This window comes from Oryctolagus cuniculus, chromosome 18 (genome assembly GCF_964237555.1).
Source record: "Oryctolagus cuniculus chromosome 18, mOryCun1.1, whole genome shotgun sequence".
Lineage (NCBI taxonomy): Eukaryota > Metazoa > Chordata > Mammalia > Lagomorpha > Leporidae > Oryctolagus > Oryctolagus cuniculus.
The window spans coordinates 41,434,363-41,556,258 of NC_091449.1; the positions used below are offsets into that span (position 1 = coordinate 41,434,363).

The following is a 121,896-nucleotide window of genomic DNA, read 5'->3' on the forward strand; positions in this document are numbered from 1 at the left end:
TGCGAGTCCTCGGCCCCTCTGCAGGCCGCCGTGGGCGAAGGAGCCGGCCGAAGTCAGGGGACGAGCTCTGTGCCTCCCGCTGGGAGGCCCCAGTCAGCCTCCGGTCTGGCGGAAGGTGTAGATGTGCCGGGACCAATTCTCTCCTGGCCCTTTTGGGTACTGGTTGGATGCTGTGTACGTGGTCATTCCCAGAAATCACCAGTAGAGGGCAACCTGAGCATCCCAATTCTTGCTCTGTGGCTCATACCAAAAAAATAAATAAATTTGGAGGGTCACTGGGTGAACCCACCCACACTCTGCCAGAATCCCCATTGTGGTTCCTCCCAGCTTGCCCCAGCCCACTTCAGCGGTTTGCATTTTGATGCCATTGGCCTCACACCAGGGCTTTTAAAACCGTCCTGCACCGGCTCATTCCTGGACAAGGCAGGCTCTGCTGGGTCCCTCACCCCCCTTCCTTGAAGTCCATCACTTGTATTTATTTACTTTTAATCTCACCCCCTCCCGTGCCTGCAGAGGCCACTTCAGGGCCAAGGTACGAGGCGCTAATGTGTGGCTCAGCCAGGTGCCTGGGAAGCAGAGCAGATGTTTCATTTTGGCCTGGCTGTGGCTGGAAGCCAGCCCTCCAACGCTCAGTGACCTCTGGCTTTCCCCTTGGCTCTCCCAAAGCAGCCGCGAGGCGCCGCTGCAGGTCGGTGCTGTCCTGCCCATGGCCTCAGATGTCTGGGGGGCAGGTGGAGGGAGGCCCAGGTGGCGCCCAGGGGCAGGTGGGGGGGAGCCCTCACCAGGACAAAGGACCAGTCATCTGGATTTCTGGTGCCAGATGAAGAAGTAGTTTTATGTTGTACTTTTAGATTATGTTCAGCAAATAAAACCTGGGATTTCTTCCTCTGGACCTTGCTCTGGCCTGCTTCTGCCTCTCCTCGGCCCCGCCTGCGCCAGCTGTGTGTCAGTGCGCGGCCCTCCCGGCAGCCTCGAGGGAAATCAGTGATGCCTCAGTCCTGCTGAGGTCACCCAGGCCACCAGGCCTGCTCCTGGGGCGTCACGGGGAGCCCAGAGCTGGGCGCGTGGCGGGGGTCGGCAGCCCCCTCCTCATCAGAGCAAGCACAGACACCCAGACCCTCTCCCGCCCTAGCATTGAGTCCTTTACAGAACATCTCGTGTCCTCCTCCCAGTGTCCCCTCATCCCGGGTGTTCAGCGTAGACCAGGTCCTACTGAGCCCCGGACTCAGCCCCTGCCCAGGTGCAGCCCACACACAGCCTGCACACCGCCACCTGGCCAGGCTTGGGCTCTGGGCTCTCCAGGACCTGAGGTAGAAGCTGGGGGAGAGGGAGTCTGTCGCTCTGACTCCTGCTGTGACCCCACAACTCTGCCTTTCCTGACCTGGAAAATAGCTCTGGGGCCTTGTTCCCCCACCCCCACCATGCGGGTCGGCTGACTCCTGCTGCCAAGCAGTTGGTTCTTTGGCTTTTGGGGTCACCCAGGAGAGGGAGAGGAAGCCAAACTGTGCTTCCTCCTGGCCTGTAAGCAGCATGCCAGCTGTGGCTGTGCAGCCCACGCTACCGAGGTCCACTGCGGACCTGGCCTTGAACCGGGCACGGGGAGGGGGATCGGCCTGGCTCTGGCTGTCGGGAAGCAGGCAGGGTACACGGAGACCAAGTGCCATCCCAGCTTTGCACACCCTGAAACACGGGCACTCTGTCTGCTGGGGAAGGGCAAATATGATAAGAGACCTCCGGAGCAAGCCCAGGAAGACTGACCCGGCCGGTCTGGGCTGGGGGGAGGATGTGGCTCCAGGCCTCCCTCTGGGTTGCGGATGGAATTAGAGCAGCGGCAACTTGGAGAAATGGGCCAAGATCAATAACGACGGGCTCTTCAATGGAGGTGGAGGAAGCAGGAGCTACTCAGGGGAGGGGCCTGGCGGGCACCCAGCACACTCAGCACGACTCCCGCTGACCGTGCACAAGCGCCAGGATGCTTCCAAAAGAGGAGATGTGCCGCAGAACCCAGGAGACAGCGCAGCCGGCGTGGTGGAGACGCGCCTGGAGGGGTGTTCTCCCACCAGGGAGAGCACAGTCCACACATGTGGCCCCGTGTCCTGCGCTGTTCCCGCAGGGCGGGGGAGTGAGCATCTTGGCCTCTTTCCCCCTGGCACTCCCCACTCTCCCAGCGCCTCTCCAGACCACCCCAGCTTTGTCTCCAGGGAGAGGGAAACCACCTCGGCTTGTTTCTTTATTCCTTCTCTTGGCACCAGGAGTCCCAAGGCCTGCCTCACCTTTGATGGAGGGCCTGGTGCACGCCTGAGGGGCCCTCAGGCTCGGAGTAGGAGCAGCTGGGGGTGGAGGCTCCTGGGCCCAGTTCCAGCCCACAGCAAGGCCACTGAACAAGAGACCCTGGCTACTACCTGGCTTGGCACCCTCCTTTACAAACCCTAAGAGGAGAATAACTCCCTGGAGATTGCCAAAAAAAATCAGGCTGGGACAGGAACCCAGTGACCCGGCTTCAAATGCAGAGCGTTCTGTACAGTCCCTGACACATCAGGGTCTCAGAGTGAAACCGCCCTGTGAAAGGCCATGTCTGGGCTGCCATTAGAAGACTCCCAGGAATGGCTGGTGCCGCGGCTCACTAGGCTAATCCTCTGCCTTGCGGCACCGGCACACAGGGTTCTAGTCCCGGTTGGGGCACCAGATTCTGTCCCGGTTGCCCCTCTTCCAGGCCAGCTCTCTGGCCAGGGAGTGCAGTGGAGGATGGCCCAAGTGCTTGGGCCCTGCACCCCATGGGAGACCAGGATAAGTACCTGGCTCCTGCCATCGGATCAGCACGGTGCACCGGCCGCAGCACGCCGGCCACGGTGGCCATTGGAAGGTGAACCAACGGCAAAGGAAGACCTTTCTCTGTCTGTCTCTCTCTCACTGTCCACTCTGCCTGTCAAAACAAACAAACAAAAAAAGACTCCCAGGAAAGAAAGTGTGTGTTGGGGGGTGTTGGCAAAACGAGGCTCATGTTTAAAGCCAGATGATGGAAAGGCACACCTCAGTCCCACTGGTCCCCTTGGGCCTGGCTGCTGGCCAGCTTGGTAGCAACCTACCTGGTGACACATGAATACACAACCCCTCCTTGCAACCCCTCAGCACCTGTAGGGCAGTCTCAACATCCGATCAGAGAAGATATTTCCTCAAGGCAGGATGGCCCCATTCTAAATTGCTGGCCATGGCAGCCGGGCATTGTGGTGCAGTGGGTTAAGCCACTAGCATCCCATATGAGCAGTTCGAGTCCTGGCTGCTCCACCTCCGATCCAACTCCCTGCTAATGCCTGGGAAAGCAGCAGAGGGTGGCCCCAATGCTTGGGGCTCTGCCATCCACCTGGGAGACCTGGATGAAGTTCCAGGCTCCTGGCTTTGTGCTGTACCCGCTTGGGAAGTGAACCAGTAGATGGAAGATCACTGTCTTTCCCTCTCCATAACTCTGCCTTTCAAATAAATAAATTTTTAAATGTTGCCTATGGGGTTCCAGTGCTCCTGTCTAATTTTATTAGGTAGCCCCATAAACCCAAACTTTTTAAAATTTGTTTTTAATTTTTTTAAAGATTGATTTGGCCAGCGCCGTGGCTCACTAGGCTAATCCTCCACCTGTGGCGCCGGCACCCCTGGTTCTAGTCCCAGTCGGGGTGCTGGATTCTGTCCCGGTTGCTCCTCTTCCAGTCCAGTTCTCTGCTGTGGCCCAGGAGAGCAGTGGAGGATGGCCCAAGTGCTTGGGCCCTGCACCCGCATGGGAGACCAGGAGAAGCACCTGGCTTCTGGCTTCGGATCAGCGTGGTGCGCCGGTCGATGCGCGCTGGCCGCAGCGGCCATTGGGGGGTGAACCAACGGAAAAAGGAAGACCTTTCTCTCTGTCTCTCTCTCACTGTCCACTCTGCCTGTCCAAAAAAAAAAAAAAAAAAGATAGATTGATTTGAAAGGCAGATCGACAGCTCGATCTTCCATGAGCTGGTTCATTCCCCAGGTGGCCACAATGGCCGGAGTTGGGCCAGGCTGAAATCAGGAACTTCATCCGGGTCTCCCACATGGGTGGTAGGAGCCAAACTCCTGACTGATCTTCCACTGCTTTCCCCAGGCCATTAGCAGGGAGCTGGATCAGAAGTGTAGCAGCCAGGACACAAACACATAGGGAATGATGGCATCTTAGGTGGCAGTTTCATCCACTAAGCCACAACAATGGGCCCCAAACTTTTTTAAGTAAACAAAACAGCAGAAAAGAGAGATCTTCCACAGGCTCACTCTCCAAATGCCTGCAAGAACAGCTGGGGTTTGTCCAGGCCCAGGCCAGAGCTGGGAATTCATTTGGGGTCTCCCACTTTGGGTTACAGGGACCGAAACACTTGAAGCATCACCTGCTACCTCCCCAAGGGTACGTTACCAGGAAGCTGGAAGTGGGAGCAGAGCCAGGACCAGGACTTGAACCCAGGCACTCTGGGTGCGTGCATTCCAAGTGGCAGCCTCACAGCTCTGCCAAATGCTCCCCCGACCCCAGTACACGCAGTTACCCAGAGACAGCCCTGTTGTTGTCCATTCCTGAAGACCACTGTCCCAAAAGGAAATTGCAAAGTAGAGAATGAAGAAACCAGTTCCCAAGGCCGGCACTGTGACCTAGCAAGTAAAGCCGCCACCTGCAGTGCCAGCATCCCTTATGGTTCAAGTCCCGGTTCTACTTCCCATCCAGCTCCCTGCTAATGCGCTGGGAAGGCAGCAGAGGATGGCCCAAGTCCTTGGGCCCCTGTACCCGCATGGGAGACCCGGAAGAAGCTCCTGGCTCCTGGCTTCTGATCGGCACAGCTCCAGCTGTTGAGGCTATTTAGGGAGTGAACAAGGCCTCTCTCTCTGCCTCTACCTCTCTGTAACTCTGCCTTTCAAATAAATAAATCTTTTTTAGAAAAAGAAACTTGTTCCCCAGATGAGGGACTCCCCCCCGGGGGTGGGGGTGGGTAATTAGGCAGCCCGAAGGAATGCAATCACCCCAGGCTTTCCTCCCTTACCCTGCCAGGTAAGGCCCACTGCTAGGGCTCTTCTCCACCTGGCCATTTCCAGGGTGGCTGCCAGGTCTCCCCACCTCCGGGGCACCCAGGCCTGCCCCAGAGAGCACAGCCCTTGGGAAGAAAGCGCTCACTTCCTAGGCTGCAGAGAAGCTGTGAGGCTGCGGTCCTCCTGCCCCAGCCCCCCCCCCCCCCCCCCGCCCGGGCTGCCCTTGGTCTGCACGCGCGGCCCAGACCCCCGGCGAGCCTGGTGCATCCACACCGGAGCCGATCGAAGGTTCCCCCAGAACAGACTTCCGTCCAGCCCTCCAGGCTTCGAGGGAGGGTCGGCCCTCACGGTCCACCTCAGGGACAGCCAAGGGCGGCCGAAGGTTGGGCACCTACTGTGTGCCAGACCAGGCACCGGGAGCCTCTCTCCGCCTCCTTCCCGATGAGGAAATGGAGGTCCAGAAAGATTCGTGTGCCCCCGCCCCCGCCGCAGGTAAGAAGCAGAAGCGGGGTTCGAACCGTGTCTATGTAATCCCGCTGGGTCCTGGACGCCGCACCGTGCACTCGAGGCGCCCGTCCCCTCACTTGGTGACTGAGCAGTCACCAAAGGGCCAAATACACCTGGGGCTTTTGGGAAGGGGAAAAAAAATCCGGGACAAACCAATTTGCAGTTTGTTCTGAAACAGGACCTCTGGATCCCTCCCCCGACCCTCTGTCACGCCCCCTCTGGCTTGTATCCCCCCCACCCCTGCCCCCCATCACCCTGCGAGAGGAAGAGTCCTCACTTCTCCCCGCGGGCAGACCATCCGCCTTCCGTGCGCTCTCGCTCCGCGGAGTGTCGCCTCGGAGATCAACCCGCTCCCAGGAAGCCAGGATGCGAGCGGCGCGCGGTGGGCTGTGGAGGTTTCCCGCCCGCGGGGAGGAGTAAAGGAGCCGCCCACCTGCCGGGGCTCCGCGGCTAGCACCTGCTGCTGGGAAACCTTGGGCTTGGGTCCCGCCCCCGACCCCCGCCGGCTCGGTGCGCCCAGCGCGCACTGGCCCTTTAAGAGCGGCGGCGGCCGCGGCGCGCCGGGAGGAGGGCTGGGAGCGCCCGGAGCCGCGCCGAACTCGCCGGGGACGTCGGGCGCCCTCTGGCTCGCTCGCTCCGGCTGGCTCCCTGCGCCTCCTCCCGGGACTGCGTGACGACCCGGGCCCTGCTGGTCGCGGCGCGGAGCCGAGTCCCCGCGCAGGAGGCGCGGGCTCCGGGCAGCGCCCGGCCCCGGGCATGGACAGAGGGAGCTGGGCGCGCAGGGGGCGCCGCGGGACCGGGCGGCCGGAGCGCTGAGCCAGACAAAGGCTCCGGAGTTGCGCTTGCTCTCAGGAGCCGGGCCCCGGGCGCTAGGCGCCGAGCCTGCGGGACTGACTCCGCGGCGGGCAGCTCCGGCCGGACCTCTTTCCCGCAGGCGGGCTCCGCGCGCCCGGACCTGTCCTGCCTAATTCTCCCCAGGCTTGAGAATTTGCCGTGGGGACCTCAGCCGCTCCGGCGGGGACCAGGAGCCAGAGGTCCGCCGCGCGCCCGCCGGGCCGGGAGCCAGGGAGCTTCGCAAGTTTCCGAGTGCCCGCGAAGAGCGAGCCTCCCGTGCCGCCCTCGGTGCGGGGCTGTGCACCGACAGCATGGGCAGCGACCGGGGCGCACCCGGACGGCCCGGCTGCAGGGAGGCGGTGGCGCGCCCGCGGCTGCTGCCACTGCTCCTGGCGCTCCTGGGCTGCCTGGGCCGCGGCGCGGCGGCGGAGGACGCAGAAGTCCATGCTGAGGTAAGGACCCCCGCCCTGCCTCTTTGCCGCGGAGCTGGGGCTTGGGCGAGGGGGGAGCCAGGCCCGCAGACGTAGTCCTGGAGACGGGGGAGTGGAGACGCGCCCTTCTCCCGCCCCAGGTGCTAGGGGGGTGACGAGGAAGGAGGGGGAGGAAGACAAGAGACCCGGCAGGCTGCCCCTTGTCGGCTGTCCCTTGCGCGCACCTCTGCCCCAACCCTGGGGGTCTTAGGGCTCGCACCTCTACCGTCCTACGCTGAGCACCGACGCGCCCCAGCCTGAGTCCCGGGAGCCGCTTCCGCCGCCCCCTGCTCTTGCCTCCCCTCCTTCCTGCCCTCTCGCACAGCTGATTCCTAGAGAGCCCGGCTGGCGCGCGTGGCGCTCTTGGCAGTGGGGAGGGGGCGGCTCTGGGGGAACCACTGGCGGAGCCGGAGCCGGGCTGCGCTCCTGCCTGGGCAGCCTTGGGTCTGGCTGACACCGTGCGGCCGGCGGCGAGGGGGGAGGGGAGCGAGCCGCCGCCGCGACAGACTGGGGCTGCCAGGGCGCTTGGCGACTTTGTCTCCCTCCGGCGCGGAAGCCTTTCCACCCCGAGCTGGGGTCCGAAGGAGAGACCCTGTGTCCCCTGGCGCTTCCTCCGCTAAAGCCTGGATCCAAGGGTGGACTCCGCGCCTCTTTTCTCTGGAAGCGCGTCTCGCGTCCCTAAGGCCCGCCCTCCGCCCCCCCGGATTGGTCCTGGGGGTGACCAGGCTCGGCCTCCCGGCGCAGAGCCGGTGCAGCCTTCGCCGTGGAGTCCCCTAGCGCCAATTCGTTGCCTCCCAGGATCTTCTCGATTACTTCTCTTGCGAAGCCCCTGCCCCCTGCTCCGGAGAGGAGAGAGGATTGAGCTGGGAGTGGGGAGCGAGAACCCCCCTGGAGCCGCCCCTGCCCGGTGGCCGCGGGCCTGAGCACGGTTGCTATTTGCAGCCCTGGAGCTGCCTCCCAAACCCCCCCCCCCCCCGTGGTTTCCCCCACCTCTCCCATCTGCCTGGGAGATTTTTCCGATGGAAGCCTGCCCCTTCCCCGCCCTACTTTAATAAAAGCGTGGAGGAAGGGCAGGGAATTCCTCCCAGGCTCGAGTTACACCCCCAGCCCATTCCCCACCTGCTCTGCCCTCCCTCACTGGCCAGCAGGGCAAGCTGCAGGGAGCCAGGCCCTGGCAGGAGGCTGCCCTCCCACTCCCATCACACAGGCTGGTCAGCTCCTGCTGGTGGTCATGGTCATTGCCTCTCAGCCTGTGACCCGAGTGCTGGGGCTCACGTGCCATTCTGGCACGGGATACCCAAGAATTGCGAGTCACAGACCCACCCCTGTGTGTAATCTGCGTAGGGAAGGTGGCGCCGCACGGGAGCAATCAATGGACCATCCTGGCTGGCTGGAGCTGGGGCTCTGGGAACTGTGGCTTCCTGCTGTCCCCCCTCTGTTTCTGCAGTCCTGTCACACACACCCCACCCACGCGCCACCCTCCAGGGAGAAGAGCGAGCCCGGTGGCACCGAGGCTGCAGACAGGGTGTCCCGGCTCCGGAGTCTGTGATGCACCTGTGCTGCTGCTCCCGGAGGACACTCCGGTGAGGCTGTGGCTGGGAGAGATTCTGGAACGTGTTGGAGGCCGGAGCGGAGACAGGGCTAGAGATAGGTAAACTCTTCTTGCTCCTGGAGCTGGCTTTGGGGTACAGGCTGGAGTCTCAGCAGGTCTGGCCAGCTCTGGACCTAAAGACACTAGCGACCTCAGCCTGCCTGCCAAGGGGCTGTGGGAGAACTGTCCCCAGTCTGGGGTCTGCACGTTCCAGCCTCAGAGACCGCTGGGGCTGGCCTGCACCCTGTGTCAGAGCCTCCCTCCCCTAGATTTGCCCCGGCATCCCTGCAGCTCCAGGGCTCTGGTCAGGTCCTGGCTGGGACTGCACCCAAGAGCTTGGCACTGAGCAGAAGCCAGCCCCTCCCCTCCCTCTCTCCCTCCCATCATGCAAAGCACAGAGGTCTCACCAAGCTAAGGAATTGGGGAGCTTGACACACGCCAGGAGCCTGCAGACCTCTGCAACCCGCCAGGCCTGGGCCCGGAGAGGGCTCTCCTTTGAGGCAGCCACCGCTGAGCTACTATGCCCTGGCCCTGTCTCCAGCCATCCTGGACTGGAGCCACTGCACAGGCCCCGGCCCCTTTCTGGTCTCTGTCCCGCTGTCTCTACCCCCTCCGCACGCAGGCCCTGTGCAGGTGGCTCGGAGTTCACAGGTGTGCTGCCACTGCTCCGTCACCTGTCTTCCCTGAACAGACCCGTGTCTTCCTTGTCCCTTGTTCCCAGCTGAGCAGAGTGAGGGGGTTTTTAACCTGAATTCTTCCTGACCTGCAGGTCTGACTGTTGGACCCCACCCCCCGGTCTCCTGGGCTTCCATCTCTACTCACACTTCCTTGGAGAGGGAGGCGGCCATGGGAGGAAAAGGGGGCCAATGTCAGGGCCTTGTCACCCGGAACCTACAGGAGTGAATCCTCTCTCCTTCCTGTTCCCCTCTTGCTGCTTGCACTCTGCATCTCTGGGCCCTCTATTAAGACCCAGACGGGGCTGGTCCGCTCGGGATCTGCTTGGTCCGTGCCTTTCACACCAGCCCCTGCCAGGTCCCTGTGTGTGGGCTGCCCTGGGGTCCAGCCAGTCAGCCGCCTTTCAGAGAGCAGCCCTGTGCACGCTGCGTGTCTAAGCCAGGTTTCGGCCAGACCCCTGGACGCAAACACCTTCCTTGGCCCCACCCCAAAGAAGGTCGGGGCTTTTTACAAAACAGCCCTGCAAGTGGAGAGGAAAGGACATAGAAACTCTCCAGACCCCCGCCCTCCCCAGGGAAGACCCTCCTCCCCCGCCCAGATCACAGATGGCGACTCAGAATGGTGACAGCACAGGCGTGGAAGAGCCCCTGCCCGCATGGCGAGGGGTTCTGGCTGCTCCTCCATGATCCGATGTTCCCTCTGCCCGGCTGGGAGCTTGGCTGCAGCCAGAGGCCAGCTGTGGCGCTAGCTGTGGGGCCTCAATGCTTTTTCAGCTCAGATCAAAGTTGGCATCAACATTATCCCAAAACTTGTGTGGCGGGGCAAAGCCCCAGCCAGCTCTGCCTTGGAGTGTGGAGATGTGTTCCTCGGGTGGGGATCTGCTTAGCCTTTGTCCGGGACAGAGAGGGCGTTATTCGAAAGAGCTCTTATCACTCCCAGCAGAGGCCTGCAGCAGGCCCAGCCTTAGGCAGAGGGAGGAGCTGGGAACTCAATCCAGGTCTCCCGGCCGACTGACTTGAGCTTTCGCAGGAAGCTGGAGTCGGGAGCAGAGCCCCTGAACCCTAGTTTGGACCTCTCGGAGTGTGGGTGCTGCTGTCCCACGGGATAGAAGAGGGTGACGGGAATTACCCGATTCCCCAGCCTGGGAGTTGCAGAGCTGGAGTTCAAGCTCCCTGCCCCCACCCTGGGTTAAAGGCCTCCTGGCTGGGTTGAGCCAGGTGGCAGGTTAGGGGTGGGGCCAGAATTGCCCCTGAGGGCCTGCCCTGCAGGCTGCCCCAGGTTGGCATCGGCATGCACTTTCCAGGTAAGGCCCCAAGGCCTGGCCCTCGGCCAACCCTGAAACTCAGGACAAACAGAGGCCTCCTTTCACCCCGCCCACTGACCAAGAGACCCTTTGTTTTTTCCTCCAGGTTAAGGAGTGTGGGGGCGGGTAGGACAGCCGCCTCCTTGTAAAGAAGTGGCAGGAACCCAGGACACCCGCCTCCTTCCTGCCTCCGAGTCCCCGCCCCCGCCTGACCCTGTCTTTTTAAGACCCATGGTGGGAGGCAGAGCTAAGCTCCAGATAAGCAGGTGTGTCTTAGGAATGCTGTCTAATGGTGTGGAGGGCCTGCTCCAGCCCTGCTTCCTTGTCCGGCTTGGGGGCGTGGCCTGTCCCGTCATTCCCTTTGCAGAGTAGGGGACAGGAAAGAGCCGAGCTGAGGCCGAGAGGTCGCCTTAGCCATCTGCAGTGGATGGGCCCCAGGCAAGCCCGGGAAGCCCTTGCTGTTGCTGCTGCCCAAGGCGGGATGGGCTGCAGGGGTGCCAGCCCCCTGGGTCCTTCCCAGCTGTGGTGGCTGATGGCACCGAGGGCCACCTGGTGGGTGGGCACCTGGACAGTCCAAGCTCTGCCTCTCGCGGGGTCTTCTGCCACCGTGGACCTCGTCCCGTTGAGCACCTGCTCTGGCCACGGCCCTGCTGCTGGTGATGTGTGAGCCCTCCCTCCCGCAGTCCTGAGAGGCCTGGGGCTGGGTGCCTCCCAGTGGCCCTGACAAGACGTCTTTTGTGCCTTGTCGGGCAAAGCTGCCCAGTGCTGCTCGGATTGCAGAGAACTTGGGTGACAGAGGCAAAACAGCCCAGTGGAGATTGCCCGACCCAGAGTTTGATAAGGGCTTGCGCCCATCCCCCGCACCCTCACGGCCTGCACAGTATTGATCTGGCGGCTGCTCCTCCCCGCTGGCCTGCCTGTCTGGGATTGTCTCTGCAGTCCCCGGGGAGGGCGAGCGGAGGCTCTGCTTGGCGTTCAGACACAGCCGGAGACGTGGGCGCATGACATTCCCCTGGTGCTGCGCTGGGCACCCTTCCTGGAAAGGGCCAGAGCCCAGCGTCCCCAGCCTCAGGCCAGGAGGGGCCTGTGCTAGTTCAGAAACGGGCTGGCCCGGTAGCACTGCCTACAAGCCCTGGTTCTAGTGCAGATCAGCCGTGTGGCCTCGGGCTGGCCGCTCACCCTCTCTGAACCGAGTTGGGGATGGTCATGGCTTTATCAGACATGGTTGTAAGCATTAAATGAGATGGGAATGGACAGCTTGGCCCAGGCCAGACCTAGCTGCCGTGTCTGTCCTGAGGGCCAGAAGGTTTCTGACTCCCTGGGCCCCCGCATCTGCTTGTCTGAAGCCCAGGGAGAAGTGGCTGAGAGAGCCACAGTGGGCAGTCTCCTGCAGCAGCCCCCTAACCCTGGGCTGCAGGTGCCGGGGGCGTCAAACAAGAGGAAGCAGCCTTGGTTCTAATCTGGGCCCTGCGCGGCCACTTAGCAACCTGAGCCTCGGTCCCCAGCCTAAGAAATAAACTTGCCCTGCGTGGCTCACCCTCCTGGGAGACTAGGTGACAGGGAGGGAAAGGACAGCCCTTAGAGTCACCAGTAGGCACTGAGGGGGCTGGGACACAGCCCCTCCCCCACTGGGGGAGCAGCAGGTCGCGACCTTGGTCACTGCCACCTAAGCCCCACCTGTGCCCCCTGTCCTGTGCTCTTTTCCCACCCCCAGCCTGGCGCAGCTCACAGCAGTGAGGTGACAGGGAACTTCTTCCGGGCCCCAGGGGAAAGGACAAAGCCCAAGGCCCTGTGGGTGGTGGCTGCCGCTGCCCCGGCAAATTTAATGGCACTTGGCATTCAGCCACCCTGAGCACGTGTGTGCCAGAGTGAGGCAGGAGGCCTGGTTGGCGGCGCCTTGTCATCCAGAGCTGGGGTCAGAGCCAAGGCCATGGCTTTGCTTACCTCTCCCGCACTGCCCTAGGGCTGCCCCCAGTGTGCAACCCACGGCTCTCCACCCAGCGGTGGCTGTGAGGGTCTTGTCACCAGGAGGCAGAGAGGATGAGGCAGGGAAGGGCGGGTCCACAGGCACCCTTGGGACCCTCACTGCAGGCAGGCGCCCCCTCCCTTCCCGGGCCCCCGCCGCGCCCGCCCTCCCGGCCTCTGCAGACGCTGCTAATCAGCCCTGGAGGCCTCTGATTGCGAACTCTGGCTGAGATATTTTTACCTTATGCAAATAGGCGATGTAGAGGTGCCCTCGCTGTCCCTGCCTGCCCCGCCGCACCCCTACCTCCAAGGGCCCCTCTCCCAGTAGAGCTGTTGGAGCCCAGGGCCTCGCCCTTCCCACCTCACCCAGCATCTGCAGGAAAAGCCACATCCAGTAAAGGTGCTGGGTCCACGCCTCCCATCTCCTACGGCGGCTGCTGGGGAGGTTTCCATGCGGGAGGCCAGGGGGAGAGCAGGGGTGGTGCCCAGGGCATTACCAGGGTCTGCTGGAGCTGAGGGGAGGAGCCCAGGCCCCCCAGCTGCCCTGTGCTGGGTCCCCTTTGGGGTCTGGATGATAGCAGACACCGGAAGCTAGGTCTCTTCGGCTTTGGTCAAGCAAAGGGCCGGCTGCCCTCTCCAGGGACAGCCACCCAGGCCCCTGTGGTCTCTGTCACTGTGTATTCGTTGGGCACTTTCCCACTAAGCCCTGCAGGGCCCCGTGAGGCACGGCAGGTGCTCCTGTGCAGTCTCCGCCCTTTCTGATGCAGCCTGGGGCACAGGCACGCATGCCGGGTCACACCTCACGGGGCAGGCCTGGATCTGCCCCAGCCCCGTCTGCCACCGGAGCTGACATTTGTTTCTGAGCCCTGGACCTCTGCCGTGCTGCTCAGTGGCTGTTTCCCAGGGTCCCCAGACGCCTGGAAGCTGGGGCCCGGTCTCAGTCTGCGACACGGCGGCTTCGGGAAGCTGCCTTCCCAGCTGTGCGCGCCGAGGGCCTGGCCGGGTGCCAGGGAAGTGCACGGGTGTCTGGGGACTTGGATGAGACTTGGCCAGCTGACATGTGGCTGTCAGTCCAGAGCAACCAGGGGGTCCGTCTGCCTCGCTGCCTCGTGGGCCCTCGGGTGCAGCCCTCCCCTTGCAAAGCTGCTCTGAGAGCAGAGACGCAGGGTGGGCTAGGAATGTGGGAAGGGTGCAGTTGTGTATGGCCAAGACTCACAGCAGCGCCGGCCTCTGCTCACTCTGCTCACTGCCTTCTGGAGGGGGGGAAGCCACCTCACCCTGTGGCCCTGCGGACATGGGATGCGCAGGGTGGAGTCTCCCTAACTGCATGACTCAGCCCTGCCTCCCTCTGCCTGGGGCCGCCACGCTGTCCTGCACGTGAAGTCTGTGCTCTGTGCATGCCCCGGGCCTCCCAGCAAGAGCGCAGGAGGGGGAGCCCCTGCAGGTCAGGGCACCCCAGGTGACATCCTGCGGCCCCCACCTGGCTCGCAGAGGGTCCGCAAGCGGACGGACAGACGGGAAGATTGCCTGGCAAGTGCTGGGGGTGGGGAAAACGAAACGCTTGTCCCAAGGTGCACACCCTCACATCTCACCCCCAGCAGCACCCCGCTCTCTGTTCCGAGGCCCAGAGTTGGCGGCAGAGCGCTCAGAGCAGGGAGGGTGCCTGCGTCCACCCACTCCTTCCGGGAGGTTTAGGGTCTTTGCGGGCAGTGCCAAGGGGCTGGTGATGGAACAGGGACATAAGCCTCAGCCATCCTCCCTCATTGCCCAAAGGAGATAAACTGGAACGTATTCCTTGCCCTTGAAACTCAATTGGGTCTCACACTCTATTGCCTTCATACCCCACCCTGCATTATTTTCCAGGTTCCCATGCCCCCTCCCAGTTGCTGGAATTCCCCTCCGCCTGCTGCCCCCGACCCCCACCCCAGCCCTCGCCCTCGCCGTCCTGACCTGGGGGTCGGCACCTTCCGCCACGTGTTCCATCTTGCACACACAGGCATTTGGTCACCCACCTCTGTGGATTGATTTTCTCTGAATAAATTCGGTCTGGCTGTAAATTCGTGCACTGCCTCCTCTCTGTTCTACGACTTTTTCCCTAACATTTTGGTGTCCCGTGCGAGGGGGCATGAATCTGCAGCTCTTGTCCTAACAGCTGGTGTTTCTGTTTGTGAGGCCTTGGAAGAGTTGGGGTTCCACATGGGAGGCAGCAGGGCCTCCCACGATGTTGTCAGAGCACTCGAGGAAGGGGCTGCTGAAGCAGAGACCCCAGGCGGAGCACAGTGTGAGGCAGGACCAGCACGTGCAAAGGCCCTGAGGCAGAAGCATGCCCAGCCACCCTGGGGTCCTGGCAGTCTCTTGGCTGAGAACAGATAATAAGGAAGATGGAAGCAGGGGTGCGGCTGCAGGCCCCACCCCCCATCACCCTGCAGGACGTGGTGGCTGCTGGGCAGGGTGATGGTGGTCCAGGTGGTGAGAAGTGGTCGGGTGCAGGCTGGGCGTGTTTGGACGTCGCAGTGCCTGCACTGCTAACAGGGTCACGCCTCTTTGCAGAACTGGCTGCGGCTCTACGGCTACCTGCCCCAGCCTAGCCGCCACATGTCCACCCTGCGCTCCGCCCAGATCCTGGCCTCGGCCCTCGCGGAGATGCAGCGCTTCTACGGGATCCCCGTCACAGGGGTGCTTGACGAAGAGACTAAGGCGTGAGTCCCCCTCCTAGACGCCAGGGGCGCCTGCCTCCCAGCCTGCTCTCAGGAGGGTATGGGACGTGGCGCTCCCAGGACAGAGTGGCCTAGAGAAGAGCTGGCCGGCGGTTTGGCCCTCCGTGCCAGTTCTGGTTGGTCGGAGTGGCTGCCTGCGCCTTGTGTTAAGAAAGTTGCTGAGGATGAGCCCAGGCTTGACTTAGGGATTGATTGGTGATGTCTGCCACGGGAGGTGCATGCACAAGCCCGGGATGGGATTCCTAGCAAGGAGGCCTTGCCTTGAATGTTACAGAGGCGAGGGGGCCCGACATGGCAAGGGCTGGAGGCCTCCGGGACGCTGGCTGGTGAGCTGAGCCCTCGCCTTTGCCGAGCCACTGCTGGCTCTCATCCCGTGCAGGCTCGCTCTGCCTGTTTTACCAGAAACCAAAGCCGAGAGCCTTCCATAGGAGGGGCAGCTGGGAGGCAGGGGCCAAGAGGGGCTGCCTGGAAGAAGCAGCGGGAAGCCCTGAGCTCGTCCTTTGGTGCCCGCACCCCAGGTGGATGAAGCGGCCCCGCTGTGGGGTGCCGGACCAGTTCGGGGTGCACGTGAAAGCCAACCTGCGGCGGAGGCGGAAACGCTACGCCCTCACCGGCAGGAAGTGGAGCAACAACCACCTGACGTTCAGGTAGGCGGCTGCGGGGGGAGGCGACTCCCCTCTCTCTGCCGGCTCAGCCCCTCAGGCTTCCTGTCCCAGCCCGGACACCCCCATCTGCTCCCTGGCTGATGGGACCGCACACGCTCCAGCCAGTCTCCCTCTAGACAGGGTCGGGCCCCTTCGAGCTGCTTCCACTCTGTTCTTCCTGCCTCCCACCCGCCAGGCACCCAGGGCCGGCCTCACCCAGTCCAGATGGGCTCCTACACCATCAAGGTCAAGGGCAGAGCAGGTCTGGGGTGCAGGAAGGCAGCAAATGGCCTGCAGAAACCGTGGTCTGGGCACCTTCCTCCCCGCTGACGCCTTTAGTGGGACCCCTTGAGCTGAGTCCTGGAGCTGTGTGGCGGTCCCCAAGGGCTCCCCTTCAGAACTACATGGAGAAGCGCCGTCTGCCAAGGAAGTGCAGCTCCCATGATGGCTTAGCCCTGAGTCCCCGGAGTGAACCCCTGGTCCACCCAGCCCCTGGGAGCCAGTCCTGGCTTTGTCCGATCTGTATGGGTGACTGCAGGCCCAGGGCACCAGAGCAGGTGCAGCCTCTGGGCTGTGTGTTCCTCCTGAGTTACTCCATGCGAGCATCGTAGGACCCCGGAAGAAAGTCCCACCCCTCCCCCCCTTTTCCCACTTTGCAGATGGAGAAACAAATCTGGAGAGACTAAGTCATTTGCCCAAGATCAAGCAACTTGACCTCGGGTCTTCCCGACCCCGGCCCCAGGGCTCAGAAGTGTGTGGCCCGTGTTTCCCGGCCCTCAGCTATTTACGTCCCACGTCCTGGGCCGTCCGCCAGCCACGCAGCACCTGCACCGTTACTGACCTGGTGTCTTTCTTAAAACCACAAGGCCAGCCCAGTTCTCGGTACCTTAGCACCTCCCTGGGTTTGCCCAGCCGAAGTCCTCACGGCACCAGAGTGCGCTAACAGTGCATCCTGCCGGGAGCCCACTCACTTGTCTGTCTCCCGTCCCATCCCGCAGCATCCAGAACTACACAGAGAAGCTGGGCTGGTACCACTCGATGGAGGCCGTGCGCAGGGCCTTCCGCGTGTGGGAGCAGGCCACGCCCCTGGTCTTCCAGGAGGTGCCCTACGAGGACATCCGGCTGCGGCGCCAGAGGGAGGCCGACATCATGGTGCTGTTCGCCTCCGGCTTCCATGGTGACAGCTCACCCTTCGATGGCACTGGGGGCTTCCTGGCCCACGCGTACTTCCCCGGCCCCGGCCTGGGCGGGGACACCCACTTCGACGCCGATGAGCCCTGGACCTCCTCCAGCACTGACCTGCATGGTGAGAACGGCCAGCCAGGGTGGAGGTGGGGCAGGCAGACCCGGAGCCGGGTGTACCCCATCCATGCAGCTGAGTTGGCAGGGGACAGCTTCCCTGCGCAGGTCTCCAGAGGATAGCACTTGCCCTCTGTCTGTTGTCTCCCCATCTCTAAGGGCACTTGAAAGGGAAGGGGTCGCCGTACCCATTTCTCAGATGGGAAAATGGAGGCCAGAAGTCAGCGCAGTTCAGCCTCTTCTTCCAAGAATGAAGCAGGAGCAGGCTGTTTGGTGGCTGGATCTCGGGACCAGCCAGTGCTGACCCCGCTGCCCGACCCCCACTGCAGGGAACAGCCTGTTCTTGGTGGCAGTGCACGAGCTGGGCCACGCACTGGGGCTGGAGCACTCGAGCAACCCCAGTGCCATCATGGCGCCGTTCTACCAGTGGATGGACACGGACAACTTCCAGCTGCCCGAGGACGACCTCCGCGGCATCCAGCAGCTGTATGGTGAGTGGGCTGCCCCAGCGCGCCCCGCCTGCCTGCTCTGGACTCAGCAGGACCAGGCAGGGTTCGATGCAGCCCCATTCTCCAGATGCGGAAACTGAGGCCCACGGAGGCCCAGTGACTTGCCCACACCATTGTTGCTAGAAGTCAAACCCAGGGCTGGCTGACGCACCCCGAACTCAGCCCTCATTGGAACAGCCTGGGGCCCTCCTTTCTCTTCAGACCAAGGGGACCCTGGGGGACCCAGGACCCATCTCCTCCAAGCCCCCGCCTGTCACGGGCTCTTCCCTGTCTGGTTTTTCACTTCCCAGTGACTTTCAGGCAGGTCACTCCCCTGGGCCAGGCCCCACCCGAGAAAGCCCCCAGTTGAGGTGTCGAGGGGGCCTGTGCTGTGACCAGGCCCTCCCAGGGGCTAGCAGTGCCCACCCAGCTGGGCCCTTGGCAGACACCCCTCTCTGTGCTAATACCTGGGGCCAAGTTGGAGACGTGAGGTGCCAGAGCCCTGAGCAGGTGGCGTCCCCTTAGGGCGTGTCCCTGAGAGGCAGAGTAACCCAGGCCCAGTGAGGGGAGGCCGTGGACAGGCTGTGTGTGGAGCAGCACTTAGGTCCCCTGAGCATCATGGACAATCAGGCCTGCCACTGGGCACAGGTCTCTCCAGGCTGGGGGTCCCAGGGTTCTGAGTGGGGCACCAGCCATCCTGGCCAGGTCCCTGAGCTGCCCCCTCTCTTCTTGTTCCCCACCTCTCTGCAGGCACCCCAGACGGTCAACCGCAGCCCACCCGGCCTCTCCCCACTGTGACAGCCCGGCGACCAGGCCGTCCAGACCACCGGCCTCCTAGGCCCCCCCAGCCATCACCTCCACGGGGGAAGCCAGAGCGGCCCCCAAAGCCAGGGCCCCCAGCGCAGCCCCGAGCCACAGAGCGGCCCGACCAGTATGGCCCCAACATCTGCGATGGCGACTTTGACACGGTGGCCATGCTTCGCGGGGAGATGTTCGTGTTCAAGGTCTGGCCCTGCCCTGCCCTGGCCTCCCCCAACCCCCAGCGCCTGCTGGGCACCCTGTACCTCCCTCTCAGAGCAGACCCTGGACCCAGAAGAAGCAAGCCAGGGCCCGGCTCAGGGTCCCACAGCAAGCCCAGGAGCCTACCCCCAGCCCAGGGCTATCCCCCTGCTACTGTCCATCTGTCTCAGTGACCCGAGAGGGCAGGCTTCTCCTAGTCCCAGCACTGGGTGCACCCCGCCCGCTCATCCCCATGCCCCTCCCCAGGGCCGCTGGTTCTGGCGAGTCCGGCACAACCGCGTCCTGGACAACTATCCCATGCCCATCGGCCACTTCTGGCGGGGGCTGCCCAGTGACATCAGCGCCGCCTACGAGCGCCAAGATGGCCGTTTTGTCTTTTTCAAAGGTGAGCTGGGGCAGGTGGGGGCGGGTGCCAGGCAGCCTTCCTGCCCTGACCTCAGACCCAGCCGGTCCTGGGGGAAGAGGGGGAGCTGCAGGAGGGCGCTGGGCTCTCTGGGAGAAAGGGGTTCCTGGGACAGGGCTGAGTGTCCCTGGCAGCAAGGCGGGGACAGGGAGGTGGACAGAGGCCGCCCTGATTGGCGTGAGGATCGGCGTGAGGATCTGAGCATCTTCTGCAACTCATGGGCTCGGCCTCACTTGCTCCAGTCCACAGGAGGGTAGAGCCTTCAGAGACAGCACCTGCCTCGTGGGTGGGCTGGGTCTCCAGCCAGGAGCCCTGTAAGGACAGGGCTGAGGGGCCCTTGGCCATGCACTTTGAGGGCAGAGGCCCCGCAGGCCACCTGTCCCTGTCTGTACAGTAACTATATGTCTAGATGTTCACACAGTGCACATGAGCAGGTGACCTGGACACGTGGGGGAGTGCGTGTGTTGCAGGTGCGACTCCTGCCACATAGCCATTGTGTGGTTTTGTGTATTGGGGGCAGCAGTGGGTGTGTGTTGAGGTGGATTTGTTCTGAGAAAGCGTGGTGGGGCAAGAGGTGCGGAGTCACCACACAGACTCCAGGAGTCAGGTGAAAGCAGGCCAGAGGCAAGCAGTCTGCAGACTCGTTTATTTCAGTTGGTACAGCAGCTTATATAGGCAAGGCAGCCAATCCGGTCAAGGGGCAGTGTATGCCCTAACCAATCACAGCCTGTTGCCAGGCAGGCTCTGTTGCCAGGCAGGCTCTTGCCAGCAGCCATCTTGGCATGGCCTTCTCATTCCACCACAGGTGTGAATGAATTTGGTGAGCCAGTATGGCCCCCGCAACCCCTCTGCACACACAGCCCTCAGCCCCAAGCCCATGCTCACCCTGCCTCTGGCCTTCCCATAGGTGATCGCTACTGGATCTTCCGAGAAGCCAACCTGGAGCCCGGCTACCCGCAGCCACTGACCAGCTATGGCCTGGGCATCCCATACGACCGCATCGACACGGCCATCTGGTGGGAGCCCACAGGCCACACCTTCTTCTTCCAAGAGGACAGGTGAGCAGGTCCTAAGCAGGCCCCGCCCACCCAGCCCCAGGCCTCCCCAGAGAGCCCACACTGCCTGTGGGGAGTGGGCCCAGCCCACGCAGGGTCTCTAGGTTCACGGCCTGGTGCTTTTGGTTACAGATACTGGCGCTTCAACGAGGAGACACAGCACGGAGACCCCGGCTACCCCAAGCCCATCAGTGTCTGGCAGGGGATTCCAGCCTCCCCCAAAGGGGCCTTCCTGAGCAATGATGCAGGTACGAGCCAGTCCCTCCCGGGCTGCCCAGCACTTACTGTGCCCCCTGTGTGTTTAGAACTACAGGGCCTGCCCAAGGGCATCCAGCATGGGGACAGCATGTGTGGGAGCCCTGGGCTGGGGGCTTCCTGACATTACCTCCTGGCCCTCCCCACATCAGTGCCAACCCGTCTGATGGACAGGCAGACTAAACCAGAGAGCTTGAGTAGTGCCCATGTCACACAGCTGGTGATCGGCTGTGGATTTTGTTCCAGCTCAGACCTGCTTGTGTCCAGCCAGAGCCCCGAGCCCCACTGGCCCCCAGACAGTCCTTGGGGAGCCTTGAGCCTGAGGGGGGTGGGCTCAGCTCTAAACATTAGGGGTGAGGACCCCCCAGGGGGTGTTGCTTATCCACCCGGATGATAACCCTGGTGTCTTGTCATATACCTGAGCTCCAGGGAGCTGTGGCTGTTACTTTTCTTCTGCAGGCTCTTGTGTGCCTGGTACAGTGGGGAAAACCCAGGATCCCTGGTTCTGGGGTTCAGGGCAGGGCTCTCAGGTCAGGGAGCCCTTGCTGGCCTTGCCCACGGCACTGAGGCTGGCCACACGGCCTCTGGGTGTGAGCACTTCTTTCTGCAGCTGCTCTGTCTCGTGGTCCACAGAGCACAGACTCGCCCCTGCTACAAGCCGGGCCCTGCCTGGTGTTGATGGGAGCGGGCAGCATGCCCAAGGCTAGAGAGCTAGTCCGAGGCAGCAGGGAGTTCCGCTCCAGGTCCACGTGGGGTGGCTGGGTGGCCTCAAGCACACAGTGGCCTCTCTGGCGTGGCATCAGGGCAACGCTGGGAGGGCAGGGCTCCCTGATGGCAGCCCCCAGTCCAGCAGGCTACTGGACCCTTCTACACATCCTGCACTGGTCACTATCAGCTGGGGAGGGTAGCTGTGCCCTTGACCCAGACCCCTCTGAGCCCCAGTCTGGCTCCTGTTGGGGGGTGGGTGCAGGTGCTCTGAGAAGGACAGCTTCCTGCCCTGGGGCCCTGCAGCCTGAAGCCACTCTGGCCTGCTTGCCCCCACAGCCTACACCTACTTCTACAAGGGCAGCAAGTACTGGAAATTCGACAACGAGCGCCTGCGCATGGAGCCTGGCTACCCCAAGTCCATCCTGCGGGACTTCATGGGCTGCCAGGAGCAAGCGGAGCCAGGACCCCGATGGCCGGATGTGGCCCGGCAGCCCTTCAACCCCGACGGGGGTGCGGAGCCCAGGCCGGATGGCGATGACGGCGGCGGGGAGGACAGTGCGGGGGGCGGGGAGGGGGACTTCGGAGGAGGTGCTGACCAGGACGAGGACGGGGGCAGCCGCGTGGTGGTGCAGATGGAGGAGGTGGCGCGGACGGTGCACGTGGTGATGGTGCTGGTGCCGCTGCTGCTGCTGCTGTGCATCCTGGGCCTGGCGTACGCGCTGGTGCAGATGCAGCGCAAAGGCGCGCCGCGCGTGCTGCTCTACTGCAAACGCTCCCTGCAGGAGTGGGTCTGACCCGCCCGCTGCCCGCCTGCGCAGGGCGCCTCTGCTTCTGGAAGGTGCCTCGGCCACAGGTGGAGAAGGGGTTTCCTCCTGCCTGGTCCCCATCCGGCCCCTGTCAGTCCTGCCCTCCTTGTTTATTTATGCCTGGGTATCTTTTTTTTCTTTCTTTCTTTCTTTTTTTTTTTTTTTTTTGCACCTTGTGTTCTGCTCCAGTCAGGCCCCCATTCACCCGCAGCCCTCCCCAGGGCCACAGCCATGGGCTCTGTTTGCCTTGAACTGGCCTAGCTGGGTCTCCACCTCGGGTCTCTCTCTGCCTTAGGAAGAGCCTTCCCCCAGGGGCAGCACTGGCAGGGTGAGGGAGCGAGGGAGGGAGCGGGCCCATGCAATCAAGTCAGTCCACTGAGTCAGGGTGAAACCGGATGTACTCCCAGCTCCCTTCCGAGAGCTCCAGCTTTCCTGGCTCCTTGTGCCTAAGAACCACCCCCCCCCCCAAGGCTGGCAGCTCCCAGCTCCCCTGTCCCCCTCGGGCCCACACCTCCTTCCCTCTCTGGAGGAGCGGCCCTGAGCCTGCCTTACCAAGGACCAAAGGGAGCCTGCTGAAGCCGTCCCCCAAGGGTAGCCCTGGCCCCTGGCGCCAGGCCCAAGAATCTCCTTTCCTGAACTAGGATGCACCTGCTCCTCTTGGGCCTCCTCCCCTCACTACCCCCACTCACACTACTGCCCCCAGGGGTCTTGACCGGCAAAGAGGCTGGTTGGGGCCCAGGCTGGGACACCCACCTGTGAGCCTGCGCCCAGTCTGTGAATCAGACCTGGGGCTCCGGCTTGCTGTGTCCCTGGGGAACACTGGTGGGGACAGGCCAGCCGCTCATCTCCACCCACGTGTGGAGCCCATAGTGGCCGCAGAGGCGCCCCTCCCGCAGGGCTTGGCCTGAAGGTGGAGGGGCCTGCTGCCGCGGCGGGACACGGTACTGTAGTGCTGGCTCTGTCCTCCTGCTCCCCCGAGGACCCCGGGGGTGGAGGGTCCTGCCGGCCTCCTCCTGGGCTCAGCAGCTCCCCCGACCCCACCTCTGCAGAACTGAGAGCTGGCCGAAGGGTGGGAGAGGGGGGTCTGGTGTCCGCCCCAGCCATTGTTTCTGTAAATAATCTGCATTGAATAAATGTACAGCCGGTGAGCGTGTCCCCGTGCGTGAGAGGCCTTGGGCCTGGAGCGGGGCCGGCGGGTAGGTGGAGACTGGAACGAGGGTGCTAGCCCTCCGTGCCGATCCTGGAGCTGCTCCCCCGGGCCCTGGAGGGGCGTGGCTTCCCGCACGCACCAGAGGGGAGGCGGGGCCTGGGTCGGCCTGCCAGGGCGGGCGGGTGTGGAATGTGTTTCCCGGTCATTCACGAGGGGAAAGGCCGGCCCAGCTGTCCGAGCCCTCCACATGAAGCGGGGGAAGAGGCAGGCTAGGCCGCCCAGCCCCCCACTGGCTCAGAACCGGTTCCTGGTGGCGTGAAGCCTGGTCCTGAGTGGAAGCCTGGCGCAAGGCACAGAGATGGAAAACGGGGCCGCGGGTTTCTCCCCCACGCTGCTCAGAGAGGGTGGGGCTCCCACCCAGGCCTGGGCAGGCTGCAAATGGCGCCCAGGAGAGCCAGAGACCCAGGTGTCCCGGGCCCGTTGGTGGCCTGGCGTGGCAGCGGAGTCGGGAGGTCCGCCTTGGACCCCCGCGTTCATCCTCTAGGCCAAGCCTACTGGGCTGGGCCCCCGGGAGCGCACGGCCCAGCTGCGGCGGCCCCCAGCCCAGCCAGGGCGGGCTCAGGCAGGGTCCTGCGACCTGCCCCAGCGCCGGCGCCCCTCCCCCAGCCCCTGGGTCCCACCCCTTCCTCTCTTTGTCTTGCCCTGGCTGAGGAGAGTAGGAAGCTTGCCCTCGGAAGCCCCACAGGCCTCTCCAGCATCTCGAGGAAGCGGCCTGCGCACTCCCGACCCAGCGTCCTTGGGGGCGGGCGCCATTTTGTTGGCCTTCCGGTTGCCGAGGCGCCAGGGCCCCGCCGGATCTCCCTGAGGCCCCAGGGTCTGCAGGCGGGTGGAGGGGTGGAGGGCGGTGGGGGTCCGGGCCCCTTGGGGGGAGGCTCGCTGAGGAGCCTTCAGGGGCAGCTGCTGAGGGCCCAGCCCCGGAAGCGCCCTAGGGCTCCTCACCAGGTGGGTGCGGGTGCCCCAGGAAGATCTGCAAGGGACCCTGCCGCCCCTGCCCCCGGAGCGCAGCAGCCACCCCTGCGACTGTCGCCACCCCTCCTCCCCGGGCCTAAACAGGAGCCTGTGTCTTCAAACATTTTTTTTTCATGTGACTGTAACCCAAACTCGCCGTGGACCATGAAGGCTCGCAGCCCCTCAGCACCTTTTTCCTTCCTGTTTTGCTAGTCTGCAAGTAAGAAAATTGGCATTGACGACACGCGTGCATTGAGTGCAGCATCCCGGCGCTGCACCATGTACCCCACTCCTCTGCTTCCGACCCAGCTTCCTGCGAAGGCCCCTGGCACACAGAGAGGATGGCTCCAGGCCTTGGGCCCCCGCCACCCATGTGGGAGAACTGGATAGAGTTCCAGGCTTCTGGCTTCGGCCTGGCCCAGCCCCAGCTGGTGGGGCCATTTGGGGAGTGACCAGTGGAGCAAAGATCTCTGTGTCTGCCTTTCGGATAAACAAATATAAGTTTTACAAAATTAATATCTTTAAAAAAAAAGATAAAGAGAAGACTAATAGCATCATCATTCCCAGTCTAACTCATTTCCTTCCAGGCTTTTTTCTCAGCGTTTGCACAGCGTGGGCTGTGTCAGGCGGCCTCCCCGGAGTGGACAGCGCTGCCTAACAGGGCTGCTGGGGTGGGCAGTGGATGAGCTGCTCTGGGTGCTAACAGCCGTGTGGTCACACCCCGGCTGCCCACCATGCCCCCCGCGTACACTTTACTAGGGAGAAAACAGGCTCAGAGAGGTAAGGCGACCAGGCCAAGGGCACACAGCCAGAAAATGGGCATGCTGTAGAGTCAGGACCAGGCAGACCCACCCCCACCCCCACCCTACCCTGGAGGATCCAGACGGGGATGAGGATGTCCCTGCCTCCCCCACAGCCTGCCCGCCCCCCATACTCTATGCATGAAGACCCCAGCATCACCAACAGAGGCTTCTTTCAGACCGGGGAGGGGGCCGAGCTGGCTGCTTCCTCCCCCTGGGACTGGGCAGAGCAGCCCTGTGTTGTGGCTCACACAGAGCCCATTCTCCTCTGTGCGCGGGAAAGAGTGGCAGCTTCCTGTCCTCACGCAGCCGCCCGGCCGCGCTGGGACCCTCCTTATAGGGCCAAGATGTGCAGGACTTCCGGCCCCCGCACAGCCTCCAGTCTTGCGGCCGGGCCCCAGGCAGCTGGGATTTACACAAATGGGGGTGGGATGGCCGCCCCCACCCTGGCTGTCCCAGCACATGCTGGGGATTCCAGGCCTCCAGGCACTTTTAGAGCACAGCGGACCAGCCCTCGGCTCACTGTGCAAGTGGCCTCGTGACCCACAAAGCACTGGCAGAAGGCCCCGGCCAGGCTGCCTGCCCTGACCCAGTGCCCCCTGCCTTTGCCTCTCTGCCTTTGCTTATGCTGTTCCCTCTCCTTGGACAGCCCTTCCCTGCACATTCCAACTCTGTGCACACTGCACAGATCCCAGCTTGCCGCCTCCAGATTCCCGGCCTCCCTCCATGGTCACAGCCACTGGACACTGACCATAGCTCCCGCACTTGCAGGCTCTGCCTCCTGGGCCAGGTAGCTTTGCTCTCAGAACCAACATTCCGAATCGGCAGGATGGGTGGGTCTAAGAGCCACACCTGCCTCCTACAGTAGTGAGGCTTGACGCACACCGAGGAGCCCCTGGCTGTGGGAAGCTCTTGATTGCAGGTTTCTGGGGCCGGCGTTGTGGCAAAGTGGGTTAAGCCAGGTATCCCATATCTGAATACTGGGTCAAGTCCCGGCTGCTCCCTTTCTGATCCAGCTCTCTGCTAATGTGCCTGGGAAGGCAGCACAAGACGGCCCTAGTATCTGGGCCCCTGCCACCCACCTGGGGGACCCAGATGGAGTTCCCGGCTCCTAGATGTCACCTGGCTGCTGAGACCACTAGGGAAGGAAGCAGCGCATGGATGACTTCTCTCTCTTCCTCTCTGTCACTGTGCCTTTTAAATAAGCAAATAATTTTCAACAACAGTTACAGTACCTTTTTTTTTTTTTTTTTTTTTTGGACAGGCAGATTTAGACTGAGAAAGAGAGAGAGAAAGGTCTTCCTTCCGTTGGTTCACCCCCCAAATGGCCACTATGGCCGGCGCTGTGCCAATCCAAAGTCAGGAGGCAGGTGCTTCCTCCTGGTCTTCCATGTGGGTGCAGGGCCCAAGGACATGGGCCATCCTCCACTGCCTTCCCAGGCCACAGCAGAGAGCTGGACTGGAAGAGGAGCAATCGGGACAGAACCCAGGGCGCCGGCGCCGCAGACAGAGGATTAGCCCAGTGAGCCACGGCGCTGGCCTACAGTACCCTTTGAAAGGCAGGTGCCCGGTGGGCCCTGGGGGAGTGTCATTTCCTTCACTTTCTCTCCATAAGTGCTGCCAGGATGAAGTCAAAGGTGCACAAGCCTGCAGACAGGTGCTCCCCTCCCAGCTGCTGGGGCCGCGCCCTCCCGGGCCCTGGGGGCGTGGCTGCCCTGCGCCAGCCCCGCCCTCACCCACAGTGCCCGGCGCCTTCCCAGACGCGGAGCTGCAAGCCCCAGGCTCAGGTTTCCTTGGCAAGTGCCGCTGACACCTCCGCCTCCGCGTTTTTCACCCACCTCAGTCTTTGCCAGAAATAGCCTCTGACCTCTCCTTCCCTCCGAGCCAGGCCCGACGGGGAGACACACAGCATCACTCCCCGCCCTGCACCGACCACAGCCACAGCGGGAAACTGCGGCCCACCAGAAACCACTCCCAGTCGGTGAGCAGCAGGAGCAGCTGTGCCCCAATCATCTCCTCCCAGAAGATACCCAGCACCATCCGGGAAACTGAGACCCGGGGGGAGGGGGGCGACAGCTGTGCCACTCACTGCGCCTCCCCCATCTGACTCCAACTGCCCACCTTCCCGGGAAGGAGCTCCGGGCAGAGGCCTGTGACTAGCCCAGCTCTCCCGATACACAACACTTCTGCACCGCGTGGAGCAGCAGTGATGGGAACGCGGCCCCTCCCCCTCTGTGTGCAGATTCTAGCGGGGTCTGGTGAGTCTGGGACCAGCCAATCAGCACCCCCGCGCATGCTGGGGTCTAGCCAGCCAGGGCCTCCCGCGTGGCCTTTCCTGGAACCCCAGGGAGAGTGAACAAGGAGGGGTCATTTTACCCAGGGCGGGGCCAGCAGAGAGGAAAATAGAGCCTTGAAGAGACAGATTCTTGAAGCATGTCTGAACACCTGGATCCGGCCACGCCTGAGGCTGTGCGCTGGGCTTCCCAGCTACGTGTACCAATAAACTCCCCCATTTCTTTTTCTCCCCCCTCCCCCTTGACCCCTGAGCCAGTGTGAGTTCTGGTCGGGTTTGGTCTTTGCTTGCTTTTACTTTCTGTCGTGCCTCATGTCCTGGAGTACCTGAAGTTCCAAACCTCCGGTTGGCTGAATGTGTTTGCCTGGCCCAGCCCCAGCAGCTGCAGTTATCTGGGGAGTGAACCAGCAGATGGAAGATCTCTCTCTCTCTCTCTCTAATTTTTCCTTTCAAATAAATAAATTAAAAAAAAAAAAAACAAAAAAAAAAAAACGTGATCAGCCATCATGGACAATGAGGAAAGCACAGGAAAACCACAGAAGACTATGACGAATGCCAATACTCTCTCCTCTCCCATCCTCACATTTTCAATTAAATTCTCCACACTGGGGCTGGCGCTGTGGCGTAGTGGGCAAAGCCATCACATGCGCTGCTGACATCCGGTATGGGTGCCCGTTGGAGCCCCAGCTGCTCTACTTCCAATCCAACTCCATGCTGATGCACCTGGGAAAGCAGCAGAGGATGGCCCAAGTGCTTGGGATCTTGCTACTCACGTGGGAGACCTGGGTAGGGTTCCTGGTTCCTGGCTTTGGCCTGGCCCAGCCCTGACCATTGTGGCCATTTGGGGAGTGAACCAGCAGATAGAAGAACATCTCTTTCTCTCTACCTCACCCCCTATGTCACTCTTAAAAAAAAAAAAAAAGATTGATTTATTTATTTGAAAGGCAGAGTGACAGACAGCAAGGGCCCCAAGCACTTGGGCCATCCTGGATTGCTTTTTCCAGGCTATTAGCAGGGAGCTGGATCAGAAGTAGAGCAGGCCAGCGCCGCGCCTCACTAGGCTAATCCTCCACCTGCGGTGCCAGCACCCTGGGTTCTAGTCCCGGTCGGGGCGCCGGATTCTGTCCCGGTTGCCCCTCTTCCAGTCCAGCTCTCTGCTGTGGCCCAGGAGGGATCAGTGCAGCGCGCTGGCCGTAGCGGCCATCCATTGGGTGAACCAACGGAAGGAAGACCTTTCTCTCTGTCTCTCTCTCACTGTCTAACTCGGCCTAGCAAAAAAAAAAAAAAAAAAAAAAAAAAAGTGGAGTGGCTGGGACACAAACCAATGCCCATACTGGATGCCAGCATTGCAGACGGTGGCTTAGTCTGCTACCCCACCATTGTTCAGTTTTGTGAGTGAATCATGCAGAGTTTGGGAATCAATGCTAAGTATATCTGAAATGCATGGCAAAAGCTTTGTGCATTCAGTTTTATTTGTGATGGGAGTGACTGGCAGCAACCAAAGGGACATGGGCCATGTCCCGGGGTGGATTCTGCAGCTGGACACTGCCTGTCCTGAAGCACACAGCCTGTCCCATGTGTGCTGCTGGCGGCTCGCTCCTCTTTCCCTTACAGACCATGGTGCACTGACCCTCCCGTGGTGTCCTCCAGAGCGGGCGGACTCCATGCCCCTCCAAGCAGCTCTCTGCTCGGCTCCACTCGCCCTGCAGCCTGGCCCCAGTGGGCTGCATCTCCCAGAGGGCTCTCTTATCTGGCTTCTGGGTGGGAACCCCCCCAGGGACGCACTGGCTGGCAGCTGCAAGGCACGGAGGAGAGAGAGGTGGAGGGGCTTTGCTGCGGCAGTGCGGCGTGTGGTGTGTGGCAGTGGCTGTGCCCTCCGCAGACACGGCTCTGCACAGGTGGGCCGCGGCCTGTGGCTGCTGCAGCTCCCGCCGGGCCCGGGCAGCACTCTGCCCTCCACTGGCCCGCTGTGTCCGTGCTGGTCTGGGACTTTGACAGCCCCTGTGGGTCCAGTGGCTTTGTTAGTGGGCAAAGCCGACTTTCCATTTGGCCTGTTGAGTTCTGTACCCTGCTGGGCTCTCACACGCGGCCGGAGATGTGAACTTCCCAGACCGCGAGAAACTCCCATTGTCTGTTTTAACACCCGCCTCCAAAGAGCCCTTCCAGGTCAGCACCACGCAGCTTGTCCAGCCGGCCTTGCCATGACAGGGGGACCTAGGGCTCCTCCAGGGCCCCTCAGGGGCAAACTCTGAGGGAGTGTCCTGGCCCACCGGTCTGCACGCCGCAGCCCCAGGGTCACCTCTGGCTGGACGCATGCCCAGAAGCACGTGAAAGGGCCCAGCCACCGCCAGCCACTGCCAGCCACACGAGCCACTGCCAACTGAGAGCAGCCCAAGCCACCTTCCCGTCCTGCTCAGAGGCAGGACAGAAACCCGACAAGCGTGTTTTCACCAACCCCGGAGTTTCGGCCCCTCTCTGGGGACTGTTTGTCTTTCAGGTCACGCTGTCACCTGACTCCACCCCCTTCTTTCCTCTGCCAAATTGACATTCCCCAGGCTGCCGGGCCGCCAGGAAGCTGGCAGTTCCTGCCCCAGTGGCCCAGTGGGAATCTCCTCTTCCTATTCCAGGCACTTCCAGGTCCTCTGTTACATTTCACCCTCTCATCACAGTCCAGCAAATGGGAGGCGCTGCCCCTTCCGACAGGGAGCTGAGGCCCAGCCAGGGTCTGCAGCTCGCCCACGGTCACACAGCAAATCGAGAGCTGGCGTAGCCAGCAAAGCTGACTCCCAGCCTGGCATCCAAGCCCACCCTCGCCCGTCCCCCGCACTCAACCACCAGACGGGGACCAGGCCTGGTCAGCGAGTCCTCTCTCCAGGGCATTCATGCCTTCAGCAAAACCCGGCAGGTACTCCAGGCCACCGGCGGCGGGGGGGATCGCAGCCCACAGCCCTCTGACCAAGCCCAGCCCTCCATCTCTTTGTGTAAATAAAGTTTTATTGAGGCACAGCCACTCCCCTCCACAAGGGCAGAAGTTAGGTTGAATAGAGACTAAGCCCCAAACCTAAAAACATGCTCTCCGGCCCATTACCACCTTCTAGGCACCTTTCTCTTCACGAGCCCCTTCCTTGTAAAAAGTTACTTGCCATGTGTAGATATAAAATATGCAAGATTTTTATAATTTATAATTTTTATATCTACACACCAAATGTTATGACTGTGTTGGTATAAAAACAAATCTAACATTGGCTGCACTGTATTTTTTTTCCTAGTGGTTAAAGAATAACCGGAACATGTCCATTGGACCCCTAGGAATATTGCGGGCCCCTGGCAGCAGGCCTGCTGTGCCTCGTAGAGCATCCAGCCCCCAGTTTCCCATGCAGGATCCTTCCAGTGTTGAGAGGAGAACCCCCAAAGCGGACAACCCCTATAATTAGCCCCTCACCTGGGTCCTTGCCCCAACAGTAGAGGCTTTGATGGCTTCAAAGGGAGCCACTGAGGGTTCAGGCAAACTGATGGCAAGGGAGGGCTCCGGCCTAGGGGTGAGGCCCCTGGCGAAGACGCCCACATCCTGTATGGGGGTGCCTGGGTTCCATATCCGCTCTGCTCCTGACTCCAGCTTCCTGCGAATGCAGACCCTGGGAGGCAGCAGTGATGGCCCAATTAGGCTCCTGCCACCCACACGGGAGACTCGGGTGGTGGTCCTGGTCCAGTCCCAGCCTTGTGGGCATCTGGAGAGTGAACCAGCAGGCTGGTGATCTTTCTGTGTGTCTTTCTCTCTGACTCTCAAAAAAAAAAAAAAAAAGTAAATGAGGATTTAAAAATTGATTGCTTACATTTCTATTTTTTAAAAGATTTGTTTATTTATATGAAAGGCAGAGTTACAGAGAGACAGGGAGGGAGGGAGAGACCGATGAACCAGCTGCATCTACCATCTGCTGGTTCATTCCCCAGATGGCTGCAATGGCTGCGGCTGGGCCAGGACGAAGCCAGGAGCCTGGAACTCCATCCGGGTCCCCCACATGGGTGGCAGGGGCCCAAGTACTTGAGCCATCTTTTGCTGCTTTCCCAGGCCCATTAGCAGGGAGCTGGATTGGCAGCGGAGCAGCCAGGACTTCAGCCACTGCTCGTATGGGATGCCGGCACCATAGGCAGCGGCTTAACCTGCTGCGAACATAGTGGCCCCTGAATACATTTCTTTGGATAAATTTTTTTCAATGTCTATTTATTTATTAATTATATATAAATATATTATTTTTAAAGTTAGCTTTCATCCGTTGATTCACTCCCCAAATGCCCACAGCAGCCAGGGCTGGATCAGGCTGAAGCCAGTAATCAGGAACCCCATCTGGGTCTCCCATCATGGGAGGCAGAGATGTATGGACTTGAGCTATCATCTGCCACCTTCCCAAGATGCACATGACCAGGAAGCTGGGCGGGACATGGAGGCAGTAGACTTGAACCCAGGCACTCTGATAGGGGATGCATATTAACTGCTGCACCAAAGCTGACCCCTCGAATCTTTATACCTTTTCAAATTCCTGTATTTCACATTTGCTCAATTTGTAATGAGCTTTATGGAATAAATAATCAGTGCACGTGGGTTAACAGATGTTTGAATGCCCTGTGGGGGTTGCAAAAGAAGGAAATTCTCCCCTCTCCTCTGGCTGCCTGCCTCCAGCTGCCTGCGGTCCCTTCCAGGCGGACAGGTAGCGCCAGGCCGCCGCCCCTGCTCTTCCCTCCTAAGTCTCTTCCCCTGCGTGCATTCACCCTGCTCGTTGCTGAGCGAGCAGACCCCGATGCGGACATCTGGGCATTTCGCACCTCTTCCTGGAGCAGCCGCGGTACAATGGCTGTTTCCGTGTGCACTAGCTATGCCTGAATATTAGGTAAGCGTTTATTTTTTTTCCCTTCCAAAAAAATTCCTTAGAGAAGAAGGGGTCCCTGCACAGGCAGGGACCTGGTAAGAGCTCTCCCACCACCTGATGCTTTCTTATTCCTTTATTTTAAACAAGGAAGTACTATTTGGGGAAGACACAATAGCCTGAAATGACCTCAGTGAATTCTAATTTCGGATGTTTACTGTGGTCACCCAACAGAATTGGCTGGAGTGGAAAAAAAAAAAAAGGAGGCAAAGATATTTCACACGAATTTAGTGATTTTTCCTGGGGATATGACTTCACAGTTGCAAGTGTTAATTAGCACTGTAAACAAACCTTTTCAAGATTCCTTAGAAAGCAAGGCTTGACAATTAAGAACTTCCATTCACCAGACGCCATAAAGAAAATAAAAAAGTCACAAGAGTAGGAGAAAATAGTTATAATACATATGTCCCAAACACCCAAAACCTTATATCCAAATATATAAAGAACTTCTACAAAACAAATAAGAAGAAGAAAGATGATCCCTGGAGAACATGGATGGCGACTCGGCCGGCACGTCAAGCACAACCGATATCCTGATGGCCGATAATGAAGACCTGCCCAGCTGCCTGAGCTCTCAGGGGAAGGAGAGCTAGAGCCACAATGCAAGGCCACAGCCCACCCAACAGAACAGCTAAAATGAAAGAGGAAGATAACAGCAAGTGCTGACAAGGAGGTGGCACAACCTGGACTCCCACACGCTGCTGAGGGGAATGGAAATCAGACAACTTTAGGAAACCACTGGGCACCTGCTGTGAAAGCCGACCTCAGGCCAGCCTGGCCCAGCAGCCTCACCCTTGGCTCTGTCCTCAATAAAGACACGGGGCTGTGCTCGCGAAAAGGCGTGGCTAAGAACATTCGCAGCAGCACCATTTGCAACAGCCGAAGACTGGGAACCAAGTGTCCATCCGCAGCTCGCGTCTCCCGTTCGGCTGCTGCTGTGAACACTGGCGCGCATGCGTCGGAGTCCCTGCTTTCCGTCCTCCGGGGCATCCGCCCAGAAACGAAGCTGCTGGGTCGTGTGTGATTCTATGTTTATTTCCAGAGGAACGGCTGTACTGTTTCCCACAGAGTCCGCACCAGCGGGCGTCCACAGCAACCGTGCCCAAGGACTCTGCCGTCTCCGTGTCCCCGGCCACGTGTGGCGCTGCCTGCCCTGGGCAGCGGCTTACCCGTCCTGACGGGCATGATACTGGTCTTGAGGTCCCCTTTGGGAAAGACAAGATGGTCACATATTCAAGCAATAGGCCACCTCCTAGTCATCATGCGCAAAAAGGATTATCTGTGGGATAAATTCCTGAAGGTCAAATTCTGGATCGAAGTCTGTGTGCATTTGAAATCACCGAACTCCTCCCATTTCACAGGGCCCCAGCAGTGTCGCCTGATTCCCACTGGAGCATACCCCCGGCCTGGGAGCCTGCTCGTGGCCCTGGTCTCCACGTGCAGCGGGAGGCAGCCTCTAGCACGAATCCTCCGCCACCGCCCCTGCCACACACAGAGCCTTGTTTGCGGCCCTTCCTGAGGTCCCCCTGCATGGCATTTCCTCCACGGCACCCGCCACCGCGGCAGCCAGGAAGATGCTTCTCCCATGGTCTCTCCCCAGGCTGGCCAGGTCTTTTTGGCTCCGTAGCATCCGTGCTGTGTGTGTCTCAGCAGGAGCCGGCCCGTGATTTGTCTTTTGAAAGCCCCATTAAAGCACCTGCCAGGTTATGGCTGTGTGGAGGTTTGGGTTCCGCTAAAAAGAGACCCTGAGACAGGATGCACAGTGCAAGTGTTGTATGTCCGGTAGCACTGGTGACCCAGGAACTCCAGCCTCGAAGTGGGAAGGTGACAGCGGGGGGAAGACTGGAAACACTGGTGCAGGGCATCTAGTCAAGCCAGGGACCAGTCCCACGGAGCACCCCGGCAGGGGGCATGTCTGGCTCCTGCTCTGCAGCCACCCTAGCCTGGTGCAAGGAGCAGGGGCGTTACACACCAGCTCCCGCTGGCTGTTCCCAGGGAGTGGGGGTCACTGGCCGGCCCCGCCCCTGCGCTGGTGCAGGCAGCGCCCACTCCTGCGGCTGGAGCAAGTCCTCCAGGACCGGCGGCAGAAGCTGGCAGTCTGCAGGGCAGGGTCTGTTAAGATCAGGGGGCCCCACAGCACCCGCCAACCCTCTAACTCTGTCCCCTCCCTCATGTGACTTGAGTGAATGGGAAGCGAGGCAGGGCTGGCCCGGGAACTGTGTGCTCCCACGTTCGCCACAGGCCCAGGGCCCAGGGCTGTTTCTGGCCCGCGCCTTCCTACAACCGACCCTGCCTTCTGCTCACGACCACTTCTGGATCTTCCCGGGGGGAATCGCAGCCCGAGCTCCCAGTGGGGCTGGCCCTTTCCTTCAGTGCTGGAGCTGGTCACATGTTCCAACCTGCTGGCCGTGGTGACCGGTTCAGAGGGGATCGCAGGATCCCCAGGGAGGCCTTGCTGCCGCTGAGCTAATGGGAAGGTGAAGCTCACTTTCTTTTTAAAATTAACTAATTGATTAATTACTTTGAAAGACAGAGACAGAGAGACGTCCCATTCACTGGTTCACCCACCAAATGCCCACAACATCTGTTTGTGTGATGAAAAAAATAAATCGAGAGGGCAGGTGTTTGGCCCAGCAACGATGCCACTGGCGATGCCCACATTTGCATGATGGCGCCTGAGTTCAACCCAAGTTCATTGCAGACTCTCAGGGGCAGCAGGTGATGGCTCAAGTACTTGGGTCTCTGCCGACTGTGTGGGAAAACCCAGATGGAGTTCCTGGCTCCCGGCTTTGCCTGGCCCCGCCGGAGCGGATTTGTGCATTTGGGGAGCAAACCAGGGGATGAGAAGTCTCTCTGTGTCTGCCTCTCTCTGCCTCTCAAATTGAAAAAAAGAAGAAAAATTGGGGCCAACGATGTGGCGTAGCTGCTAAAGCTGCTGCCTGAGACACCGGCATCCCATATGGGCACCAGTTCTCGCCTCAGCTGCTTCACTTCCGATCCAGCTCCCTGCAAATGGCCAAGGAAAAGCAGTGGAAGATGGCCCAAGTGCTTGGGCCCCTGCTACCCATGTAGGAGACCTGGATGAAACTCCTGGCTCCTGGCTTTGGTCTGGCTCAGCTGTTGCAGCCATCTGGAGAGTGAAAGAGTGGATGGAAGATCTCTCTCTCTCTCTCTCTCTCTCTCCCTCTCTCTCTCTCTCTCTCTGTAACTCTGCCTTTAAAATAAATAAAAGAAATTGGGGAGCTAGCGCCATGGCTCACTTGGCTAATCCTCTGCCTGTGGTGCCGGCATCCCATATGGGCGCCAGGTTCCTCTCCCGGTTGCTCCTCTTCCAGTCCAGCTCTCTGCTGTGGCCCGGGAAGGCAGTGGAGGATGGCCCAAGTGCTTGGGCCCCTGCACCCGCATGGGAGACCAGGAGGAGGCACCTGGCTCCTGGCTTTGGATTGGCACAGCACACCGGCCATAGCGGCCATTTGGGGGTTGAACCAATGAAAGGAAGATCTTTCTCTCTGTGTCTCTCTCTCACTGTCTAACTCTGCCTGTCAAAAAAAAATTTTTTTTTTTTAATTAAGGAAGGGACAGTTAAACAAAAAGGAGCCAGCACTTCTGGATTTGGGATGTTCTTGGCCTGCGCAGATTACGGAGGACACTGAAATGAGGAAACTGACAGCTGAAAAATCATGCCCTGGAGAGGGGTCCAAGGGTGTGACATGGCTGAAGGATTAGAGGTGTGACTCACAGATCCACGCAGCCATCCCAGCAGAGAGGCCCTCAACCAGGAGGCTGTGAAGGAGAGGGGAGGGCTACAAGGTTTTGAGAGCTTTACATCAGCGGAAACTCTGCCAGCGCGGCCTGGAAGGGGTGGGCACCACAGTGCCAGCCTTCCAGGACTCCACACACAGGGCTGGCTGAGCCCCTGAGGGGAGTCCCTGAGCCGAGAGACGGCTCTCCAGTCCTAAAGCTGCACTGACCCTGCTGGACTTGGACTTGCCGAAGACCAGTAGCCCATTTCTTCCTTCTATTGCTTTCCCTTTGGGAATGGAAATGCCTACCATACCTTCCCAGCACAGTATTGGGGAACACATTCTTGTTTGCTAGTTTGACTAGTGGACAGAGACTTTGCCACAGGATGGCTCATATTCAGATTCTCACCCATATCTGATTTAGATCACGAAATTTAGGACCAATCTGAGATGATGATCTTCAGATGTAATTTTGGATATAGAATCAGTGCTGCTGGGGCCAGCACTGTGGTGCAGGTTAATCCTCCACCTGTGGCGCTGACATCCCGTATGGGCGCCGGTTCTAATCCCGGCTGTCCCTCTTCCAGGACAGCTCTCTGCTATAGCCTGGGAAAGCAGTACAAGATGGCCCAAGTGCTTGGGCCTCTGTACCCGCATGAGAGACCTGGAAGAAGCTCCTGGCTTCTGGCTTCAGATCGGCGCAGCTACGGCCACTGAGGCCATTTGGGGAGTGAACCAGCAGAAGGAAGACCTTTCTCTTTGTCACTCCCTCTCACTGTCTGGAACTCTACCTCTCAAATAAAAATAAAAATAAAAATAAAATAAAAAAAAAAAAAGGCTGGCACTGCAGCTCACTAGGCTAATCCTCCACCTAGTGGCGCCGGCACACCGGGTTCTAGTCCTGGTTGGGGCGCCGGATTCTGTCCCGGTTGCCCCTCTTCCAGGCCAGCTCTCTGCTGTGGCCAGGGAGTGCAGTGGAGGATGGCCCAAGTGCTTGGGCCCTGCACCCCATGGGAGACCAGGAGAAGCACCTGGCTCCTGGCTTCAGATCAGTGCAGTGCGCCGGCGGCAGCGCACCAGCTGCGGCGGTCATTGTGGGGTGAACCAACGGCAAAGGAAGACCTTTCTCTCTGTCTCTCTCTCTCTCACTGTCCACTCTGCCTGTCAAAAAAAAAAAAAAATCAATGCTTCAATGGACTGAAACTTTTGAGCGATCTTGGAATGGGTATTTTACAAATGTGCATTTTGGAGAACCAAAGAGCAAACTGTAGTGACTTGGGTGGCGGCCCCCAAAGAGGCATGGTATGTCCACGTCCACACCCACACCCACGCCCACGTCCACGTCCACGTCTTACCTTTCCCCAGGACCTAGAAGTCAATGTACCTGGGAAAGGTCCTTAAGGATCTTGAGATGATTCAGGGGTCCCTAACCCCATGACAAGGGTCCTTAGAAAGAACACACAAGGCCAGCGCCGTGGCTCACTAAGCTAATCCTCCGCCTGTGGCGCCAGCACCCCTGGTTCTAGTCCTGGTCGGGGCGCCAGATTCTGTCCCGGTTGCCCCTCTTCCAGGCCAGCTCTCTGCTGTGGCCCGGGAGTGCAGTGGAGGATGGCCCAAGTGCTTGGGCCCTGCACCCCATGGGAGACCAGGAAAAGTACCTGGCTCCTGGCTTCGGATCAGTGCAGCGCGCTGGCCGCAGAGCGCCGGCCACGGTGGCCATTGGAGGGTGAACCAACGGCGAAAAGGAAGACCTTTCTGTCTCTCTCTCTCTCACTGTCCACTCTGCCTGTCAAAAAAAGAAAGGAAGGAAGGAAGGAAGGAAGGAAGGAAGGAAGGAAGGAAGGAAGGAAGGACACACAATAGGCAGAGAGAGAAAGGCCACGTGAAATCAGAGCCCGCATAAACCAAGGCACCCCCAGAGCCCCCAGAAGCTGGCACGCTCCCTCAGACCCCTTAGAGGAAGTGGGGCCCTGGATTTTGGACATCAGTCCTCCAGAACCATAAGAGAATGGGCTTCTTTTGTTTAAGACACCAAGGCTGCGGCAATTGGTTATGGCAGCCCCATGAGCCGAATGCAGGAAGCAAATTATGTGGAAATCTAGGGAAGAATGTTCTCAGAAGAGCGAGTCTCATAGACAAAGGCCCTGAGGCAGGAATGGAGCCTGGTGGGTTAGAGAAGCGCCAGGAGCCGGAGCAGCTGGAGAAGATTAAACAGGGGAGAGCGGCAGGAGGTGAGGTCAGAGAGGCTGCAGGGCAGCAGCTTATGTGAGATCCCGCACAGCTGAGCTGGCCTTTGTGCTGGGTCGAGGCAGAGCCATGACGGGTTTGAGCACAGCAGTGACATGATCAGGCTATGAGTTTACATAAACACAGGGGCAAATGAATGCTAGCAGCCACCATGTCACATCCCAGTTACGTCTGTGTCCAAGCCATCGGCCCACGTGTGAGTCTGGGGCAAGAGTGTGCCTTAAGTGCTTTCGCATCCCTAGGGTTCGGCATGAACAATCAAAGAGCTCCTACAAACCAATAAGAAAAAGATCAAAATATAGGCAAGAGAAAAAGAAATGCAAGACATGAAAAGAGGCTAGCTCAATTGCATTCCTGGAGAAATTGCATTCCAAGAGATACGAAAACATGTGTTCACAAAAAGACTTCTGTGCGAATTTTCAAAGCAGCTGTATTAACAATAAGTAAAACCGAACCAACTCAAGAATCCATCAACAAGAGAGTGGACAACTTGTGTGTCTACACAACAGACAACTATTCAATAAGAAAAATAATTAACTCTTGCAATAACATGGATAAATCGCACAGACATAACATGGGATGAAAGACGCAGACACAAACATACACAAACTGTATGATCCCATTTATAGAAAGTTCCAGAACAGGCAAAACTAATCTATGATGGAAACACAGTGATTTCTTCTCAGAGTCTGGAAGTATGTAACTCAGCTTTTTATTACTTTAACTAAAATACCGAAAGGAGGGGAAAAAAATACCAGAGAGGAGCTACTTAGGAAAGGTTTGTTTTGGCTTGTAGTTTTGGGGGTTCACAGCCCAAGAACTGCCAGCTCCACGGATTCAGGCCCCTGGTAAGGCCTGAGGATGGTGGAGGAATGATCACCCGGGAGCCAGGAAGCAGAGAGAGCACGAGGAAGCACAATAAGCCAAAGTACCCAGGGCTCCCACGACCCCACCTTGCGAGGGCATGCCCCAAGGAGCCACAGGCCTCCCACTAGGCCCACATCCCAAATCCCCTACACAGAGCAAGTCTCCACCCTTAGGCCGACAACCATCAAGATTTCACCCATAAACTATTAACAGAAGGCCATGGGGTGGGAACCTCCATGTGAGTTCGAGGAGCCAAAGCCTGTTCAAACCACACGAGGGAGGCAGAGGCGGATGGGGTAGAGACAGCAAGGTATTTGGGGGGTTGTGTTCTGTGTCATGATAGAGGAATGGGTTACTTAGAGGTATGTGTTTGCTACAAAATCAAGTAAAAGCGCTGGTGTCATGGTATATCAGGTTAAAACGCCACCTGTGACACTGGTATCCCATGTAAGCGTGGGTTCGAGTCCCAGTTGCTCTGTTTCCAATCCAGTTCCCCGCCAATGCACCTGGAAAAGCAGAAGTTGGCTAAGCGCTTGGACTCCATTTACCCATGGGGGAGAGCCAGCTGGAGTTCCTGGCTTCAGCCCTGGGGTAGCCCTGGCTGGTGTGAACCACTGGATAGGGGGGTATCTCTATGTTTCTGCCTCTCAAATAAAAAATAATTTTTTCAAATGTGAATCAGAGAACCGACATGGTGTGCCCAAGCCCCCCAGGTTCTGTCTACTCCTGCGTGTTGAATGGTTTCTGATAAAGTATTGAGGCTGGTGGAAGGGGCTCAGGGACCAGGGATAATGGCCATCACAATGAGGCTCACTCTGGCACGCACTGGAGAGCCCAGACTGTTCAACACTGGTGCTGCCCATGTACGCAGGGGTGTGGGGCTGGTCCGTGTGGGGTGGCTGGCGTAAGCCCCCATGCGTGGTTCTCGTCCCCTGCCATCTGCGCACCTGTGCCTTTCCATGCAATGCCTGCTGTGTCACCATGTCCTGGACACAGGTTTTGCAGGATTTGAGGATTTAAAAAAATGTGAAGTTCATCGTAGAAAAGTTAGAAAGTCCAGAAAAGCTCGAGAGAGAAAAACGGCCCTGCCCTGCCCTGCCCTGCCCTGCCCTGCCCTGCCACACCACGCCACACCCCCGCCCCCAGCACTTTGTTGGCCCTCCCTCTTGCCTCTCCTAGGCACACGCCTCTGTGTCCACACACACGCACATTCACACGGATTTATGTTTGCATGTTATTTTTTGTGTTAGTCTATTCCTACTCTTATTTGAAATGCACAAAGACAGAGATCTTTCTCTGGTTTACTCCCCAAATGCCCACAACACAAGGGCTGGGCCCGGCTGAAGCCAGGAGACAGGAACTCAGTCTGGGTTTTCCTCATAGATGGTAGGGACTGGGGCCGTCACCTGCTGCCTCCCAGCATAGCGTTAGCAGGAAGCTGCATCAGAAGCAGAGCCGGAACTCAAACTCAGGCCCTCTGCCGCAGGACGCATGTCCCAAGTGTAGCCGCTACACTGAACGGCCACCCCTGTGACCCCTGTGTGTATTTTAACAACACTGAGTTCCTATGGGACTCTGTGTTTCGTTACATGTTTTTCTTATTTAGTAAGGTTCTTCTGAGACATGGTTCTCCAGCAGGAATCCACTGTCTCCACAGGTGGGGTCCACATAGGGTCAGTCCGGGGCTCGTCTGCTCTGCGTGGAGACCCCATGGCAGCGACAGGGCTGCGGACGCAGACATAAGAGGCGCACAGGCTCCTGGGGCACAGGGCCTGGCAGAAGCACTCGGGTGACCCTGGAGCAGGGACACCTAATCCCTTGCCCTGGCCTGGCTGCCCTAGTCCCCGCCACTGCCGCCTGGTGTCAGAGCTCAGCCAGCGGCCAGGCCCGTGAGCCAGGTTCCCCGGCCGTCCCGAGCCGCCCCTCATCAGGTTAGGCCAGCGGTCGGGAGTCTTTCTTGCTGTAGCAAAGCTCTTGGCCCAAGAGGCATCCTCGCTCCAGCCCCGAGCCCAGAGGAAACCCCTGCGCATCAGACCGCATTGTGTTTCAGGATTTCCCGTTTCCCGGCTGCCTAACCTATTTATGGGCCACAATGGCTCCTTCCCCAGGGAAGCCCCTACTGTACTCAGCCCTACCACTGGCGGCCTCTGGACTGGACCCACATGGAAGAGCGGCAGCCTGTGTTGGCGCCGGGCAGGGACAGGCAGGGGCTGTCATCACAGCTGCTCACCTGCTAGACTGACGGCACCTGCGGGTGTGGGAGTGAGGGCCCCGAAGCTCCGCAAGGAAGCGTCCAACAAGCCATCAGCCTTCAGAAAGTTTGTGGCAAATGGAAGTAAGAGTATGAGTCTATTTTGGTGCACAACATTTTGAACGTCCTCCGCAATTTCTTTCATAATATGCATTTCTTCATATTATAAAACTTTAGGGGCCGGCGCCGCGGCTCACTTGGTTGGTCCTCTGCCTGCGGCGCCGGCATCCCATATGGGTGTCGGGTTCTAGTCCCGGTTGCCCCTCTTCCAGGCCAGCTCTCTGCTGTGGCCCGGGAAGGCAGTGGAGGATGGCCCAGGTGCTTGGGCCCTGCGCCTGCATGGGAGACCAGGAGGAAGCACCTGGCTCCTGGCTTTCAGATCAGCGCAGCGTTTGGAGGATGAACCAACGGAGGGAGAACCTTTCTCTCTGTCTCTCTCTCTCACCGTCTATATCTCTACCTGTCAAATTTTAAGAAAAATTTAAAAAAAATAATTAAAAAAAGAAAAAAAAAACTTTAACACCAACATAAAATCACATCACTTGAATTCCATGCTTCCACGCCATCCCTGTGTGGGACAGAGCAGCGGTGAGTGGCCTTGAACACACCGGCCTGGCTCGCAGGGCACTAAGGAGCGCACTCAGCCTGGCCCCGGCTTCCTTTCTAACCTCACTTCCTCCCTCCCTTCCACAGTCCTGCCCTCCAGCTGTAGGGCCACACCCTCTTCGGAACAAACCCTGCCTTTTCCTGCCACAGGGCCTTTGCTTGTAGCGTGCCTTTGCTCACATCCTTCCCTGCCCCCCTAACAATCCAAGCAGGCAAAGGTTAGGCAATGCAATCAGACGTCAGGACCCCGATTCAAATATCACCTCCTCCTGGAAGCCCTCCAGAGCCCCTAGGACCAGGCCACACTCACACTCAACCCTGACTCCGTCCCATGGGAGGGGCCCCCAGGGGAGCGGTGTGGGTGTCGGGCCCAGCTCCCCGGAAGCAGACTGGAGATGGGAATTCCTGCCCAGAGGTTTAGCAGGAATCTCCAGACAGAGCAGAGCAAAGGCGCGGCTCCGGGAGAACCATGCCCCAGCCTGAGCCCCCAGGAACTCCGGGGAGGCAGCGCACCGAAGACAGGGGCGAGGGGGCCAGGCTGCGCTCCGCCACGTCATTCCAGTCGCTGCTCGTAACCTCCCAGGCACGGCCACTAACGTCGCTGGCACCCAGTGGCCAAGACCAGTTGAGCTGAGGGCAGGCCACGGCCACAGCAGCTGGGAGAAGAGCTCGCCAGCCCCCGCCTGGGGCGGCATCCATGTCGCCCCCGTGCGGGCGCTCCCCAGGGTGCAGCTCCCACTGCCAAGCTTGGAGTGGCCCTGGAGGGGCCCTGAGCAGCCGACAGGTCAAGCACAGTCCAGGGAGGGCAGCAGCTTCGGGTCTGGTACCGGCCAAGTCCACGGCCTGAGCCGGGGCTGGCAGAGACCTTGCAGAGGCCTGGGGTCCAGCGCCGGCCTCATCTCTCTCTGGCTGTGTCCCACGTCCCTCCCTGTGGTAGTGTAAGCAGGTGTGGGGAAGGCCACAGGCCTCTGTGCACAGCTTCTGGATCTTTCTCTGGTCCTGTCCACCTTCCACTCCTCTCAACTCTCCTCTCAATGGGCAAGCAGCTCCCCCAAACCCCTTACCCTAAACGCCTGCCCAGACTGGCCCACCCAAGGGGCTCTTGGCTCCATTCCCACCATTGCGAGAGCTTTAGGACAGCTGTCAGAAGTTCACTGAGGCAGGAGCCTAAATACCAGACCCTTCCGAATCCTCTTCCTAGGAGGGTTTGGCTCACCAATTCATACAACCGTGCGCCAGGAGACAGAGCGCTGCGCTGTTGGGGCTGAGAGGGCGGCCCACCCAGTCCTGGTGACTGTGCTGCCCCAGGACGGCCGGTGCTGGGGGTGGCAGTAGTGCCCTCTGCGCGGGCAGCCGCTGTGGGCCTGACCGGGCCACTGTGGAGGAGCTGCGTGCGGCTGGGCGAGTGTGCGTCACGGCCTAAGCACTGCGCACTGCTTGTTAGGCTCACTATGCTCACTTGAAGTCAAGGGCCCTAACACCCAGAAACAGGGTTGATCGTGGAAAAGGTGGCCTTGGAGCCTCCTCCTCCCCCGCCCCATGCCAGCCTTTGTTCCAGGGAAAGCGAAAAAGGCAGCTGGAGGAGAGGGGTGGAGGCAGGAGCCCAGCTGAAGGTTGCCAGGGAAAAACTGATCCTTCCCCGGACGGGCAGCCAGTGCTGCCACCCCCACCTGGCCCCCATGCCCACCGTCCCAGTGGCACCACCACTGCCCCATGTCTCCCTCCCTCCCTCCCTCCCTCTCCTTGGCAGGAGGAGCCCCGCAGCTGGAAAACCAGGCTCTCTCCACTCCCACTCTCAGCAGTGCGGGACCTGGGGTGCCTGTGGGTGGGGTGTGTGTGTGTGTGTGTGTGTATTTGCGAGTGTGAGTGCATGGCCTGTATGCATGTGTTCGTGCACATGTGTGAGTATGTGTGTGTGAGCGAGTATGTGTGTGTGTGCTCACCAGCATGTACATGAGTGTGTGGTTGTGAAGGGTGCGCTTGTAGGCACACATGGCTGCAGCCGCCGGCACCCAGGTGCAGGTGAGTCAGTAAGACACCTGTGGGGGCCGGTGAGCCAGGCCTGAGCTGTGCCTCAGTGTTACCACCTGAACTCCATCAATCTTGCCCTGCTGCCCTAGGACCGAGGTGAGGGCCATAGAGGAGCCCAGGCGGGGAGGGTAGAGGCACGTCCCCGAATCCCTGCTGTCACACCAATCCTGAGACAGGCTCTGTTAATTGTTCCCCCGACACACACACCATGTGAGGAGCCCAAGGCTCAGGGTGTACCAGGCCCGCAGCTGGCGAGTGACTGTGAGACAGGAACCAGGTGTCTGGCTGCCTGCGGAGCCCAGGCCAAGGCCCCTGGGCATCTCTCCCAGCCCTGCACTGCCATCCCCAGGGCTCTCCCTCCAGGACTCCGTCCATGGGGAGCTGCCCCTCCGCTGCCTGTGGGACCTGAGGCCTTTCCCTGACTCAGGTTGGCCCGATCCCTTGTCAATCATTTGGGAAGCTTCCCAGCTTGGGCTACAGAACCCCCATCCCACCCTGCCATTGTCACTAAGCAGCGCCGCTGTCCTCCACATGGGTCCTGTCAGTCAGGGACAGGCAAGGGACGTCCACGCCCTTTGAGGATGGCCTGTCCCTGCCTCGTCCCCTTCCCTCGTGGGCCTGCTCCTTCTTGCAGCAGACACGCTGTGGTCAGCAGGATGGGCCACCGCTTGGGCCAGCTGCACCCCACAGCAGAGGGCCCGGAATCCAGTCCCGTCTCTGCTTCTGATCCAGCTTCCTGCTAATGTACCTGGGAGGCAGCAGGTGATGGCCCAAGTGCTTGGGTTCCTGCTACCCACATGGGAGACCCAGATGGGGCTCTGGGCTCCGACTTCAGCTTGGCCCAGGCCCTGCTGTTGCAGACGCCTGGGGAGGGAGCCAGCAGACGGACAATTGCTCCCCACACACATACACACACGAGTTCCTGCATGCGTCCAACCACCTCTTCCTGCTGTGGTCCCTCTGTGTGCTGGGAACCGAGCAGCACCAGCCTCGCCTCAGCCTCCACGCTGGCCGAGGAGACCTAGGGGTCGGGGTGAGTGCCCTGCACAGAGCCAGGAAGTGGGGGGCCCGGGAAGAATCCCCTGGCTCGCTGCTCTGCTCCCTCCCCTCCCCCCTGGGCTTTTCTTCCTCTGTTGCTTTCTCGATGTCTTTCTAGGGCTCACTCCCCAGGGCTTCCTCCTTTGCCTTCTTGCTCGCCCCCTCCCCCTCCTTCCTTCCCTCTCTCTTTCTTTTTAAGATTTATGTATTTATTTGAAAGGAAGAGTTACAGAGAGAGGGAGAGACAAAGAAACAGAGATATCTTCCACCCACTGGTTCACTCCCCAAAAGGATGCCAGGAGCCAGGAGCTTCTCCCACGTGGGTGCAGGGGCCCAAGCACTTGGGCCATCTTCTGCTGCTTTCCCAGGTGCATTAGCAGGGAGCTGGATCAGAAGTGGAGCAGCCAGGACTCGAGCTGTCATATGGGATGACAGCGTTGCAGGCGGTAGGCTTTACCCACGAAGCCACAGCGCCAGCTCCTCTCCTCTGTTTCTATCTCACTACTTCCTACACCCACCCAGCCTCTCCAGCTCCACAGAGCCTCCCATCCAGCCCTCCTGGGGAAACTCTCCCCAGTTTGTTCCACCAACTCCTCAGACTGCCCTGCACTGCCCACACGCACCCCAGGGCTCCCAGCCCCATGGGTGCCCCCACCCCTTCATGGCAAGGTCAGAGCCAGGGTGCATCCTGAGGCGTTTCCCATCACCAGCCAGGCCCATCCTTCCCCAGAGCCCCACTCCTGGCTCCCATCTTCCCGGACAACTCCTCCTGCAGGTGCCCATCCCACCCCGGGGAGGGCCCACCACTTCCGGATGAATCCCTGGCTCTGGTGCAACACGTACTGGCCCTTCTCCATTTGGCTGAGACCCTCCCTCCCCAACTCCACCTCGGCTGCAAGCTCAACCCCCCCCCCCCCCCCCGGGCCTTTACCTGGGAAGCCAGGTGCTCTCGCTCCCACTCCTTGCACAACTCCACCCCCAGCCAATCAGCTTCCTGGCCTCTAGCTGACCAGGAGGCCTCTGCTCAGCCTCTGCATTGGCCCCTCTGTGCTTCCCACTCATCCGACCTCCCTCGTGCTGGGCAGCACAGCAGGTGGGAGCTGTCGTGAGGGACCAGAAATGGGTTCGAGGTAAGAAGTCCAGGCAAAGCCCAGCCGCTGGCCAAGCAGAGCCCCAGGACTGCGGGGCTGGGGGGGTGGGGGGGCTGTGATCACAAGCCCAGCCCTGCATGCCCCAGCTGGGGACCAGAGCCTGCTGCCTGGGATCCGGGCAGGCACCCCCCTTATCGCCTGGTGCTGGGCTCTTTGCCCAAGGCGCTGAGGCCAGTCAGGGTCATGCGAGGCTGGCCCCTGCAAACCACTGCCATGTCTGGCCTGGCTCCTGGCTGGCCCAGGCTGTGAGAGAAGCAGGGAGAATCTCCTTGCCCAGGCCCCGCCCCCGCCCCTGCCCATATAGCAAGTGCACAGCAGAGAATGGGGGTCTTTATGCCCACGGGCAGGAGGGCACCACGGCCCCTCGAGGTACCCCCACTGTGCCCTCTGGTGAAAGGGCCCTTTGTGGGGCTCTGAGACAGCACAGGGCCCTCCCCCTGTAGGAGGTGGCGGCAGCCAGCTACAGGGCCCTGCCCGGGTAGGGGTCACAGACCACAGCGGGGGAAGCCTTGGGCCCAAGGCCCTGAGGAAGAGGCCGGGTGACGGCAGGAAGTGAGGAAAGGCACAGATGGCAGCAAGAGGGGGTGGAACTGGACTCGCGTCCTGTGTCCCCAAGCCAATCCCGGGCCTCCTCCCTGACCTCATCCTCACCCCCCCCCCAGTCCCCTTGCTGGCCATGATGCTTGGTCGCCTGGTACCGCCCACCCTCAGGCTTTGTCCACTCTGCTCCTGTGCCCTTGACGCCCCTCCCTGAGGTGTGAGTGCTCACCGCCTCCTCCAGGGGGCCCACTGGGGCCACACTCTCCAGACGGCCTCTGCTGGACCTACCCCATCACCCTACTCAGGCTCCATCCCTGTCATTTAGTAGGTCAGGATGGGTTATTTTTTAAGGTTTTTTTTTTTTTTTGAAAGGCAGAATTACCGAGAAAGAGACAGGGAGAAAGACAGAGAAGCTCTTCCATTTCTGGTTCACTCCTCCAAATGGCTCTAACGTTTGGGGCTGAGCCAGGAGGAAGCCTTCAACCCAGATCTCCATCTGGGTCCCCCATGTGCATGGCAGGGGCCCAAGGACTTGGGCCACTTCCTGCTGCTTTCCCAAGCACATTAGCAGGGAACAGGATGCAAAGTGGGGCAGCCAGGACTCAAAACAGAGTCCACATGCAATGCCAGTTTTGCAGGTGGTGGCTGAACCAGCCACGCCACAACGCCATGGGGTTTTTGGTTGGTTTCCCTGGTTGGAATGTAAATTCTATGAGGGGACTTACTTTTATCTCCTGTCTCAATGTCTGACACCTTGGAGGGCGGGAGGGGCTGGGTTAGAACGAACGGACAGATCATTTTACTTCTCCTTCTCCAGCCCCGAGAGAGGCTCGGGGGACTGCAGGTGGTTCCCCACGGCACACAGAGAGAAAGAGGCAGAGCTGGCATTCCACTTGGGGATGTCTGACCCCCGCCGTGGCAATGTGCACCCACCTCCCTGGTGACAGCCACTCCACACGTCACACCTGCTGCCTGCCTGGGCCCGGGCACCATGCTGCTAAGGATGCTCTTCCAAGTCAGCTCTGACACCCGGAGCCCTCCCTGCAGGCTGGACCGATTCCAGTGCCAGGTGCGCATGCAGAGCCCTGGCAGCACCCAGCCTCCTGCCCGTGCACGCCAGGAGCAGCTCCATCACTCCCCTGAGCCGCGCCCTGCCACCCCGTGCCACCAGCCAGGCTCCCGCTCTCTGCAGCCTTAGCCCCCACTGGAACACAGGGCAGTAACCTGCCCAGCAGGTGCATCTGTGAGCCATGCGGGCGAGAATGTGCAAGAAAGGGCTCCTGGGACCTGACCCCACCTCTCCACCAAAGCCTGAAGCTGGCAAGAGGGGAGAAAGGGGAGGATGCTTGATGTCCCCACCCCCCGGCCCCCAGCTGGAAGGAAGGCTGAGCCAGGGGCTGCCAAGGCCGTGAGTCAGCCTTCCCTGAAAAGCCAGGCCGGGGCGGGGGGCGGGGGGGAGGCCTGGGTCTTCCTGCATGGGTGGGGAGGGCTCCCAGGGGAACAGCAAAGCCAGGGGGCTAGGAGCCACAAGGAGGAACCTGGAGCAATGTTCGCAGCCCCTGCTGGACAGCACTGGTCCCTGGAAAAGCGGCGTCTTCCCAAAGCCCAAATGTGGCATCTGCCTGAGGTGATCTGCCCCACCCCTCCGACTGCCACGCCCCCCTCCATGCCTCCTCCCCACCTCCCGCCAGCCTAGGACAGGACCCCAGAGGGCAGCAAGCCAGCCACTTCACTGTGCAGATGGAGAAAGGGACCCAGGAGCAGCAGTGAGCCGCCAGGCCCAGCAGCCTGCAGGCCTGGCTCTGCTGGCCCCGGAGCCTGGCACTTGGCTCTGCCCTTGCCCCATTTCCCACGCCCCTCCGTCCCCACCTCCTGCTTCAGCCGCGTGGAACTTCTGGCAGCTCCCAAACTGGCTGGGCTGCTCCAGCCTCGGGGCCTCTGCCCATGCTGTGCCGGGGGCCTGGGAAGCTGTTTCCCCGCTCCTTTCTCTGGTTGAGCTCCCAAGCGCAGACGGGAGACTTCTGCAGAGCGCTGCTCCCCGTCCCCCAGCCCGCCTGTGCAGGCCACGTTCTGAGGCCCTCTCTGGACTCCCACCTGCTACGGCTCAGCTCAGCTCCCAGCAACACGCCCCCCCCCACACACACACCCAGCAGGTGCTCACTGTTTGCTTGTGAGGGTACCTGAGAACAATGGGGAATGACCCCACACGGGGGAGGGTCTCTAAGGTGGGAGCGCACCCTCCTCCCTCCCCCACGTCCCTCCTATGGCCACCGCAGGCAGCTGGGGAGGAGCTGCGGGTGCCGACTCCACCCTCGGCTCTCATTGCCCCTGACCCAGCCTCGGGTGCGAACACCCCCCTTCTCTAGCTCCCTGTCCCAGCTCCAGACAGCCACATGCTGGGCGCTGACCAGCCCAGACGCCCATCTGCCGCGGGCTGTCTCCAGCCAGGGACACAGGGAAGGCCTGAGAGCCAGGGAGCCAATGGTTCAGTCATTCATCTGTAAGCACCATCCCCACGCCGGGCACTGCCCTAAGTGCTAGGGACACCTAGGAAGAAAACAGGGGTGGGCCCTGTCCTCCGGGGGCAGCCAGTCCTGCGCCCCCCACCCTGCCCTGCACTGTGGGAGCCTGTCTTCGTCTCTGGAGGGGACCTCCACGTGCCTCCTCTCCCTGCCAGGAACCCCCTCCTGGCACCCTCTCTGCAGGCCTGGAAGTGACCCCAAACATGACAGGACCGGGGAGGGGATGACACTGTCACCATGGCAACGCTCACGCGGGCTGTCACAGTCACTCTCTCAGGAGGGTTCCCAGGTCTGTGAGGCGTGGTGAGGTTAACGGCGTGTCCCGAGGGCTCATGGTTGGTAAACAGCAAAGCTAGGATTCAAGTCCAAGTCCACCGCCAGGCCCCTGGCTTCTCCAAGCCCAGGGGCTCAGATGCACTGGCTCACTCTCTGGCAACGGTGCCACCAGCAGGAAGGGCAGTGGCTGTTGGACTCGTCCACCAGGCCAGTTTTCTGTCAGTCATGAAGAAGGGGCTGGGTCTTGCCTGGCTGAAAGGGTGGTGCCCCCCCGCCCCCCCCCCCCAAAGCCCCGTCTCTGTCTAGGGACCGCCATTCCTTCTCCACTGTTCCCAAGGCCTCAGGGGCCCAGCAGGGGAGGCCGTGTCCACCCCTCCCAACCCCGCAGCCAATGCAGACCACGCCAGGGACCCCAACTCTGCCACCCCCGCCTCCTGCCGCTTCCCCGACTGGTGCTCTTCCCCACTGGCCGTGTCACGGTGAGGCTGAGGCTGTGGGGGTGGCCCTGAGGCAGGCCCAGCATGGTCCAGCTCATCCATCCAGGCCCAGCATGGCCACCCGAGGCTCCTGGTCTCAAGCCAGTGAGTGAGCAACTCAAAATAACTGCTTCCCTTCCCTGACACAACTGTCTTCCCTGGGGAGCACGGCAGCTGCAAGGGATTAGGGGTGGGGAATGGAAGAAGTCCCCCCACCCACAGCCTCACCCCACGCGGCTGGATGAGGCAGGTGGCAGTGGGCGGGGCGCAAGGAGCCTGCCCCGCCCCCCATCCATTGCCGCTGCTTCTGGGGACAAGGTCCTGCCCTGGGGCTGGACAGGGGACAGAGGGGATGTGAAGGGGGGCCTCTCTAAGCCCTCACCCCAGCCTGGCCAGCACGTGGCCCCTCACCTGACCACACCCCTCACTCTGGAACTGTCTTTCCAGTGAGGAACAGGCCCTGGATGAGGCTGACACCGCTGTCCCTTTCTTGGGAGAGCCTGGTGGTACTTTTCCTTCCAGCCTTTATTTACCCTCCCACCCCCACCCCGCAGTTTTATCTGCAAGGCAGGCAGACAGACACACACATGAACAGAGAGAGCCATTATCTGGTTCACTTCCCAAATACCCACAATAACTGGGGTTGGGCCAGACCAAAGCCCAGAGTCCAGAACTCCATCCGGGTCTCCCAGGTGGGTGGCAGGGACCCCGCTTCCTGAGCTGCCACCCGCTGCCTCCCAGGGTGCAGGTGAACAGGAAGCTGGATGGGAAGCGGAGCCAGCACTCCCCCCAGGGTCTCCGACTGCAACGCAGGCCTTGTAAACAGCATCTGAACTACACGAATACTAGCCCCCCCCACACACACACCGCTCCCCCAACTTCTAGCTTTCAAGAAACCCTTGCATTGTATGTATTTTTGATAAGCCACCTCATATCCTGTTTGGAACAGAGAGGCAGCATCTGTTAAGAAATAAGTAAACATCACCCACTTTCTCCCGACTGCCTGAAGGTATCCTCTCCTCCCCGCTCCAGATGAGGGACTGCGCATTCGCCTCTGACAGGTGTTAGGTCTGGGTCATCAGTGGCTACCGAAGGCACTCCCTCACCCTCATGGCTTCAACCAATCACCACTCCGTGCGCTCCTGAGGCTTCCTCTGCGGCCCCGCCCTCTGGGCAGTCCCGCGCCTGGCCTTGCTGGCAGCCCAGGCCGGGCCTCGCGCGCCTCTCACCTGCTCCACGTGTCTGCACAAGCGTCGCCAGACAACCTCGGCCGAGCTCATGGCGGCGTGCAAGAACACAGCGGCGGAAGCCAGTGGGGCTCCTTAAGACTCAGCCGGGAAGCCGCGCAGCGCACTTCCGCCCCGTGCTCTGACAGTTCCAGCAGGTGCAGGGCCCACCCAGATCCAAGGAGAAGGAGCTACAGGAGCGCTGCTGGGCCGTCCTGCTCCCCGGGCGGGGCCGTCGAAGTCGCAGGCTGTAATAAGCTACAGGAAAACACTGGGAGCTGTGTATGAGAAAATCTTTCTTTAAAGATTTGCTTGAAAGAGTTACAGAGAAAGTGGGGGAGGGAAGGCGAGAGGAGAGGAAGAGATTTTTTTAAAAAAAGATTTATTTAATTTGAGAGGCAGAGAGAGAGAGAGAGGTCTTCCATCGGCTGGTTCACTCCCCAAATGGCCGCAAGGGCCGGAGCTGGGCAGTCGGAAGCCGGGAGCTTTTTCTGAGTCTCCCACGCCGGTGCAGGGGCCCCCGCTGCTTTCCCAGGCAGAGAGATGGGTCGGAAGTAGAGCAGCCACGACTGAACGGGCGCCCATGTGGGATGCCGGCGCTGCAGGAGGAGGTGTAACCTACTACGCCACAGCCCTGGCCCCTGAAAAAATTCTAACAAGGGGCTGGAGCCGCGGCTCAATAGGCTAATCCTCCGCCTGCAGCGCTGGCACCCCCGGTTCTAGTCCCGATTGGGGCGCCGGATTCTGTCCCGGTTGCCCCTCTTCCAGGCCGGAGTGCAGTGGAGGATGGCCCAAGTGCTTGGGCCCTGCACCCGCATGGGAGACCAGGAGAAGCACCTGGCTCCTGGCTTCGGATCAGCGCTGTGCGCCGGCCGCGGCAGCCATTGGAGGGTGAACCAACGGAAAAGGAAGACCTTTGTCTCTGTCTCTGTCTCTCTCTCTCTCACTGTCCACTCTGCCTGTCAAAAAAAAAAAAAAAAAAATTTCTAACAAGGGTAGTCTTGCATGGTGGGAATATGAGTACTGCGTGCTTTCCTGTTCTTACACTTGAGAAAAGAAATACAGGGGAGGCTGACAGGAGGCGTCTGGGCAGAGCTGAACCAAGGAGCCAGGCTCTCTGGCATCAAGGGCCCCTACCAGGGGAGAGGCACAGCAAAGGAAACCATCCACAGCAGAGTGAAAAGGTAATCCACAGAATAGGGAAACTATTTGGAAAGCATATATTTGATAAAAGGTTAATATCTGAAATACATAAGGAACCCATACAATGCAACAGCAAAACAAACCAATCAACCCAAATCACTAAGAAAGTGGCAGGCGGTGCTGTGGTGTAGCAGGTAAAGCCACCGCCTGCAGTGCCAGCATCCCATATGGGTGCCAGTTTGAGTCCTGGCTGCTCCACTTCCAACCCAGCTCTCTGCTGTAGCCTGGGATAGCAGTAGAAGATGGCCCAAGTTCTTGGGCCCCTGCACCCGCGTGGGAGACCCAGAAGAAGCTCCTGGCTCCTGGCTTCGGCCTGGCTCAGCCCAAGTCATTGTGGCCATTTTGGGAGTGAACCAGAGTATGGAAGACCCCCTCTGTCTGTCTCTGCCTATCTCTGTAATTCTGCCTTTCAAATAAGTAAATAAATCTTTATTAAAAATATATTTTAAAAAAGATAATTTATTTGAAAGAGAGAGAGAATCTTTCATCTGCTGGTTCACTCCCCAGATTGCTGCAACAGCTGGGGCTGGGTCAGGCCGAAACTAGGAGCCTGGAGCTCTACCGGTGGGTGGCAGGGGCCCAAGCACTTGGGCCATCTTCTATTTTTTTTAATTAATTTATTTATTTGAAAGGCAGAGTTACAGAGAGGCAGAGGCAGAGAGAGAGGGAGGCCTTCCATCCACTGGTTCACTCCCCAAATGGCTGCAATGGCTGGAGCTGCACCAATCCAAAGCCAGGAGCCAGGAGCCCCCTCCGGGTCTCCCATGTGGGTGTAGGGGCTCAAGGGCTTGGGCCATCCTCCACTGCTTTCCCAGGCCACAGCAGGGAGCTGGATTGGAAGTGGAGCAGTTGAGACTCCAACTGGCACTCATATGCCAGTATTACAGGTGGCGGCTTAACCCGCTGTGCCGCCATGCCAGACATCTGTTTCTGCCTCTCTGCCTGTGAAATAAATAAATGACAACATTTTTTCAGTGCATCAACAAGCCCCTTCACTAAGCTGGAAGAACAGGTGGCACAGACCTTTTCCACGCTAATACATTTTGTCCAGGGCTCTGAGATGCGTTCCCTGTAGCTCACCTCTGGGGAGCCAGCCACAGAATTACTGTTTTGCACTGTCTCGCAAGGTCAGAAGTTTAGGTCTGTTTCCAACACCAAAAAAAGAGGTCCTCAGCGTGGAAGAAGGCTTTAAGTTCAAGTGAACCCAAGGGCCATCTTGGAGGAGGGAGACTTGGAACCCGAAGGCTAGTGTGTTTATGGACAGATTTTACTGCGGTCACTGATTTCACTGCATTCTTTCTCAAACACCAGGAGGCTTCGCAGTTTAAGACTGTATGGAAGCAAGGCGTGGGGCAAGTCAAGTGATGAGAGAACCCACGACAGCTCTGACGAGCCTTCAGACGAGGAGGCTCCTGGGCTGTCTCAGACCCGTTTACAAGGGGCTCTGCTCGATGCATTTCCAACCCCGCCCCTTGCACACTGTTTTGCTTTGCCCCAGGAACCATGGAGACCAAGAGGCACACTTTTTCCAAGGCTCATGCTCCAGCCAGATGCTCACCGTCTTGCAGAGCTCCAATCGGGGAGCTTCTGTGCAGCCCGGAGGCACTGCTGGCTTGCATCTCAGGACCTGCATTTCCAGGGTTTGGAAAAGGTAGAGAGATGTGAGCTACAAGCTAGAATCGGGGAGAGGGTGGCGTCTGCGGCAGTGCCCAGGGCGGGCCGCTCTTTCCCTCCCCCCACCCGCCAACACACCTGCCTCTCCACCCGCAGACCCATCACTTCCACTCGCTCACTCCGGCAAAAACACCAGGAGTTAACACCCGATTCCCTGGATCGGAAGAGGCGCAGCCAGGACTAGAACCAGCGCCTATATGGGATGCCGGTGCTTCAGGCTAGGGCTTTAACCTGCTGCGCCGGCCCCTGAATTTGATCTTTAAAAATTGTGAAGTTTAAATAACTAAAGAGAAAGTAAAAAAAAAAAAAAAACAAAAAAAAAAAAAAAACAAAAACAAAACACTACTCAGGCTAAGGAACAGAGCACCGCTGACACTGGGAAGCCCCTGAAGAGGCCGTCCCGCGGCTGCGGCCCTGCCCCAACACCACCGTCTTCAGGTAAAGCCTGCTCCTGCCTCCTACAGCTACGCATTGTTTTGTCTGCCTTAACACTTTGTATAAAGGGATCATGTTAACCTAGTACGCCTTGTGCTTTTTCACTTTGCATTTTGCTTTTTTAATTTTTCTTGTCTTTGCAGTTGAAGAGTGAGCTCTGATCTGCTGGCTCACTCCTCAAATGCCCGCAGCGTCATGGCTCCCAGAAGCCAGGTCTCCCGTGTGAGTGGCAGGGACGCAGTCCGTTGAGCCGTCACTGCGGTCTCCCAGGATGTGCGCGAGGAGGCTGGAGTCCGCAGCAGAGCCAGCACCTGATACGGGACACAGGCTGCTCCGCCAGCGCGGGAGCCACTGTTCCCAACGCCCGCCCCTTGCGCTGCGTTTTGCTGGTGAGCTTCCTCCGTGTTGTTGCGCCTCGCTGTCATTTGCTCCTTTCCATTGCTGAACAGTGTTTACAAAGCATGAAGATAGCAGGCGGATGTGAGCTACTGCCTGCAGAAATGTCTGCCAGCCCAGCTCCACGCTCAGCTTCCCATGCGTCCTCAGCCTCATTCTCTAGGGGAGAAAGCAGGCTCCAAGAAGTTGAGTGCTTTTAGTGCCCAGCCCCGGGGTTTGACAGCCGGACTCAAACCTGCTTCGGCCACTAGGAGCGTCACCGGGTGACCTTGGGCAGTCATCCCTGGGCTGTGGTTTCTAGTTAAAATCCAACAAAAGAAGACACGAGTGCTACAACTTCTGCTGGCCACGGCAAGCTTGCATTGAGTGTGAGCTGCCAGTGTCAACAGACACGGCGTGTGAGCTTCAGCTCCTGCACCCCCTTCCCCTCCAGCACATCGCCACTGCCTTTTAGAACCTGGCTCACTCAGCAACCCTCGACTGAAGAAATGGTCAGGGACTCGGGAAAGCAAAACCTGAAAACCTGAACTAAGCTTCAGCAGAATCCCGTCCTGAGGGAGAGGTGGGGCTGTCCTTTGTGGACCCCACCCCCGTGAAGTCTATTCTAGATGCTTCCTGAGCAGGTGTTGTGTGCGCTGCAGGAGGCTGGCCTTATGACGGGCAGCCTTGGGCTTTATTCCCCGGCCTGGCCCGTCTGAGCCCTGCAGCCTGCATGAGTGCTTTGAAGTCTGTGCTTGTCTGTGGATGAGGGTGGCCCCTGCACCTGATCTTCCAGACGGGATGCTAAGGGTGCCATGTGGGAGGGACATGGAAGCATGCTGCCACCTGGGAAGCCATGCATCAGTGTAAGGCGCTGTCCCCACCTGCCCTAGAAACCATTCCCAGGGGGCTGGCGCGACCTAGGCCTCCCATATTGGAGCACGGGTTCGAGTTCCAGCTGCTCTACTTCCAACCCGCTGCCTGCTCACGTGCCTGGGAAGGCAGCGGTTAATGGCCCCTGCTGCCCAAGTGGGAGACCTGGATGGAGCTCCGGGCTCCTGGCTTCAGCCTAAATCAGCTGCAGCAATGACCTTGGGGAGTGAACCAGCAGATGGAAGTTCTCAATTTCTCTCTCTCCTCTATCACTCTGCCTTTCAAATAAATGAATAAACCTTAAAAGAGAGAGAGAGAGAGAAAGGAAGAAAGAAAAAAGCAGGCAATGACCCCTAGTACCAGGCCTTCCCAGGCTCCTGGGAGACAAGAATGACAGCAATGTGGACCCAGAAGGCCAGGTGCAGGGCGAGTGGCTTTGACTGACATCCCAACCTCTGGGGCTTGGGGCTGACTGCACATTCTTCATACCATCTGAATTCACGGTGAACACTTGTTACTCTAATGATCCATCCGTGGAACACAAACCTCTATCCCCTAGCTTTTCACCCTCAGGCCCTGGAGTTCAGTGGGCACACAGCCACGTACTGACCAACCAGGCCAGCCCTCACTGTGGTCACAGCCCCCTCGCGTTCTCCAGGCAGGGGACCTCCAACACAAGGGAGGAGAGGGATGGCATGTAACTCCCACGGGCGACCCAGGGCCTCGGGCCATCTCTGTCACCCTCAGAGGAGCTGACCTATTTCTCTCTGGGCCTTCGTGTCCTTATCAATAAAATGAGAGGCTGGGGTGCAGGCAGGATGTGATTCAAGGCCTTTAGCTAAGGCCACTGAGGTACGTGCAGTTTGGGGGCTGGTCTCCGGGACACCTGCTTCCCTCCAAAATGCCCCCGGATGGGGCCGGTCTTCCAGCCTGGCTGCAGAGGAAGCAGTCACTGGGTGCCAGGGTGGCCGCGTGCTAGATCCACAAGGTCGTGCAGCTGACTCCGCCTCTCGTCTAGAAGCCAATTCCTGTACAACGCGCCACGACTTCCAAGGCACTGGATAATGCAACTCAGCCTGCCCCAGTGGCTGTCAGTGGCCAGCCTCCAGCCCAGGCAGCCTGACCGATCTGTCCATCTTCTCTCAGCCTCTTGCCTCGCAGCTGCCATCTCGCTAGGCTGGGAAGCTGAAGGCAAAGGGACCGTGTAGTCAGGGTGGCCCAGCTCCAGCTCAGACACCACGTCCGTCACCCTGGACGCCCCCCCACTTCCTCCAGGACGGATATGCGAAGCATCTGGGAAGCCAGCAGCTGCCGCCTGCCACCCCACGGAGGGCAGCGGTGAGGTCATCCCCATACATAGGGGCCGGGGGCCGGGGGTGAAAGGGGCTCTGTGTGCAGGAGACAGCCTCCCTGTCTTCCTGTGAACTCCAGGAGCACTGCACGGACATGCTGGCACCACAGATGAACCGGCAACCCCGCTCGGCTCGCCTCGCCACCACAAAAGCATCTTTCATCGTAACAGACTCCAGATCGCAGGAAGAGTTCACTGAACAGTGGCCGGAAACAAGCAGCCGCGCTGAAGGCGCTGGCTGACCCCGGCCATCTCTCAGGATTCCTGCTTTGCCCCGGAAAGTCGGGGAGACAGGTCCATGGAGTCTAACCGTGTGGACCATGGCATGTGGAAAGATGGAGAAGTGGATGGCATCAGACCTGACCAGGCTAGTCCTGAAAGAGCAGGCTCTGCCATGCTGAGCCACCAGGGGCTTCGCAGAGGGGCGGCAGCCACAGGGCAGGTGGCTCTAGCCTGGCTGTCAGCACACAGAGAAAGGGGCAAGTTGTGTTCTTTTCCCAAAGATTTATCTATTTGAAGGCAGAGTTAGACACACACACACAGAGATCTTCCATCTGCTGGCTCAACACGCCAAATGCCCATCATGGCTGGAGCTGGGCCAGGCTGAAGCCAGGAGCTTGGAACTCTGTTTCCCACGTGGATGCCAGGGGCCCAAGCACTCAGGCCATCTTCAGCTGCTTTCCCGGGCACATCAGCAGGGAGCTGGATTAGAAGTGGAGCAGCCGCGACACAAAGTGGTACCCAAATGGGATGCGGTGTTGCAGGTGGCAGCTTCACCTACAGCATCACAACGCCGGCCCCAGGGAAAGTTGTCTTAACTGAGCCCGCGGAGCTATGAGGCCTGTGACCACTGGGGACAGAGGATTGCTCAGCGAGTCACGCAGGGTAGCACAGCAGCACCACTCCCTCCACAGAGACAGACGCAGGACACACCCGTGGGAGAAGAGTGCTTCTTGCCACTTAACCTCTCAGGAGGCGGCAACAGTAGCAGCAGACCTCTAACCCCAGTGATAGCGGCTGGTGCTGCCAACCCCGAGCTCACCCCTGTGGAATGAAACCAAACCCAGAAGGAAGTGGCGAGGGGACAGCACAGATCTGGAATGGCCTTTTGTTTAGTTGACTTTTAACTTTCAATTGCATAAACATAACCTTTCCAAAAAAGGTCTGGGTATAGCACACCAAAGTACACAAGTGCTGGGAAACCCACGCTGCCCGGGTGTCAGCACCGCGCGTCCTTCAAGGCGCCCGAGGACTGTCTGTCCCCACGCTGCTCTCCTCCGCAGAAATGCCGCATCAAATACGCGTGCTCACCTTCTGCGGACTAACAAGAGCAACAGCGCCAGGCTCCCTCCCCTCACAGGCACACGCCCCAGAATAACGAGCGGTGGGGGAAAAGCAGCGCACAGCCTGGGTTCCGGCCAGTGACTCCGCACTCAAGCAGGGACTCCATCTGGAAGTCGGACAGGGAAGCAGTGAGCTGGTCCAGTGCAGACAAGACTAGATTATTCTAGTCCAGAGAGAACACGCGGGGCTGCAGCATGTCACCTACCTAAGGTGATTAAGAGCAATTTGGACCGTATGGCACCTTGCCTTAAGCTCCACTTAAGATCCAACTCCTAGTGAGAGGATTCTACTGGCCATTTACTATTTGTGTGTGTTTTCCATTTAGTTTATCTCAAAAGTTGTTCCCAAATCAGTTGTACACATCTGCCTTAGTCTTTAACTGCTCAGCGCGAGTTCCCAGTGCAACTGCACGCTGTTCTTGTCCTGTATCACAAAGGAAAGGGAAACGCCATTAAGAAAGGTGGGACCAGACTTACAAACCAAGAATATAGCATTTTATTCCTCTCCAGACGATGAGTCTTACACAGCGTGTATAGATGCGGATACTACAAAACCAAGACTGGGCCACAGGAAGAGCAACTGGGCTGAAACTGCCACACGCTGAGTTTTATTCTGTGCTGCGTGCTGAGTTTTCTTCCACATGCCGGGGCGGGCCGCAGTCGCGTGCGCTTCACGGTGCCCAGCACCACTGTACTTACACCGCAGTCACGTGGTCGCTGGGATCCACACAAGGGATACCAGGTAGTAAATAAAGCAATCACAGCACAGGGGATTAATATAAATATGGTTTTGCATTGTCCTCCAGATAGTTTCCTTTATAAACTAAAGATCCCATTCAGGCTCTTTCCCTTGAGTTGTATCTCAGTTATTGCTGGAGGGGGAAAAAAAAAACAGAAAGAAAGCTCAGTTTGTTATTAGAAAATGGGAGTGGGGGTAGTGTGGTGCAGCAGGTTAAGCTGCCACGTGGGATGGGCGCCATCCCATACTAGAGTGACAGTTCAAGTCCCAGTCATTCCACTCTGACCCGGGCTTCCTGTTACATGCCTCGGAAACAGTGGATGATCCCTCAAGTAGTTGGAAGACCCGGATGGCATTCCTGGCTCCTGGCTCTTGTGGGCATTTGGGGAGTAGTTAACCAACAGATGGAAGACCTGTCTGTCACTCTGCCTTTCAAGTAAACAACTCTTCAAAAAATGCATAGTGTCACCAGCCACCCCCTCCGATGACACGGGAGTGGGCACTGGGCTGCGGCACGCACACACTCCTGCAGCACTTAAGCAGCCACCAGTGTGTGAGGAGGGGCCTCTCTGCGGGGCTGCTAAAGAGGCTGAGCTGGAAGATCTTGCTGGAAGGAGGCCCCGGGGAGGGGCGGGTCCCCTTGTGGCCGTGGAACAGCTTAACAGTCCTAGTCCTTCCTAGGGGCAATGCTGACACAGGGCTGACCCTGGAGGAAGATCTAAGATCTTCCAAGGCAACGGGCAGGCCAGAGGCGCTGCAGCCACAGGCCCCAGCTCACTGTCTGGCCCTCCCGAGAAGGGCCGGCTCACCTTCGCCTTGTTCTGCACTGGAAGATACAGTTTGAACTCTGCTGGCAGCTCATCTTCCGAGTACAGCCTGTCGGAGAAGTAGACCCGCCGGATGCGACAGTTGGCGTGGATCTGCGGAGGCAAGGCTGACTTTGAGAGCGCCCCCTCCCGCACCCTGGTTAAGCTTCATCTCACGGGCCCCTCTTCAGCAGGGCCCGAGCACGGATTCTGGCAGGAGTGCCTTCTGTATCTGAGCTTTTTCCAAGTACAAAGCCCCCCAGAGACTTGGAAACTTGAGCCAGAAGCCCACGGTGTTCTGCCACAAGCCAGGGTCAGAGCGCCCCCCGCGCTCCCCGGCCTGGGCTCTGTCTGGAAAGTGAGCGGTACCTGCACCCTCAGCGTCTCGATGTAATTCGTGCCATAGGCTCGCCGGGTGAAGTCGGACAAGTTGAACTGGATCTGGTTCCAGCCGTCGTCCAGCCGCATGGGCATGGTGCAGATGAAGGGCTTCACCCGGGTGGTGCTCTGGTAGTTACTCGCCCGAAACCGCCGGCGCACATTCTTGTCATCTAGCACCTGGGAAACACGGGCAAGAGTCAGGCCACTGCAGCTCGGCACAAGCGAAACCACCTCAGTAAGAACTCCCACAGCCTGGTCTCCCGAGGCGGATACCCAGAGGGAAGCAAAAAGACCAGACGCAGGCCAGGCCACACAGTGGATGCAGATGGCCTGGAAGCTGCAAGTTGATCTTGTTTGTTGCTAAGACAACATCAGCTGCTTATGACATATGACAACCAGCAGGCTGTCAGACCATAGAATAATTTCATAAACATTCTTTAATTTCAAAAGAAAACAGAATAACCCAGTTATAAATAATTACCCCTCACCCCACATGATACTACACTAATCCTTAAACTTGTAGCTATTTTTTTTTTCAAATTATTTAAAGGCAGAATTAGAAAGGACACACACACACATACACATACACACACAGATCTTCCATACATTGATTTACACCCCAAATATTAACAACGGCCAGGGCTGGGCTAGGCTGAAGCCAGGAGTTAGAACTCCATCTAGGGCCAGCGCCGTGGCTCAATAGGCTAATCCTCCGCCTGGGGCGCCAGCACCCCAGGTTCTAGTCCCAGTTGCTCCTCTTCCAGGCCAGCTCTCTGCTATGGCCCGGGAGTGCAGTGGAGGATGGCCCAAGTGCTTGGGCCCTGCACCCCCATGGGAGACCAGGAGAAGCACCTGGCTCCTGGCTTCAGATCAGCACTGTGCGCCGGCCACAAGGGCCATTGGGGGGTGAACCAACGGAAAAGGAAGACCTTTCTCTCTGTCTCTCTCTCACTGTCCACTCTGCCTGTCAAAACAAAACAAAACAAAACAAACTCCATCCTGGTCTTACCCATGGGTGGCAGGGGCCCAAGCACTTGGGCCGTCTTCTGCTGCTTTCCCAGGTGCATTAGTGGGGAGCTGGATCAGAAGTGGAGCAGACAGGACTTGAACCAGTGCACACATGGGATGCCAACGCCCGCATGGATGCTGGCAACACAGGCACCAGCTTAACCCACTGTGCCACAATGCTGGCCCCATCTTGCAGCTATTGATCAGATTTTGGGTGCTTACTATTTAAAACTGAGTCTTACATTTCAATTACTAATACCAAATTTACACCATAACACCAGACACACAGACAAGGACACACACACACACACACACACACACACAGTATACAGATGGTTTCACAGCCCCTCCTCCTCTCAGTTGAATGGCTCTGTGGCAGAGGCAGCAGTGAACATGAACATGCACCCATCTTCTACTTACCTGAACTTCAAAGGTGAAATATTTCTTCAGGTTCTTGATAATCATGACAAGGAAAGGAAGTTTAATTCCCAGCGTCTTCTTAGGGTCTGCAGGGCATGTGATGTAAGTGGTGCTGCAGAGAGAGGAAATACCAATACCCTCACTGTTTGTCTGCTTTCTTCTGTGGTATGCACAGCAGGAACACATGGGGCAGGAGGATCAACTGGAACGCAGATCTCAAAGATTAAGACTCATCACCCTCCACCCCAAGTCAAATAATGCCTTAAAAATACTCGGCTCAGCAACTAAAGTTAAGATGAGACATCAACAAAATAACTGAAAAACAAAGCCAGGGCAGTGGCCCTTCAAAATCCTCTCAATGAGAGAAGATTTTAATGCTGAGCCAAGAGAACCATGAGATTCTAGAAGACCAAAACTATGACCACCATGGCACTGAAAACCACAGGCCACCCGATGATCAGTGTCCCGCCCCTCCCCTCTGGTTAAATAATACAGCTAATACTTACAGTGGGCTTACCATGTGTTACGCATGAGTTTAAGACATACTCGTCAATCTAATCCTCACAATAACCCTACTGTTACAGAGATGTCTCGTTCTCATGTCCATTTTACAGACGAGCAAACTGCGGCCTGGGGGATTCAGTGACTTGCCCAAGGGGAGCTCTGTTAGCACAGCTGGATCCACACGGGGTGGTCTGACTCTGCAGTCTGTGCCCTTAACCGTACGACCACTGCCCCCTCGAATACATCGTGTCGGGAAAACAGAGTTGGCGATCTACCTGACATTTGTCCCTTCAATCTCTAGCACCAGGGACTGGATGTCATTATCAGTGATCCTTTTGATGTGGCCATTTCGCACCTGTCAGGAAGAAAGTTAGATTGGTTAGTCCTGTAATAACTGCTAACAATCTTGTAAAGATTTTGAGGCTGAACTGGGACACATTTAAAGAAAATCACTGTAGTCCAAAGGGCAACAGAGGTTGGAGACACAGTCGGTTGAAGCTGATACATAAAGACACCAGGCTATTACCTCTATCCAGGGTGCCATCGGCCACCACAGGAATCCCACGTGACTTCACAACCCCTACGTCAGGATATACTCCTTCCTGAAGAAATCGACTGGATTCAGCTAACGTGTACTGAGCGCCTACTGTGCACTTAAGGGTGTCACATCCATTCCCTCAATCCTCACAAAAACAAAAATGAAAAGCTGGGTGGTGCTGCTTCTGTGTTACCAACATGGACACTGACCCCCAGGGCCCTCAGATGACAGACTAGAGGTGGGAGAGTCAGGATGCACCAGGCTGTCCACTGCCTGATCCTGCCTCACATACCGTGGCCAGAAAGGGCAAGGGAATGCGCACTCCTGAGAAGGAGGGTGGCGACCGAAAGAGTGAAATCTTTCCTCTGCTTTGCTCACTCCTACTCCTTGCTGCTTTGTCGACTTCTCCAGAATCTCTGCTGCAAGTATGAACTCAAGTCCCATCTGTGCCACACACAGAGGCCTGCGTTAGCACTGTCAGCCCACGCTGACCTCTCTTCTGATCCGCTTCTCTGGCTCACATTGTCTAGACTACACAATTTAGCACTTCATCCTCCATCGTTCTGTATTGTCTGCTGCAGATGTAGGAGGCACATAATGGGAAGGAATCAACATTCAATACCAACTCCTCCTCTCAAAACATTTAGGAAAGAAGTTCTCTTCCAGCATTAAACTCTTTAGCTCCTAACAGGGACAGAGCGATAGGCAAAGGCACTCTGGAGACAGGGCTACGCTGTGCCAGCATTAGAAAAAGATCCACCGCTTTAGAACAGGACACATCAGAAAGACAACGTGATCTTCTTCTAGTTGTGAAAATCGCTGTGCTGGGCTGTCAGATCCTATGACTTGATCCCACTAACTGAAGCTCTCCTTGTTCATTAATTGGCCTCATGGTTACAATTTTGCTTTTCATTACATCTGCATAGAGAGGGCGAGAACAGTGTTGAGTCTGAGAGCTGTATCTTTCAACATGAATGATTAATACGATGGCATTCTGTTTTTAGACACTGGTCTCTGTGAGCTCCGTTCCTGAGAGCCCGAGCCACTTGCAGCGCGCTTTGCTGTGCCCCAGAGAACAGTGACATCACTGCCTGCCTTCTACAACTGCGACTTGAATCGTCTCTCCTCAAAAGTGTAAGCCCAAGTGAGAACAGGGACCATGTAGTAAGCATCATTTCTATCTTCTACAAAGCTTTGCACTGTGCTAGGCGTAAGCTAAGCATTCAAATATGTGCTGACTTCTGGAATCTGTCACCCTAAGAGCTGGCACACATCAATAGGTTCGAGGAGGGTTTTGAAAATATTCCTGGAAACATATCCACCATGGACTATTATAGGAAGCCAGAGATCCTGGGGGATATCACAAGGCCCATGAAGCTGCCAGCATGAAGAACGCTTTCCCATAAAACATCCTTTGGTGTCCATTGTCAGAGACAGAGTGCTGGGCTGGATGGGCCCCCCAAGCTCTACCAATGAAGCATTTCTTGGGTTCTCAAGACACAAGCGTCACATTGAAATGCTTCTCAAACAAAGCTGGCGACACGCAATGCCCTTCTGCTTTGAATTCTGGGCTTCCGTCCAAGGGAGATTAAGAGCACAAAGGCGCGGGTCTGTGCAGAACATGCCAGTGCTGCCCACCTCGTTGTCCACAGACACGATCCCAACTAATGTGGCGATATGCCTCCTGCGTTTTCTGTGGAAAATCAGGCAGACTCACTGGTGAAGGAAGAATTAACCAAGAAATTATCGCCAAATAATGTGATGCGGGCCAACCGATAAGAACTGGCAGTAATTCCAACGAGATGCAAATACTAATGTTATAACATGCCACAATTATTCTCCTTAACATAAACATTCTTTCTTTAAAAGGTGCACACAGCAAAGATCAAATAGATGGCTAAATTAAAGGATTAAGAAGTAATTAGGGCCAGAAGACTACTGTTGCTAAGAGGCAACACGTCACTATTTAGTCGTTGGTGTTTTTAAAGCCAGACCTCCAGCTCATGTCCCCAAAGGTCTCTCAGGCCAGATTTCCACGGGGCCTCTCTCGGCCCCAGAAGATCAGCTGATCTCGATCTCTCGGGGAGGAAACAGCATGGGATTTGCCTCTGCCCACCTCAGAGTTTCTAGCAGATGACTTCATCAGGACACGCCAGCAAATCTGACCCATTCAGGTGTTCACAGAGGAAAACAATGCCTTGCGGCCTCCCATAGAAGCCACAGGAGTCCCAGTGTCCCCACGCTCTGCCCCAGAGGGAAGCCGGCTTTCAGCTGGACTTTCCAACTTCCTAAAGAGACTTCTGTGGTGTTACTGGATAACTACCACTCTCTCAGGTTTAATTCTCGCACAATGCATATCTCCCTCACAATGAGAGGCCGGGAGGGGAAAGGCAGGGTTTTGAAGGTATGCCGGCTAGTCTCTTTTGAGTGTGAACTTGGCTGGGGGACAAACAAAACAGAATTTTGCCCAAAGAAGAAAGTTCAGCCCCCAAAGAGGAAAAACACAAGCATTCCCATATCACGAGCTTTCAGAGCTTCGAAACCAAATTGATTTGCTAGTGAATTATGATTTTTCTTCATTATTAAATTCAAAGGGCTACAAACATAAACTCACTGGAAGAAACGAAGAAAATGAGGTGGGGAAGGCTAGCGCTGGGAGCTGGGAACGCTGAGGGCAGGAAGCCCCAAGGCCAGGTCGCCAGACTCTAGAGCTGGGGCCACAGGAGAAAGGGCAACTGGGAGGTCTGCCTCACTGCCTTCAGTCAGGTCCTGCAGGAAGCAACTCCTCTCCTCAGACGGCTGCTGACACACACAAGAGACATGAACAAGATCTGTTAGCAAGGCATCCACTTCCGCCAGCCTGGCTTTGAGAAGAAGCTAAAACGCAGTGGTCAGCCTTCACTGCCCACGGTGGAAGCAGGGTCTCGCTTTCCTCTCTCAATCAGAAGGAGCGGCTTACTCCCGCTTGTTCATTCGGGATACGTTCCTGTTACCACAGCGTGGCCCAGGAGGTTTATTCCTTGAAAACAAGGCCACGATGAGCTTACAGGATTTTTATTTCCTGCGCTGGAGGTCCTCCAGCAGCTCCAGCGCCCCGCTCACTGGCAGTTACAGATCCGAGTGGTTTTCAGCCTCTGCAGGCACCAAGAGTGCAGCAGACTTCCGAGTCCAGCTCAAGAGCCCTCTCCCAGGCTTTCCACGGTTGCTGGGCAACCAATAAAGAACACTAATTTTTTTTTTCTCCTCTAATGTAAGCCCCAGGGAAGAGGATCAAACCGAAGGAGGAAAAAAAAAAAAAAAAAAAAAAAACACTACAAGGATAGGGAGGAAATTGGCCAAGGCTCTCTATTTCTATGAGTGCTTTAAAAATAACATATGAGCTGTAGCCATTCCCTTCCCCTCCCCCCACTTTAGTTTTCTGGCTCCACCCACTCACCCTGGCAGGCAGCTGCACCCCAGCCATCTGGCATCCTACTCTTAATGACACATGTTCCAATTCACATTAAGCCAAGAGAGCTGTCCATTTCAGCAGGAAGGTTTCTGCCCCGAGTCGGCTGGGCTCCAAGTCAGAAAACAGGCTGAGGGCGCCCTCTGTGGGGCGAACCGGGCATAGCTCTGACTCCACACCTGCGCCTTGCCAGTCTAGGGCCTCTTCCTTTGTAGCCCTTTATAGATCTACCTGGACTGCAAGCAGGTAGCTCTGAGCTTCTCCAGACCCTCATGGGACAGTCAGCATGGGACAATAACGTGTACTGCTAGCCAGACTCTTCCTAACAGCGCCTCAACGGGACGACTGTAAGGAAACCCAAGCCCCGATCCAATGGCCGGAAAAGCTCTCATCAGAATAGCGACGAATAGCATCTGACTGACTCTGGGAAGGTCAGAAAAACAGCGAGTCCAAGGATCTTTCTCTGCCCAGATGCACTCAGTAACGGGCACCAATACGGTTTACTCCTTAAAAACTATGGTGTAGAGTTTTTTCCCAGATACTTTGTTCACTTTAAAAATTAGAACAGAGAAAAGGACTCTAACACTAGCCAGTGAGACAACAAGGAAAGCCTGTGTTTGGGGATTTATTTGGGAGAAGAGGAGAAACAGCAGTAGCTGACAGGAATTCAGGAGGAGTTAGCAGTGTCATCTTGTGGCCTTTGAGCTGAGAATGCCGGCTGTAGCAGTTAACACACTGCTTGTGATTCCTGCATCTCCTAGCAGAATGCCTGGGTCTGAGTGGCCGTTCCACTCCCAATTCCAGCTAATGTGTAGGCTGGGAGGCAGCAGGCGGTGGTTCAAGAAGTTGGGTCCCTGCTGCACACATGGGAGACCTGGTTTAGGTTTCTAGGTTTTAGTTCTGCCCTGGCCAGGCTGTTGTGGGCATTAGGGGAGTGAACCAGCAGGTGAAAGATCTTTATCTCTCTCTGCCTTTCAAATTAATAAAATTTTGCTGGAAAAAAAATGACTGAGACTTATACAATGTTTTACACGTATGTGGGAATAGAACCTCCTGGTACTCTCCTTGCAAACCAGAAGTAACATTTACATTAAGCATGAGTCCTTTAATAAATTTAAGATTTGCCACTAGTCCAAGAAGAGAACATGAAACAAGACAAAGCTAATTTCTTTTTTTTTTTTTTTGACAGGTAGAGTGGACAGTGAGAGAGAGAGAGATAGAGAGAAAGGTCTTCCTTTGCCGTTGGTTCACCCTCCAATGGCCGCCACGGCAGGTGCGGCTGGTGCACCGCGCTGATCGGATGGCAGGAGCCAGGTACCTATCCTGGTCTCCCATGACAAAGCTAATTTCTAAATGAGAGGCTTGAAAACTTTAAAAGGCCTCTATCATCAAGAAACAATGTAGCTAGTAGTACATTTTTAAGATTTATTTGTTTATTTGAGAGACAAAGGGAGACAGAGACAGGGAGGGAGGGAGAGAGAGATTTTCCATCTACTGATTCACTCCCTAAATGGCCTCAATGGCTAGGGCTGGGCCAGGCCAAAGCCAGGAGCCAAGAGCTTCATAAGGCCTGTTAAGCATTTGGGCCATCCTCCACCATCCCCCGAGGAAAAGCAGCAGGGAGCTGGATCAGAAGCGGAGTAGCCGGGACTAGTACTGATGTTCATATGGGATTCCAGTGTCTCGGGTGGCGGCTTAACCCGCTGAGCCACAACACCGTCCCCAGGAGTACAGATCTTCAAAAGCTAATTCCAGTGTGACTACTTAGACAGAAGCTTACTCAGTCTGCAGTCAGGAAGCCCTCTGTGAGGAAGTACCTCTGAACTGTGATCTGGGGACTACTGGGGGTGGGAGCAGCCAGTACAGAAACCTGAAGGGGAGAGAACAGAACTTCTTTCTATTGTGTAGGGGCTACTGCTAAGAGTGCCTTGCCATGGGCCGGGTGGCCTTGGAGCTACAGTATGAGCTTTGGACCAGGAAAGCCATGGTGCAAGGACAAACCCACTCTCATTTCTGAAGTCTGGTTTTTCTGCACTTTCTATTCATAGGCATGGATGCTGGGAACGGTTAGGACCATTATTTTAGTCTTGAATAAGCCTTGGTTCCCCACCACATTTTATACTATATGCCATAACTCTGTTGCTAAGCATTTTAGATACACTTCATTTAATCTCCATAGGCATAAGTAGAAAGCAGACCAGAAAACCATGTGATTAAGTACTTGCCACTGTTCTTTCCTGCACAGGGAGGCAGCCTGTTGGGTTTCCCCCACCCAGCAATAAACCTTTCCCCCCCAAAAAAAGTACCTGCCCCAGGCCACACAACTGGACGAGAACAGAGCCAGGAGGCAGCCCTGAGGTGTCTGAGCACAGCCCAGCACTGGCCTTTCAGGATGACACCATTCTCCTCCTACGGGACGTGCAGGCAGTGGGTGGCACACAGTGGGCAGGACTGCCCAGCGTGAGCTAGAGAGCCACACGAGCACACTGGGGACCTAACTTAGGTTCCCTGTGAAATATGTTCAAGCTGAAACGTGAAGTGTGAGATGGCTGGGAGGGTCGCAGAGGCCTTCCTCGACCTCCCGGGTGTGAGCATCCGCGTGGCAGGTCCATTGCAGGGGCTCAAACACGAGGAGAAGCGTCGCCTGCAAGTTCACTGGTATTGTGGAAACCACATTCACTTCTCAGGTTTGTAAGGAGACACAGCCTACACAGAAGTCGAACCTAATTTTTCAAGATTATTCTTCATAGAAACTGAACAGAAATTCTCCCTGTATAAATTCAGAAAGGAGACTCAAGTTTTGTGAAATCAAAACAGTAACAAAAATAGGCGCCATGGTCAATATGTACCTACGGGCAAGGTCGGGGTCATGTCTACATAAAGGTGGACTGTCCTCTCTTCCTCATCAAACTCTGCCCTTGTTACAACTTTGCTTTATTCCCTGGGAGCAAGGAAAATGCTTTTCCCAGCTCTGTCTCTTCCCAGGTCGACCCAACGCCTGTCACTCCGTGGCTGCCCACTACATCTTTGGTAAGTCTGCGAAAGTGTTTTCTGCCCTGGCCTGGATTCCCAACACTTTCTGAAGACACATTAGGGAGAAGCATTCGCACAACAGAGCCCAGAAACACGGCCTCCAACTTCCCCTTCCTGCCTCTCCTCCCCCTGCCCTGGCGGGGCACCGGGGAGACTCACCCCAGACACTTCCGAGCTGCAGTCGCGTTCTTCGTTCTGCCTCCCTGCCCGAGTGCTGCCCGAATGGCCTCTCAAAATCGCGATCCAGCCGCTGCCAGCGTTGCCGCTGCCCGTAAAGGAGCCGAGGCACCACAGCAAGCGGCTACAGCAGGAGCTAATGATGCTCACGCTGTCTGGCGACAAAGGAATTTCTGTTCTCCCAGAGTCAGACAACCTTGGCAAGTGGACAGGAACCACCCATGGAGCAGCCGGCACAGCAGACCTGAGGGTGCAAGCTCTCGTGGAGTTCCCCAGTGGCTACCCTTAGAAGGCGCCCACGGCGAAGCTCCTCACGCCCTGCTACCACCCCAACGTGGACACGCAGGGGAACTCTGCCTGGACATCCCAAAGGACATGACATGAGGACCACCCTGCTCTCCATCCGGAGCCCGCTGGGCGAGCCCCACATCGACAGCCCTTCGAACACACACACCGCGGAGCTCTGGAGAAACCCCACGGCTTTTAAGAAGCACCTGCAAGGAACCCACCTGGAGCAGGTCTCCAGCCAAGCCCCTGGACCCGGCCGCCCAGCTCCCCCTGCGCTGTCGTCTCTCCTGGTTCCTCCTGAGACGTCTGTCCTGTTCCTGATCTCTGGACTGGACTCTCTCTTGAGCTGTGGTGTTATTTTTTTTTTTTAAATTAAATACATACATTTTGGTTGTTTTTGTAAAAACATTTTTCAATCCAGTCTGAATAAGAAGAGGAGAAACTGGTAACTTCTACTGTGAGGATTCTGCTTACAATTCCTTCATCAGGTTTCTGTTGCTGAAACGCCTGTTTAATTTACTCCCTGTCACCCTGCCCTTGCACATAACAGTGTTTTCACGCCTGTTTATGTCATCAGGGTACCGTCAGACCTCTAGTGGTGTTGTTAAGAGACAAGAAGCACCATGGTTACTTTGCTTCTAGATTCCGAGTGTAAACATGCTGACTAGTCAAAAAGCGCATGTGGAAAATAAGACCCAGCAGGTCAAGCACAGAAGGGCTCAAACTGGCAACCCCGGCACGTTCACCAATCCCAAGGGCTCCTACGTGGCATTCTTTCAGTGCTAGTAAGTCCCTGGCCTGCTCCGGAAACCTCTCCTCCTAGGTCAAGCCCCATTCTCTGTTTCAATTGCCTAATACTGATCTTCATATCAGAATGCAGTTGTGGAATTCAACTGGCACGCACGGCTGCTCTCTGCACGCCTTCCCATAGCCCCTGACTGACTCAGCAGGAGCTGAGAAGCCCTCGTCCCTGTGGAGTTCCCAGGTACACTCGCTCGGGGTTCTCTCAGCTTTATTCCATTGAGAACAAAACCTCAACACTAAAACTCTCGGGAACAGAGTGAAGAGTGAAACAGTGTCTTCCTGTGCTCTAGCTGTGGACAGTACAATCGTGCGAAAGCCGTGGGTCAGATTTTCCACAGCGGCAAAGGCCCGGCCTCCTGCTGTTCGGTCTTCCAACCGTCTTCAGCACACCGCACTAGGAACACAGCACCCTCCGAGCTGCCTCAGAGCAGGGCTGCGCGCGACGACGGGCAGAGGCTGTTCACGTCCCCCCAACCCTGGCCGCGGCCCAGAGCGCTCACCTGTGGCGACAGGACGTGAGATGCATCCCGGAATTCCTGGCTTCCTGACCACTACACTGCTGCTTTAGGCTGCTGCCCTGAATCGCTGCACAAACACCATTCAGCCTACTCCTCTGCCTCTCCCCTGAGGACAGTACCAAGGAACAGTCCTTAAGCCACCTGGCGCCCACACAAGGTGCCTTCCTGAACTTATATTCAATAAACGGTACGGGCTGACGGCCGAGAACTTTCATGACAAACGAAGAACCGAAGCCACGAGGTGCAGAGCAACGCAGAGCCAGCTGGATCTTACTTAGCCGCTCCTGGAGCCCCGGGACTGCCTAGTGGGTGCCTGACTTCAGACAACAGGCTGGCACCTGGATCCGAGCTCACTGATCCGGACAAGCCCTTGTCATCACCATGCAGTTTACCCCAAGCACAAACTGGGCAAGGAAGGCGCGGTACGGACCCCTGGTTACGCAGAGCGTGGAGCAGGTGCACAGGCCACGATTTCTAGCTCGTTTGGGATCAGCGGGAGAGACGGAGCAAATGAATGAAACCCAAGCACCCGGCGCCTCCACAAGGGAGACGCACGCGAACAAGGGCCCTGTGTCCAGCGCCGAGCACCGTGCCTGGCACCAAACAGCGTTATCAGTAAAACCTCGTGGAAGCCGCATCCTTTCCTCTTTCCAGCTCCAAAGCTCCCTCACGGAAGCTCACGCATTTCACGCTATGAGGCGGGCACCAGCGACCCCACCATACTGAGGGGGATCCGTGGCCCCCAAGGATTGGGCGAGTGAAGTTTTCGGCGAGGGCCCGCTGTCCCAGGTACGCTGCAGCCGCAGGACACGGCCTCTCCCGCCACGCCCACCGCACGTGCACCCACTCTGGGTCGGGGCACAGCAGCGGCTGCCCGCCCCGGGCCCTCGGCTGAGCGGGCGCGGCCCGGCTCCCCGCCCAGCTGTCCCCGCCGGCCCCTGACCTTTTTGTCCCAGATCTGCAGGGGTTTGCTGCCGATGCTGTAGAGGATGGAGAGGAAGCCGCTCTGGAACGTGTTTTTGAACATCTCGCCGGCGGCCTTCCCCTCCGCCGCCCGAAGCCAAACTAGGCCTCGGAGGTAGAGACGAGCGCTGAGTAGCCAAGGGAAAGCAGGGAGCCCGCCCTACTCCAAAGAGACGCTGAGCGCCCGCTCTCCCGACCTGCAGCCACCCACGGCTGAACAAGGACACACGATACTCCCACAACACCACCCCCACACGGAAACCACAGCAACCGCCGCCCGCGCCGCTTCCCAGGAATAAATGGAGGCGGAGGGCCGCTCGCCGCGGGAAATGAATCCCTCCGCCCAAGTGAGCCCGCCTCCCGGAAGCGCGAGACCCAATCCAGCCACAGGAATCACAAACTTCCGGTGCCTTCCTCCCTTAAACCCCGCCCTAGCCCCGCCCCTTTGATAAAAGAACTCCGTTGCCAAGGGACTATTTTTTTCCATCTTCGTTCCACAGCTGCTTTTACCGCGGAAAGAGACGGAAGATGAAAAAACTTGTTGTTAGCACCTGCGCGGTGTCAAGGGAACGTGGCTGCGGGCGAGGCGAGGGGCGCGAAGGGGAGAGGACTGAAACGAACTGCTCAGCGGGTGCTCACCTGGGTGACCTGGGAATGCCAAGTCCATGCCTGTTGACTAAGCACAGATTAAAGGCAGCAAGAGTGTGGAGAACTCAGTGCACTAAGCGCTTCTTACCCTTCAGTTCCTAAGAGCCGCAGTGCAGTCAAAACAATACTCTGAGGAAAATGGATGGCCTTAAATGTGATTAGAAAACATAACAGCCTGCACATTAAGATAAAAGCAGAAATTAAACAAAATGAAGTTAGTTGGTTGAATTGAACCAACGGCTAATGTTTTAAAGAAACAGTCAACACTTAGCAACATTTCAGAAAAGACATAAAATAAGCTGTGAGAATTTAAGTGTGGAAGGAATCTCAAAAGTTGGAGCCTTCCCCCGTTACTGAATATCTTTCTAAATATGATCTGGTGTGCCTAAGCCTGGGTTAGGTGGTGTGGCTAATGGAAAAGCGATTTATAGATAACACCATCATCGTTACGGCGGTTTTCTTTTTGTAATCAATTACAAGAGTAAATCCAGTATGAACTATGTGTCAGGCACTAAAATAAATGCCTTTGCCTTTATTATTAACTCTTTTAATCCTGAATAATCAAGCCAGAGTCTCCAGGCACAGGGGGGAAATATGTGAATCTTAAAAAAAAAAAAAAAGATTTATTTATTTATTTGAAAGGCAGAGTTACAGAGACAGAGGCAGAAAGAGAGAGAGAGAGAGAGAGAGAGAGAGAGAGAGAGAGAGAGAGAGGTCTTCCATGCGATAGTTCACTCCCCAGATGACCACAATGGCTGGAACTGCGCCGATCCGAAGCCAGGAGCTAGGAGCTTCCTCCGGGTCTCCCACGCCTGTGCAGGGACCCAAGCACTTGGGCCATCGTCTACTGCTTTGCCAGGCCACAGCAGAGAGCTGGATGGGAAGTGAAACAACAGCTGGACCTTGAACCAGCATCCATATGGGATGCCGGCACTGCAGGCGGTGGCTTTACCTGCCTACACCACAACGCCGGTCCCATGTGTGACTCTTACTAGAGAGACCAAAATGTGTATATAAAACCGAATTTTGGATATGGATTCAGTGAAATAACTCATAATCAGGAAATAATGAACTAATCGCTCCCCGCAGTAACTTCAGCCTCATGTGTGCTGCTCTCTGTAGAACTGTCGCTGGTCTGTGCTCTTCCAACACACGGACTCGGATTCCTTCCGTTTCACATGAATCCCATTAAAAACGGGGGGGGGGGGGGTGGAGAAAAAGGTGTTTCGTGTATATAGCTACTGGCCCTGCACTAATGACTGTTTCTGGTGGGAGAGAAGTTCCGCTCTGACCCAGCTTTGCCAGACCCTCATCCTCTGCCTACCTTTGCAAACTTTACAACACCTTGTGGACTGCCTCAGTGAACTGCTTAGGCATCTCCCGGGGACTTGGAAGGAGCCCGGTGTGTGGGGGTCCCTAACGCTTGAATTCCCTTTGAGCGAATATGCCTGTTTCTCTCATATCCCTTACTCCTTTCAGCCAGACTGGACTTGACATTTGCTATGATCAGGCGCTCCCCCCCCAACACCCCCCGGCCCCTCGCCCCTGCCTAAGCCACGCCCTCCTTCACCTTGTAGCTTATTTCCAGGGGGTTGGGCTTCCGCTTTAATATTCTTAAGTCTTTTTCCCTTTGCACCCCTCAGCCGCTGGGATTCAAGCTGCTGGTCCTTCCCGGGCCTCTGAGACCATTCCAGCTGCTTTGCACCTCCGGTCACTCACTGCAGCCATCTCGGATCCCTCGAGCATCCCTTGACTGACGTCTGGCCAGCATCTCCTCCTCCGCTGACCTCCTGATTGACATCTCTGATGTGTGTGTGCATGTGTGAGCTTTGAGGTAGGATTTGCTTATTGTGCAGTTCACCCCATTTTCACTGTTAAACTTTTTTGATGCATTTACTGAATTATGCAACCATCATCACAAATTTTAGAACATTGCTGTCACTCAGACAGCGCTGTGCTGTCTGAATATGCTACTTTGTGTTCATCCTTTCGTCAGTTGATGGACATCTGCGTTCTTTCCAGTTTGACAATGTGCATGATGCTGCTATGAACTCTCATTTCCACCTCTTTGTGATGACATATACTTTCTTAGAACTGTCACTCAGAGGGGAGTTACTGGGTCATCTGGCAACTTTGTTTAACATTTTGAAAAACTACCAGTTTTTTTTTTTTTTTTTTTTTTTTTTTTTGACAGGTAGAGTTAAGACAGTGAGAGAGAGAGAGACAGAGAGAAAGGTCTTCCTTCCATTGGTTCACCTCCCAATGCCCGCCACGGCCGGTGCACTGTGCTGATCTAAAGCCAGGAGCCAGGTGCTTCTCCTGGTCTCCCATGGGGTGCAGGGCCCAAGCACTTGGGCCATCCTCCACTGCCCTCCTGGGCCACAGCAGAGAGCTGGACTGGAAGAGGAGCAGCCGGGACCAGAACCTGGTGCTCATATGCGGTGCGGGCGCTGCAGGTGGAGGATTAGCCAAATGAGCCACAGCACTACCAGGTTGTTTTCCAGAGTGAATGCAGCACTTTGCCGCCCCATGGTCGGGTTTCTCCATGTCCTCTGCAGCTCCTGTCACCTAGGCCTGCCTTCCGCCCGGCCACACCCTCCTCTACAAACACCTCTCAGGCATTCCGGAAGGCTCCTTTCTGCAGGTGCACAGAGTCCTCACATTCTTCACCACCACTAGGAATTTGAATTTAGGACTCTGACACTTTGTGTTTCCTCACCTCCATCATCTACATCCTCACTTGTCTTTGTCCTTGGCCTTGATTGCACAGTTCATTCTTAACCTTTTGGTTTGAATACATCCTATTTTTTTTTTTTTTAAGATTTATTTTATTTGAAAGGCAGAGCTACAGAGAGAGAGAGGGAGAAACAGAGAGAGACCTTTCATCTCCTGGCTCACCCCCTGCAAATGACAGTAACAGACAGGGCTGGGCCAGGCCAAAGCCAGGATTCAAGAGCTTTATCTGGGTCTTCCACATGAGTGCAGGGGCCCAAGGACTTGGGCCATCTTCTGCTGCTTTCCCAGGTGCATTAGAGGGATCTGGATGGGAAGTGGAGCAGTTGGAACTCCTGCTTGTACCCATATGGGATGCTGGCACTGCAGGCCGTGGCTTTACCTGCTCTGCCACAGCACCGACCCCTTGAATATATCCCTAACAACCTTGTTACCCTCTCCCTCCCAGCAACTCACATGAATTCAAGGGGCTAAACTGCAGCCCTGCTAAGATGTGGTTGCAGCTACTCCTGCTATCCGCAAGCACCTGGATGTGGCTGGAGAAGCATTCCGAGTTGCGTGGACGGGTCTCGCATGTAGCCTCCTAAAGTTCGAAGTTGAGACTTCAGCTCTCCCACCCCAACGCACACACCCCTTGCTCAAATCCGCTCTACCCCTCTTGCCCATTCTAGTGAATGCCGACTTAACGCCTTGTTCAGACCAAAAGCCTTGGAGTTGGCCCGGGGTCCCCCCCCCCCAAACCCCCAGGCCACATGGGTGAATCCCCGTCTAATCGCATCACCAACTTTGTGAGTACTGTCCTGATCCTAACAATCAGCTGCTCCCCCCGTACCCCCGCAGCACCCTCTCTCTCACTTCCACCTGTGGGATCTGACAGCCTGTTCTCCACGGGGCCTACGGGGTGGGGGAGGGGTCCTCTTGGTAGCTCAGCGCTAGTGGCCAGGAACAAAACCCAACTTACTAGAGGATGTGATACTCTGAATGTAATTCAGTGTCTGAGGAATTTCATATTAGATCTGTGACTTTAATTTTAAAAAGGCTAAGCAAATTTAATTAAATGGGTAAGCAAGGAATGTTTAAAACATTTTATTAAATTTGAGTTTAGACTTAGGTTTGCTAGTGTTTGAAAGCTTAGAAGATTGCATGAAGCTTTAGGTCTTTCTTATTAGCTATTCCAAGTATTTGTGCAAACCAAACAGGTTGAGTTTTGAAATGTCTAAGGAAACTGGATTGTGTATGCAATGTTTAGGGCTTAACACATTAAGTTTTGCACTAATTGAACATCCATCAAAAATTAAGCCGAGGTGTTTATATTTGTAGCTGTGAAGGATTTGGAGTTGATCTTAAAGACACAAGATGAGAGGCCAGTGCTGAGGCACAGCGGGTTAAAGCCCTGGCCTGCAGTGCCAGCATCCCATATGGGTGCCGGTTCGAGTCCCGGCTGTTCCACTTCCGATCCAGCTCCCTGCTAATGCACCTGGGAAAGCAGCAGAGGACAGCCCAAGTCCTTGGGCCCCTGTACCCACATGGGAGACCCGGAGGAAGCTCCTGGCTTCTGGCTTCAGATCGGCGCAGCTCCAGCTGTTGTTGCCAGCTGGGGAATGAACCAGCGGATGGAAGATTTTTCTGTCTCTACCTCTCTCTCTGTAACTCTTTCAAATAAAGAAAATAAATCTTTTTTTTTTTTTTTTTTTTTTTTTTGACAGGCAGAGTGGACAGTGAGAGAGAGAGACAGAGAGAGAAAGGTCTTCCTTTTGCCGCTGGTTCACCCTCCAATGGCCGCCGCTGCAGCCGGCGCACCGCGCTGATCCTGGCAGGAGCCAGGAGCCAGGTGCTTTTCCTGGTCTCCCATGGGGTGCAGGGCCCAAGCACCTGGGCCATCCTCCACTGCACTCCCTGGCCATAGCAGAGAGCTGGCCTGGAAGAGGGGCAACCGGGACAGAATCCGGCGCCCCAACCGGGACTAGAACCCGGTGTGCCGGCGCCGCAAGGTGGAGGATTAGCCTATTGAGCCACGGCGCCGGCTCGAAAATAAATCTTTAAAAAAGACATAAGACGAATCTGATTCTTACATGCCCAGCTTTAGTAACTAAGCTATTGCTTGAACACTAGTAACCGCAGGCGTCCTATTTGAGAACCTTTGCTCACTGCTGAAGGTTTCCCCACAGCACTTCAAACACACTAAAGTGCAGCGACTTCTCATGTTTACCCTACATTTTTCCTGTTATTTTCAGAAAGAAACTTTAGAAGCTGCTTTTGAAATTATTTCATTAATTTTCATAAAAGAAATTTCTTTTAAAAAAAGATTTTATTTATTTGAAAGATGGAGTTACAGAGGAGAGACAGAAAGGTCTTCATCCACTAGTTTCTTTTTCTTTCTTTCTTCTTTTTTTTTTTTTTTTTTTGACAGGCAGAGTGGACAGTGAGAGAGAGAGAGAGAGAAAGGTCTTCCTTTGCCGAGGTTCACCCTCCAATGGCCGCCACGGCCAGTGCGCTGCGGCCGGCGCACTGCGCTGATCCGAAGCCAGGAGCCAGGTACTTATCCTGGTCTCCCATGGGGTGCAGGGCCCAAGCACTTGGGCCATCCTCCTCTGCACTCCCTAGCCACAGCAGAGAGCTGGCCTGGAAGAGGGGAAACTGGGACAGAATCCGGCGCCCTGACCGGGACTAGAACCCGGTGTGCCGGCGCCGCAAGGCGGAGGATTAGCCTAGTGAGCTGCGGCGCCAGCCCATCCACTAGTTTCACTCCCCAAATGGCTGCAGTGGCCGCAATGGCTGGAGCTGCACTGATCCAAAGCCAGAAGCCAGACCAGGAGCTTCTTCTGGGTCTCCCATGCAGGTGCAGGGGCCCAAGAGAAAGGTCTTTTTTTTTTTTTTTTTTTTGACAGGCAGAGTGGACAGTGAGAGAGAGAGACAGAGAGAAAGGTCTTCCTTTGCTGTTGGTTCATCCTCCAATGGCCACCGCGGCCAGTGCGCTGCGGCCAGCCCATCGCGCTGATCCGAAGGCAGGAGCCAGGTGCTTCTCCTGGTCTCCCATGGGGTGCAGGGCCCAAGCACTTGGGCCATCCTCCACTGCACTCCCGGGCCACAGCAGAGAGCTGGCCTGGAAGAGGGGCAACCGGGACAGAATCCGGCGCCCTGACCGGGACTAGAACCCGGTGTGGCGGGGCCACAAGGCGGAGGATTAGCCTACTGAGCCGCGGCGCCGGCGAGAAAGGTTTTTAAATCAAATATTGAACTATCAAAGTTCAGAGTTGGACATTTTAAGACGTTTAATTCCAATTATCATTTTCAATTTTCTTAAGTCAGAGCCCATATTTCTGTTTGTTTCAACTTATTTCTGGAGGCCCACAGGCCGCGGGCACCATGCCCCAGTGCCTGACAGGAGTCCTGCAAGTGTCCCAGGACCGAAGTCACTGCACGGCAAGGGACAGCGTGGAAGGCCCCTTCTTCAGAATTGCAGCTGTCCTGCCCAAGTCATGTGGCACAGCAGCTCCTGTCTGAGACTTTATCCCACACACACTGCCTAGTGCAGGGGCCGGCGTCGTGGCGTAGTATGTCCAACCTCTGCCTGTGACGCAGCCAGCACCCTCTGTGGGCGATGGTTTGAGTCCTGGCTGCTCCACTTCCCATCCAGCTCCCTGTTAACGCCTCTGGGAAAGCAGTAGAAGATGGCCCAAGTGCTTGGGCTGCTGCACCCATGTGGGAGACCCAGGAGAAGCTTCAGGCTCCTGGCTTCAGCCTGGCAGCCCCAGCTGTTGGGATCATTTGAAGGGTGAACCAGCAGATGGAAGATCTCTCCCTCTCTGTCTCTCCTCCTAACTCTGTCAAATTTTTTTTAAAAAGTAATGGCCGTGGCTCAACAGGCTAATCCTCCGCCTGCGGCACTGGCACTCCCGATTCTAGTCCCAGTCGGGGCGCCAGATTCTGTCCCGGTTGCTCCTCTTCCAGGCCAGCTCTCTGCTGTGGCCCGGGAGTGCAGTGGAGGATGGCCCAAGTGCTTGGGCCCTGCACCCGCACAGGAGACCAGGAAAAGCACCTGGCTCCTGGCTTCAGATCAGCGCGGTACACCGGCCGCGGCGGCCATTGGAGGGTGAGCCAACGGCAAAAGGAAGACCTTTTTCTCTTTCTCTCACTGTCCATTCTGCCTGTCAAAAAAAAAAAAAAAAAAAATTAAAAAAAAAAAGTAATGGAGGTGGCAAAAAGGTTTCATTCCAAATACTACATCTTACCTGAAAAAAAAAAAAATGTATGTGCAAATGTGTTCCTTGCAGCCATACCAGTAGTAATATTGAAACACAAGAAACAACCCGGGGCCAGTGCTGTGGCACAGCGGGTTAATGCCCTGGCCTGAAGTGCCGGCATCCCATATGGGTGCCGGTTCGAGACCCGGCTGCTTCACTTCCAATCCAGCTCTCTGCTGTGGCCTGGGAAAGCAGTAGAAGATGGCCCAAGTCCTTGGGCCCCTGCACCCGTGTGGGAGACCTGGAAGAAGCTCCTGGCTCCAGATTGGCGCAGCTCCAGCCGTTGCAGAGTTGGGGAGTGAACTATTGTACGGAAGACCTCTCTCTCTCTGCCTCTCCTTTCTCTGTAACTCTGACTTCCAAATAAATAAATAAAAAAAAATAAATCTTTAAAAAAAAAAACCCAGCACCCATTGACAAAGGATTGCTTCAACTCTGGTACACCACACAATGGAGCGCCACACAGCCCCGGAGAGGTGGCAGCTCCAGCCATCTGTGTCAACACGGGACGATTCCTGCAACTGAATGAAGTCACAAGTTGCAGAGAGAGAATGTATACTCTGGTTACATTTCTGTAAAAATGAAAATCATTCTAATTAAGAAATGCTAGTAAATGCATAGGGAGAAAATGAGAAGATACACACAAGTTCAGCAGGGGTTACCCCCAAGGGAGGCAAAGAGCTTGTGTGTGTGCATTGTGTGTGTGTATGAGGTGCTGGGGCAGGAATTTCATTAATTACATTTTTGTTCTACGACAAGCGTATGTTCTTAGTTTAGTAACCAGGGAAATCCAGGATTAAACCACCAAACAAACGAGATGTGAAGATGTGAGCTGACATTCTGAACATCCAAGCGTATTGTGGACAGAGCTGCAGCAGGTCCTTGGGTCAGTGGGCTTCTTGTCCCCATCTCTCAACGTCAAAACCACTAACTCCTCCTTTCCCTTCCTTCTGCAACTACACCTCCACTCCTCCCCACCCCCGTCTTCTACAACATCCAAGATTATTTGATGTGCTTCAGAGGCTTCTGGGAAATAAGACTTCCTCAGGGGGAAGCTAGAGAGAGCTCTGGTTTCAGAAAATGGGGGGACGGGTAGCTGGATGGGCCACTGGATGGACCCAGCATTCCAAATTCTGCAGGCATCTAAAAAATCCCAAACCAATCAACTCTCTGTCTGGCGACCTCAAACAGCAGTGGGTCAACAGAGGAGGTGCAGGCCCGTCACGTGGACAAATGCCAACATCCCAGCAAGGTGTCTTGTTGTCCCAGATATCCAGGGGACCAAGGGGAATGTGCAGAGCCTGGAGCCAAAAAGGGCTGTTTAAGAGCCAGCTTGAGGCAACCAGGCTGGTGATGGAGCCAGGAAGTACCAGGTCTACCTGCTCTGTGTGGCACTGGCCTCACAACTCTGGTGTCCAGCGGGGACTCAGTTCCAAGATGCCACCTCAGGAGCTGAATATCGTGACATCACAGTAGCACCAGAAAGGGCCTCTTTGCTTCTGGCCTTGCCCGGCCTTCAAAAACTACACGTCCTCGCTTTGGCTTGAGTCGTTCAGAGGAAGCAGTGGAAGAGCAAGGGAGGCGGAGTGGCTGCCCCCTGCTGCAGGACGCAACCAGCCTCCAGGCTGTACTTCTGGAACGGGGTGTTGGGGTTGGGGGACAGGACTGGAAGATGGAATGAACCAGGGAGCCACGGCAGGAGGCAGTAAAGGGGGAGACGACCCCGGTTCACTGAGGGCCACTTACTGTTCCTGACTGGGAGGTTTGCCCGCTCCCCGGGACTGGCTCACTCCCCACACCTTCCCACTCAGCAGCTCTGTGCAAAGTGTCCTTCTAACCGGCACTCCTCTGGCTAGAACGCGGCACAAATGCGCTTCTGGGCCACTCGGTCCTCTGGGATGCAGGTCTCAGTGAATGGCTGCTTCCGCACTGAAAACTCTCCATGCGTTTCTTTTAAAACCTTTTATTCAATAATATATACTTTTAAAATAAAATGTTAACTGCCCGCCATGCCATATATTGTCCCCACTCCCCCGCTGCGGCATCTGTGGTGCGCTGGCAGAACAGACGGCCACGGGACGGGACAACAGGAACCGACCATTCTGCACACCCTTCACAATTCCCATGCTTCTGGGTCAGGAGGGAGTCAACAGGAAGCCAAAGGCATGTGAACCTTTTACATTCGGAAGTGAGGTTTGATATACGGTGGTGGGCTGCCCTTCGCTTGGTCTGGTTCGTGCTCGCCAAACCTGCCACCGTTTTGTCTGCTCACGGAACGTGATCTCTCTACACACCTTAAGACGTTGGATTTGGTTCTTGTTCTGCTTATGGAAAAGTGGGAGGAACTGCAACAGACCTGGGGAAAGAGACGGGGGGGAGGGGAAAGACGGCGTTAATCGATCGGACCCTCTGGGAGACGCCCCCACTTGTGTGGGGCTCCCTTCTCTTGAAGAGGCCTGAGGACAGACTGCAAGCTTGCCTTTCCCTGCCACTTGGTGGTTTTCGGTTCCAAGCAGCACCCTCTCCCCAGCACCCGAGCACAGGCCGACCTCACAGCCTTCTGCCAGCTCAGCAAGGCGCTCTGGGCCTCCTGCCTCTTCTCTTGGGTCCAGGTGCTGACGTGGAAGCCTTGGAGCCCCCTGACCACTCTGCGCATGCCAAGCTACAAGTTCAGCAGCCCAAGTCTAGGTCCCCCTCACACCTGATCCCATCTGAGAATGTCTTGGGCAAAGCATCAATGACTTCGTACTGATTCAGAGCAAAAAGGTCCACTAACAGAGCGTGAAAGGAACTACCCTCGGCATCAGGAGGCTGACAGTGCGGCCTGAAAACTCCACTTCTCCTTCCACGTCTGGTCCTGCAAAGAATGTGCTGAGATGCCAGCAGCGGAATTCTAGAAGTGTCTCCCAGATTGGGACAATACTAAAAGGAAGGACCTGAATCATTCCACGACTTGGGCAAAGAAAGGGTTCCACGCCTACATAGTGCACAGCTAAGAAGTTACTGTGTGTGCCTTAAGGCACTTCAATCCATTTCCAAGGGGCCAACTCCTCTGGGGGGATGAGAAGGAAGCACACCAGACACACCACCGTTGGCCAAACAGTGGGCCTGCAAGGGCACACACGTGTTCCAAGGAACAGGAGCAGGGAGACATGTGCATCAATACAGAGCACTGGGCCACAAGTTACAGTCACGCAACAAAGGCAATCCCAAGCAGCGGTTGTCTGAGTGGTGTGGTCCAGCACCACACACCAGAGTAACCCCGCAACTCTGCTCGCCCCACTCCCGCGAGAGCAAAGCCCTCCCGCCACGGTGAGGAGCCTTGACCACCAGGCTGGCCTCTATGCAGCTCAATTATCCCGCCCATCCCCCCTGTCCCCCAAGACACAGGAAATTCAAGTTAAGGTCCTCATAGCAACGGTTTGTCTTTCACTTGGGAAGGCCAGTTATTGTCAACATTTTTATTTATGAAAACAGGATTTAACATGGCATTTTTCTTCCCTCTAAGGGCAGCAGCACAGAAGTCACACATCGGTCGTCCAGGGATACAAAGAGGCGGCCAACGGTGTCTCAAGTAGTCACTTGTAAAGGATCACAACCCACGCAGTGTGGCTCTTCTGCCAACAGAAGGCTCCACGGTTCTTGAAGCTTATCCAAACTTTCCACTGGATGTCAAGATTTCTGTCCCAAACTCTTGTTAGTTATCATTTACAGCAAGAAGAGCCAGCAAGTGAAAAACTGTTAATTTATTGATTCAAAGTTGTATTTTGTTTTTAAAAACAATCCCCAATACATGCAGTTCAGGGTTAAGTATCACATTTGTAGCACACTGTTGAGTCTCAACACAGACGGAGGCATCACCTGCACAACCCCATCTCCTTTCCCGCCAGCCTCTACAACGCCTGGCTGGGAGTGTGGTCGCTAACTTCCACACAGCTCAAAACCGCACCACCAGTTCTCTGGTCCCAATGTTTCCCTGCCACCTGCCCTCCTCCCTACCCCATTCTCGAGCTAACTTTAAAGGCAGGACATTACCCAGTTTCAATTCATTAAGCTCACTTGCTTTAAAAAGTTTAATTCATTCAACTTTGGCTTCTCCGTGTGCTCGTGTGGCCCCCGCCTGCTCTTGCTGTTGGAAGGGTTCCAGTTTAAATGATGGCGACTCTTGTCAGTTATCATCCACTCATTCATTTGTAGGAGGGAAGTTTACCTTTCCCTGTGGGTGTCCATGAAGTAACACAAGTTCCTAAATAAATCATCTAATCTGAACTGGCATTAAAGGAAACTGTTAACTGGGCTCTCTTAAGAGTTACATCAATGCATATATAAAAATTCCTGCAACTGTTGCTTGTGTCCCCACATAGTTTTGCTTCTCTCCTCATCACTGCAGCACCTGGGAGAACCTAAGTCATTTCCCTGAGTAGCACAGACCCACAGCACCCAGGTCCCCCTCTGGGACTCAGCACCTGACTCCTGAGCACCACCTTCCAGTCCCACTGGAACCACTCCAGGGCGCAGGGGGTGTTCCAGGACATGGACTCGGGCCTTCTCATTTTAGCCCCACAGGAAGTGTTTCCTCCTCCAGATCTACCTTCAGGTCTTTTTTCTTATTGGTTCCTTTTAACTACACCTGCTCTTGGTCACTCTCCACACCCAGGGACTAGGTGCTCTCCTCGGCCTCTCATCAAGCAATCCGAGTACCTTCCTGTGTGCTGGAGAACACACTGTGAGTACAGATGCACTGGACAATGTCTGGAGCCTCCCCAGGCCAGCACTGGCACTTCTCTAATGGGTAAAACACCCGGGAATGCTTGGTCTGCCTTACGTACTCAACAGCTTCTCCCTACCCGGAGAGGGGACAGGAGCAAGGCCAGCTGACGGGACCCAGGGGAGCACGAACTGCCGCAGATGCACATGGCACGGACTGCGGCACAGTTCCACTCACACTGTGGGGTTTCGCCGCTGAAGCAAACCTTGCAGTTGTGCTCGCCTGTGGCCAGCCAGCGGCGCTCTACCCATCTGGATTAGGCACGGGAACCTTTGTTCTTACCCTGCCAGCTCTATGTTCTTGAACATAGGCAGTACCTGAGATGACAGTGTAACACTACCCTGTTCCCCATGTTTTTTGCTTTTCTCTAGGAAATAATTAAGTCCTTATCATAGGCACTTTAACCTGTTATAAGGTAACGAAGCAAACAACAATTACTGAGATGAGCTTAAGAAAATATGAACTGAACTGGATAATGAGTGGGTAAATTCACCACAGTTTAGTCTAAAAATAAGACTAGACTTACACTCCCAGTCTCTTTCTCCCTCTCTCTCCCTCTGTCTCTCTCTCTCTCTCTCTCACACACACACACACACACACACCCCACCCACACCCCTCCACACATCCTTTTGGAAGGTCTGAAGGCTACCTCCTAACCCAGTTAAACCCTATAAAATCTCAGGGGAGCTGGGTTCATCTGGAGACAAAATGGTTTTGAAGACAGGTAAAAGGGAAAGCCTGGATTAGACTCCCTTCATTCTGGGGAAGGCCAGCCTAGCTGTGAAGACCAGACCGGGGAGGGAGTGAGCATTTCACACCCAGTTACTCTCTCAGTCTAAGGCATGGCAAGAGGTCGAAAGAACAGGTGCTGGAGAAGTAAACTGTGCTGAACAAGGAGGAACCACTCCTGTGTCACAGCTGCAGTTACAAGGACGAGCGGCTTGGCTGTGTCTGCGCCAATGTCATGGCCAAAGGAGAGGGGAGGAGGAGGTCACTCTGCTTCTCCAGATGCCTTTACTGCTTCTGGGGACCCAAGTGGGCGGGGGGAGCAGGGGACAGAAAGGGTTACTGCTTCCCCAAGACCTCCCGAGTAGGCTCCTGCCTGGTCCAGACAACTTGCAAAATAAAAAATGCAGGGGGGAGGGGAGGAGGTGCTAAAGGAGACAAGAGGCAGGGGAGCAGGAAAGATACCCGGTGCCTGTGCGGGCGCACCTGAAGGCTTCTGATCCCCAACACGCTGAGTCTGGCTGCCTGACACGTATCGGCAGCTTCAGCCAAGAGCGCCCATCTTATTTTTGATTTGCAGGTAGAACAAACATTTACGTTAATATTCAGAATGTGCAAGGCTGTCAGGCAGCACTGATATGAGAACCTTAATAATGTATTTCCTGGCTTCGGGATCTTTTTATATTTTTTAATCCGTAAACTCAACTCTACAGTAAGAGAAGAGTTTCATTTGCATTTTAAGTTTCCATAAACCAAACAACAAAAATAGAATCTACATTTAGAGATAGGACCTGCTACCAATACGATTTTATTTGAATATGGAATGTAAACAGATGTTTCAAACAAACAATCTAACCTTATAAAAACGTATGGCATTATTGAATGGTTAATAGAGAAGTCCTAGAGTGTGACTGGGGGGGGACACCTCCAGCACTAGCTCTAGCCTAGGTGTTAGGTCCCCAGAGCTGCAATACGGCTCTGCAGCTGGGGCAAAGGGACCAATGGCAAGCCGCGCTCACGGAAAGGTAAGCCCCCAAATGCTATCAGCCCTATCACTTTTTTAAAACAAAGTCTACTTCCTTTGCTAACGTGAAGGTTGAGTTAGCACGGTGAATCAAACGAAAGCTTTAACACTTGCCCCAGGGGCACTCCCTCCTTCCCCAAGCCCCTGTACATGCGTCTCCTCTCAGGCGCCTGAGTTACGGGATGGCCTTGCCCACACAACGCCAGTACCTGCATGCCAGAAAGACTGATCATCGCCATCACATTCACGTATCACACATCAGAGCTGACAAATGCACAGTACCCCGATTACAGCCAGAAACCTTCTCGTAGGGGTAAAAGGAAAAGGGGGTAGAAATTGGCAGTACATTTTTTTTCAGTTAAATCTTTCCTGAAAAATTCTAATAGGATATTTTTCTCTTTCCCCGATCAGCCTGAAAACTGACTTTCCAGTTTTAGTTATGGTTCTGAACAAAAAGGTCTTTGTTTCACAGGTGCATTAAAATAGGTGTACACACTGGGACGTGCTGGGAACGGGGAGATTTTCCTTCCTTAGAAGGCTGTGTGGGGGGGAAAAAGCCAAACAACAAAAAAAATAGCAACAAGATTTTATGGTTAGGAAAATCCAAAAGGGTTGCAGTGCGCTCCCAGTGACGCACTCGGCGTGGAACTTTTGAGACCCACGGACCTGCTCACGGCATCAGATTTAAAGGGATGCCTTCTGACACCAGAGGGGACTCTTGTGAAAGCGAGTGATGAACAGCACATGTAGAGGAAAACTGCAGGGATGGGAGACATTTCCTGGAGAGCTCATGGCATTAAAAAAAAAAAAAAAAATACATAAAACATGGATTTGTAAAAGAGTTAAAAAAAATACTGTCACTGTTTTAATATCTCTTTCTCGTACATGAGGCTGGTGTGGCAGTACAGACTGCTGACGTTTGCTAAACTGGAGCCTGACTTCTCGTCAAAGGAAACCCAGACCACAATGGAATAGATAGGAAGTCAGATATTCAGAGCTTGTTGATTGCACGGGTTAACTCCACAGTGCTGTCCTGTGAACTAAGGGAATGTACAACAACTCCGAGTTTCTCATCTCCCATGCATTCCAGCGGCAGAGTGCCCTCAGATCCTGAACTACGTGCAGGGCCAGGCCGCGACGGCAGCTCCCTGCCGACTAGTACTGGGGAGTTGCTTTCTTTTTGACAGGCTTTTAGGTCTTTATTCTTCTTTTTAGAAGGAATGATTGGAATTTCTTTTTATCACACTGTAGTTTTCCTTCAAGATTTGTGTTGGGTTGGTTGATTTTATTGGCAAGCATCAATGCCAAATTACCCGTCGCTCTCCCGTCTTCATCGTGCTGCCGTGAGACCACTGGAGAGCACAGCATTATCTGCACAAGGCTGGGACTGCTCCTTCACCACAGGGTCTGCAAGAAAGCAGGGTCAAGGTCAGCAGGGCCAGGGCTGGGGAGGGCAGCCAAGCCCTTGGCGGAGACACAGCCTCACACACAAGGCGGGTCAGCCGCGTGCCCGAGCGGAGTGCACATCACACACATGGAAACCAGACGTGGAGCAGTGACCGGGGCCCTGTTCTTGTAGCCAGCTCTTACACTTCCTCAAAGCACAGGCTCAACCGCTGGGACACGCGGAACCCCCACTTACCATTGTTCAAGAGGTCTACTAATCTCATGTTACTTGCTTTGAATACTAACCCTAATTTCTTCAAACCCCAGACAATAAGCCGTTCAGAGGAAATGGTGAATAACAAGAGCCATTAGGAGTCTATCAGTCTCGGGCTGGCACTGCGGTGCAGCGGGTTAATGCCCTGGCCTTGAAGTGCCGGCATCCCATATGGGCGCCAGTTCTAGTCCTGGCTGCTCCTCTTCCAATCCAGCTCTCTACTATGGCCTGGGAAAGCAGTACAGGATGGCCCAGGTCCTTGGGCCCCTGCACTCGTGTGGGAGACCCGGAAGAACTGGCTCTTGGCTTTGGATCTGTGCAGCTCTGGCCACTGCGGCCAATTGGGGAGTGAACCATTGGGGAGAGAAGACCTCTCCCTCTCTGCCTCTCTCCTCTCTGTGTAACTCTTTCAAATAAAAATAAATAAATCTTTAAAAAAAAAAAAAGCAGCAGCAGTAGTTTAAAATTTTCTGAATTGAAGTTTGGAATGGATTCAGAAAAGGAGACCGTGAATGGCACGTTACAGACATCGGTCTAGCGAGCTAGCTCAACGGGAGAGGAGCTCCGTGCCAGGCCTGGGGCGCGGGAGGACGGCAAGCTGCACTTGTCTGAGGGCGGGAAGGCAGACGGTTAGACCTTCTAAAATCTGCTTTCTCCTGATGTGTAAGGGCCAGAAGTTCAAGACCAGAGCAACAAATTCTTCAGGCAGGGATTTTATCTCTGGAGGGAAGAACGAAGCTGGAAAGACAGCACATCAGTCAAGCAGCCAGTGAAAATGATGAAAGCTTCCACTTCGACTCAGAGAATGACTGAGCCACTCATGTAAGCTCCCTGTCTCCAGTCTCCTCCCTGACTAGGCTGTTACCCCAAAAGTGAATCTTCTGAGCAAAGTTCATTTGAAACACTCTACCAACAGCAAGAGCCACCTGTATAAAATGAATGCACAGGGCTGGTGCTGTGGCGTAGCGGGTAAAGCCTGTGCCTCTAGTGCCACCATCCCATAAGGGTGCAGGTTCAAGTCCTGGCTGCTCCACTTCTGATCCAGCTCTCTGCTTTGGCCTGGGAAAGCAGTGGAAGATGGCCCAAGTCCCTAGGCCCCTGCACTCGCGTGGAAGACCCGGAAGAAGCTCCTGGCTCCTGGCTTCGGATCCGTGCAGCTCCGGCCATTGCAGCCAATTAGGGAGTGAACCAGCGGATGGAAGACCTCTCTCCCTGCCTTTCTTTCTCTCTCTGTATAACTCTTTCAAATAATAAAAAAAACTGAATGCACACAAACTTCTGAGGTGCCAGTCAGATCAGGTAGATTTCAGTGAGCTGTTGCCATACCTGCTTTCCTTTTCCTCAAATTTCATTTGTCATTTCTTTGCCTTTTTTTTTTTTTTTAAAGATTATTTTATTTTATTTATTTGAAAGATGTAGTACAGAAGAGACAAGAGACATCTTCCATATACTGGTTCACTCCCCAAATGGGCTGCAATGGCCAGGGCGGGGCCAGATGAGCCAGGAGCCAGAAGCCTCATCCAGGTCTCCCACGTGGATGCAGAGGCCCAAGGACTTGGGCCATCCTCTGCTGCTTTCCCAGGTGTATAGCAGGGAGCTGGATCAGAAGCAGAGCAGCCTGGACTTGAATCAGTACTCATATGGGTTACCAGCTCTGTAGGCAGTGGCTTAACCTGTTATGTCAACTCCAGCCCCTATTTATTCTCTTCTTTAAAAATATACTACAGTGGGGCTGGTGCTGTGGTGCATCAGGGTAAGGCCACAGCCTGCTGCACCGGCATCCCATATGAGCACTGGTTTGAGTCCTTGTTGCTCCACTTCCAATCCAGCTCCCTGCTAATGTGCCTGGGAAAGCAGCGAAGGATGGCCCAATTCCTTGGGCCCCTGCACTCACAGGGAGACCAAGAAGTTCCTGGCTTCAGATTGGCTCAACTCTGGCCACTGCAGACATTTGGGGAGTAAACCAGAGGATGGAAGACCTCTTTCTTTATGTCTACTATAACTTTCTCAAATAAATAAAATAAATCTTAAAAAAATATATTATAGTTACTTACTTTTGACTAATCATTAGCTTTAATTTTTTTAAACAAATTTATATATTTTATTTTTTTAAATATGGAGACAGACCGAGATTTTCCATGTACTGGTTCATGCCCCAAATGCCTACAAAAGCTAGGTCTGGGCCAGGCCCAAGCCAAGAGCTCAATTTGGGTGGCAGAGACAGAAGTACTTGAGTCATTGTCTGCGGCCTCTCAGGGTACACATTAGCTGAAACCTGGAATACGAAGGTGAGGCAGGGAACTCAAATCCTGGCACCCTGATACATACAGGATGTGCGTGCCAAACGCTCACCTCTAATTACTTGCTTCTTAATGTATATGTTTGAAAACAAATTTTTACATCTTTGGGGTCTATTAATTGAGGGGCTAGGAAACTGTCAAATAGACTGCACCCAAGGGAGCTCCAGCTTGTGAACAAGCAAATACTTCTGGGGATCAAGAAACCAATTTGCAAAGTTGTCTCAGCTGTCTAGGACTAATGCGGTCAAACTGCAACAATCTAATCCAAAGAGCCAGAATGCCTTTGAGCGGTCTCAAAGATAAAGGGGGAAAGATTTTTCCTCGAGTGAAAGATAAACCCCGGACCCCAGTCCCTGGTGACTCACAGAAGTACGGGTGCTCCATGGCCTCTTTAGCGGTCAGTCTCTGTTGATGGTCGTATCGCAGGAGTTTGTCCAGAAGATCTAGGGCCTCAGGGCTGACAAGGTGTCTGTTTTCACTATGGATAAAGTTCTCCCAGCGTTTCCGGGAATGTCTGACAAGAAAAAGGAAGCATTGGTACTCTTAGACCATGACTCAGAATACCAATGAGAGTACAAGAGCCCTCACCTATTAGGGCCAAAGTCAACAAAATCATGGAACCCTGGGCTCATTACGATCCTGCTACATCTCATTTTCACGGGTGCCCACCCTGCCCCCCACTGTCATATTATAGCATCATGACACAAAACAGTGCCCTGGGATTCAAAAGAACTAGTCAAAATCTCAAAATTTTATTTAGAATTTGTAACCTTTCTCAGTAATCTTTTATGCCCCAGGCGGTTATTCTGAGTTATATTTACTGGTCAGGAGACATATTTAGAGACTAACCTCAGAAACACAAAAATTCCAAAAAATATACTGTTTATTGGAAACTGTCAAACTTTTCAACATGATGGCATTGCACCTGGAAATTCAAATATGCTATAGAGAACACAGAAAATCTAATAATCTCTTATTCAAAGAACAATCACAGCTTTCTAAGATTGCCATTAAAATAAACACATGCTGTACCAGAAAGTTTTCTCTAACACTATGATTTTATTTTCTATCTTCTATCCAAACACAAGTTATATCCTGAAGAAATTAAATGATTAGAAGATACATATCATGCCCAAGTTATCTCAAAATACACATGGGGAAAAAAAAGAGCATTTCACTTTTGGTACAAGTAGGAAGGGGAAAGAAAAGTGATTTTGGCTAACCTTCCCGCTTCCAAAATGGGGTGAGGTCAACCCCCCCCCCCCCCCTTACTTACTGTCCCAGGATATCATTGAAGTGTGGATCTAGGTCTATGTGATACTTCTTCAGATACCCATACAGCTCATCGGTACCCAGAACCTTGGCAATCCGAACAAGCTGAAACATAAAACAAGCTGACCAAATCACTGAGCACAGCACTCGGACTGCAAGTCTGTGAGGACACAGGACCAGCGGAGCCAGAAGACTCCGCACCACCAGGCCTCCAGGGCCCAGATACAGATTTGAGTCTAATGTGGGCTGACAAATCCAAGAACATGACGTCCACATAAATGCCTATCACCCTACTGGAAGCTCATGATCACGGGAGTATCAATCTAGAATCTGCTGTTAGTAGTCAAGGAGGGGCCCCAATTGCTTCATAAAATCACTTGGCAAGTGTAGCACAGAGGACATCATCTGTCTCTGTAACCAGAGAGAAGACTGAGACATTCTTTACCTTGAAGAAACGTTTATATGCAGACATTGCTATTTAGTGAGTGGCTCAAAAATAGCATTCCTCACTAAGGACATTATTTTTTTTTAAATATGTATTTATTTATATATTTATTTGGAAGAGAGACAGAGAAAGAGCAATCGATCGATCTTCCTTCCACTGGTTCACTCCCAAATGGCTGCAAAGGCCAGGCAGGAGCCAGGAGCCTGGAACTCTGGTCTCCCAGGTGGGTACAGGGGCCCGAGTACTTGGGCCACCTTCCAGTGTTTTCCCAGGCACATTAGCAGAGAGCAGGATCAGAAGTAGAGCACTGTGGCCTAGTGGGTTGGGCTGCAAAGGCCAGCATCCCCATATAGGGGTTGGTTTATGTCCTGGCCGCTCCACTTCTGATCCAGCTTCCTGCCGATGTGCCTGGGAAAGCAAGATGGCCTAAGCACTCGGGCCCCTACCATCCACATGGGAGATCCAGATGAAGGTCCTGGTTTTGGCCTGACTCAGCCCTGACTGTTGCAGCAATCTGGGGAGTGAACCCGTGGACATATAGCAGGTATAGCCAGCAGCAGCTTAAACCACTACACTGCAGCAACAGTCCAGACGTCCTTTTCTTGGCATTCAGCCCCAGTAGACAGAAGTGGATGGCGTCCGCTCACCTGGTCATAGTTGTCCTGCCCGTGGAAGAAAGGCTCCTTTCGGAAGATCATGCTTGCCAGCATGCAGCCCAAACTCCACATGTCCAGGCTGTAATCATACATCTGAGGCAATAACGATCAACAGTGTCAGAAACCCGCTTCTCTGCTAAGCATCTCTTATCTGCGTTTACAGGTTATTTAAGAACTGAAAGCTTGCCTCTCCTCATATAAAAAAAGTACCCGAAAAAAATCTGCAAGTTGCTTTTGGGGGGTAGAATAATGGCTGGGTTCTGGAAGGACCTAAACTGACTAAATAAACAGCAAAGAGGGAAAGCCCCAAAGAAGTTTCAAAATAACCCCAAGAGAGCCGGCGCCGTGGCTCAATAGGCTAATCCTCCACCTTGCGGCGCCGGCACACCGGGTTCTAGTCCCGGTTGGGGCGCCGGATTCTGTCCCGGTTGCCCCTCTTCCAGGCCAGCTCTCTGCTATGGCCAGGGAGTGCAGTGGAGGATGGCCCAGGTGCTTGGGCCCTGCACCCCATGGGAGACCAGGAAAAGCACCTGGCTCCTGGCTCCTGCCAGGATCAGCGCGGTGCGCCGGCTGCAGCGGCGGCCATTGGAGGGTGAACCAACGGCAAAGGAAGACCTTTCTCTCTCTGTCTCTCTCTCACTGTCCACTCTGCCTGTCAAAAAAAAAAAAAAAAAAAAAAAAAAAAAAAAAAAAAAAAAAAAAAAAAAAACCCCAAGAAGCTCTACTAACAAGTTTACCTGATAGTCCACAAGGAGCTCTGGTCCCTTGAAATACCTCGAGGCTACACGAACATTATACTCCTGAGCAGGATGATAGAACTCTGCCAGGCCCCAGTCTATCAGTCGTAGCTGCAAACACGACAGGAGTAGAACGCGTGAGAGGAGGGTTTCCAGGCGCCAGTGCCAGAGAACAAGGCTTCATCACACAGGCAATGATTATATGGCCACAAACAAAATGTGAGCAGGTGCACTCGTTAAAAAATTAGTTTCAGCAGCTGTCTAAAAGGTCCCTTCTAGAGCAGAACACCTGGAGTTTTTTTTTTTTTTTTTTTTTTTTTTGCTGTTGTTAATTTAAATTACCCTGGCTCACCACTCTCTCCAGATAACAGAACTCAATGTTCACAGTACTTCCATGTGTAACATATTTCCCCCACATTCATGGCGTTCATTATAAGCTCCAGGCATAACTGCAAGGGGTGGGGACATTGCCCCATCCCAAGACTGAAGCACTGCTCTCACTTGTCATTAATCGACTACTAGCTGATCCATTTACTCACCATCAGCGACAACCAGAGCTGGCTATCAAAAACAGGAGAGACCCAAGGGTATGTTTAAGGCCAGGCAGATTGATCTGAGGGTCACTGAGAAGCAAAGCAGAAACCACCATCTGTAGTTTCTGAGACCCTCGGGAAAACTATGACCAAAATAAACAAGCGATAACAGGGTCCTCCGGCTACTTTCCTTGTGTACTGTTGCTATGCAAAGCAGAAACCAACATTGGAAGGGGAAGAAGTAAGAGTAATTAACACAAGTCCATCAAAGAAAAGAGCACGGTCTCCAGAAACCACCGTGGTCATGGAGAGCCTCCGGGTCTGCCCTACGCCTTCTGATTCGGGCTTGCCACTGCCTGGCGGTAATGGTACCTTTTTCTGTTGGTGATCTATCATGACATTGTGAGGTTTCACATCCCTGTGCATGATTCCCTTGCTGTGGCAGTAATCCAGAGCCTATTAGGTAAGAAAGCACAGAGAAAAGTAAGCAAACCCTCAACCACCCTCCAATGCAAGCATATGCTCATTAGTGACACCTTGACTTGAATACAATATCCCAAGGTGGGCTCAATGCCTGTAATCAACAAGGGAAAACAAGCTTCCAAAGGCACCCCTGGCTCTCTGTGCACACCACGGCTGGCAGCTGGTGGGAAGAGGGCTCTGGAAGGAACATCAAGGGCTATGAGGAAGGTGTCTTTTAAAAGGTAGAAGAAACCAGATCTGGAAACCCCACTGGAGTCGCCTCTCACAGTGGTTCAAAGGATAAGCCAGAATGCACGTGCACATGGACAATGACGTGCAAATATATCTTTCAACATGGCTTGTCTTTTAGACAAGTGTCCGCATGTGTGTTCCAGATCAACAAGCATTAGTATTTTCCTAAAATACAACTGCTGAGTCACTTGGCCTTTGTATTATTACTCAAGGAGAAAAGAGCTTCCTTTACTTGATACAGATAGGGTGTTTACGTATGCAAGTCAGTGTTTCAGAAAATTCAGAGTTGTGCTACCATCACTTTTCCATTAGCCCCAAATTTCTGTTTAGCAGAATCCTTGACCTCTACCCACAAGATGCCAGTAGTACCCCTCCCACGCTAACAACCACAAACAGTTCCAGGTATTGCCAGATGTGCCCTGAGCAGCAAACCTGAGCCGGCTATTTTAGAAGACACTGCATGGACATCTTCACGTTGGAAACCAGGGAATGTTCCCTAGTATCTGCATCCCAGGAATGAGCTCCTCTAGTCTGTATCAAATTCTGCTTCCCCGCCCTCCAAAAAAACATAAAATACACACTGCTTTTTATTGGAAGATCAAGAATTGGCAGTGCTAAACTATGGTGACAGAAGAACACCATCCTCAGGGAAGGGGACATGAAGAGGAAGGCACAACGGAAGCCCTCAGGTTTGTTCATAATATTCTCCACCAGCCCCGTGGCACCGTCTACAAGCATGGAAATACTCCACACCTTCGCTCTGCCGTGCTTCACAGCAGCTAACACCACCCGAGGCCACTGAGCTTCTGAGTGCGGCTACTGTGGGTAAGATCGGAGTTCTAACTTCACTTCGGCAGCTACCTCTGGGAAGCAGCTACGATATCAGACAAGGCAAGTACTATATCAGACAAGTAGATCTGGGTGACGCTTTACACAAGCAAAACTTAAAAAATACATTCCAGATTTATTCACTTCCCCTCCTCCTTCAATTCTGTTTTTTCTTTGTTTTCTAACACTTGTCAAAGATCCCAGCTCAGGAAGGCACACCTGCCTGAATCTGTGTCAAGGATCAGACTCTGCTGCAGGCCCCAGCAAGTCACTGAGCGATCACCACCCAGCAGCCACGACCTCGGTGAAAAGCGACATTTTCAACCAAGTTAAATATTTTCTCTTCCTCACCCTCACTGCTCCCTGCAAACACCACCATGGTTATCAAACACTGACTGGTATTTCACCTAGACTTTGCCCAAAGGAACAAACCAACTAGGACCACAATACCTGGGAGGAAAACTAAAGGCTGAATAAATACAGGAGGGTAACTAATCCTCTTGTCAAGTTCACCAATCAGACTCCCTGTGGAGGTACTGACATGCTTTAACATTCCTTGAGGAATTACTTCGGTTTTAAAACCTGGTACAGTTTGTGACCACTGGCATAAAAGATGCTTCTCGGGTTTCATCTGGGCTCCTGTCCTCACCAGCAGACCGAGTGTGCCCCGCAGCCTCCAAGCAGGGAGATTAGACACGGAGCAGCTGCACGGCCAGCTTGTGAAGAGCTGCGCCACTGTGATGTCTTTGCCTGATCCAAGGGTGAATGTTAAGGTTATAGAACTGCTACCTTTGGCGCTACCTGACTTGAAAACAACAAAGTGTGAGATGCGGGGTGCACTCTCCTGGGGAAAGCTCCTGGGCTTCTCCGGGATGCACCTCCAGGAAGGGAGCTGCCTCACTGTTCAGTGCTGCAAACCTCATCCACCCGAGGCTTCAAATCCAGTTTGGAGAGGACAGGGGAAAAGGCAGGTCCTAAGTCAAGCTCCGCCTATTCTGCTCCTCTGTTCTTACTGACAAAGACCTCAGACTTAGTGTGAACACTTCTCTAATGACGAGTGGTTAGAAGCGCTCCTAAGAACGAGATTCATTTCTTAGAGGTGCTGTTCAAATTCCCATTCCTCAAAGCCCAGCCCTGACAGCCTGATAACTTCAGTATCTTAGTCCGAGATCCACAATTGCAAAACAGTGTGCAATATCATATACTAATACCTACATTTCTGAGCGGAATCCACAGCTCGCGGCAGGCTCTTAGTCATCCATGATCCTAAAAAGCTAGAACTTACTGGTCTGTTCTACTTTATAAACCTTTTTCGAATTCTTCATCTAGGCATTTACCTGGACAGACTAAAAAGATCACTCCTCTATCAATCAGTACTATCTTCAGTGCCATAGCGCCTGAAATTAGGAACTCTCCTAGAAGGTCTACTAGCCAGGGGTGGCAGGAGGGAAGAGTGACCGTCTCACACAGGAGAAAACCAGCGGCACATGCTGCCATCCTACACCTCACTGTTACCTTCACCATCAACAAGTGGAGTTTATTTCTTCACTCTTAAGACGGGGTGGCCACGGGACTTGCTTTGCCAATAAGGTACTGGCAAACAAGACACGAGAGAGGGTTGAGCTCTGTACCTCTCTTGTTGCTAGGAAGCCCAGGAGCATCCTGGGAGGCAGCCTGGAGATTCATCTCCCAGATGATGAAACCTCAGCTATCCCAGCTGCCCCAGACATGTGAACAAGGCCACCCTAGACCACCCTGTCCCAGTCAGGTCAACAGTTTACTTACCCAACTATGAAAAACAATGAATTATTTAAATAATTACGTCTGGGATGATCTGTTATACAGAGAAAACTACTAGTAAGCCTGAGAAAATCCAAAGGCTAGCAGGGCTAAGGGGTCCCAGTCTGTGGTGTACCGTCCCTGTGACCCCCCACTCAGCCACCTTCCCCAGTCCCACTGCAAAGTGTCTACATGAAGAAGACACAACAGAACCCTCAAGAGGCTAAAGACACCTAAGTTCTCTGGGTATCAAGAAACACTCTGCGGCAGTACTATTTGTGCCCTCAAAAACTCCTCCCTGAGTAAACAAGTCTGAAAAATTCAGTTCATAAATACCACTTACTTTAAGTAGTTCATACATATAAAACCGGATATCAAAGTCTGTGAGGATCTGGTAGAGTTGCTGAAACAGATTTCAGAAAACAGAAAGTTAATTTAGTCTTATTGCATTCTATCATCCCAAGTGTTGGTCATTCGCTGTAAAATTACTTAGTGCTTACGTTACTAAGAAATCTCATGACTTTTTACCATCTAACCTGGAATAAATGGGTACAAAGATTACAAATGAGGATGCAGTATTTCAATCTTCAGGAAGAGAGAAAAAAACCAAGCCTACATGGACCTTTTCTATTTAATGCTCTGCATGAACATGTATACAAAATTACTTTATTGTGAGTCTGAGCTATCCAACTGTCCCCATATTTTTTTAAGATTTATTTCACTGGGGCTGGTACTGTGGTGTAGAAAGTTCAGCCTCTGCCTGCAGTGCTGGCATCCATATGGGCACCAGTTCAAGTACCAGCTACTCCACTTCTGATCTGCTCCCTGCTAATGGCCCAGGAAAGCAGTGGAAGATGGCCCAAGTGTACCAAGTGTTTGGGCTCCTGCCACTTACATGGGAGACCTGGAAAAAGCTCTGGGCTCCTGGCTTTGGTCTGGCCTAGCCCTGGCTGTTGTGGCCATCTGGGGAGTGAACCAGCAGATGGAAGATCTCTGCCTTTCAAATAAATAAATAAATAAATAAATAAATACTTTTAAAAATTCATTTATTTATTCATTACAGAGAGATTGACAGACAGACACACTTTTCATCTGCTGCTTTATTCCTCAAATTCCAAGAACTCAATCTGGGTTTCCCATGCGGGTGGCAGGAACTCATGCAGTACTTGGGTTATCATCTACTGCCTCCCAAGCTCATTAGCAGGAATATGGATTGAACAGGACTAGCTTGGACTTGAATTAATGCTCCGATATGGGGTGTAGGCATCCCAAGCGATGGCTTAACCCAATGTATTGCAGTACCCACCGTCCTGACACTCATACCACATGTAAACAAATTAGCTCTACTGTGGCACCAGTGTATTTTGAAGATCTGAGTGTATAGTTAAACTCTGAAGAACTTCCATCTCATGATAAATTCACAGTAAGGCAGGTTGTTGGCGGGGGGGGGGGGGGGGGGGGGGATGAGGTGCCAATGAGGTACATCTGGAAATGGTAAGAGACTTTCCAAAAACCTGTGTGTTCCCCAAATTAAATTCCAGGCTAGAAAAAAGGTAACATTCCGTTAAGACCAACTGTGGCTTGAAAGCTAATCAAAAAGGAGTGATGGGACAAACATTTGGCGTTTAGACAGCTACGACACTGCTTGGGGGGGGGGGGGGGTCAGCATTGCGGCACGGTGCTTAAGCCACTGCCTGAGACAACGGCATCCCATATGGGTGCTGGTTTGGGGATCGGCTGCTCCACTTCCTATTCAGCTCTCTGGTTTTGGCCTGGGAAAGGCAGAAGGTGGCCCAAGTGCTTGGGCTCCTGCACCCACATGGGAGACCCGGAAGAAGCTCTGGGCTCCTGGCTTTGGCCTGGCCTACCCCTGGCTGTTGTGGCCATTTGGGGAATGAACCAGCAGAGTGAGATCTGTCTCTCCTCTTATAACTCTGCCTTTCAAATAAATAAAAAATAAATGACATTAAAAAAATGCATCACTAACCCGTGTCAGAAATTATACTATTATCTTTGATAGTCAGTCAATTGCAAGTAAATCCCTTCACTCATTAAGCAAGCACTGCTTTCCATAAAATCAAACATCTCTTGTTCCTCTCCTCGAGGAAAGACCAAGCAGAGTTGGCAATGTCTCCAAGAAGCACAAAAGGGAGAAAAGAAAACTACACCTTCATAGTCTCAAAACTACAAACACGATAGAGAAGCAACAAATTAAAACGCAGCCTCACAAATACGTGTGGAGGAACAGGCAGCGGGGATGCAAGGAGACAAAGGGCACTTGCCAGCAGGTACTGCTTTATCTTTTGGATCCGTGCAAATACATCACCTGTGCAAAAAGGGCTTTTTTTTTTTTTTTTTTTAAATAAAAGCATCCTATTTTCTGAGAACCATTTAACATTTTCTAAGAACATCAGGACTTAGCTTCTTCTTCAAATTTCTCTCTCTCTTTTTTTTGACAGGTAGAGTTAGACAGTGAGAGAGAGAGAGAGAGAGAGAGAGAGAGTGAAAGGTCTTCCTTCTGTTGGTTCACTCCCCAAATGGCTGCCATGGCCAGTGTGTTGCACCAATCTGAAGCCAGGAGCCAGGTGCTTCTCCTGGTCTCCCATGCAAGTGCAGGGCCCAAGCACTTGGGCCATCCTCCACTGCACTCCCGGGCCACAGCAGAGAGCTGGACTGGAAGAGAAGCAACTGGGACAGAACCAGCGCCCCAACCAGGACTAGAACCCAGGGTGCCAGCGCCACAGGCGGAGGATTAGCCTAGTGAGCCGCGGCGCTGGCCAAAGTTTCTCTTTCTAGGTAAGAATACTCCTCCCTCCCAGCTTACTAAAAACCTGATTTCATCAGCTTCAGACAGCTGCTAGCTCAGGGCATGGCAGGCCGGCACACCAGTGGGGTCTGGAAGCTGCTCCACACTAGGGGCCAATGCTAGCTGGGGCTGAACTGCATTCTGGGAGAACAGCATAGATAAGCCTCCATTGGCAACCACACAATTAAGGAGATCAGGTGCAGAACTGTGTTTCACTGAACTTCAAGTCAACAAACAGCCCACAAAAGATGAAAGATCGAATTTTTGACCCTCAGAGGGCTGGAACAGTTTATCTCCAGAAAACCAATAGGGGCTATTTTATTTGAACTTTTATCTATGGAATGCTTTCCTGTCTTATCATGTGGTATCAACACCAATCATGTGTGCAACAGCATAAGGCATAAAAACAAATGTCCTTGGATTGCCAACGTACTATTTCAAGCTATTCCACCAGTGTCAATTGTACTTAACACAAAAGACACAGCTGTATAACACTGTTTAGGCCTAGTTCCACTGCAAAGTTGTTCACCTTCACATCTCAGGAGCTCTGGGTACGAGACAACCAGACTACACCCTAACATTCAGTCATCTGGGCCTAACATGTAGAACTTTCCTGGGATAACAGTTGGGATCTTTCAACTTTTGTAGCTCTGTTCACCGTGGTCCTCACCACAGTTGTGTCTATCATCTCCAGGCTCTGTCTGACACCTTCATTCTTCCCTCTGCAGTCTCCATGCCCCCATCTGGAATACCCTCCTCCTCTTCCTCAACTCAAAGTCAAACCCAATCCATCCCGCCCGGACCCCTTTCTATAGAGCTGACAGTAGTCTTTCTTTTCTCTGAACCCCCAGGCCATTTGCTCTTCATCTGGGGTGTTCACAGGACACGGAAGACACCAGTGTCCCTAGCGTTAACATTTCTCACTCAGGTATTGGCAATGCTGCGAAGTACTCCGTTGAAAACAAGGGGCTCCTTCAATTGACTTAGGTGCTGAAGTCTTGTGGCCACGTACAACGCCAAGGGTCCCCAGGTCCCCACTTTTTCCACACTGAACTCTCCAACCACATTCTAAGTCCTTGTGCAGAGAACAGCATATGCTTTGCCTACTCCACACCCCTAGGGCACCTCTCTGCCTCACACACTTGCATCATGTTCACCGGTCAATGGAACAAAATAGAAACTGTCTTCCAAGACAACACAACACAAGCCCAGGACAAATCAGAAACAGAGGGGCCGCACTGCGGCACGGTGGGTTAAACTGCCACCTGTGACATCAGCATCCCACAATGGAGCACCGTTCAAGCACTAGCTATTCTGCTTTTGATCCAGCTCCCTGCTACTGTGCCTGGGAAGTAGTTGAAAATGGCTCAACCACTTGGGCCCCTGCTACCCATGTGGGAGAATCAGATGGAATTCTAGACTCCTGGCTTCGCCTGGCCCAGGCCTGATCATCGCAACTATTTGAGGAGTGAACCAGTGGATGGAAGAGCTTGCTCACTCTCTACCATTCTGCCTTTCAAATAAATAAAATAAATAAAAAAAAAAAAATCAGAAAAATGGGGCCAGCACTGTGACACAGCCACTGCCTGCAGAGCTGGCATCCCATATGGGTGCTGGTTCAAGTCCCGGCTGCTCCACTTCAGATCCAGCTCTCTGCCGTGGCTTGGGAAAGCAGTAGAAGACAGCCCAAGTCCTTGGGCCCCTGCACTCGCGTGAGAAGAGCCGGAGGAAGCTCCTGGCTCCTGGCTTCGGATTGGCACAGCTCCAGCCGTTGTGACTAATTGGAGAGTGAACCAGCGGATGGAAGACCTCTCTCTCTGCCTCTTTCTCGCTCTGTGTAACTCTTTCAAATGGATAAATAAATCTTAAAAAAAAAAATCAGAAAAGAGAGACTTCAAAAGAACCAGTTTCCCTCCATTCTGCTTAACAAACCAACTGAAAAATGTTGGTGGGAAGTTAGCTTTGCTTACATGTTCATAAATTACATGACTTACCAGAAACATGAAAAACAAAACAAAGAAACCCAAGTCTATGCTTCCCGGAAGATTGCTCCTCTTCCAATCCAGCTCTCTGCTTATGGCCTGAGAAAGCAGTGAAGAATGCCCAAGTGCTTAGGCCCCTGCACCCACGTGGGAGCTCCTAATTTCAGATAAGCCTGGCTCTGGCCATTGTGGCCAGATTGAATGAGCTGACTTTAAAGAAGTTAGGGAGAAAAACAGTGAAAGTTGAAGGAAGAAAAATAATTAACTTAAGAGCAGAAACACAATGAACTGAAAACTCATAAAAACAGGAGCTGCGCAAACTCAAAAGCTGGTTCTTTGAAGGATTAAAAATGACCGCTAACAAGATGATTTAAACTGGAAAGATAAAGAAAAAAAAGGGAAACAAAGCAAAGGTTCAAGTAATTTAGGAAAGCAAGGGGCTGGTGCAGTGGTACAGTGGGTAAAGCTGTGGCCTGCAGTGCCGGCATCCCACATGGGCATTGGTTCAACTCCCTGCTAATGGCCTGGAAAAGAAGTGGAAGATGGCGCAAGTGCTTGGGCCCCTGCACCCACATGGGAGACAGCACTGAAGCTCCTGGCTTCTGCCTGACCCAATTCCAGCCATCTGGGTAGTGAACCAGTGTATGGAAGATCTTTCTCTACCTCTGCCTCTGTTTCTCGGAAACTCTTGGAAATAAAATAATCTTAAAAAAAAAAAAAAAAAAGATTTAAAAAAGCCTAACCACGTACTAGCATGACTAGCATGTAAATCATGAAGAGAATTCTATTAACAGCTTTGTGCCAATAAAATTCCAAGTGAATTACTCTAGAAATACTTATTATCCAAATAGACTCAAAAGAAGATAAAAACTTGCATAAACCCTTCTTAGTATGCTTTAAATTTATTGATCTATTTATTTGAGATAGAAAATTCTCATCTGTTAGTTCACTCTGCAATAGAGCCAAGAACTCAATCCACTGACTCAACAGACCAAAAAAACCTGAAAATTCCACCAACAGCAAAGTGGTCCTAAAGCAAGAGCTGCAAACTAAAACCAGAGAAAGCCTCAGGAACCGGTAAGCCTCAATGTTGCTGCGAGAGAACAGACCTGAAAACAGAGAAATTAAGTGAAAGTCACATCCACACCCCACAGCTCTCCTTAGCAGTCAGGTTCACTCCGGGGAGCAGCACCCTCAAACAGGAGACGGCATTCAAGAACCTCACCTTTTCAAACAACTGTAGCAGAGACAAACAACAAAAACACACACAAAGAAAGGAATTTGGAAGAAAAGTACAGAAAAGGAATGAAAGAGAAAAATATAATATTCTCAACAAGAAAATACAAGCTATTACATAAACCATGAAAGAACACGACACTATTTTTAAAAGCTCACAGGCCAAAATGGAGTTCTTAGATGTGAAGTCTAACATTCGAATGAGTTCTAGAAATTGAGAAAAAAGAAGAAAGGAGAGAAAATCAAAAAACCTTAAAAGTACTTTTCCAAAATGGAGGGACATGAGTTTTTAGATCAAAAAAGCCCAGCAAGGATCCAGAGCACAAGATGAAAGGGACCCACATGAGGGCGCATCGCTGTGAAATTTCACAAGACTGGAAATGAAGGGAAAACCTTTAAGGCTTTCAGAAAAAGAAAAAAAAAGGGGGGGGGGAATCACATAAAATGAATCTGTAGTGGCTTCAGGGGTAATACTGGAATAACCTCTTCAAAATTAAGGAAATTTTGAATTATAACCTAGAACTTTACACCGAAGCACATATGCAAATTGAGGGGATAAAATAAAGATGTTTTCAGATATGCAACCCTTATAAAACATGAATTTCCAAACCCTTTAAAGGAGCTACTAGAACATGCAAGCCTGCTTCAAAATATTTCCTTGAGGGTTAAGATTCCAAACAAATGATATGTACCCCAGGGAACTGGAAGTCCTGCTAACTGATCTCCAGCACGTAAAACAGGGCAGCTGTCTGTCAGTTAAAGTGACAAAATGCTGAAGTGGAAGTTTTCATGTGTGGCTACATAACTGGTGAATGGGGTACAGGCACGTGAAACCTGGGCACTCACATGATGACACTCCACCACCACCAGCTTTTGAACTTGTGCATTAGGAAAACATCTGGTCTCAATGAGGGCTGTCTAGTTCTCAGACATACACACACATTCCACCACGCACACCTGGATGTTGGCGATTCACACCATCAGCTGCAAAGCACTGTTACGCCACTGAATGAAGACACTTAGATCCCACTTTGTAACATTCACTAGTGATTCCAACTGTAAGAAGTCACATTAACAGGAAAATGGCACATTTAGGAAATGCTATCTGTACACAGACCTTGCTACTTACTGCTTAAGTCAAAGTAACTTTGTGCTCATTTATCACTAATTAACCTCAAGGCTAAGGATGCAGTGTTTATTTTACCCAAAAGCATCCCTCCTGATACAAGCATCTCTGAACCGATCTGGTTTTGTGCCCAGCTCCAATGCTTACAAAATCCTAACTCTTTCACTGATGGAGTTAAAAATCACTCAAGTGTCCTCTGAATGCCCCTAAAAATCACCATCGCTATTTTGTTTTCATATTAGTTTTCAAATTATGGCCTAAAAAGGAGTTTCTATCAGGTCTCTATGCCTACCCCCAACAACTGTCACAAGTTAAGTGTTCAGTATTCAAACAACTACTAAAACAAATTCATAAAACCTAGCTTAGTAATCCTACCTCTAAAGGAACACTTCAAAATTTAATATACATTCTAAGTATAAAATGTAAACCCAGAATAAGGAGCAAATCTTAACTAGTTTATCATTTGCTTTGTTCACGGTGTACATAATCACATATGTTCATTCTCTGACAGCTTCAATTCAAGGTATTGCTTCTTTTCCTAAGAATTCTGTATCAGTTTATCTCTTCCCACGAGCAATGTTATATTTATCACAAAAAGCAAAGTTAACATCTACTTTAAAGATACGGTGTCCAAAACAAGAGTATTACATACAGCATCAATGGCACTTAACAAAACCTCCTCACCTCCCAGTAATCCCACGTCAGAAGGAAAAGGTATACGCACCTTAAAATCTGTATTATTGATATATTCAAATACCAAAGCTGGTGTCTTTGACTGTAAGAAAGAATACCAATGCTTGTAAGTACTCAAATAATGAAAAATACAATTTGATTCTGTCACAATGGTCCACTTCCAAATCCCACTTAGATGAAAAAGGGGATTCACTCAGCAGGGACACATTCCCTGCTAACGTTTTTACTTTTACGTTTTACATTGTATGTGGAGAATTCACCTCAAAATCACTGGGAATGGTGGGAAGCAGGGAAATGGGCAGGGGTACACAGGAAACAAAGCTGGCAGCAGGCTGATCAACCCCTACCACTGGGTGGCGTGTGTGGGAGGTTCAATACATTATTCACTTAGTTTTGCAATGGTTGAAACTTTTCATGATAAAATTTTTTAAAAAGATACACATTCTGAACAGCCTATCACTGGCCTTGACCAACCTGTTAATGGTTATCTGAAGAGTTACACTCTGCAGTGTTCGTCTGACAACTCTAAGAGGAGTGACACATTTCATCTTTGTGTCACAAAACAAGCATCTGACAGAATTATCATAGGTCATAGGTCTTGGGAATCTATTGTAAGTCTTCAGGATCCAGAATGAAAATGTTTATTACATTATCACCAAACTACATTGTGAAATTACTCCACTAAAGAGTGTCTCCCTTACAAGCAGACATGTTCCCCCAAAACCATATATAATCAAGTACTTTTAAAGCACTACGATCTTTAGCAGGAGTTTTAGTTTAGTAGGAGCAGAATGTTGAATCTCTGTATTATCAAGTTCAGGTGGGTACTTGCGATGCCTGCATCCCATGTTTAAGTGTTCCAGCTCTACTCCCAACTCCAACTTCCTGCTAATGTGCACCCTGGGAGGCTTCAAGTGATGGCTCAAGTACTTGGGTCCCTGCCACCCACACACATGGGAACCTGCACTGAGTCTCCTGGGCCTTTAAGGAGTGTACCAGCAGATGTCTGTGTTGTGTCTGCCCCTCTGCCTCTCAAATAAAATATAAAATACAATAATGCTAACTGTCAGTGATAAGCTTTCAAAATCTGAAGAAAAGCAAAAAAAAAAAAAAAAAAAAAAAAACAATTTGGAAATCTTCATTGCTGACAACTTTTGCTAAGGCACTAGAAGTTTCCTACGAAATAGGCCACATGCAGGCTTGCAGATCTTTGTGAGGACAACGAGAGCCCCAGCAGTAGCCATGATCAAATAAATCTGTCTTTTGTGGGCCCTAACTATAAGGGTTTCTTCAAGACCAGTACATCTCTCTAGACTACAGACTACATCTGATACTCTAAAAGCCAAGGGGTGATGGTTCCCTGTTGATTTTATTCATTGCAATTTACTTGTCTTATGTGTCATGGAAAATACATAAAGTAACAAACTACAAAAACAGTACAGCATCACTAAGTTCTGTTAAATTAAAAAAAAAAGCAAAACAAAGATGCTCTTGGTATACTACATATTCATATTTTAACATGGTATTTTTTTTTTTAATGGTACAGCCTCTTTTTCAATTGCGGCCATTTTCAAACATTAGGCAGTCCAAGGCTAGTAATTCCAAAGTCAGTCCAAGCTAATTAGGATGTGACACACTTTTAGTATTTACTGGATACAATCTGCTGCATAAGCATCTCTTCAGGGTCTCCTCCTTCTTCAGTCCAACAATTATGATCTGGAAAATAAGCTGGGTGTCTCTCTAAGGTCCAGGTGTTAATGTCTTGATCCCGAGCTTTATGTTAACAAATTCAGGATAGCTTAACTGAACCATGGTATCTGATCGCAGGGCCTCACAGAATGATTAGACTGGGTTAGGCTGTGAGGGCAGAGGCCCTATGAGGGACCCCTGCAGCTAGAGACCCATGGATGTGAAGAGCATTATCCTGTGTCTGCTTCCTGTCTGGCCGTGTGATTCTTCCTCCACAAGCACTCTGCTATCCATCAACTCACCAGACACCAGACCAATGGGACATAAGCCAAAAACAAAACAAAACAAAACAAAACAAAAAACCCAAACAAAACACTTGCTTCCCTCATCCTGGGCAAACCGCCTAACCCTGCAGCCATCAGCTCTTCCAGCTCTACAGTGCTGGTACCATCCCCTCTGCACTGCTGTCAAGACGAAATGATGTGTAGTTAAACCCTAGGAACAGTGCCTGCAATGGCAGGTGCGCCATAGCCACTTCAGAAAGTTAATGGAAAATGGACATTATCAAAAAATTATGCATAAATTTAAAAACTTTTATACCAAAATAAACTTAGCTTTTTATTTCATTATCCACTAAATCTTTGAATTACCCCCTATGAGGATGTCTTTAGTAGACAGAAGCAAAGATCTAACTATGATGGGAGGAGCACAGGAAAATACATGAGGTAGAGCACAGGCTAGGAAGTGAAGTGGAGGGTCCTGCAACCTTAGCTAGTCAAAAATACTGAAGCTTAAGTTATCCACAGGGAGTAAAAACAAAATTAAATGGCACATTTAAAATGGCTAAAATGTAAGTAAAACAGTATTTTTGTTCTATCTACACCTACAATTGAGAGCGCTAATGGTGGATGCATGAAAAACAGCAAGACTTCTTCCTTGGGGCTGGCGCTGTGGCGTAGTGGGTAAAGCCGCTGCCTGCAGTGCCAGCATCCCATATGGGTTCTGGTTTGAGTCCCAGCTGCTCCACTTCTGATCCAGCTCTCTGCTATGGCCTGGGAAAGCAGTAGAAGATGACCCAAGTGCTTGGGCCCCTGCACCCACATGGGAGATCCAGAAGAAGCTTCTGGCTCCTGGCTTTGGATTGGCGCAACTCTGGCCGTTGCGGGCAACTGGGGAGTGAACCAGTGGATGGAAGACCTCCCTCTCTTCTCTGCCTCTCCTTCTCTGTGTAACTCTTTCAAGTAAAATAAATAAATCTTAAAAAAAAAAAAAAAAGACTTCTTTCTCAGAGGGCAATGGGGCTGTCACTTGCTTAACTCTACATCAGATGCCTACATTCAAGTTTCAAATGTCAGGCTTCCCTGAGTGAGCTAAAACAATACAAATCAGTAATAGCAAGCTTTCAAAACTGAAACACAGGGCTTCAAAGGAGATAAAAATCTGTGGGCTAAAAATAATGAGGTAAAAGGCATGGGACGGGGGCTTTTCAATACACTTTTAGGTTCTATCAGAGTGGTGAGGACCATCTGATCATTGGGTCACCATGATTTTCTTTCTGGTTTTCAAAACCATTCAGTTGTAAAGACAAACGTCATCACCCCACCAAGTGTCCCTATTTGAGAAGTTAAACACACCCCCCTCCCTCTCCATGCCCACACCTGGGTTCCCTAGTGAACCCCCCCACCCCCCCTCAACCACCAAGCACCTACCACAGGGTCCTTTACAGTGTCAATCAACTTAATGATATTTGTTCCACCACGAAGGTTCTCCAGAATCTTAACCTCTCGTTTTATCTTCTTTTTCTTCACTGGCTTAAATACACAAGAGTTATCAGAAGTGAGATTCCCTTTGAAGGAAATACATGCAGTAAAACTTTAAAACAATGTTAGCTAATCAAATACTGTATGGTATCTTGTACACTCTGCTGTATTAGAGGGCATGCCTACATTGGAAGAGAAAAGATGGAGATACAATGGGCTTGTCCTTAAGAACCTTCACCACCAAGTGAAGTCACTGACAGACTCACACAGCTCACATGTCAAGACCTTTCAGTAGTTACATTTAGAGCACTTGAAAAACTGGAACACCCATGCCACACTTTACAAAAATAAAATGCTTCCTTACCAGATAACTGCCAAATGGAAAATGTTACAGATCTGAACAGCTGTCTATCATGCACTCACCAATGGAAAAACTGAAACAAAATGGTAGACACCTGCTCTGCCAATGAGTTACTGTAATTCGGTCTTCTAGGAGTGAAGACCAGGTCACTGACATCAAGTTACAAACTTGTTTCCCAGCTGCTGGCTCCCATTTCCTGTCACCACTCCCATTTCCTTCACATCTACAATCTGGAACCAGCAGGGCCAGCAACATTCCCCAACGATCTCATCCCTAAAGAGACAGATGCTGGTCAGCAAAGGAGAAAGCCGATCTGTCTGGTACAGCAGTGATTGAAAACCGCTATTTGTGAACCCATCAATGTGCTGGGTAGAAAAAGTAAAGAGCTTAGTCAGAAATACAGCACGCCCATTACCTCTTGCTTAAACAGGGTGAAGAATTCAGAGGATAAAAGTAGTTCTGAAAAATAAGCATATCACAAGGGAGTACGCCTTATAAGGCACTTAGTAACAGGGACTGGAAGACATTACGTACTCAGTAAATGTTCGCATTAATATTTTCACATTTCTAGTTAGTACTAAGTCATATTCAATCCTCACAGCATCCTCTGCAGTAGATTCAGCAACGCTGAGCTATTCGCCAAGGCCACACAGCTCACGTAGGGACAGGAGTCAAATCTGGGCCTTCTAACGCTGTATGCCATACACGGTCACCTTCGTGCCTGGTTCCCAAGTATGGCTAAAGGGAGAAACAGAACTAAGAAAAAGGAGTGCCCCACGAGCCCCAGGCCGAGAGGCGCCAATGGGTTCTGTGAAACAATCAAGCATGATTTTAACCAGGGAAACCCTCCTCTTCTGTTGGTCACTAAGATACACACAACAGCGCACAGGAGAAGACCGACACACGGAGCACCTGCATCACCTGCGCAACGGCAAGACCGAGTTCTACAAATCAGCTGCCGCAGTGAGGCCCCTGAGGTCAGTCCGTCAGGGCTCCTGTGCAGACCTGGCTGCTGCACATCTTCCTCACCTCCATGCAGGAAGCTCACCCCTCAGTCTATGTTCAGTAGGAAGCTCAGTACTTGGGGAAAATGAAGTGCTATGCAAGCTGATCAAAAAGACTACAAAGCCTGCGGATTTCAAAACTGTCCGTTTCACGAAACAAACCAAACAACTGTTTCAGATTAAAAAGACATAACAGAGGCTGGCGCTGTGGCAGAGCCACCGCCTGCAGTGCTGGCATCCCATATGGGCACTGGTTCAAATCCCGGCTGCTCCACTTCTGATCCAGCTGCCTGGGAAAGCAGTGGAAGACAGCCCAATTCCTCGGGCCCCTGCACCAGCGTGGGAGACCTGGAATAATCTCCTGGCATCAGATCAGCCCAGCTCTGCCTGTTGTGACCATTTGGGGAGAGAATCAGTGGATGGAAGATTCTCTCTCTCTCTGCCTCTCTGTAATTCTTTCAAATAAATAAATAAATAAATCTTAAAAAAAAAAAAAAAAAAAAAAAAAGAGCCAGCGCCGTTGCTCACTAGGCTAATCCTCCGCCTGCGGCGCCGGCACTCCCAATTGCTCCTCTTCCTGTCCAGCTCTCTGCTGTGGCCCGGGAAGGCAGTGGAGGATGGCCCAAGTGCTTGGGCCCTGGAACCGCATGGGAGACCAGGAGGTAGCACCTGGCTCCTGGCTTCAGATCGGCACAGCGTGCCAGCGGCCATAGCAGCCATTTGGGGAGGTGAACCATCGGAAGACCTTTCTCTGTCCAAAAAAAAAAAGACATGACAACTGAACAATCTGTGGTTTTCTTTTGCTAGAAAGGACATTATGGGATAGGTGCTCAGTACAGCATACAAGAGGCTGCTTTGGGATGCATGCCTACACTCCAAATCAGAGTGCTTGGGTTGAGTCCTGGTTTCACTCCCGATTCCAGCTTCCTGTTAATGTGTACCCTAGGAGGCAGCTGGTGATATGACTCAAGTACCTGGGTCCCTGCCACCAACGAGGGAGACTCAGACTGATTTACCAGCTCTTGGCTTCAGACTGGCCTAGCCTCAGTGGCTCTCAACATTTGGGGAGTGAACTAGGGGATGGAAGATTGGACTGTATGTCCATCTGTCACCCTGCCTTTTAAACAAGTCTTTAAAAAATTTTGGGGGTTAGGAGCCGGCACTGCGGCACAGTGGGTCAAAGCCCTGACCTGAAGCACCAGCATCCCATATGGGAACTGATTCTAGACCTGGCTGCTCCTCTTCCAATCCAGCTCTCTGCTATGGCCTGGGAAAGCAGTAGAAGATGGCCCAAGTCCTTGGGCCCCTGCACCCATGTAGGAGACCCGGAGGAAGCTCCTGGCCCCTGGCTTCGTATCGGCGCAGCTCCAGCCACTGCGACCATCTGGGGAGTGAACCAGCTTATGGAAGACCTCTCTGCCTCTACCTCTCTAACTCTTTCAAATAAATAAAATAAATCTTTAAAAAAAAATTGGGTGGGGGGGGCTGAAATTGTGGCATAATGGGTTAAGCACCTGTCTGCAACGGAGGCATCCCATATGGGTGCAGGTTCAAGTCCCATCTATTCTACTTCCTTTTTAATTTATTTGACAGGTAGAGTTATGGACGGTGAGAGAGACAGAGTGAAAGGTCTTCCTTCCGTTGGTTCACTCCCCAAATGGCCGCTACGGCCGGCACTGCACCGATCCGAAGCCAGGAGGCAGGTGCTTCCTCCTGGTCTCCCATGCGGGTGCAGGGGCCCAAGCACCTGGGGCATCGTCTACTGCCCTCTCGGGCCACAGCAGAGAGCTGGACTGGAAGAGGAGCAACTGGGACTAGAACCGGTGCCCACATGGGATGCCAGGCTGCAGGCAGAGGATTAACCAAATGAGCCATGGCACCAGCCCCATATTCTACTTCCAATCCATCTCCCTGCCAATATACCTGTGAAGGCAAAAGATGTGCCAAATGCTTGGGCCTCCACCCACACACACACACACACAGGAGACCCAGATGAAGCTCCTGGCTTCGTTCAGCCTGGTTCAGCCCTGGCCATCGTGGCCATCTGGGGTGTGAACCAGTGGATGGGAAATCTCTCTCCCTCTCTCTGTAGCTGCCTTTCAAATAAATAAATCTTTGAAAATTTTTTTCTAATTTTTAAAACAAGCATAAAGATAACTGCTAAATACAGATGAAGACTGTAGATTAATTAAAATAATTGTATCAATGTTAATTTTTGCTATTTGATCAAGGCAGTATATGGTCATATAAGAAACTGTCCTTGTTTTTAGGAAATACACACTACTTAGGGATGACTGTAACTTACCTTCAAGTACTTTAGAATATGCACAAACCTATATATGTATACAGATATGTACATACATGTAAATGTATGGGACATACTCACATGGAAAAGAGAAGGCTAAAGTGAATGCTAACATTTGAGGAATCTGGGTACAAGACATATGGGAACTCCTGCAACTTTAAGTCTAAAACTACATCAGGAAGAAAAATACAAGCTGGCTACCTTGTGTATCAATGCTAACAGTATATTATTCAATGCTTTCACAGCAAGCAAAGTCTGTGGAGCTGTCACTCACTACTAGAAAGCAGCTTCAGATCTGTGGGAGTAGTAACAGAGAGGGGAGGAAGAACCCAGCCAGAGCCTGCACACAACCCCAAACCTCTCCTGCACCCAACAGTCACACCAGCTTCTTCCTGGGGGTGGGAGCCGTTTAAGCAGCTGCCCCAGATAAAGCCCTGCATTGCTCTCTTATTCAGCAACAGGTCGAGCAGGCACACTGTTCCCAGGCAACCCAGTTAGGAGGAAGCTATCTTTTGATCTGTCTGAAGGTAACTTGTACAGCAAACGAAGCAGATGTGACTGCCCAACTGGTAGCAATCTAACAACTTCCCAAACCAGAGACTGGCACCAGCAGGACAACTTGAAGTGGCACAATGGAGTCCCGCAGCAGCTGCAGTCCTCACGTGGATGAAAGACCAACAGATCGCAAAAAAGCAAAGACCTGCAGCCCAGGGCATTCTCCTCCAGGCATCAAGAGCCAGGCTGCAGGGGCCAGCGCGGTGGCACAGTGGGTTAAAGCCCTGACCTGCAGTGCTGGAATCCCATATGGGTTCTGGTTTGACTCCCGGCTGCTTCACTTCTGATCCAGCTCCCTGCTAATGGCCTGGGAAACCAGTGGAAGATGGCCCAGGTCCTTGGGCCCCTGCACCCACGTGAGACCTGGAAGAAGCTCCTGGCTCCTACTTCAGATCAACCCAGCCCTGGCCATTACGGCCATTTGGGGAGCGAGCCAGCAGATGGAAGACACCTCTCTCTTTCTCTCTCTCTCTGTAAGTCTTTCAAATAAACAAAATAAATCTTAAAAAAAAAAAAAAAAGGTAAAGCAAAAAAGGAATCTGGCTGCAGGCAGCTCCCTTTAGCCTTAGTTTATTTCTCTGAACCTGACAGGTGTTCCAGAAGTTTAAACACAATTAATTCCAAGGCAAGGCAAGTACCTTCTACTTCTACAAATGGAATAGGAGAGAAATTTAGGATTTATGAGAGAACTGTTGGAATCCTAAGGAAAATAAATGAGGAGTTTTATAGCAGTAAGGATGCTCTGCCTGGAGTCTGTACCCACTCCCCACCAGGTGCACAAACGGCGAAAGCACACGCATCCTCAAGATAATCCTGTGTTTCACCTCGCAGTTCAGAAAGTCTGCCACGCAGTGCTCATTTATTCTGATTCATGGGCTACCTGTCTGATGTTTAAACTGGCTAAACTATTTTCCAAAACAAAAAAGAACTCAAAGTACCTACAGAAAAGTGGCAAAAAGTTAAAGAAAGGACATTTAAAGTGTAGACTTCCTAACCTACAATGAACAATCGCCATAATTGTTGGCAAGAGTGTAGAAGTGTCGAGGAAGAAAGCTCAGCCTGGACAGATCTTTCATCTCGACAGTATCTCTAACACCCACTGCACCTGGGCTTCAACAGTTTATTTCTTCACAACCCCGTTTCTTCTAATCTTTCAAGTCTTGCCATTCCAATTATACTATTAGTTCCTGGAGAGAAGCTATTTATTCTCAGGATTAAAAACTTTTTAATATATAAAAGGGCAAGGTATAAAATAAAACTGACAATGAGATACCACCTCATACACATTAGAATGGCTACTTTACACTTACAAATGGTTAATTTTGGGGGCCAGTGCTGTGGTGTAGGTTAAGCCTCCACCTGTCGTACTAGCATCCCATATGGGTGCCAGTCCGAGTCCTGGCTGCTCCACTTCCTATCCAGCTCCCTGCTGATGGCCTGGGAAAGCAGTAGTACTTGGGCCCCTGTACCTGGAAGAAGCTCCTGGCTTTGGATCAGCCCAGCTCCGGCCATTGCAGCCATTTGGGGAGTGAACCAGCAGATGGAAATTTCTGTCTCTCCCTCTTTCTGTCTATCTCTGGCTTGCAAATACATTTTTTAAAAATGGTAAATTTTATATTGTATGCACCTACAATAAAAAAAAAGGGAAAAAACAGGCATATAGTGAGCTTTGAATCCCACCAAGAGAATGTTACAACTCTTTCTGCTGTTGGTTCTGCCTCTAAATTTGTTTACTTGGTCTAACCATAACATTGTTAGTACAATATATTGCTCCTAGTGCAAGTCACTGTCTGTCTGTCTGTCTATCTATCGATCGATCGACCCAGTTTCCTGCCGGTGGCCTAGGAAAAGCACTGGGAAGATGACCCAAGTGCTTGGGCTCCTGCAGCCATGTGGAAGATCCACATGAACCAGATGACGGAGGATCTCCCTCTCTCCCTTAACTCTTTCAAACAAACAAACAAACAAACAAAAAAAAAAAAAAAAAAAGAGGGGGAGGTCCAAAGCATGTAACTGAAGAGCTCGATGCAGAACCCAAGTGCGCCCTCCACGCACAGCCTAAGGTGCGCCCTCGGCTGTGAGGCGGCAGACACTGCTGATAGTCTACAGATGACCTGCAGCCCTGCCCCACACATGGAAATGAATATTCCATATCAAGAGATTCTTTGCACACATAGCTTACTCTCTAGTAACTCTAACATAAAAAATGTAAAGAATATTAACCCCAAAATCTAGTAAGTGGTCTTGATGAGACTTGGAAAAATCGTATGGATTAAAAAAATAAAAACACTGCCTACTGAGGCTTCAAGCCCAAGAGAGTAAAGTAGCATTTCACGTATGCCGTGGACACAAATCACGGAGAACCCAGGCCCGGGTCCCTGGAGCTCTCTGGTGTTGACTCACCCCACATTCAACTAGCAATGGGGCAACTGTAAAAATCATTTGAAACAAATGAATTTCCTTGCACTTCTCGTGAGTGTTCTTCAGTCTCTGCACAGCCCAGCACATCACGGACCCAGCAACGTGCTATACCTAGCGCTTGCACCCCTCAGTCAAGTGACCCTGAATAAATAACATACATTACATCTTTTCTCTGGGTCCTGGTGTATCTGTAAAAAGGGCTTGGATTTTAAAGGTTTCTAAGCTCCTATGTCCTGTGACACAGGTTAGCCACACTCTCCATCTGTGACCCCGCAAACGTAATACTAGAAACAGCACTGAGAGTTCTCACACAATTCTGAACAATTACTGTTAATGTTAGTAATACTTTAATAATATTGGGGGCCGGTGCTGTGGCCTACTGGGTAAAGCAGCTGCCTGCAGTGCCGGCATCCCACCGTTTCGAGTCCAGGCTGTTCCACTTCCGATCCAGCTCTCTGCTATGGCCTGGGAAAGCAGTAAAAGATGGCCCAAGTACTGCCCCCGCGTGGGAGACCCGGAAGAAGTTCCTGGCTCCTGGCTTTGGAGCAACCCAGCTCTGGCTGTTGGGGCCATTTGGGGAGTGAACCAGTTGATGGAAGACACCTCTCTCTGCCTTTCCAGTAAATAAATAAATCTTAAAAAAAAAAAAACAAACAAACATTGTTTTAACCACTATGAGACATTTGTGAAAGCTAGAATTCACCAAAACTGTAGATCAGTATCACTGATGTGTAGCTTCAGAAGCTGTCTTGGTACACATGCCTGAATGGAGGGTATAAAACCTACCACCACAGAAAGTAGAAATAAAAGAGAAAGCACTCTATCATCATGAAACAAACACCAGTTTGATACAACATAAAGATCACCAGTTCACTATGAAGGTATGAATAAGGATCCATAATCAACATTACTCCTTTAACACTACTTCCTGCCAACACAAAATGCTAAGAACATCTATAGGGGCCAGCACTGTGGCATAGCAGGTAAACCCACTGCTTAGAATGCCAGCATCCCTTATGGGCACTGGTTTGAGACCTGGCTGCTCTACCTCCAATCCAGCTCCCTGCTAATGTGCTTGCCTGGGAAAGCAGCGGAGAATGGCCCAAGTGCTTGGGCCCCTGAACCCATGTAGTAGACCTGCAGGGAGCTCCTGGCTTCACCTGGCCCCACATGGGCTGTTCCAACCATTTGGAGTGAACCAGCAGATGGAAGATATCTCTCTCTCTAATTTTGTCATTCAAATATATAAAACTTAAAAAAAATAAAAAACACCAAAACAAGACTATCAATAGGAAGCCTTGATATTGTAGCAGTGGCTCTAAAAGCTGTAAAAATTTTTTTAAAGATTTATTTATTTATTTGAAAGTCAAAGTTAGAGAGAGGTCTTCCACCCACTGGTTCACTCCCCAGTTGGCCACAACAGCCAGAACTGTGCTGATCTGAAGCCAGGAGCTTCTTCCTGGTCTCCCATGTGCGTGTAGGAGCTGGACTTGGGCCATCCTCTACTGCTTTCCCAGGCCATAGCAGAGCGCGGGATTGGAAGTGCAGCAGCCAGGATACAAACCAGTGCCCATATGGGATACGGGCTCTGCAGGGAGCGGCTTTTACCCACTACGCCACAGCGCTGGCCCCTACATTTATTTTTATTTATTTATTTATTTGACAGAGTTAGTGAGAGAGAGAGACAGAGACAAGGATCTTCCTTCCATTGGTTCACTCCCCAAATGGCCACTATGGCCAGCGCGATACGCCAATCCGAAGCCAGGAGCCAGGTGCTCCCTCCTGGTCTCCCATGCGGGTGCAGGGCCCAAGCACTTGGGCCATCCTCCACTGCCTTCCCGGGCCACAGCAGAGAGCTGGACTGGAAGAGGAGCAACCGGGAATAGAACCCAGCACCCATATGGGATGCCGGCGCCAAGTGAGCCACGGCACTAGGCCCCCTACATTTATTTTTAAAAACAGTGTTGCTCTCAGCTTCTGCATAGGAAATAGCAGTTTAATTTGAAAGACGCCAAGGACTCAAGAAGCTGCAGTCCACACTCCCGTGCAGGGTGCACAAATTCTACAAGTTGTCACAAACGGCCAAAGGCTTTTTATTTCTGTGTGTATCTTTCTCACTTTTTTAAAAAAGGCACTGAATGGGGCTGGCGCTGTGGCATAGCGGGTTAACGCCCTGGCCTGAGGTGCCGGTTGGAGACCCAGCTGCTCCACTTCTGATCCAGCTCTCTGCTATGGTCTGGGAAAGCAGTAGAAGATGGCCCAAGTCCTTGGGTCCCTGCACCCGCATGGGGGACCACAGGGAAGTTCCTGGCTCCTGGCTTCAGATCGGCGCAGCTCCGGCCATTGCAGCCATCTAGGGAGTGAACCATTAGACGGAAGACCTCTCTCTCCCGGTGTAACTCTGACTTTCAAATAAATAAATAAAATCTTTAAAAAATAAAAAAGGAACTGAAGAACAGTTTTTTTCCGAAACCAAAAGATGAAATTTCTGACACTGAAGGAGCTTTCTGTTCTGCTATATAAACCTCTACCATTTCCCCCCTTTTCTCCTCAAAACAATTTCTGTAAAAAAAAAAAGTATAAGCTCCATAGTGACTGAACAACTCTTGAGACTTCAGTCTCAGAACTTTACTTGATAGAGGCATTTTGCACACCAGTTTTTAAATTCCTAAAACGTAATGGCCCCAATACATTCTGATCATTGAAATAATTGGAAATGTACCCATGACAATGTATGTCATTAATGAATGACATAAAACTCCTCCACAGTCACTCCCCTTGCAGCCTCTATCAGCTATAGGGAAGAACTGACGACACTTGTAACTGACAGCAGAGAGAGGGAAGACTCCTCCTCCCCAAGGGGGACCCCCTGCATCTCGGTCACGTGTGCACATTAACACTTAGCTCCTGCCTGCAACTGCAACGTATGCAGTAGCATACACGACAGGGAAGCCTTTTCTCCATTCCTCTAAACACAGCAGCTATTTCCTATGAGCAAACAGCACAGCGGTAGGCATCAGTCCTAACTTCAACTCTGAGTAACGGAGCGCAACTCTGGATAAAGACCTTACTCTTTAAAAAAACAGTACTTTTAATCCACTTTCCCAACAATACAATTAGTGGTTTCTTATCCCATCCTTTAGACAGGAACAACATCTGGACAGAAACGCTGCAGGGCTTTGGAAAGCATACAGAAGGAGTGTAGTGTTCAGCCCTGGAAGCAAGGTGGTTCACGCCGCACCGTGAAAAGAAGCAACAAGAAACGCTTCATCAACTGGACACCAGAGGGGCCTGCGGAGCTCATTCCAGAACACTGGAACTTACTCTGGGCGCAACATGAAGATCCCGCAATCCAGCGCCGAAGAAAGCTGAGAGGGAAAAGCAGGGAGCAGCAGTGCTGGTGGTGAGCTGGCTGAGTTTCTTTGTGCCTGGGCCTCTCCTTTGTAAAAACCACCTGTGGCAGTCTTCATATTGAGTTCCCTAAAACATCCCAGCACGCTTCAGAGAACAGGAAAAACTCTCTAGTCACCAGGAAGTGCTGTGCAAGGATGACCCAGGAGCAACGCGATGCTCTCCTGGACAGACAGGCATTCACACACACACCTGAACGCTGCGCCGTTCAAAGAGGACACAGGAAATGGCACTTACTCTAACAATGCTGCTGTTGCACCAAAGTTTAGACATTTTTCTGGAACTGCCTCAGAGTCAGCACTCATTCTTCCAGACAGACAGCTGGGGAATACGGCTATTTCTAATTCCAACTTCAGCTCTGCTTCAAGTCAAAGCAGCCTGCAGTAAAGCATTTTGCTTATGTACACAGAGGAATTACATGGCCTCCCCAGGTGACTGCCTTGAAGGAACACCATTTCTTCACATATTTATGCTTGTTGGGGTGGGGGGAGGCCCTGGGACTTCACTGGTGGCTCATATTCAGGGGAGGGGGCGCCAGTCTGCAAATCCCTAACACCCGTCCCTCACTTCATGTGCCCAGCGTCTGACGGCACAGCGGCCTCTGCCGCTTTCTCTCTACCAGAATCCTGCTCCTCCATCACCGGCTAGGACAGCACTGAGCGAGGCTGCTGGGCACGGTTCTGAGAGGCGGCTCCCAGAAAGCCTGAGCCCGGCCTGAGAGGACAGGGCCTCCCCGCACAGCCTGACATGCACAGGCAGCTTCTGAGCCCCACAGCCCCCGCCACAGACCCTCTCCAAACACACGTTCAGGGATCTGGCGATAATGAAGACCCATGACAGCTTCTAAGAACAACTTTGCAGGACACCCAGTAAAACATTATTAAAGCCACACAGTTACCTGAAGCCAACTCTTCAGGCTCATTACGTCTTCACTCAAGAGATAACAGAAGGCCTATCATCAAACTTAAGATTGCGAAAGCAGACATCAGACAGTTTTGTTCCAACAGCTTGAGTGATTAAAAGTGCCTTCTAACTCCAGTTTTACTAGCTGATAAGCAGCTCCAGGGCTCCCAGCACTCCCTGCGCCCCTCAGCTGTCCCACCTGAAACTTCACTGTCAGAGGAGAAACAAGTGGTTATCACCCCGAGGAGTTTCCTTCCCCTTGGCTCCAATTTTCTCCAACTTTCTTTGTGGACTAACAAACACAGCGCTCAAAGAGCCCTCGGATCCATGGAATCTCCATGAAAAGGCTTTTCTTCCCTCTGAATATTTATTTATTTTGTAACAAATGGGGCCCTTTTGGGATTTTTGCTTTGGGAACCTCTAATTTACATTTTAGAACAAGGGTGTTCCTGATCCGTTCTGCTTAGATTTAAGGCCGGTCTGCGTGTTTTCTTAAGTCCAAGGAAAACGGGGTGGGATCCGGGCGTCCTGGACAGAAGAGACATAACGCAAGAGCCGGCACAGCTCGTTCTAGAAACGAGGCTCGGGTAACTCACGTCCTTTTGGCCTGTGGGGGAAAAAGTTACAAACCACTTATAGGAGACTCACCTTCAGAATTTTTACAACCACTCTCTCATTGTTGGTGATGTTAATGGCCTCAAATACTTCGCTATACTTTCCCCGACCAAGTTTTCGAACCAGCTGGTAATCATCTTGATTACTGTGAGAGGCAAAAGACACACATAAATGCTGGGCCTTGGGGTCCGCCGAGCCTATGCCCACGATACGCCCCGGCCGGCCACTTCCACGAACCAAGCGCTTGGAAGTGTCTATAATCCATGCTGCAACTCAGTCCCTATATGAAAGCTACAACACACACCAGGCTCCTGCTGCTCTGCAGGGCTCCCAACCTAACTGGTCCCTTGTAACTTGGGGGTAGACGCTCTGAGTCCATCATCCATCTCGCAGACCCTGGGAGCACTCCGCCCTGCCCGCGGTTCCACAGCACCTGCCCCCTATTTCACACCCCGAAGGTAGCCAGCGCCAGCTCTGAGAATCTGCACATCTTTCGAAAAAATCCCCCCCACCCCGCCTCGTGTCAGAAAACTAAAAAAGCAGCGCATTTTCATAGAAGACAGCTGTTGACTCCCCACCCCGAGAGAAACCCCCAGCCTGAGGGGCGGCTGCTGCCTCCCTTCCGCGCTAGGCCCTGGTCCCCCCCCCCCCCCGCCGGAGGGAAGGGGCAAGAGGGGTGCACAAAGCTGGGGGCGGGGGAGGAACGGCCGCGGGTGAGGGAAGAGGAAGAGGAGGACATGTGCGAGGTGGGGGCCTCTGCCGCCCAGCCCAGCCCTGCCCCGGCGAGCGGCCTGCGGGAGGCAGATCGCGGGGGCCGAGTGCGGTTTGCGCCGGGGGGCGGCCCGGCGGGGGTGGGGGTGAGAGGCCCCGGCGGGGGGCGGCGGCGGCGGCGGCTTTACCCCCAGCTCGGGACGTGAGCCTCGTAGTCCCAGTAATCGCGGCTCCTCAGGCTGTTCACTTCGGCGTAGACCCGGGCCCTGCTGCCCGCGGCCGGGCCGGGCATGGCGGGCGGGACCGGGGGGCGCCGCGGGGCGCAGAGGGCGGCGGCGGCGGCGCGGCGGGGGGCGCGGGGCGGCGGGCGAAGGAGGCGGCGGGCCGCGGGGCGCCGGAGGAGGAGGAGGAGCGCGGCGGCGGGCGGCCGCGCCAGGCCGGGCCCGCGGGGGCGGGCGGGCTGGGGGCGCGGGGGGCGCCGGCCGAGCCGGCCCGGCCCTGGAGCAGCCGGCGGGGCGGCGGGGCGGGCGGCGCTCGCGCTCCGCGGCGGCCTCCGCTCGGCTCGCGGCCCCCAGGCGGCGGCGGCGGCTGCGGCGACGGCGGCGGCGACGGCACCGGCAGCGGCAGCCACCGGCCGGGAAAGGGGCAGCGGCGAAGAAGGAGGAGGAGGAGGAGGAGGCGGAGGAAACCCGGAAAAGGGGCCGCGCTCACTAGGAGCGGCCGCCGCCCAGCCCGGGGCCGCCCAGGCTCACAGCGCCCCCTGCAGCGTGGGGGGACCCGCGGGGCGGTGCCGGCCCCGCCCCCCGCCCCGGCGCGCCGGTCGGGCTCTCCGCATCCTGGGGCTGGCCGGGTCTCTCCCGCAGGGCCACCCCGCCTGCCGTCGGCTGCCCTTGAGCCCTTGAGGACTGACCCCGAGACGCCCACCCCAAGACCGTCACCTCTGGTCATCCAGACCTTACCCACCCCAAGACCTCCCGCAGTACCCGGTCTTGATAGCCCTGTTACCCAACCGCTCTTCCCCAGTGACGCACTCTTCAACCGCAGAACCTCCCCCACCTCAAGATGTCCCCTCCCCTCGTGTGTGTGTGTGTGTGTGTGTGTGTGTGTGTGTGTGTGTGTGTTTTAATCCCTTTTCCCCGCTGTGGACCCTGCTCTGTCACTCGCAGACTCCTTGTCCTGAGACCCCATGCTCCTTCATCCCAAGTCTTCCCCACAAAACCCCTCTCCTACACCGTCCCCCACGTTCTCTTCCAGAGCCTTCTCTGAACGTCCACTTCGGTCACTTGGTTAAGCTGGGGTGGCCAGTCTGGCCTGTTTTGTGCCTTCTAGCCCTGAACTCTCTTCTCTCCTGCATCTTCTGGGTCTTCCTTGTGGCTGGCTCCCCCTTCTGCCCCACTCTTAGCGGCCCCTCACCCAGCCAGCCAGCTCTGACTCCCATCCTTTTTCATGCTGCTTCCTGGATAAGGC

At 54.1% G+C, this 121,896-nt stretch overlaps 4 protein-coding genes and 1 pseudogene across 6 annotated transcripts in view; 3 read left to right on the forward strand and 2 right to left on the reverse strand.

Moving 5' to 3' along the window:
• USB1 (U6 snRNA biogenesis phosphodiesterase 1) overlaps positions 1 to 892 on the forward strand; it is a 14,658-nt gene extending 13,766 nt beyond the window's left edge. For both annotated transcript variants that reach the window (XM_002711547.5, XM_008257349.4), the window contains exon 7: positions 1 to 892. This exon is cut by the window's left edge and continues 118 nt beyond it. The gene's annotated coding sequence lies outside the window, so the exon portion shown is untranslated.
• Positions 893 to 6,088: 5,196 nt separating this feature from the next.
• Positions 6,089 to 22,904, forward strand: MMP15 (matrix metallopeptidase 15). The gene is made up of 10 exons (XM_002711548.5): positions 6,089 to 6,809; positions 14,912 to 15,060; positions 15,597 to 15,725; positions 16,721 to 17,028; positions 17,351 to 17,512; positions 18,260 to 18,513; positions 18,776 to 18,914; positions 19,840 to 19,990; positions 20,120 to 20,235; positions 21,287 to 22,904. Exons 1-10 carry the CDS (start codon positions 6,669 to 6,671, stop codon positions 21,742 to 21,744), a joined length of 2,007 nt encoding a protein of 668 aa, XP_002711594.1. The 5' UTR covers positions 6,089 to 6,668; the 3' UTR covers positions 21,745 to 22,904.
• A 35,726-nt stretch (positions 22,905 to 58,630) lies between these two features.
• Positions 58,631 to 72,154, reverse strand: CFAP20 (cilia and flagella associated protein 20). The gene is made up of 6 exons (XM_008257351.4): positions 71,765 to 72,154; positions 62,291 to 62,370; positions 61,512 to 61,623; positions 60,072 to 60,260; positions 59,706 to 59,816; positions 58,631 to 59,029 (listed from the first exon to the last, which is right to left on the reverse strand). Exons 1-6 carry the CDS (start codon positions 71,846 to 71,848, stop codon positions 59,024 to 59,026), a joined length of 582 nt encoding a protein of 193 aa, XP_008255573.1. The 5' UTR covers positions 71,849 to 72,154; the 3' UTR covers positions 58,631 to 59,023.
• On the forward strand, positions 69,257 to 71,236 carry LOC127491398 (ubiquitin-conjugating enzyme E2 C pseudogene; annotated as a pseudogene).
• A 9,202-nt stretch (positions 72,155 to 81,356) lies between the features above and the next one.
• On the reverse strand, positions 81,357 to 120,867 carry CSNK2A2 (casein kinase 2 alpha 2). Of its 2 annotated transcripts, XM_051846823.2 has the most exons (12): positions 120,618 to 120,867; positions 119,752 to 119,863; positions 108,093 to 108,194; positions 104,726 to 104,776; positions 97,195 to 97,254; positions 93,903 to 93,986; positions 92,998 to 93,108; positions 92,252 to 92,353; positions 91,164 to 91,264; positions 90,253 to 90,401; positions 87,241 to 87,334; positions 81,357 to 81,765 (listed from the first exon to the last, which is right to left on the reverse strand). In XM_051846823.2, the coding sequence occupies exons 1-11, from the start codon at positions 120,719 to 120,721 to the stop codon at positions 87,258 to 87,260; spliced, it is 1,053 nt and encodes a 350-aa protein (XP_051702783.1). In that variant the 5' UTR covers positions 120,722 to 120,867; the 3' UTR covers positions 81,357 to 81,765; positions 87,241 to 87,257. The 2 variants fall into 2 exon arrangements, with proteins under 2 accessions (XP_051702783.1, XP_051702784.1); XM_051846824.2 differs by lacking the exon at positions 93,903 to 93,986 and having other exon boundaries at positions 120,618 to 120,799.
• Between the last annotated feature and the right edge of the window lie 1,029 nt (positions 120,868 to 121,896).

Excerpts from the sequence above, each read along its gene's own strand:
- MMP15 (XM_002711548.5), top strand. The coding sequence starts at position 6,669 with ATGGGCAGCGACCGGGGCGCACCCGGACGGCCCGGCTGCAGGGAGGCG. Across the intron at positions 17,513-18,259 it reads CGGCATCCAGCAGCTGTATG|GCACCCCAGACGGTCAACCG; the intron begins GTGAGTGGGCTG and ends ACCTCTCTGCAG. Across the intron at positions 18,915-19,839 it reads CCGTTTTGTCTTTTTCAAAG|GTGATCGCTACTGGATCTTC; the intron begins GTGAGCTGGGGC and ends GCCTTCCCATAG.
- CFAP20 (XM_008257351.4), bottom strand. The coding sequence starts at position 71,848 with ATGTTCAAAAACACGTTCCAGAGCGGCTTCCTCTCCATCCTCTACAGC. Across the intron at positions 61,624-62,290 it reads ATTGAAGGGACAAATGTCAG|CACCACTTACATCACATGCC; the intron begins GTAGATCGCCAA and ends CTCTCTCTGCAG. Across the intron at positions 59,817-60,071 it reads TCGAGACGCTGAGGGTGCAG|ATCCACGCCAACTGTCGCAT; the intron begins GTACCGCTCACT and ends TTGCCTCCGCAG.
- CSNK2A2 (XM_051846823.2), bottom strand. The coding sequence starts at position 120,721 with ATGCCCGGCCCGGCCGCGGGCAGCAGGGCCCGGGTCTACGCCGAAGTG. Across the intron at positions 91,265-92,251 it reads GGCAGGACAACTATGACCAG|CTTGTTCGGATTGCCAAGGT; the intron begins GTGAGCGGACGC and ends TTTATGTTTCAG. Across the intron at positions 90,402-91,163 it reads TTCAATGATATCCTGGGACA|ACATTCCCGGAAACGCTGGG; the intron begins GTAAGTAAGGGG and ends TTTTCTTGTCAG.